Here is a 144,179-nt window from a genome sequence, read left to right as displayed (position 1 = left end):
TGCTTTCAAAAATGCTTTGTGCGCCCTCTGAGCCACAGCCACACTATCTGTTCTCGCTCAACCAGCCGTTTGGCCGGCGAAATGCCCTTTGCTTTGTTATCCCTTTGCTCCCACTCCCTATTCTTAAGCTTGAGCTCTTTATCCTTCTCATCCTACCTGTCATTATTCTGTCTTGAGTCTTTGAAATCCCCAAGTCAGGGAGATATTCATCTTGAAAGTAAAAGTGCTGACTGGATATGATCTTGATGGCAGAAGAATTTAAGTATACTAGTTTGTAAAATGCTCTGAGCATGACAGAGATTCAGAGGTGTGTGTAAGCTCAGCGCTTTAGAAGACTATATAATGGCAATGTTTGAACACAGAGTGCACTCTATGTAGTCTAGTGACTGACAGTGCCAATACAGAGATCTGTATTTTTATAACATCATTTATATTTGGACAGATTTTTTATTGAATGGTTGAAGTTACTGTGTTGTGCAAAAGTCTTAAATCACCCCTAATTTCTTTAGATTTCCAGGAAAATGTGAAATGGGTGTGGAAATTTATTGAAAACCGTCCCCACAGACGTGGAAATGAAAGACAAAAACATTTTGTACCACTTTTTTGTAATTTCTTTAGTCTTCAGGAATAGTTCTCCAGGTTTCTTGAAGGACTCTAAGCTCTTTCTCGGATGTTGGCTGCCTTTTGGTGTGTCTTTGTCAAGATGATGCCACTCTGCTTAAATAATGTTGAAGCAAATTTGGAATTTATCACTCCATAAAACCTACTGCCACATATTTTCAGTCCAATTCTTGTGTAATTTGACACACCCCAGCCTTTTCTCCTTGTTTCCCTTCCTTAAGAATGGTTTCTTCATAGCCGCCCTTCCATTGAGACCATCTCTGATGAGCCTCTGGCAAACAGTAGATGGATTAGCGTAAGGCCCAAGTGTATTTCTCAAGTCTTGTGTCAGGTTTTTGCTGGATATTCCCCTCAGTTTTTTCTTCTTTTTTCTTTTTTCTTTTTTTTATAGAAACAATTCATATGCTGGAGATAGTTTTTTAGGCCTCCCACATTTCCCTTTATCCTCCACTTGTCTATTAGCCTCAAATCTTTAAGGATACACAGCAGATCATGCTGAGATATGCCACATTTTTGGCTAATAGCTCATTCAGGGTGTTGCTGCCAAAAAAACTATGTTATGCCTGACAAACCGTATTAGCTAAACAAGAGAGAACAAATTGTCTTCCTTCAATAGGCTGCTAGTAACAAAATGCCTAAAGATACAGAATTGAAAATTGATTATTTGCTAAGTTGTTTGTTATGTGTAGACACAACACCGGTTAATCCCTTGAGTTAGGTGTCTTTTTATGCTTGAATGATTCAAAGCTCAGGTTTAACACTGCCCTGGAGAACTACTCTTTAACACCACTTTAAAAAGCAACAAGGGAGACTTGCTATTTGGAGGCAAAATATAAACAACTGAGTGGTGGTTCAACACTTTTGCACAGTATTATATATGTGAATTTGAATATATTGTGTTATAACCAACTATTCTTCCATTTTATTCTACTTATCCCATTTAGGGTCAGGGTTAGTTGAGCTATCTTAGCCATCACCAGGCGAGAGACTGGGTACACCCTGGACAAGTCGTCAATCAGTAAGACCAGGAAGAGTTATACTATATATCTTATGTGCTTCTATTATTCTCATGTGTCCAACAATGCTTAAACCTATAATTTTAATACATATAAAAACTCTTACCTTTACCTTACAAGTCACGCAATGGAATAAAAACTCTCCCAGTTAATATTGAAAGTCCAGTAGCAGTTCAGGTAAGGAAAGCCAATAATATTTGCTGGCAGAGTTTGCATTTCCATTACACGTACATCAGTCATTACAAAAAAAAGATGAACCATGGAATGAAAGAGAAAGGTCTTGGGACCATAATTCATTCCATAAGGGTAGGCTATAATAAATTCCTGCTAAATAAGTTTTTCAGAAAATGGAAAGAATATAAATATATACTTGAATCAATATATTTTCCCTTTCTTTTACACTACATCATGTTTCTCAGTGTGCTTCTATATTAAAGGCAACACCAAGCGCAAAAAAAAGGCATGAGAAAATAAAACGCATTAACACTAGTTATGCAACAGCACAGAATGTGATGTTACAGCTCTATTATAGCATCAGATGTGCAAAAATCAACACATTAGAAGGTGCTCCTCTTCACACATCAGCTCTGATGTAACTCCCTGCCTGTATGCGCACGGCCGTGCTTCTACATCTGTTAAATAGACACGCTTTTCAAGAACTAATATAGCATCTGGATAGTTTTTTTTGTCACAAAAAGTCTTCTCAAATTAATATGACTGTCAAAAAGTTTTTAAACACGTCACATGAAAACTTTGGAGCACTTTTAGCAGAGTACAATGTTTTTGTGTATAGTTAGATTATACATTTTCATTAAGGCTCTTAAGAAAATGTGTTTTTAACATGATTTTTTATTTTAAAACATGTAAATAAGAGAGTTGACTGACTAACCTGACTAACTGGCTAAGCAACATTGTTCTTGACAGTATGTATTTGATTTGAAATGTTTAGGCTAATATTTAGGATTCTTTGTACAGTTTTTTTGACTATCAGATAGTAACATTGATGTATTTACTGACCAGTGTTGGGTGTAAAGGGTTACAAAGTAACACATTACTGTATATCCATTACCATACATACAGTGGTCTACAGCCTTTAAGAGTGGAGTAACATTACTTTTATTTTTATTGCACAAAGAACAAAAGTGTGATGTGTCCCCATTAGGATAGGGTTTCGTTGTAGCCTATAGGTTTATATTGTTAACTGGTAATTATGAGACAACACATTTCAGGTTATTTTACTGAGTAACGAGAAAGTAATATAACAAGTAGGGTGATAAATTACTTTCTTCAGCAAATAATTATTGTATTCATTACTTTTATGAAAAGTAACAAGTTATGTGTGATACATGACTTTTTTTGAGTAACTACTCCAACACTGTTATTAAGATTGTGAAACATTTAAGTGTAATCCCTTAATTATGCTTTTGAAAAGTAGAGCCCACGCAAGTGCCACTGGCAGCATTTATACCTGTGTGCGCTGTGTTGGTTCATGTCAGGTCATGCCATAAGGTTACAAAAAGGTTTGTGGTTAGGATATGCGTAGCATAGTTATAACACAGAAGTAAGTGATTTATTTTATTTTTTGGCTGATCAGGATAAATCACTGACAAGGAAGGTCTGGAAACACATTTAACAGTGCTAACAGGAGCTCTGCGTGTACGCACACAGAGTGCAGACAGTCCCACAAACACAAGTCCCACAAGCATCAACACTTCTGGTAATGATTAACTATCTGTTTCTCTAAATAGTGTCCCTAGAGAAACGATTATAAATGAGCAGTTTATGTGGGTGTGTGTGTGTGTCTCCCAGCATGAGCTCTTCACACAGGCTAAAACTTTCTCCCCAGTGAATATGGGCCAGTAAAGAGCCAGTATGCTTACTTCAGCACTAATCCAGGAAGAAAGCACAAGCCAGCTGAGCCATGGATCCTCTGCTGCTATTCATGGACAGGGCAAGGTTGGATTTCCAGTTCTAAAGAGGCAGTACAGGTTTTCAGTACATTTTGCAATAAAAAGCCTTTGTGTTGAATTTTTTGTGTTGCTTTTATCCTTGTACTAAACAAATAATAATAACCAACAGATACTTCACCTCACAGAAAATTAGCTAAAAGCTGCAATTACAACATTTTAAATAAGTATAAGATCTTCTCCTAGGCCTACTAATGAGCAACTTAACGTGTATTCTTTTTAAACACAAAACATGAGATCTAAATAGCTATATTCATACAACACCAGCATGGTTAAAATATAGGATCACAGTATTTACTTATGCTGACTTGAATTTGCTGAAGACAATATAAATTTTCCCATCTTGTCTCTTCAAGATAATCTCCCGTTTCTATTCTTTATATCTTCTTCTGCACGAAACAGCATTTGGATTCGTGAAAACTTCATAGCCTTGGAATGACTGACAGCAATTTATCCAATGTGTAATTCACAACCAAGTTAATTATAAGTCTGTGTATTGTTCTTCTGCTCTCATACATGTCTAAATGTCTAAATGAATCATGCAAATTAGACATTTGTGCTCTATGTTGAACATTTTACCCAGTGCTGGATGGAGGTTTATGAAATGTGACCTTGGACCACATTTCAGAGATGGCTTCTGTTTCAGAACGAGTTGATGCAAAACTATCTGTAAGTCTGTCAAGTGAACAATAAGAACTACAGTTATTGGGTGGAAAGGGAGGCAACAAAGGAACTGCTCAGATAGTCAAGACAATCATTGTCTACTCGTCCCCAGTAAAAACATGTCATTGTTGTACTATAATTTCAAATTCACCCCAACAAGTATTGCAGTACTCTCTTTTTCTTTACACTGCTGCTCACTGGAGAATTCTATCGCCTTTTTCAAAACCTAATAGCGATTAAAATGTCAGCTTTTATAAAGCTTAAATTAAAAACCATAACATAAATGGGAAGACTGACACAGTTAAAAAAATAAAATAAAAATTTATATCAAGGGGTTAGGATTCAGAATTAAAATTAATTTAGTTGTAACAATGGGAATTCTATTCTTATCAGGGAGCGCTTTAGTTGAGAAAGACACTGGCATGTAAGTAGTTATTACTTTGATGAATAAATTTAACAGCTTTAGGGATTTGGGGTTTTATAAAAATGTATTTATGTATTTTTTTTTTATAGACGTATTCAAATTGACAGCCTAACACACCGATTCTTTTCAATATTATCATCCGGGTTGATTCTCTCTCTCCCTCTCTGTGATTGGTTGATACCTGTCATGTGTGTTCACGTCTAATACTCTGTTTTCTGTGAGAATGACAAGCACAAGCATTGTAAGCGCATTCCCTGAAATTGACATAAAGCAACTTATCATCTGTCTGTCAGTGTCTCTGACTGCATGGACAAAAGAAAGCAAGTATATACAATGTTGAAGCTGTAAAAGAATATACGTATATACGTATATAAACATATATATGTTTATATATGTTTATATACGTATATACGTATATAAACATATATATGTTTATATATGTTTATATACCTAGACACAAGTATATAAACAATTTAAAGCTGCTCTTGTCTGCCTCTTCCTCACACATTTATACTGATGAAAAAGTAGGCAACAAACATGCTAATGTATGTTAGATTTTCAAAATAAAGTACACTGTTCTCATTGAAAGAACAGTATACTTTCCAAAATTCTGTTAAATAAAATCTCTTGTTAATTGTATATTTTACACAATTATCACAATGCTAAAATAACATCTCAGATTTTCAAAGTAAAGTCCCTTCAACTTTGTTAGACAAGTACAGCACACAATGGAAAGTAATGCATTGCAGCAATGCAACAGGTTAAGTCCAGCTGTAGCAACAATCCCATCGCATTCTCCAGAAACTCAATGGCCTTGTCATTGGCTAAAATTACATTACTGGAGCAATAACAATAATTTAATTTGCCAAAAACACATGAACCACTGATGTATTTTCAGGTGCATGTACAGGTGCAATATGTACAATTTGTAAGCGTAAGCGTCTCGATCTCAATACAACATCAGAAGGAGAATCAGAACTTTGTGCACACGCACAACCCATGCTAACAAAACACTCTCCAGGGAGAGGCATTTGGACATGGAAAAACATGCTTCTTTTTGTGTTTGCAGCTGTGTTCAGCTTGGGCTTGAAATGTGATAGTCTCCTTTACATTTTGTCTATTTTAATTAAACAATTTCATAATCCAGAGTACTCGGCAGATACCAGAACTTACTGTACAGTTAAAAGGAGGAAGAAATTAAAAATATTTCTTCCCCATTTGAAGTTCTATCCGGAGATGGTGATGAAAATATTTGTGCAGCATTCAAAATGACATTGTGCTTTGACACACAACTCAGGCATCTTTAATAAGTTGGAACACAGAACCACTGTAGGAAACAGGGGATTCAGTGTGGAGCAATTATTTGATAAAAGCTTCCTATTTGATTTCTCAATGGTGAGAAATGGTTGTACAAATCCAGGCTGACAGAAATTGATCACGCTAATACCTCAAAATGTAATCCCTCAGCCTTGGGGGGATGACCTCATAATGAACCCAAATGTACTGCGTAAGTTTTGCAACCGTCTGCCTTTAGCCTAGCTGATATTTACATTTAGATTTTTGCAAACAAACATGAAGAATCTGTTTTTGACAGGTTGTCCTTTGCAAGGTGGTTAAACGTCAGCGCAGCCTGCATGATAGCAGTCAGATAGCAGTCTGCACAGTTTTTGCCAAAAAAGGATTGCAAGCCTAGAATTTTTGTTTTATATCTGCCACAGAAATCACTGCGTAATAAACTCGTACATCAACATGTGGTATATCTAAAAGATAGATAGATAGAAAACAAGACAATATGGAGCTTTTCATTCAGTGTGGTTAACTTGACACAGAGAAGCAGCATAGTCTTACATTTCCATTACATTCCTCCAAAGATAACAAAAATAACTTTGGACGTCTTGCTGAAAGGACATTTTCAGTTCTCATAAAACAAGAAACATTCATGAGTGCAGTCTCAACACTTCAGTGATAAAATAGTGATGGGTAGCAGGCCTCTTTAACATGCTGGTACCTAAAACACAGTTTTGGCAGGCCCAGTGTAACACTTCTATTTATTTAATGGTTCAAGCGGCTTTGTTAAAAACTGAGAATGAGTTTCGATTAAACCAGGCTGAACATCACCAAATTGTCATCTTTTCTCTGTAAAAAGCTCTTTTAAGGGTACTGTATACAGTAGGTTGGCGATAGTGTCACAGAGAGATCAGTTCAACAATATTGCCCAGTAGTATTTAATTACAGAACAGTCTGTCTTGTTTAATTGTTGCTAAAATTAAGCAACAAAGTTTATTTAATTAGGAAAACCATGCAAAAACTGTGAATATGTATAAGTCTTGAACACATGGGGCAAAATAAACACTTTAACTACAAAAAAATGCTCTTACATCATATGAAAGTGCCTTTTATTTGTTACTTCTGCCACTTCGAACATCGAACAACTTGACAAATTATATGTGTGCTGGCATCGCTTCAAAACTTGGTTATTTTTTTTAATTTTTGATGTGGTTTTTTTTTTTACATGACTAAAAAAAACCCTAAAAAATAAAACCTGTCAATCCAAATTACATTTCTAAAGGAAAGAGGCATTCAAATCACTGTGAAGCTCTTTGGCACCGCAGGCAGTTCCTTCCAGGCAGGCGGACCGAAAAAAGAAAAAAAAGAAAAGAAAATCTCGGGTGAGAGTGTTTGTCAGAGAAAAGAACCAACACATGAGTTTTAAGGTACAGTGCGGGTTGTCATTTTTGTATTGAACATTTGACAGCTTGCATGTCTGATTTTTCGCTGGGGAAAAGAGCAGCGGCGCATCAGGCAGCCGTAGAAAGTCCTTTTAAAGAATATATGTTTGTCTGACACAAGTGCTCCAACACTTCATATGTAAATTTTCTTTAAAAAGACACTTTTGCACTCAAAGAAAATTAAAAGGTTAAAAAATGTGGTGATGCCAACTTGAATACAACTAAAATGATGTCATTAAAGGATAATTAAAGAATCTTGATTGATTTTTTTTTTTTTAGCTGAATGTTATTTGCCAAAAATCACTCTTTTTTTAATCTCCTAAATTATCCATCCATTCAGTTCTTTTCAGGGTCACGGGGGGCGCTGAACTCAGGGCCTTCTTGCTGTATGGCAACCGTGCTAATATATCATTATCTATTTATTTCTTATTTTATCTGCTTTTACTTTTAATTGACTTATATTAATTTAAGGTCTGTTCTATTATCATTACTAATTTTTCTAACCCCTTGGAAATACGGCGTCAGCCAGGACCGATTCTTATCAAATGAACTTCAAACTTCAGCATCCATTCCAATATTATAGTAACATGACATCCCTGGCGCAAAACAAATTCTCTATTTGCGAAGTTTTTGTAATAGAGAACTGCCATCTGCTATTTCTCTCCTTATCTTTCAGCTGTCTCGTGTTTGTTGGATTATGGTGTATGTCTTGTCTATAAACACAGCGTTGGCCCTTGTCAGCTCATTCCTGCTGTCAGTGAAATTTGCTGTCTTGCCCAGCTGCTGATGTCTGCAGCTGCTGGATTCTGCTTGTTGGGTCATGGCTGAATTTAATCGGGCGAATGTCACACGCGCACATACCGAAATGCACATCTTTGGATTGGCATCACAGCACAATGGGTTAGGGTGTTGATCGCTCCCTTTCTGCAACTGAGCACAAAAGCTGGGTTTGTGTCTTGCTGTGATAGAGGAAGCTGGAGCATGTTCCTCACTGATGACACGGGATGGTGAAATTGAATCTTTCATGGTGGATTTGATGAACAAAGGCTTCACCAGCTGTTATTACTGTCTCTGTGCAATAATATCATATGATATGTAATGACACCATGACTGGCAAATTTACCTAAAACACAGGTCAATGTCTCATTTAGCACTCAGGCACTCACTCATACTTTGTGGTTTGTTACCATTGTAACAAACCAACAATATTTTAGGTTTGCACATGTGTGTCCTACATTTACAGTAGTCCAACTATGATTGTTCATTTTGGTGTACTATTGTTTTATTTTAGATATTAGGTATGTTGTTCTGATCTAACACTGCATTTTTAGCATATTTACACTACATATTATGAATAATCTGTTAATGCAAACCTATAAAATAAGGCCTGGGATAGCTTTGCATGAAATGTATTTTATGGTTGTGTGAGAGATGTTGACATAGTAGCGGCTAACTGTAGAACTGCACCTCCAGCTTTATTTAACAATCACCTTAACGAACTTTACACCTAACAACTGGCTTATGTCTGATCTGTTGGGGTGGTTTTGATAGGCCTGGTGATGAGATTCCATCTTTATCCACTAACCACAGAATCCCTAGTCATTTAATGTCATATCTGCACTTCAGTAGCATGTTAAGCTAGCAAAACATGGCAGCGAAAAGTGTTTAAAGTGGCAATCTGTCATCCGAGTCTTGTCTGGAGTGTGGAGACTATTTTCCCTTGCCTCCCTAGCTGTATATATTAGTGTCTTATCAGCAGTTCTTGAGGTCTAGCTTCTGCACCAGAGAAAAGACTTTGAATGAATTACTGAAGGTATGCATGAACTGATACCATCAATAAGAGAGTCATGCATTAGCAAGGGTTCAGCTAAAGAAGCAGACATGGACCACTCATGATATTGCTGTATCTGCTTTATTCCCATGAAAATTTATTCATTGGTCCATTCTACTCTGGTTGAAGGGTTTCAGCTGAATTTCTTTGATGTAAAAAGTAATTTATGAATTGCAAAGTTGCTTTAGATTAATTTGTAACATTAAATTGAGCCAATATCAACTTCCTCTTCTGTCTGTCAGCTGGTCACGTCTGAGCAGGTCAGGATGTGTTTAAAATAACACATACAGAGTATAATGAAAGTAGCTTATATATGAGATAAGTAATCAGGGCCAGTATATCAGTAGATTTGCTGCTAATCGACAGCCCTTTGTGTCTGTAATTAATTGCTCCTGTTTGCAGTGCAGGTTTCTTTTAAGATGCTATCAAATCCACATTACTCAATAACTGTCTATATAGTGGTAACATAATCTAGTTTATCTTGAAAATTTGGCAAAATAAAGTTATTATCACCAGTAATTGGATTTCTGTACTGATATCATTCAGGACAAAATGTTTAAATTACCACTGTTTGATGCAAATGTAAATCACTGTTTTTAAACACAGGACCTGGAGACCTTCAATCATTCTGTCCATTGCTATGTGTGCTGAGTAGAGAATGTGACAGTGACTTAAACCATACGGGTTTTTCCTAACCGAACACCTTGGATGAGGAGTGAAGTACAGGCTCCGATTAGAACTCAGCCTCCAGGGCTGAGTGACAGCTCTCTGTACAGCACTGCCAGAGTCAATCTGAGGAGGGGCATCAAACAGGCAAAGGAGGCCTACAGGAGGACGATACAGGGTTTCCTTGATCCAAGCCCCCCTCCCTCCCTCCCTCCAGGAACACGAGGTCAAGAGAAGACTAGGAGCAGTGAACCTCAGGAGAGCTGCCAGCCCAGAGACTGTGGTTAAAGCTTGCGTACGCAAACTGGCAGGAATCCTCACCAGGCTGTTCAACCTCTCCCTGACTGATGCCACCATTCCCACCTGTCTGAAGGCCTCCACTATCATTCCCATCCCCAAAAAGACTTGAATAGACAGCCTCAATGACTACAGACCTATAGCCCTCACGTCTGAAGTGTTTTGAGCGCATTTGGTCTCAGCACATCAAAGACTGTCTACCACCCTCTCTTGATCCCCACTAGTTTGCGTATACAGAGCAAATCAGTCCACAGAGGATGCCATCACCCTTCACAGAGCGCTGAAGCACCTGCAGAACAGGAAGAGCTACATGAGAATGCTCTTCGTGGACTACAGCTCCGGGGTCAACACCATAATCCCAGACATCCTCACCACCATACTGGACCGCCTTCAGATTCCCTGCCACCTGCTCCTTGAGACTTCCTCACCAACCTGCCTCAATCAGTCTGACTCGGCCCCCACCTCACCCTCTGCCACCCCTAGAGGCAGGCCCACCACATGTTTGACCCACTGTCCTCTGGTCTGTGACTCCCACATCAGGTCCCACACCTCCAGGCTCATAAACAGCTTCTTCCCCTGGGTTATTCGGACTGTTAACAAACACTATCCCCCCCACACCCCACCAATCTTTGCACTTTGCAACTTGTTCTCTAATCTGTGTCTTTTCCTTAAATTTGTATATATTTCTCTAGTTTTATGTCTATCCCTTTTTTCTGTTTGCTTTTCATTGCTGCTGACTACTATTTATATTTTATTCCAGCACAGTTTGTGTGGAGCACCCACAATTTCGTTGTACATGTACAATGACAACAAAGCACTATTCTATCCTATTCTAAGACAAAAGATGGTGTGATACATTATAGGAAGGCAGTAAACATTTACCACTTTGTCTAATATTTAACCACTGATGATAATTTTACTGAATTGAGTCAGCACAGACTTTCTGCTATGATTAGCGTCGCTGCTTTGCCACATAGCTCATGCTAATCAGAGCAATTAGGTAACAGCATGTGTATTAATTTATGCAACTGGGGCCAACTCTGAACCTCATTTAAAAATGCGGTACAGTGACAGTGATCGTCAATTATAGACGTGGGATCAGGGACATGCAATGCCACAGATGGATAACACATCATCATGATCCCTCCCGCTAATTTATAGCCTGATTTGCATGATCCATTTAGGAAGCATTTATGAGAATGGAAAATGGCTGTTGTCAGTGATGAGGAGGCAAGTGGGATAGATAGTTAGGGGTATTTTTTTCCTCTATTGTAGCTTATTTATACCTGCTTTAATTTGTGCAAATGGATTCTCAACGCGAACCAGCAAGGATTTTAATAATTAAGTGAAATAAGGAGGGAAAATGAAACTGAGCTCGTGCTGTTTTGTAACAGCCGGTGTATGGTTTCCCCAAATGTTACGCTGAGGCAAGACTGAGCATAACAGTTAATTATAAGTAAGTTATAATTAGTTTGTGTAGTAGCCTTTTGGCTAATGAGGAGCTGCTTTACCACGGACAAAAAGTAGGGCAGTTTGGGTCCAGCAAATTATAATGCTTGAAAACAACAGATTAACCAAGTGACTCTGAGGTCAACTAAAGGTTAACACATGCTAACCTCCACTAGCTGTAGTATTTTCTTTATAGAAATAAGATGCATTTAAATAATGTTAAGAAAAGAATGATTAGGTAGCACAACGTTTGCAGCTTTTATTAGTGATCAAGAAAATTCCTTCAGATCTGAGCACTGGTTTCCACCACTCATGTTGATGTGGACAGCTGCCAGGCAGCTGCAGGGAAGTGCACTGCCATATATTTAAGGGTTTTCCTACTTTGGAGGCATTGTTTCCTCTGTTTCACACACACATAGTCTTCTCTTTCTTTTGTTTGATTCAAGTTGTAAGCCGCCAACTGTGTCAACTGCAGCCTCTCCCTTGAATGAGGTCAAAACTCGTATTATGTGTGAGGGAAACAGGCAGTAATTACAAAGTAGAATAAGATGTAAGAATCGTGGCGCTTTCCTCAATCCGTTGCTTTCATTTTTTAACAAACCACCCCATTGATCTAATTTGGTCTTTTAAAACATTTATCTCCCTTCTTTCTTCTCTATGTGTTTGTTACATCCTGGAGCCATTATGCTTTCAGATTCATCTTCTTTGTGGCTCCATTCAGATCCAATAATGGTTGAACTGGGCCAGGGTTCAGTGGTTGTCACACATCCTGGGGCTATTTCAGGTCACTCCAACAGATTGAGATGTAGACTCGGAGTCTCGGTACAATTTTATAGGCAATGATGCAACCACAAAACCAGCATTTCTTCTGTCAGCAGATCTCGCCACGTTGCAAAACACAGTTTTTCAACAATATTTGAATCTGTTGGAAATACTGAATTTCACTGCGCTGAAATTCCACCCCACAAGTAGGCCCTTTGAAAAGAATTGGTGGAAATAATGATGGTCGTAGTTTGGCATCTATGCGAGGCCGAATCAATGGGAATTTTGTTTTCAAGAATGCATGTAACCATAAAGTTTAACTTGCAATGATCAATAAACTCAAAGGCTTGAGATGAGCAAACCCGCTTCCAAAAAGTTGGGGAATTCATTAATATTTACCTGCTAGTGTACCCTGCCTCTTGACATATGACAGCTGGGATAGGCTCCAAATTCCCCAGTGCAGCTGTGAATTGTGTTTATGTGGAATTTTCAATTAAATATAGATTTTAAGTGACTTTAAATTCCTTGAATTTCATTTTAATTGATATTTCCAAAGTTACGTTTCAGTTGAAATCTGGTAGTAATCGTGTTTGGGATGCAGGCGGTTTCTACTGCACTAATAACCCTAGTTCACAGACCAATGTGTAGGATCATAGTTGCAGACTTGTGCATCTGTGACACATGCAAATGTTTCTACACATACTAAATTTTAGGACATGCATAAGTGAACAAATCCGGCACATATTCAATACACAAAACAGGATGGCAACATCTCAACAGCAAAACAAGCTTCTTGGTTTTTGTTTTGTTTTTTTAATTCTTACAATTGTGTTTTTCCCCTCAGTGGTTTTCATTTATTGAGGCCTTTCTCTGTGGCCTAAGAATGATACAATATACAATTGTGCTTTCTGGATGAGTGGTAAGCATTTTTATTTCCAGATGAAATTATGCATTCCATGAACAATGCCCTACTATATGCTACTACAATAATAATACAAAACAACAACAACATGCATTTAGATGCAAATTATGAGACAGTAAATATTGTGTCTAAGAGCTGGTACATATGCCCGACCCAATTTACAGTTAATGGCATACAGCCATGCTCATTGAGCAGGGATGCAAAAAAGGGGGTATTAAAATAAATAAATAAAGGGTCATACTATTGTGTTGACATGAAACCACAGCAAGTGAATCTGCTGGCATGCTCCCCCAAGAGAAAAATTTGAAAGAAACCTCAGCGTACGTGCACATTTCTAGTTACTTGTTACATATGCAGCTGCACGATAAGTAATTCTAGCAGCTGTTATGTACTCTTGGTCCATATCAAGTGTGTGATAGAGTCATTATGTCAATTAGTGTCACACTAGTTTCTGTCCTCTCCTCCACAGGACTCTAGGTTTCATGCATCGGGCAAAGAGCCACCCTATTCTACCTCCATTTGTCTAGGATTTGTTGTCTTTGCTGATTGGGCTGAGGAGCAGTGAGATGTTCGAATAGAAAAAAAAAAGACTATAAAGCCAAATGCAAGTGCAAAGTCAAGACAAGTGGGCCAAATTTCACTAAAAGTTGGATGAGAACGCCAGTCTGATAACTTATCTCAGTATACTTTAATGCATTTGCCAAAACGCTGTGAATCAGCACTCGCTTTATTTGACAATACTTCTCACAGAGATATGATAATAATGGCACAACTATAAAACAAATGGCACTGTTAGTTATTGGTTCGCCATCTCTGGTTAAAGACAGGGCATTACAGCTGAATATTGCTTATTGCAAACATCACATAAGTGGCTTTTTTACAGAGCGAGAAGCCTGTCTGTACTTTACAGAGTAGTTTATTCTACGAGAGATATTACCCAAGGCTTCTGTACGTGACCACAATTGATGAAGCAAACCATTCAATGCACAACAGAAGCACAGGCGTTCAGCGTTAAATCAACAGGTTGAACAAAAATACATGATTAGGGGGAATTGCATTTAGGAATTATATATATTTTATGCACATTTTCAGAGGTTCAAACTGCATTAATTAGCATACTAATAAATAAAATGCTCACTTTTAATCCTTTGAATACAGCGACTGATTAAAATCTGGGGCTCACAGGCATTGTAAACAATACATTTCCTCCGCTGTGAAGCCGAACCAAGGCTTGACTGCAGCTGCCCTGCTCTTTCCAACTTTAATTTGGTCTTCAACAAGTGAAATAAAGCTTGATTAAGTTAGAAAAAGAAAAAAAAACAGTTCCTGACTTGATTTTGCAGTATATTTTGGGTCACTGGCCATCTGCACTGTGAAGCCCTCTTTATTCAACTTTGGCTGAATCTGAGCTGAAACCATAATTTTATAAACCCAGCTGCTTCTGTCACATAATCATTAAACACTTTTAAACCAGCACCATTGACACCAACTAGTTTACAGATGAGATTTGCTTTTGATCAGCACCTGTGAACCCTTTCCACATTTTCTTTCCGGAATTCAGGAGCAGATCGATATGACATTCATCTGTCCATGAGCTGTCCCAGAAGTTGTCTAGCCTGTTTTGGACCTCGCCGTGAACCCTTTATAGGGTCTTTGATGAAGTCTATGCTTTATGCTGGACTTGAATAATCACATGCTTGCCTAATTTCTTCAGTGGGCTTGATTTCCTGAAAGAGATTTTGATTTGTTTTAGTCTAAGCGTGGCCTGATTCACTTGCACTGAGAGCTCCTTTAATTGCATGGAGTGGGTTCATAATCACTGTTTTCAAATGAAAATGCTACAGCTGGATTGAACTTCAGACATTTTACCACATGAAGCAGCTTTTAAATGTATTGTCCAATTAGCTTTGGTCCTCTGAAAAAAATTGGGCGGTAATCAAGCTCAGTTCCTCAAAACTTACCTCACTTTGCCCAGAACTTGTACTTTAAACCCATGTTCATTATTTAAAAGTAACTTGAATATGTTTTGGTGAAAGTTATACTATATTTGAACCTAACCATATAAATGAATCAGTAGTTTAGATCATTTGAGCACACACAAATTGAAAAACAGCCAGTCACAGAAGTGTGACTTCCTGCTCCAGGCTGATAATCTGAATGACAGTTTGGGTAGTAAATTAGCCAAACCTATAGCTAATTGGAATTTTAAACCTATAAGCTAATTGCTTATAATCTGATGCTTTGTACTGTTTAATTTTAAGATGAGATAAATTCACACTGCTGTCACACTACAGCTATAAATAAAGCACTAACAATTTTGAATAAAATCCATATTTGCATGTTCTGGAAGGATGCTTTAATACAAACTATTGTCATTTTTTTTTTTACTTAATTATTGTTCATTCCTTGTAAATCCCATAAAAATCCTCGTTAAATGAGCTGCCTGATCAAAATAATAATAACAACAATAGAACTCAAAAGGCAAGCAAAGTGCAGGATGACATCTGCTTCCATTAGCCCGCAAGCAGTGAAAGATCTTTATTTCTCCCTTGCTTCAAACTGCCACACATTCATCACATGTTACACTGCATCTCAAACCAGCACGCAGCGCACGACTCTTAATGGAATACAGACGAGGCAAGCAAAATTCAAATTAATATGCCTCACCAGGGTGAAGACTTAATAGAAGCTTATGATTGACCCACATTTAACGTAAACTCTCACAGGGTAAAACGTATCCCTGTGGCAGCACTCAATTTTCCTCGCTGACAGCGACCATTCAGATTCACACAGTTGCCTTGGAAACACCAGCAGCTGCCAGGCAGTCATTTAAAAATTCCAAAATGAGGTGCCTAATTTTGTGAAAATTCCAGTGGTGGGAATACCCTTTGCCAGAGACACATGCACGCATCCATCGCCACAAACTGCTAATCTGTTGTGCATAGCACCTCGTTTTCTTAAACTGCACATTAAATGATTATCTTGTGTAATCTTAAATGACACAAAGGAAAATTAAACGAGGAAGCAGGACTTAGCTGTGTATTTAGTGGTTTGTGTTTTATGGAGTGCTTTTATGCTCGAGACCATCTTCCTTGTTTGTGCAGCCAGTATGCTGAGCAGCTGAGTCGGTTCATTTTGGCTTTTCCTTTTTTTTGCTTTTTAAATCACTGCTGTGGTGGGAGAACAAGGCAATTTACTGACCAGACATGTTAATTAGACCCTGTGTGCTACTCAAGCAGATAGAAGTAGAAAGACTCTCTGTGTACAAACAACAGCGATTCCACATTAAAGGATGACAGTTGGTGTTCGTTAAAGAAGTCTAACCACAGGGTCCATCCTGAAGCTTATTATTATCATACATTTTAAGAAAATCATGTGTAAGATAAATATAACATATTAAAATGTTCAAATGAAACACGATTATGTCACTTAATTTTTTGTTCATTTATTTTGTTTCCAAGCACATTCAGTGTGATTGAGAGACGCAGCTAATGTTACAATATCCCTTAACTGGACGTAATTGCAGCAAGGCAGCTCTTTAAATAGTAATTTGAAGAGTAAATAAGACTATTTTTTAAAGTCTTCTTGGGCAGCCCAGTAAGATTAGTGAAACCAAGCACACAAATTGCACACACAAGCCACGTTGTTTTGCAGATGTTGAATATGCCAGAAACACAAACACCTCAAATATCAAAGATGTTTAGTTTGGGAACTAGCTCTGGTGACACCTATCACATACCTGTGAGTATTTGTCATGGTCCTTGATTTTCGACCCATGCTGCAACTCCTTATTCTTAGATAAGAGTATCCTTAGTTTTTGTGAGAATTTATGTTTGAAGTCTTACAATTTCCTGATAGTGGTTTGGATTGTTTGTTCTCTGTGTCATCCAGGTCTGTTCCCCAGTTGTGTTTCTGTGTCTCTCTAGTTGCTCATGTATGTGTTTATTCTACCTTTGTCCTTGTCAAGTTTGTTTGTCTCAGTCTCTGTTCCCTGTTTTATTGTGATACTCACTTGTCCTGTGTGCATCATGTTCAGTTTTGCATCCCGTTGAGTTATTAGATGTATTCATGTCGGCCAAACAAACAGTTTGCTTTTTGTTCACTATATCCATTCCTGCATTCCGGGTTCACACTCACCTCTTCACTTCATGACACTATTTAGGACCTCCTGTCACTTAACGTGGCCTAAAACTTAATAATCCAAAATTATTAATTTGATCATTTATCCTGGACAAGTGGGAATATTGACCTTAACCTTTATAAACCTTTTTTTAAGCTGTTTAAATGGCTGTGCACATCCTTATTTCTGTTTTAAAGGTAGATCATTTAACATGTGGCTCTGTGAGGATAGCAGACAGTATAAAATATGGACCTAGCTACCGTGATGTCAACCGCTGGATTTGGGCTCTACAATCTGAAGCCTCAACTTAGCTTTTTTGGCATCTGCTGTTTTGGGTATTTCTTTTAGCCAGAGCTCCATCCATAGACAGTACAAGTACAACATATAGACACAGATGTCTACTAATTAGTGGTAAGTGACATTCAAATAAAACACTACACCAAAACTGAAGCATATAATTCTTGACTCCACTGCTACAGACAGGAAACCATTTTATTTGTCAGCTATGTCCAATAAAATACTCCGTGCATCAACGACAGCACAAGCCTGGTGGAACGGTCCAGTTACGGGATTCCACGCAGCAGGTGTGAAGCCCAGCAGACACATACTGACTGCAGCTACCTGTTTTGGGATGTCAAACTGGTCATACTCTGGCACTCAGGTGAAAAAATAAATACTATACTAACACTAATACTTTCCACAGAGGTATTCTTTTTGATACAAATCAACTTTTTTATGCTCTAAACTTGGGAGCCACTCTCAAGTGGTCTGTTTCAGTTCATCACCAGGTCTTCCTGTGGATTTATACTGAGTCACACAACTTGAAAACACAGATATACAATTATTTTTACATTTCTTTTTGAAATTTCACACATTCGACTTTTTAATCTGCTGCCTGATAGTCAGTGTCGTCCCTTTGACTCAACTAAGAAAGACGAAAATATATATATATTATTTCCAAAAACCCATGACAAAGAATCCGCTAAGCAAGCTACACAGACAGCTTTCCAGTTGTCTCACTTTCACCTCAGGACCGTACCTCTGGGAAGGAAAGTGTCAGCATGACAGTCAGGGAACACGTCATGCTGCTCTAAATTAATGCTTGCACTAAAAGAAGCGTGGGCTGCACTAATTGCAGCTCTTCCCGACCTCAAAGGCCACAGGATGCCCAAACAGTAAGTTACCATCCAGATTTGGAACACCCCATATTTGGCCAGACAAATTGCAGCAATCAAAGGTTTCCCTCCCAGTTTGTGATTGGCTTCATTGTATAGCTGATATTTTTAAAAATCTCCTATCATGGAACAATCATACGACACCTGGCTAAGGTTCTGCACAAAGCAACGTGTGAGTGTTGCAGGGTGTGATTATGATTAGGATCCTAGACGAGGCAAATGTTCTTAAATTTCTGCTTCATTTTTCTTTCAAAAGGAGGTAAAGCAAACAAAGATTAACTTTACTGAATGGGAAAACAAGAAGATTTAACGGGACATTGGAAAGCAGGTCAACTGACAGCTGATAAAGAGAAAGATAGAGCTGGAAAAACTAATTTGGGAACAACGTGGGGTGAAATTAATGATAGCAGATCGGACAATCAATAAAGTGATTCAACAGAGTAACAGAATTGCTAAAAAGACAGACTGACCTAAGCATTCTAATTTTTCAGTTTGAGCACTCTCTGCATGCACGTTAGTCCTTCCAACGTGAAGTAGAGACACAATGAGGCGACAGGCCCTTAACAAAATGACATCATTGCTTAGGAGACATCATTCTAAAGCAGTGTCTTTAAATATGATATGTGGCACATCTGAAGCATCTGATTTTTTTTGTTGTTATAACCCAGTGCTGTATTTAATAAGCATTATAGCACTCACAGGAACACATTTATTTTCATCACAACATATAATATGATCAGAATGAACTCTTTTAATAAACACACAAAGACAACGGGCGAAGGGGAGAAGGTTTGACTGTGTAGTTGGTCAATCTAGAGAACAAAAACAACATTTATTTGGAGTCCTCTTCCCTTATCACGTTGGTCTCTATATTCCAGTCTTTTTTTTTTAAGATTCTTGTAAAGGATACACCTGTGCATCCACACTAATACCTCCTCCGGGAAGCCTCCTTTCTCCTCTCTGCCGAGATGCATTTTAGAAATTGAGACCTTCAAGATGGCACAGTGAGATCAAGTTTTCCATCTGGCAGGAAGGCAGAGAACGGAGGAGGTGAAGGAGGCGACACAGATGAGAAATGAGGAAAGGCTCACAGAATGCACACAACAATAGAGACAGACACAGACAAGGAAGCACTTTGTGACAGGGGAAAGGTAGAAACTAAAATGTTACAAAGCAAACACAGGAATTGTATGTAGGGCAGGGGTGGGCAATCTCAGTCCACAAGGGCCGGTGTCCCTGCAGGTTTTAGATCTCACCTTGGGTCAACACACCTGAATCACATGATTAGTTCGTTACCAGGCCTCTGGAGAACTTCGGGACATGTTGAGGAGTTAATTTAGCCATTTAAATCAGCTGTGTTGGTTCGAGGACACATCTAAAACCTGCAGGGACACCGGCCCTCGTGGACTGAGATTGCCCACCCCTGATGTACGGTCTTCACCTTACGACAGGGGTGTCTAACTCCAGGCCTCAAGGGCCAGTGTCCCTGCAGGTTTTAGATATCACCCTGTGTCAACACACCTGAATCAAATGATTAGTTCATTACCAGGCCTCTGGAGAACTTCAAGGCATGTTGAGGAGGTAATTTAGCCATTTAAATCAGCCTATTGGATCAAGGACACGTCTAAAACCTGCAGGACACCGGCCCTTGAGGCCTGGAGTTTGAAATCCCTGATTTAAGATATAAAGCGCCTTGAGGCAACTGTGATTGTGATTTGGCACTATACAAATAAAATTGTAAACATGATGATAAGCACACACAGCAAGGAGGTCCCATGTTTGATCCCACCCACGACCCGGTTGGGGTCTATCTGTGTGGGGTTTGTGTGAGTTCTCTCTGGCCACTTTGGATTCCTTCTAAAAGTCCAGTGTTTCCAATGTTTCACGTCTAGAGTCATAGTTTGTGAATACGGGCTGCATGCATTTTGTGCTTTCACAATATTTATATAACACTTAAGACTTTATGATCAAAAGGAAAAAATGAAAATGTCATTCTCTGCAATATGGAACCTTTAATGAATCTGTTTTTGTAACCAGGACACATGAAAGTGGTTGCCAGATGGTCCAGGGCTGAGTGCGTCTCACCTGAGTGCCCATTAGTTTGTGGAGGAAAAAAATGTGTGGGCATTGAAGCACATCAGGCATGTGTATGATTTCCCGAATGTTTTCTTTTTTAAATGAATCCTCATTCGAAGATAATTAAAATGAAGCCCTAAAATTTTACTATATTTTTAATTAGGAGGAAACTTTGGAAACTCTCTTGAATGCAGTTATGGGTTAACTGCTGAACTAACATGGAACTGGCATGTAGTGAAATGATCTGGTGCTAGCCACTGCAGCAGCTCAGCTGCTTTCAAACCAGCTATTAAAGTTTCATTCCCTTTATGCAGGAAAACAGCATGCCCTGCATATTCAAATGGATCCGCTCCAGGAGAAGCCAAGCCACATGTTTCTAAACAGCATTACATTTTCTGACAAGTGAAATGTTCGAGGATTTCACATATTCACAAAAAGAATCCTTGAACAAAAAGCCACAAAAGGGAAACTTGGACCTTTGTTTAATTACTTGTGGGATATGAAATAACGGCACTAATTACACGAACTGCAGCAGTGTAGGAATGTTTTTGGAAAACAAGAGATAACCGTTTTCTGCTTTCTAGGAACAAGCATTTGATCCTTTTTTCGTGAGTCAGAGAAGTAAATCGATTAAACCTCACTTCAGTGCTTGTTTGAATCTTGCACACACATAAATCACTCATTTCTGCTTAATAGAGCTGCGGTATTTTAAAACTAAATATTACAGCAAACACAAATTGGTCACGCAGGCTGAGGTTTTGGATGGTGGCCATTTCGTTTTGGTGTGCATTCCATAACTTTGCCTTTTGCATGTTTGCCTCTCTGGAGATGGTTTAAAAGAGGAGGACTTGTTGTTTACACTTTTATTCTACTTTAGTTTCTTCAAACAGTTGGTCTACATCTGAAGGAAAGTGGACAACAGATGAATAAAACGGGGTCTTGTGGCCCTGTGGGACCGAAATCTTGTCTCAGAAGCACCCAGCTGAGCATGTGGCACACTGTACAGCTTCATCACTGAGCCTTCCCTTCAGACTCCCTTCACTCTGTCAAAAGAAGCACTGAGTTGGAGCCTTTTTTAAAATTAAAAGGTCAGAGTTTCAACCGCACCCGTGTCGACGACACCCCTTCTTTCCCTTTACTCATGCATGCACACAGGCACATCGCACACATAAGCCCACAGACACACACACGTACACAGGGCCAGCCCAAAGATGATCTTCAGTTTACCTCCGAACACAGATGTTTCTCAGCTTGACAGACTGAAGCTAATGATCCTTTTTAACACATTTCTGCTTGCATGTTAACTCGGTACAGATGAAACAAAACAGTAACATATGTATTTAAATAAGCAAGGACTCCGAGCTTGAAATATCTCTCTTCATCACAAGAGCTGTTTTTTTCAGGAAGCAACTGAAAAGTGAAAAGTGGTTAAAAAAAATCACACAGATAATTACAAGAAGTCTGCAGCACATTTTCTCCTTTTTTCCCCCCCACACAGCAAAACAGTCTAGAAATATCAAGTGAGTCACGATGCTCATTACCTTTCCAAATATGATCCTTCCAGCACTTATTTCCTGTAAGGGAGAACTGTTATGGGGACGTGAACTGCTAATGCAGTACTGACTCTCATATCAAATTTCTAATACAAATTAGGAAGGGATGCTTTGCTTTAATGGATTTCTGTCACCATCACTGACCAATGGGTATTGTTTAAAATATAAGATTTTTTTTATTTAGAAACCCCAAAACTTGAAAGCTAACAAATCTATATTACTAACAAAGACATTGAAACACAGAACACATGTTGTTTCCGCATCTTTCCACAGTACTGTGCAGAAGTCTTGAGCCAACATCTTATTTCTCTAATTTTTTAAGGAAAAATGGAAATAGGTGTAGGAATGAATGGAAGGAATAAAATTAATATTTGGCATGACCACCTTTATTCTTCAATAAAGCCTGAACTCTCTCAGTCAAGCATTCTTTTAATTCCTTAAAACAGTGATTAGCAATAGTTCCTCCCATGTGGGGAAGCCTATCCATGACTCATAGTGTTCCACTGTGTGCTTTTCTATCCAAGTGCTTTTACTGCATTGGCAGTGTGTTTGAGATCATTTCCTTCTTTAAACATTGCTTCTTTTCAGCCACCATTGCATTGAGATTTCCTGATGAGGTATCAGTGAATAATAGATGGATCAACTGCATCTCTCAGGTCCTATGTCCTCGCTGGACTTTTCTCTATTTATTAAAAACATGAGTTCCAGATTCAGGATTCAAAAATACACTGCATGCCATGCTGAGATAGGTCAAGGTTATGGCTAACTGATCTTTGGGATTCGCCTTCTTGGTGGAAGATATACTGTTATGCTTTTCAAAATCTTTTCTTTTAGATTGAACTAAGAAAATATAGTGTGCTTTTATGACAGACTGCTAGTAACTGCCCAAAGATATCTTTTAAAATTGATGATTTGCTAAGCTGTTGATTATGGGAGAACATGGGTGAAAAAGCAGAGCAGTCAAAGTCAAAAGAAAACCTTTTAAATGGGTTCAGAAACCCTGTCGAACTACCGCTGAAGACCAAATTCAAAAAGATAAAAAGGAAATCTGTTTCCTTGGAAGCCAAATATAAAGACATATGAGGTGACTCCAGTCTTATGCACATAATGTATATGCAAAAATTCACTTCTTTGTATATGAGGAAATTTTTCTGTCAAAACGTCTGTCCAGGCTTGTTGCTTGTTTAGAATGCATTTCTAGAAACCGTCTTTTTCTTATGCTGATTATAGTTGGGAGAACTTGAAGCACCGGTATCAGCAACTGAATTTATGTATGTGCGCTGCATATTTGTGCTGTGATAGAAGTTAAGATCTAAGAAGTGCAGCGGTTTAGTTCATGTCACCTTTGTTGAGCCATAAGATTGAAAGGTGAAAGCTTAAGAGCTGAAAAGTTGAGAGGTCACATAGTAGTTGTTCACAGATGTTACTACAACTTGGAACAGAATGAAACAATATGTTAACTGTCCGAGTGATGTAACATGTTTGGCGGCACAGTCATTCAAGAACATGATACCTACTGATTGTTACATGATTGGACTAAAACTAGTTTTAAAAAATATATCTATTGCAGTATTTCATATTCTCAAGTACTTTCAAAAGCTTGTGATTAATGCAATTAAAAGGGGCGCTTATCTGATCAAACCAGTCTTGATAAATAATCCTTAAACAACTGGTTGTTTATCGATGACATTTTTGATGATATTTTAGAACAAAATACTCATTTTGAGTCTCCCTGCTGTGCAGGCGATGCTCAGGTCATTCACGCTTCCAGTCACCACGGCAACAGTCTCACGGACATGTCATCTGCTGAGCAGCATGCTTAGCTGTGGATTGCCTGACCCTATATCTCAGTCAGTCAGTAGTTCAAACAGTACGCAACAACAAACATTTCTCCCCAGTGACCTTCTCTTCATGGCTTCAGCCAAATTGAACAAATCAACTCGTTTTTTTTTCTCCTTACCTACCACATTTCCCTCTTTGTCTCCCTCTTCCACTCTCCCCTGAATTCACCTGTCAGCCTCTCACACCCACAGAAGCTTATCTGTGATGAAAAACACAAGCTCTCTTACCTAATAAAATGGCACCACTTTGTCTGATAATTCTGTTTATGCAAAGACGGGAAGAACCATAAAGCCTATTCAATATACGGGAAGAGAAAGGGCAAGAGAAAGTACTAGATTCATTCAGTTATCTTTTCCAGAGATTTATGTTTTATGGAATTATAAATTTCACATATGGATTTGTTTATAAGTCCGTGGTGTATCTTCATTTGTTATTATTCCAGGAAACTCTGCTTTTCCCAATATTTGAACTATAGTGTCTCTGCTTTTAGTTAGATTGGGCATTAATCATCTAGAAGAAGGCAACATTCAATCACAGTCTTCTTTATCCCTCTAGCCAGCAATCAATATCTGAACTGCAATAAGGGTTGTTTGTTGGTTTATAAATCATTTGTCCTTTTATTACCAATTCTAGCCGCAAAAGATTAAGATATTCTATCAATATATTACTCTTTAACCTAATTACTTTATCTAGTTTCGTCTCTGAGCTATTTTGTCCACATTAATTCCAGCTACGGCTACCTGACCTTAGTCACACATAATGCCCGGAAGCATCAAGCGGCAACGCAGAGATACAGTCTGTAAATTTGTACTCTTACGGGAAATCATAAGCTAAGCTGGTAGCCTCTCTGATTTTCACAGTAATTGATCCACATCGTAATCCTTTGTAAATACAGTATGAATTTACAGATAATAGGGATTAGGATGATTGCATCTGTGATTCAAGAGGTCTGTTTCTATCTAGAGGCCAACTGTAAGGTATTTACAGTAAATATTAGTGGACGTCTCCCCGTGTGAGATAAAACATTTAACAGAAGTCAGACTTGGGGTGACTTCCTGTACATTACCCCAAGATGAATATATAAATAAATTAACCCACCTTGTCTGCATCACAAGTGAGCACATGTGGGAATCTGCTGTGTTCAGTACAGGACAATGATGTTTGAGGAAATGGAGCCTTGTAGCATAAATAAAAAACTAATAAACAAGGAAAACTACTATATAACTTCATTACTACTATGTAGCTTTGGCAGTTTTCTGCTTCACTGATGAATATATTTATTTATTTTTGTAAAAACTAATCTTTTATTTGCAAGTTGTCAAACATTAAACCTGCTAATAATAACTAGTAGGATCGCCCTTTCACTGTTTGCATTTTTCCTATTTTTTCAGTATTGCTTGTAGAGGCAACCATGTGTATTTACTGCCATCTAATGTTGGGATAAAACTGTGATGAAACCAGTTTTCCATGATCTAACTGTATTTCACTGAATATGCAGTGTGCCTGCATGCCGTTGAGATACTCCAACATTTTATTCCTCTTTCTGCTAAACAGAAACCGTTTAATAACCGAAGACAAAAATCCATTTTCGACTTTTATTTTCCATTGCACAGTAATCTCTATCTACAGAATTTCTAAATTTTTGTGGCAGCAGATAAAGTCATAAACATCCATGTGAAAGTTGCATAAAACTGTACAAGAAAATTGGCTACAATGAGAAAAATACTGCAACCCACTGATAACTGTTGAATCGAGGACAGAAGATGGCATATGGCAGATAGACAGGACTCCCTCTTATTGAGTGTGGATCATATCAGGTAGGAATACTGCATACTGTAGTACATGGGCTGAAAAATCAAATTCACTCAAAGATGGGAAAACAAGTATAACATTCAAAGAAATAACAGCTGGATTAAAGGGAAAGACATCAAACGGATATTGGTGGGGCGCTGACTTGTAGCTAAAACAGCTATTTTTCCTGAAGTACTTTGTTTTGTCTCTCTTTTTAAGCTTAGGGGCGAAAGATAGACCAACCAGCCAACATTCACACCACAATGCTTACTGGAAACACAGGAGGCCACATCTGTAGCTGAGCAACCAACGGAGAGGATACAGAGGACAAGTGAAGGACTTTTAAATTAAACCAAAATTTAGAGGTCGTCCTCACATATTATCACACATTATCTTATCCTTGTCCTCTTTTTTTTCTTTTTTACTTAATTGGTGGTTTGAGTTTGTCCACACTTACCTGAACTAGGACATCACCAGCAATGAGTAAACAACCAGAACAAAATATAATAAATCATATCACTTCATTTACATGAACATAACCTTACATACAGACAGAGAAGATGTACAAATACACCCATTCACACAGATGAATACCATAAACATCATTTGAGGTGTGGTGGAATGATAGTGATTTTTATGATCCATCGTGTTATAAATGGCTGAGTTCCTTTGCGACTTTCCATTTCCTGAACCCTGAAAAGTGACAAGGGTGATATATCTAAACTGGATAACACATATTCACATGTACCGTGTGGTTTCCAGACTCGCGGCCAAATGCTATGGGACAACGCAATGGGAAAGGTAAAGCAATTCTTTGGCGTCAGAAAAAAATATGGCCTGTCTCCTCTTTTGTTGCCTAAGCAACTTCGGCATTTACTTTCCACTTAGATTGTCAAACTATTTACTTATATACAAATAAAGGTTAAAAGCCCGGCAGACAGATACATCACATTTGAGTTCGACTGCAAACATGGAAAATAGAAACAGGATAATAATGAAGATAACACCAAACACAGCTGTCTCCTCCACCTCAGTAAGTAAATATTAAAAGGAATCACACGTACAGACAAGTGTGAGCAAAACACAGAAAAAAAAAAAATACACGGAAAAAAGTTTCAAATATGTCCCTTTGAAAGATTACTCAGCCATTTTCTTGTTTTTATCCCACCTGTATGATTACTGTTAGGATTTATGCTTGCAATGTATGTAATCCAATACTGATACTTGGCTATTTGTGTATTTAACGCTGATTTCATCAAACCACCGAGCTCGTGACATCGGAGACAGAGCGAGCAAGTGGGAGGCAGCTCACATTGCATCTGCTAAGTGATTAAATTACATTTTCAGTAAAGGAATAAATGTGTGTGGGTCATACATGCTCTCTTTTAGAATAATAAAAAAAAAAAGCTGATGTCACCATGTTACTGAGTCCCAAATATGCCTTTTATATCCTTGCCCTCCTTATAGATTCCAGCCCTTTTCATAAGGAGAAATTAATTTCAGTTGTTAGACAAAAGTCACAAAATGTATTTTCTTTTTCAACAAATTAAATATCATCCACTTTCACAACAATAGAAAAATAAGAGTTTTTCCAATAATATTACTGCTTATAATAATGATCATAATACAGACGGAGCAAATAACCCAACAAATAACAAATAGAGGAATGGCGAGAAAAGAAATTCACGCACGCACATACGTTCTCACGCACGCACCCACACACACGGTAACGATTTGAAAGTTTGTCAAATACAGAGGTGAGTCTAGAGATTGAGCAAGATGATGAAATATCCAGTGTACTTCCGAATGAGTTATCCCTGCGACCCTCTGCATAGAGGAGACATCGCTATCGCAGCACTTCTTATACCTCTCCAACGGTGCCTCCTTCGGCCCTCGCGCCCCGCTTCCATCTCCCCGATGAGTTATCCCTTTGTTTTGTACTTGTCACTTGGAAGTGGATACAGCATTGCACATTTATTAGATCTATGTATATATAATGATGTATTTACTTTTTTTTTTGTACATTTTAATAACTTTTTGAAGTCTTTGCTTCTTCATTACACATTTGTCTTTTTTTTTTTTCTTTAGCCAGTTTGAATATTGGCCACGAGGGTACAGAGTAGAGACAACAGTAAAGAACATTTTGGCAAATGAGAGTGAAGAATCTTCAGGTGCATGGGCCAGTCAGCTACCTCAGAGGAGAGGCTGAACAGAGATAAACAATGAGACAAGAACATAAAAAGAAGACACCATTTATTAAGTTATTCCCTCTGAGGTCGTCTTCCTCTCCTGTCTACCCCTCAGTTCCACCCCAAGACTGAGGTAAGTACAGTGTTTCATCGTTGTGCTAGGGAAGAAAATCCCCAAGTGTCTCAGTGAAGAAGGCTTGGAGGGACGGATGAAGGGACAGACAGATGGGTAGGGGTCACGGTGAGTCCAGATGAGCCAGATGAGGGAGGTCAATCAGACAATGGTGTCCACAGAGCTCTACTCCACCCCTTCCACCAATCAGAACTGGTACCACTTTTTGTCTTTGCACTTCAGCATCATCTGGAAACAAAGAACACGTAGTCATGGGAACATGGTCCAAATGATCGGGCAGTACCACAAAACCATCACGTCTCTCTCTAAAACCACTTCCATTTGCTGTTGATAAAGTTAATTTTATGTAAGAATGTATATGAATTTGCTTTGATTTTGAATTTCGTTTACTTGGTCAGTCAAACACTGTAAAGAACAGGGACCCTCACATAATTTTAGAAACTGTTTCCATTCTGAAAGAAATCTACAATTTGAGTAAGCTTCTTGGTTACAGTACAGTGAAAGTTTCATGGTTACATACTGCCCTCTACTGGTTAAATAGTGTCAGGTATTACATGCAATATTTCACAGTAACTGCTTTGCTGTGTAAAATATTTTATGGAGGGTCAAGACTGGTCACAAGCATTTAATTTCATTGTTTATTGTTTGTTAGTAGCACTAACGTACAGTGAGCATTCATGATGTCACATCGTCGCTCTGTTAATTGTGGGTATGAATTTTCAAGCTCGACGTCCTTCTTGACACTTTTGCTCACCTCGTGGGCGTGTTTGGAAAAAGAGTCTGCACTGGCCATCATGGCGGCCGTCCTCTCCTCCAGTTCACCCAGTTTCTGGCCTCTTTCATCTAGTGCTATCCGGGCACGTGCCAGATCACCAACCACACCAGAGGCAGCTCCCTTCATCCCCTCAATGCCACCTGGGCCAGGGATGTGCTGGGCCAGACTTCGCGATGCCCTTCCAGCTGTTACTTCACCAACTGATCGAAGGAAGAAAAGACAGATAAGCATGAAGTGATGCTACATATAGGACAGAAATATACTGTATGTATATCATCAGATACATATTCGGCATACATAGTTCCTCTCTGTCCAGCGACTGTGCACCGCCACCAAACAGGCCTTTGAAGAACCCTCTGTTGGGGGCCTCCGGTGTCTCCACTGGTGTGAAAAGTTCACCCAGCATCTCCTGAAATATTAACACATTTTATAAATACATATATAAAATGTATAAATATAGATAAAGATATATATATACTAGACATATCCCCCAATAATACAAGTCCCTAGCTTGTGAGACACACTGCAGTAAAATCTGGACATGGTTATAAATAGAATAGTTCTCACCATGGATGACTCAGTTCCCCATAGTTATTTCAGGCCAAGCAACTTATGTGAGACAAGTTTCAAACTACTTAGGCTACTTTGGATTAACTCCATTCCTTGCATTCATTTATTGATGTTTTGTGTTCATTAGCTATGACACAGGCAGTAAGTGAGTGTATGACAATATAAAGGTTTCTCCTGGTCCAGGCTTAGGCGTCAGAGCTTTGTGTGCCCACTGGATATTCAGAGCAGGGTCTGGTGGGAGAAAGAGCTCAGCTCTCAACAAGTGTTCCACAAACTGCAGCACAGAGTTTCCTTCAGAACCTTCTATTAGGCCTCTTGATCCATGACTGAATTAGTGCATCTTTTGTGGCCATGTTCCAACTTTCCATCTCTTCCAAGTGTTTTGCAGCTTCTTTGAGTCTTGTCTTATAGCTAGCTACCTCACCTATTGTTTCTGTCAGTTTTATATTAATGTCTGGAATTCTTCCTTCATTTCTTGTTTAATGTCTTTGTTCAGTGGGACAAAATCAGTTCTGAACTTTGCCTTAAGTGAGTGAATTTCTTTAATGATGTCCTGGAAGCCTGAGTGGAGGTGGCTAGCCCCTTCTCCTTCCACATGCTCACCTTGCATGCTGTTTTCCGGCTGTCTCCTCTAGCCGGCTCACCTGTCTTCTTGACCTTCTCCCACCGTTCATGACATTTATTCCACAGTTTAATGATTAAAAATACTTCAGCACTTTTATTTGTGAGTTTTTACCAGGAGCTGCAAACTTATGCTGCCATCCTCTCAGCATCCCCCCTTGTGAATTTTGATTAGATAGAGGGAGTTTGGCGGGAGTTTTTCAAAATCTCATTCTGGCATGACAATAGGAATATAGGGTTATGGTATTTCAAAATTCTTCCTGTCTGTTACCCATAGAGACAAGGTTAATTTTAATACGTGAATATTTCTTATAGGTATAAACAAACCAAAACAAAATAGCCTAGGTACTTAGTTGGCTAATGTGTGTCTCCAAGCCATGCAGAGATTTTAAACTGTTTTGCAATAGTAACACGTAGTAGTGCTGTATATAGAAGGCTAATTCACCTGTAGGTTTTCACAAGTGTCCTGACTGTAAGTGATCCTCTGGATCTCAGTGGGGGAGCAGAGGTACATGGCCTGACCCAGGTTAGTAAAGCAGAAAGTCCTGGCTATCCGCATGTCTGTCAAAGGTAGGTAGTTCACATCCATGAGCGGTCTCAGTCCTGGCACACTGTATGGGAGGCACAGAAACAATATCAATAAAGTTTCTGACCTACTCTGAACTCTAATTATTTCTAACTCAACGTCCATTTTGTTAGGTATACTATTTTGTTAAGGCAAATAACTCATCAGCCAAGATGTGCAGCAAATCCATAGACAGTCAGACCTGCTGAAATACAATCTGAGCATCAGAATGGGAAAAAAAGGTGTCAGATTGGCTGGTCTGAATATTTCAGAAACTGCTGATCTAGTGAGATTTTGCCGGACAGACGAAACTAGACAATAACCCAAGATCAGCAGTCGTCTGAGTTGACAGGAAGGAAAGAGTAACTTGCAAAAACAAAAAAAACCAAACTCTGGTTATAAACAAGTTATGCAGAGAAAGATCTCTGAATGTACAACACGCTGAACTTGAAGCAGATGGGTTACAGTAGCAGAAGACCACACTGGATGTCAATCCTGTCAGCTGAGAACAAGAAACCAAGGCTATATTTTGTAGCCCAAAACTGAACAATGAAAGACTGGAAATTGTTGCCTGGTCTGACGAGTCATGATTTCTGCTGCGACATCCGGATGGTAGGATCAGGTGTTGGCATAAACAACATGAATGCACGGATCCATCGTGCTTTATATCAATGTTTCAGACTGATGGTGGGGGCGTAATAGTGTGGGGATAATTTTTGGCACACTTTTGACCCCTAAGTACCAACTGAGCATTACTGAAATGCTACAGCCTGCCTGACCATTGCTGCTGACCATGTTCATCTCTTTATGAACACAGTGTAACCATCTTCTGTTGTTTCCTTCCAGCAGAATTACACACCCTGTCACAAAGCTCAAGCCATCAGACTAGTTTCTTGAACATGACAATGAGCGGTGTAATGAGAGATTCACGTCATAAATGTGTAGCCGACAAATCTGGTCAAACTGTGTGATGCCAATTCCAATATGGACCAAAACCAAAAGCTCTTAAGATGGAATGTTTCCAGCATCTTGCTGAATCTAGGACATGAATAATTAAGGAAGTTCTAAAGGCAAACACTTTTCCAAACCAGTAAAAGCAAAGAGTACCTAATAAAATGTCCAGCATTGCCTGGTGTTTGGCACTTTATCCTTGCTTTTAACATAGTCCAGAAAGAGCCTGTATTATGACACAAAGTCTGAATTCTAAAAATGAAGTCCAAAGTGTGAAAAAAAGTGAGAATGCTGAGATTAAAGTTCGAATTCTGAAAATTCAGTCTGGAAAAAAATTTTTATTTCTAAAATCAAAGTCCAGATTCTAAGTAAAAAATCTGAACTTAAGATCTGAACTAATTAAAGTCTGTATACTATAAAAAAAACACCTCTGGATTTCGATGAACAGGTGCAAATTATGACCAAATTAAATTATGACCCCAATTTTTGTATGTACCTGTCCTCTTTCTTACCATATGGCAGCTTTCGCTGTACACAGTTTACAGATTTTGTGTGGAAAGTCTTTGCAACAAGGACAAATATGAGCAAAATTATTTGCTCTCCTGCTTCTTTTGTTAAGTCAATTCCAGTTCATGTATATAAATATATAGACATGCCATGCATGATAGAGGGGAGAGCAAACATTCTTAATTCTAACTGCATGTATTGGTTGAAACATTGCCTGACTTTAGATGTAGCCTTACCTGAGGGTCATGATGTGGCCGTTGGCACAGAAACAAGCCACGCACATGCCTTGGTTCATCTGCACCACATCTGCCCGTAAGATGAAGGAGGTCTCTGTGATACTGTGTTTATAGATGCAGGACTGGGAAGGAAGGGCAATGACTTTGGCCTGTTTCTCTGAACACACTACAGCATACTGGCTCTCATTGAGGTCCTGGGAGGTGGAAGGGGACACTGAGACGGGCCGGCGCTTACGGACTTTCTCTCTTTCTTCGCCGTCTGCTGTAACGTTGGGTTCATACCAAGGCTCATATGCAGATGGCAGCTGAGAACCCGTGGAGTCTATAAAGGCCATCCGCAAGATGCTTCCCTTCAGCCGTACCAACAGACCTGGTGAACAGGAGGAAAAAAATCTATTGGAACATTATATTTCCAGAGGACTGCTGCATTTTGGAAATGCTTAGTGTGTTCTGGTGAAAAATGACTCCAAAGTTCAGTGATGGACGCCGAGATAATGCCATTCAAAATAAGTATCAGGCTAGACACTGACTGCCTCAGATTTTTAAATACAAAAACTAAAGTTTTGACTGAATATATCGATAGGAAATTACAAGTTATCAAGGCCTTCATATCCTTTATATCTTTAAGACACTCCTGCAGTTTAGTAGAGGACAAGTAGAAGACAAAAGAAGAAGAAGAGGCAGGCCTAAAAACTTACACACAGAAGTAGAACAATATATGAAATTCGTTTCTTTGAGAAACAGGAAAAATCTAAAATATACACATGATAAACAGTATAATCCAATGATCTGCATATGATCACACCGTATATTTAAAACAACTATTTTAAGAACTTTTGGAATTAGTCATAAGGTTAGTAATTAAGAAAATAAATGACTAAAATGCCTACTTTAAAGTAATGGTTTGATTAAAGCCACCTTAAAAGCCTCTGGTATGTAGCCTATTAGCAGAGATAAATTGGTCATACTGTATTTATGTGTACCATTTTTGGTCCATTTTCACTTAAACATTTAAAAATCATTGTGTCCTGTTTTTCCTTAAAATTTACAGAGTGGGTTGCCAAGTTTGGTCTTTATTGCCGTTAAAAAAAACAAAAAAAACCTCTCACACTCTAATTTCCCTCCCTCCCTCCCATCTGAGATTGCTTTACCCACCGGCAGGTGAAAGGATAACTGGCTGCAGTTGCCGTTGCTCTCCAGCAGGTGGCAATGTGAGAGCCAGAACCAGGACAGTTCCCAGGGAGGTGCCCACATACAGGCAGGGTGTCAAAGTGCTGTCCCCCTTCCGAGCGAAAGTCTCACAGAAGTGGAATGAGCTGATGGCCTCTCGTGCTTCCTTATCGATGCTGGTGACACTGGACGAGCGTGAGCGGCTGAAAGAGTTGTCCCGGTGGTCTAATGGGTTGGCACCCCGCGGCGGGCATACAGACAGGAGGACAGTAAGGAGAAAAAACAGAGAGGTAAAGCACCTGCAAAAAAGTATTATTGCAAGACAGACAATGGAGAAGTTGGCACAAAATATGCTAAAAAAATAAATAAATAATGAAAAAAATAGAAACATAACAATCACTAGCTTCTTACTGCCTTAAAAGAAAGAGTTTGGAAGTTAAATGCAAATGGATTTACACTTTTCAAAGCAAATTCAAGGCATACCAGTAATAGCATTTTTATTTGTTTATAAAGGATTGATTTTAGTACTGATAATGTAGATACTGGAAATTGAGAGAAAGAAAGTCGACTCGCACTTTTAACAGCTAGTGGCAAAATAAAAGTAAATAGTTAGTGGTCTTGTCTTTCTAGGAAAAACAGATCTCATAAGTTGAATTGCCTTTTTTAACAGAGCAGCATCATTTAAGACCTATTTGTTGATGATTTAACATCACTGCAGTTCCCTTACATTATACAAGAGCCATCAATTTAACACAATTTTATTACTATAAAATAAACCAGCTGTTTGGCACATTACGAAAGTTAAATGTGCATAACACTGAGATCATTAAACAAGCATACAGGTGAATATCTTATTTTAAACCCATGAAACCTAACAATATTCCATGTTTGGGAAGAAGGTTGTACAGAAAAAAAGTTGTATTTATTTTTTTTCTTTTTTTTGAAGGACCAATCAGACAGAGAAAAGAAAGCCATGAAAAACACACAAGAGAAAAGAAAAGCTGCAAAAGTTACACAAAGCTTTAGAGTGAGATGGGGTGTAAAAAGTTTAGCTTAGCACCACTGACCTCTGCTTTAACCCCCACCATGGTCAAAAGAAGTGTGAGCAAGGGTTCATTTCCAACAATTTGATTGAGTTCAATCATTTTAATTCAGTTCAGATCAGTGCTACTTTTGATGCATGCAAACTAAAGAGAACAGTTGCACAGCTTGCCAATTTTGAGACTAATAACCAGAAAAAAAACTGGACTAATGTAAAGTGATGGAGTCCAGTCAGAGCGAGAAAAGTATATTGCATTTCATACAAATTGTTTGGAGACACGAAGTCAAGGCTTACCCAAGTCTGGCTTTAGCTCAGTAGGCAAGCTTAATTTCCGTGACATCTTTGCTGGAAAAAAGAGAACATCCCTCTTTACAAACACATGTCTAAGCTAACACACGATGCCATGCAAAGCTAGTTAATCTAGCATTGGACTAGGACTGTGCACACACCTGAAATACACCAAAATGACAGAAGACTGTTGAACAAGTGCCAAGGGATTGTTTTATAGAATAGGAGAGCCAAAATGCTTTAGACAGGAGGAGACACTGCATAAGGATTAAGAGACGACCCTCTGTATCACAGAGGCATGCTGTTACAGACTAAACAAAAGAGGTGACGTCTGTTTGCACAATGCCCTGAAAGACAGGACAGGTAAGACACACGTCAAAACTGCACGGCCATTCAGGACCTTCATGCCAAAGGAGCATGCAGCAAGAAGAAGGAAGTAACAAGAAACAAAAAATGAACCAGAGATGGAAGAAAACATAGTGAAAAGGATGGTTAAACCTGCTGCTGGTTATATACTTTCAGTACTAGTTTGTAAAGCATTCCATCTTTCAGAAGAGTGAATATAAATAGCAGTGAATGAAAGTCCTAAATATTATTTTCTCTGTCTGTAGGAAAAAGAAGAAGGACGATAAAATGAGACATTCAGGTAATAGAGTTATGACTGTCTTGCAATTTAACCTGCCAGAAACAATACATAAAGAAATCCATACAAGTTCCTTAAAAAAAAAACTGCAACATTCGTAATATCTTCAAGTATTCGAGTTGAATTTGATTATTTTGGCTTTTTATCATTAGTGTACATGCTTCTGTTTTATTTTTTAAGGTAAGTGGAGAACATAAAATCTTGCTGTTGCCCGTCTACGGTACTTATGAAGGTGTAGACCAACTTTTAGAGCCCAAAACTTGCATATGCTATCCATACATGCATGATTTATCCAGATGATTTGATTTCTGTTTAGTACAGTAGGCTGGAAATTGGGGGAATTTTATTGACTTTATCAAGATTTTTTTAAGCTAAACTAAAATACTGAACTCACATACGTGGGTTTTGGGGATATTGTAAAAATATTGCACTGTGAATAATCAGGTGTTAAAAGGACTCAGGAGGACAACATCAGTTTCCGGACCAGGCTAAGCAAAGACAAATAATCCAGCACAAACAAAGCAGCCACAACATTAAAACTATTTACGAGACGTTGTTAACAACAATTATCTTGTACTCTGAAAAGCTGGCTCTCAACAGTCACGTGAACGTTACTTTGGCATGGTTCACCCACCTTCACATTGCTAGAGACCAAGTATTTCGGACATGACGACAGCAATCCCCAAACTTTGCCTCCTGATGTTCACGTGGACGTTACTTTGGCATGTTTCACCCACCCTACACTTTGCTGGAAATCAAGCGTATTGGACATGGCAACAGCGATCCTGAAAGGCAGAGGCCTCCCCAGAAGTGCAGAAAGTGATCAGGAATAGCTCAAGCAACATGTCAATGAGCCCAAGATGTTGAACTCCCAGTACCCATGGGATGTGCCTGAGTAAGCCTGATCAACAGAGGGCTCCACTGTCAAAATGTGAGACACTAAAGAGTCAGGGCTGCTATGTCATCACAATGACCAAAAGAAATTTGTGCAGGTGGTTTTAATGCTGTCGCTGATCGGTGTGGATATTGTACTTACTCACTGTCACTTGTATGAGATACCGAATCCTTCCGTTGCTAATCCTCTTTTTTGACTTGCTCACTTAGTTTAAATGTACTTTTACAAAGTTTTATCAACACACACTGAAGTTGGACAAAGACAAAATCAGACAGACGAGTTGCTCTCTGTTCAATGGTATCATCAAACTTCGTACAATCAGTTGGGACAAGTATCAGATGCAGGCACATTTACAATATGACACTCGTGCTACATACATGTAGCATGCAATATGTACAGTATATTTGACAAGTAAGGTGTCTCAAGAAAACTGCAGTCCCACCGTCCTTCCAGGTAAGCTTTTGCTTCACAAGCTCTGAATCCTTAGAATATAGTTTTCGTATATTACTCTTCTGTGCTCAAATATCAAATATGAGCATCTTGTCATTTCAAATGAAGAATACTCATTTATGTTAAAATACAAAGTGGCTTCAAAGATAGTTGAATAGAAGCTAACCCAGGAGTATAGAGGAACGTCAGCTCTCTGTTCTCTACTTTAGTTCTTCCCACTGTGGTGAGTATGGACAAAGGAAGACAGAGACACTTTCTCCACAAAAAGAAAAAAAGGGAAACAAAACAGGGGCACCAAATCTAGACCACGTTTTTTCCTGCCTAAACAGCCTCTGATAGACATTTTTGCCCAATCTTACCTCCTCTACCACCTCCATTGTAGAATTGGTGTAGATTGCTGTTTGACATCAAGACTTTTGACGGTGTTGGGGAGGAGGGAGGAGTAAAATAGAGTAAATGCGCAGTTAGAAAAACACCCATTTTTACCCCATTACCCCAGTGCGTGTGTGTATTAGCACAAAAACTGAGTAAATATTTATTTGGTCAACTATTTCTTTGTTGTAACAATGCTTCTTGGCAATAAATCTTGGAGAGGCAGTTTTTTTTACCCTTAAGTGATGCCACATTTGTAAGGAAAATGCATTTGGAAATCCCCCATTATATGGATGTTGGTCCTCAATTTGGAGATTGTACTAAGGCTCACTCAAAATGGTTTTATGGAACACCAGCTTAAAGTTGCCCTGTGGCTCTATCCAGATCAGTCAAATGTGGCACAACCCATACTCTGCTGCTCAACCCACAAATGCATTTTCCTTACAAATGTGGCACCAATTAAGGGGAAATAAACAGGCTTTCCAAGATTTACTGCCAAGCATAGTGAAAACAAAGAAATATTCAACCAAACACAGATGTGCTTACTTGTTCTGAGCAGAAATTGGCTTGTAATGTCAATGGCACCTTTCTTTTTGAAGGAACACTGATTTCACTAAGACATCCTGTCTTCTGATGTAAATTATTCTCGTACAATGTAAAGAACTGGGAAATAAATCAAGCCAGGCCATCCACATTTACACTGTATTTAAGTCTAAAACAAGCCATACTACAAACGTTACATTATTCCTCTGCAGAATTCATACCACAAATACTCAAAGAGAGACAGAGAGAGGAAATAAACAAAAATCTAAAACAAACTGCCTCACACTTAAAACCTAGATTACAAAGAGAGTTTTGTAGGAAAGCACTCTTTTTCTCTCCCTGTCCCATGAGTATAGCAAAGCAGACAGATGTATCACATCACAGTCTGGTGGCACCAGACACAGAGACTGGGACAGCCATCATACCTGGAAACAGCAGCAAGCAGACTCTGTGATTTGTTTTCTGTCTGACCTTTTTAAAAAGCTCCTTATTTTCATCGTGGTAATGCCAAGTTACCCATAATGAGATAAACCTAGGCTGTTCTCTCTTCAAGCGCCTTCAGATGAAATACTAATGACGCAGATTAAGATGGAAGCAAGTAAAAGAGCAACGGGGAATCTTGTTCCTGCATATCACAAAGCAGTAGATCATCAAAAGGCTGAATATTTAAAATCAGAGGTGGGATAGTGCAGCATAAAGTGGATTGTGTTTTTCTTCTAGTACATTCTATTGAGTTTGCTGTCTAAATGTCATATACACACAAAAACTGCTTAATTTGGCAATACATTTAGACGAATCTGCTTCAATACACTGCATCCGGACACAGGGAAATGTTGAAAGACGCACCCTTATTGAAATCCAAGTTAAAAATAATCAAGAATCTTGGCATGCAATATATTTGTGAGTATCAAAAAGCATGGAATTTCAGTGCTACGGAATATGTGAAGCCCCCTTTCCTACTAATATTCATGTAAATGAATGGGTTTCTCTACCAGAATGCAGAGTTTGGTTTTCCCATAATTTCGAGCAGCCTCAGTGAATTACCATCAGTCCCCGGATGCATTTACAGCCTATGTAACCCAGTTTTTCAGAATGCAGAGTGAGATTATAAATGACGTATTCCCCTTTTTTCAACTCTGCAAAGTGGTAAAAAAAAAGAAAAAAGCATGGACATATGGCAAAACTATTATAAATCCATAAATGTGCAATATTTAACTGAAACAGTGCATTTTTAAAGAAAGAGGTTGAATGAAGCCAGACACGTGAATGACTCAAAAAAGAAGAAACTTCTAGAGTTCAAGTTTGATGAGCAACAACTTCATTACAACATTAATAACCGTAAAGGCTATTTTGAAACATCTTCCTCCCAGCACACGTAAGTGGTTTTCTAGGTATATTTCTGACTGCTTTACTGTTTGGTCGTTATTTCTGCTATATTCGCCATTCCTCCCTTTCAATGACAAGCTGAAAGATATGTTACCTGAAGTAGGCGACTTGCAGCGGTCCTCCGATGTAGCCGAGCCTTCATTGATGTCACAAAGACCTGTATGAGAGATGACATAATTAAAACAAAAATCAGGTGGATTTTCAAAAAAAAAAAATATTGGCTGTCCGCTCTGCGTATGCATAAAAAATATGTTTCTTTAACTTTATATTTTAGTGTCGCCTTGGCTAGGATTTATGTGCAGTCTCATCCGCCATCTGTCAGAGACTATCAAGGTCTCTAGTTTTCTTTATCCAGTTTTAAATGCTACTTCCTCCCTTTCCCGCATGCATGTTTGAGTATAAGTGTGTTTATTTGTGTGTGACATTGTTCTGTGAGGCAGAAAGCCAAGCAGACAGAAGTCCCTATTGGCAGAGCAACACAGCTGGATGCCTGATTACTGCTCACACTTGCCAACCACTGACAAGTGCCAGCCCACTGCTCACCAGTTAGTGACACCAGATGCTCTGCGAGTATTTAATGTGAGCCTTTTTGTGAACATTCGGATGTTTACACATACAGTACTTTGAGTCTGTACTTGCATGTGTGGTTGCTTTGCATACAGCATAAAAATCTCTCAACCCACGTGGACACACTTTGCTAAATTCATTAATCAAACTTTTGCTCAAGTATGGACAGGAAACTGTCGTGACGTTGCGGCAGTATCAAAACATGCACTGCTGTTTTCTGACACGTGGTGGCAGTGTGTCCTTACTGGAAAGGATACCGTTCGCTGTCCGTGGTAGACAATAGTAAAAAGGAAGGGATGCGTGGAAAAGGGATGGGCTGCGAGAGAGTGGGTATGTGAATGAGAGGCAAAGAGAAAGAGAGAGGCGGATAAACAAAGAGAGAAAGTCAATCGAAGCACAAAGAGAGAGCGAGTATTTGGTCGTCATCGCTCAATCATGCGTCAGCATTGTAGACTAAGCAAGAAAGAGAGCATCATTGTGCATTCAAAGCGTGTCGTCACTTTATTCATTCTCATATTTGCATCAGTTTACAGTTTAGAACGGGAACTAAAGAACTGTGGGGTGAGCTGTTCTGGCAAAAAAAAAAAAAAGCTGTCATGCTCAGAAAAATGAATAAAATGTTTTTCTTTTTGGCTTCCATAATCTCTCTTTTTATTACCTCCAGAAGGCTGTCGCGTCTTTCTTGGCGACCGGGGCTGTCTCTGGTAGGGGTCATTAGAGCCATAAAGCTCGACCGTCCCCAAGTTGAGGACTACTGTCTTCTGGATGTAGTCCACCACTGCCAGACCGTTACTGTTGCCAAATACCACTCTGGGGATTGGCAACAAAGTAAAGAAGAAGTGGGAAGAAAAGGAGGGGTGAAAGTTTTTAAAACAAGAATAACGGAAAGTTACAGTTAGGAGATTTGATTTTGTTTTGGAATACGTAAACATTGTAGTTGAAGCCCAAAATCAGGTGGAATCTCTTAAATTCCCGTAGCTGCTGAACTGTGTCGACAGGACTTGAGCAGTAACTTCTTGAACAGCACCGGTATCTGTGACGATTTTGCCTGCAATTTGATTTGCGCTAACTTTGCTAATGTTGCTTTTTACCTTCAGATTAAGCGTCTTAACATAAATAGCATAAATCCCAGCAAAGTCCCAGAAAATACTTCTAGTTTCAGCTAAGGCTTGCGTGTACTTACAGGCCGTAGGAGGAATTGACGGCCAGACTTGTGATCTGCTGAGGAGGCTCTCCACTCACCCACACTAACTGGACCACCAAATCTACCTGGTAACCCGGAGACTGCTTCAATGGAGTACTGCGCACTCTGTGGATGAAAGGAGGCCATAGACAACAAAAAAGGTTTCATAAAAAGAATGACGAGGGGCGCAGCTGCGGTTGTGAAGCTGTTGTGTATTGAGTGGCTGCAGGGGAATGTTGGGGAGGCTGTGGCTGAGAATGCTTCGAGTGTGCTTGAGGCAAAAGGCAAGACTCTTGTGTGCATGAGTATGTGTGCAAGTGCTCCTGCAGCTTATGAGCGTTTATGCGAGTGCTTCTCTCTCCCTCTCCTTAAAGTTATATATGTGTGTATGTGTTTCATACTTGAGGCAGGGTATGTTGCCTCCATCAGAGTTGTTGCTGCTGGTGGAAGGGTGTGAAGGTGGGCCGCTTGTCTGAGGAGAGGCACCGGGCGTCGGGAGCGCCGATGTCTGTTCACCCCCGCCATCTGGAGACTCTATGTCATTCAGCTCGTACTGCATTCGCACCTCTAGCAACTGGATGAGAGGACATACACACAGGTGCACATATTAACATGCACATTATAAACGAGGAACATCATGAAACTTCCTCTTCTACATTATTGTAAATAATAATTCCTCAGGAGATGATGACTGTGTCGCTAAATGGCTTTCATATGCGATCGCAGAGTCACTTTGATGATAAGGAGGTGTTTGATGTTTGTGTGGGAAGATTGAGAGTCTTAGAGGTCCTCCAATACTGCGATGTTTCATTCCTTCTGAGTCCTCCTTCAGGCTACCCCTTTGCAACCCGCGCCTTCGCAGAGACACGCGTGTACGCACTCCTAGATTCACACACAGCGATACACACGCAAACTCATCAGCTCCTCTCTTTTGCATTCTGTCAGTCTCATTAGCCCCACTGACATGTGGGAGTGAAGAGTGATCAGTGCCCTTGTTCAGAGACTACCTTCATTTCTGCAAGGTTATTTAGAGGTGTTTGACCTTGTTCTAACACGAGCTGTTTCGCCTAATTACTGCTCGCCATTGCTGCATGTAGCGTTCTGATCCACATTACAGCATGTGGCGTTTAGGACTAAGGGCTCTAACATTTCTCTTCTGCGTGCATCAATGCTTACTGTCATTCACCCACAGAAAACTGCAAAGCTTTTAAACATGAACGTAGCTGATTTTTAATCTCTTTCAACAGCTACTAAGAGGCTCCTAAGCAAGGCACTTGAAGTCTATAAATTCATAATTGCTTCTCGCTGTTTGTTTGAAAGAACAAAACATTTGGGCATTTAGGACAAACAGTGCTGAACACAAAAAGGGCATCAGCTAAACGCGCCACAGTGCCACCCACATGCTTTGATTGACAAGTGAACACTGCGAAGTCTGCTGCAACAACACCTCAGCAATGACTGTTCACAAGAAATATGTTGCCAGGACTAGAAAGATAATCTCATGCTAGACACTATTTTATTGCTTTGCTACCACAACCAACAGCAAAGCATATATGCACAGTTTCACGCTAATACAGAAGCTGTGAGCATACGCGGAGATAATAACGGCATTTCTCTTTATTTCATTAAGCACCCGCTCGCATCACACCACCATTAGCATTTACATCGCTATCAAAGCAGGTCATAATGATGGTCTAGCTTTGCTTGTTCACTGCCCTGTCTGTTGGCATGGTAACCATACTGCCTTTTGACTAGGCAGATCTTTGAGTTCATGTGGTTGTGCATATGCCTCAACATCTGATGCTTAATTTATAATACTGCAGTTGTGTCCGTTTGCTTACGGAGAGGGGTTTTGGAGCGACGAAAACCAACCACTGCCAGACGAATGTGGATGACACTGTGCATCGGTCAAATGCAGATTGGTTGACGAGTGGGCTGATGTCATGCCAGAAAGTGATTGCCTTCATTTGCAGTGTTGTAAATGACTTTCGGCCGATAATTTGTCAGACATATTATGAACGATGAAATCATTTTGAGCCAGAAAGAACATTTCTGTCAAGCTGTAAAGACACACTTATATATCCTTTATTTATCCAGGTAAGAATAATCCTAGATATTAAAAATGTCCTTTTTAACCAAAATCTGGAGAAAAAGGCAACAGAAACTACAACAAATATGTCATGAAAGTTCTATAAAGATAAACTAAGTGGTCAAAAAGGACAAGATAGATTATAATGTAAAAAACTGAGTAGGTACAATAACGCAGAGTTATAAAAATACTCGCAAAACAGGTAATTTCTTAATTTGATCTCCAGTGCTTTGTAAATCCTGTTGACTACAGCCTATTTACCAATTTTAAGAAATAATATGAAACATAAAAAAACATCTACAATCACTTTTTTGCAGATAATCTTGTTTTTGACATAAGAGCAGGGAAGGGAGTGTGAAAAGTACAAACAGTGGCTGCAGTGGACACTTCATTGTTTTTAACACTGTTTCACTTCAGCTCTTTGTATCTCATAACTTAGTTCTCCTCCGAGGCAAACCGATGGACCAAAAACAAAACAAATAGTAGCCCACAGCTCTACAACATATTTCTGACAATGCACCCAGTGAACAACAGGCATTTATTGCAGGCAGGCATTAGGAAGCCACGTATTACAAAAGATGATTAAGAAAAACATGAAATTCCTGGAAGTTGAGGCCAAAGGTAAAACTGAAGACTGATACCCACCTGAACCACCTCAGTAGTTACTTCCAGCTTACTGAAGCGGTAGATGATAACATTGGCTGACACACCGGCCACACACAGCATCCGGCTCTCAGGGCACCAGGCCATGATCTGAATGGCAAAGGGGTCTTCATCTGACACCTCAGTGCTGCCCTTGTCCTCCTTAGACCTGTTCCTGTCAAATATCTTGGCTGTTTTGAGTTTATAGAGCACCTGGAGCATTACTAGAAAGAAAGGAGGAAAGAAATAACATCAGGAGGAGCAGCTATATTGAAGCCTATGCTAAAGGAGACGCTCTTACAGGCTTAAATGAATGAGTAAAAAACAAAGTGTCATTCTGTTTTCTTTCTTTCTTGACTTCCCTCCTTTTTCTTCCAAGTTAAATTGAAACTCAAAGTGTCCTTTGACTTTTTCTGTTTAAAAGCTAATAAAATAGTCAATAAAATAAACTATATTTGTAATTTATGAGCTTAACCTACTTGCAGAGGCATCCCAGAACTTCACAGTTCCATCAGCGTGCCTGGAAATGCATGGGAGTGAGTGACACGAGACACAAATGAAGGACCATGTCAGTTATAACTTTTGACTTTTTATGTGAGCAAACAACACCAGCCAATTTGTAACATTTGCAAATTGAAGTGGAGTTCAAATGAAGAAGTGACAAGCCTATGTCATGGTTTGATCCACCATGCAATACAGTACCATCTCCAAAGCATCAATAGATTGATGTGAAGGTCAAAGTGATAATGATGCTATATAGAGCTATTTAAAACATGTTTGTTGCTGCCATTATTTTGTATTGATAACATATAGGTATTCTTTGGGACTCTGACATCTTCTTAAAGATCAAATAAGTCAAAACTTTTATAAAATGTCTTCTACTGTTAAAAGGATGCTGACATTTCTTCTTCTTCTGTTTGTATAGTGAACATTTAGATAATGATACTGGTATCTGGGTATTCTTTCAAGTTGTTCCCAAAACGCATTATATTTTTAAAGAAGGTATTGTCAACATAAAGAGAATGAGCTATTTCTAGTTAGTTAGAAATATACTGTAATAAGCTCTCATTACTAAAGTAGTAACATTTAGAATCCCCATATGTCATTTCATATATGCCTACATGCTGTCAATACAAACAAAAAAAAATAGTTCTATATTGCATTTTTATCACTCTGACCTTCAGACCAATCTTTTGACCTTCAAGGAGAGGCGAAACGTAGCATAATTTAAATCTTCACACAGTAGTTTCTATTTGTTAATAATACACACTACACTTGTAACAAAAATAGTTTCAAAGTTCTAAGGCTTTTTGCCAATTTTTGACAAATAAATCACTAAGTTAACCTTAAAGACCTCGGTGGATATGGGGCAAATCTAACAGATTGTTCACATGACCCCACTCTACACCCCTACAAAGCTATTCAAAACTTCTCAAGCTATCACATTTAGAGACAGAACGACACGCATGCATGTAAACACTACCAAAAACATTTTGGCAGAGGTAATTAGAGACAACTCAAGCCTTCTGTGCAGCGCTGTCATTTGTGATTTTTTTTTTCATAACTATAACAGTAAGAAATAAATATATAGCCAGAAGTATTCGGGCATCTGAACAGCTCCAAAGCAATATCAACATAATTCAGATCACAAGACGTCCTAATGATATAACGAGGAGATATATTCTAGACATACACGGGTTCCCAACTCACTAACAAACATTAGAAGAAGAAAACCTTCAATAATCCATTAATATCCAAGCACTTCTAGACAAACATAAAGGCGTAACATCAATATGTGTTATAAAAGAATGCTTTCGTATGGATAATTGACAGATTTTCTATTTGGTGTCACAAAAAAATGCATGTCATTTGGCTGTGTTTCTTCTTTGTTTTGTTGGCAATTCAGCTAAGTGGAGAGGGAGAGAAATACTGTGCAGGCTGTGGCACTCTTCGAAGGAAAAAAAACCTGGGCAGAATAATAATGTGGCACATGGGGGAGAAGAGACAAGGAGGAAGGAGAGGAGCAAGGGCCTCCTAACTGCCTAACCCATACCTCAATGTCACTCCTTTCCTGCATGTGTTCTGTTAAAAACACCCACCCCCCACCCCTGGCCCCCCTTGTTGACAGCTTTGAGAGGGATAATAAGCATCAAATGGGAGCAAAGTGCACATGATGGGAATATATAAAAACTTGGTGACCTGACAGTGCAGGAGAGGGGAAAGCAATTGTGCAGGATAATAAAGATAACACTAATGAAATTAGTGTCTTACCCAGTGATGATGATCTCTGGGTAGCTCTGTATGCCTTGACCCCAGTTTCCGCCACTAATGGGCCATTCCTGGACAGACAGCAGACAACACACGCGTTACCTTAGTAAATGAGATCGTACAGGAATCACTATGTCAGTAAACAAGGTGTCAATGAACACACTGATTGTGCAAATAGATGACATGATAAACCAGCGCAAGTGTGAGTGCACGCAGGAAAACAAGCGCGAGTCCTTGGTGTACGTCTCTCAGCGTGTCTTGCGATTATGGTGTGCGTCTCCATGTGTGTTAGCGGGGGTTTGGCTATGAACACGTTGACACATACAAAGGTCAACGGGATGACTCACGGTGATCTTTATGTGAGAATACCCTCCCGCAGCTCAGTAAGGCTTGTGCTTAACAGGAAAAAAAAAAAGGAAGAAGCTAGGCTGCCAGTTTGGGTCAGTGCATGCTGACATTTCAGACAGAAAGCCAGAACGAGGCAACAGAGAAAAGAACATAAGCATACATAATGGCTGAAAAAGCAGGGGGTCTGTCTTAAATGATACAGAGATGTGAGAAGAGAATGAGAGGAGAGAGGAGGTGTACTGAGGACGGGAGTATCATTAGGTAATACGGCACTATTATATAGTCCATTTGGCTTCATGGAAACATTAAAAAATATGTTTCCAAGGACTAAGACAAATTCACCTATTATGTAGAGCGAGGTATTAATCTACCCTTCATCCTGTGACCTTCTTGTTCTTTATGTATGTAGGCGCATTGTGGGAATTTCTGTTTCTTCGTTCATCACATCAAAAATCTGTGATGATTATTTCATGAGTTACTGCAATTCATTTTATATCAAAATATTTCAAAACGTGCCTCATTCAATAATGTGGAGCAGCAGTTAGTTGTTTGTAGTCTCAGACTTCTAATTACAGTTCAGTAACTTCCTAATAATTTGTGTTTTCTGTGACGTTTCCCCAAAATACTCATTTGACACCAGTAACAGCTGTGATAGCAGCTCTCTGAGACACAGTCATGCTTTGATTTCATTTCTAACAACAGCATGCTATGCTGACAAAGCGGCAATATAAATATAGGGATGTTTAGCATGTGGTGTCTACCCGAGGCCTGTACTCAGAAGCTGGATTTCAAACATAACCTGCTCTGGACCTTGCTGCGAAAATATTGAGGTGTCTAGTTGATCACTGAAAGCTTTTTGTGTTTCCCAAATGACCACTGATAATATAGATTTTTAGACGCAACTTTATTCCTTGTTTTTCTGCTACGAGCAATTTAAAACCCGTTATTGTTATATACGTTTTAATACAGCAACATAAAAAAGGGCATGTGAGTCTAGTGCTTTCCGAGCTTATATAATTATATATGCAACTAAGCGTAGTTACTGGTTTGATATTGTTTTTTATATATATTTTTCTTTTATTGCTCTCAAACCTTTTTTACTGTCTGGTTTGCAGCTGAGGGACCTGCTAAAATTGTCTTACACACCATAGGTATGCCTTTATTTATTCATTATTGTGCAATGAGAGCAACATGTCTATGAATTTACAGTGTTTTTTCCCCCTATCATTACTTTCTTGCTTTAAAAACATTTTAAGTAGCACCTTTTTCATCTTACTTACCACTCACACACATGCAGCACTTTTTATGACGACACTTACTTTACAGCAGTTTCCTTCTCACGCAGACTCACATACCACCTTGACTAAAGCAGCTGTATTTCATTTCATTTTAAGTATATGCTTCTTTCTTTTTATTTGTTTTATTACATCTAAAATATCACAAAAAGCAACGAATAATGCCACGATCTAAATAACCTCAAGAACAGATCAAAAAACAAAGTCACTGACGTCTATCAGTCTGGAAAAGGTTACAAAGATATTTCTAAAGCTTTGGAACTCCAGTAAAAAAAACGAGCTGTGAGAGCCATTATCCACAAATAAAGAAAACTTGGAACAGTGGTGAACCTTCCTAGGAGTGGCCAACTCATCCAGGAGGTCACAAAAGAACCCAGAACAACATCTAAAGAACTGCAGGCCTCAGCTAAGGTCAGAGTTCATGATTCAGCAATTAAAAAGATTTGGCAAAAAATGGTATCCATGAGAGAGACCCAAGGAGAAAATCTGTACTGACCAAAAAGAACTCAAAAGCTTGTCTCGCATCTTGATAATCTCCAAGATTTTAGGGGAAAATATTCTGTGGATTTATTAGGTTTAGGGGTAATTACTTTTTCACACAAGGCCAGGTTTGGTTTAAAAAAAAAATCCAGATTTTTTTATTTACTGAGGTTATCTTTGTCTAGTATTACATATTAATATTTGCTGAAACATTTAAGTGTAACAAAAACACAAACATATATGGTGGATGCACTACTTTTAGTCTCCTCAGAATAAATGAATATTTTCAACCATGCAAAACTGCAAATCTGAAAAAAAAAAAGAGGCTTTGCCCTTTGAGTCTATGTCTTAATCCAAAGTCTCTTCTTCACCCACGATATGTTATACAAGTGATTTTCTATTAAGATGTCAGAGGAAGAAGGACACATAATGGCATCTAATGATAAAACGTGCAGTACCTTTTTGCTGTAGCCCTGTCGTTTCTGCCGTGAGCCAACAGAGTAAAGTGCAGGTATGAGGTCCACAGAGCAGTCGGCAAAGTACTCGCAGCAGGTCACAGGAGACTCGTGGATAGTCAGAGGATAGGGGTTCTCGAATATTGGATAACTGTTAAATACAGCCCGCACATACTCAAGTGACAAGTCAGTCTAAATAAAAATAATATGTCTGCCGGTGTCAGTTGCACTGGTCAAACACAGTGTTGCATACCTGCAATTCAACAAATGTTGGACATTGACTAAAAATGTTGAGTAAAGAAAGGAATAATAAACAACAGTGACAAGCTGTACTACTGGGCCAAGTAGCAGTTTACCCCATGGTTAAGAAACAAAAGTCAAGATAATGAACCATTTTTTGAACCTACCCATTTTGTGCAAGGTCGATCACAACTAAATCCTTTTCTAGAAGGACGACCACAGCATAGGGTTCCTGAAAATCTGCAAACCGCACAAAGATTCATAACATCACACTTTTATCAGTCTTGTAATTCCATGAGAAAAGAGCTCCCCTAAAATATGCAAACCACATGGGAAGAATTTCCCACTCTTTATACAGCAAATTATATCTATGCCCTTAAGATGTGAGGGCAGGAACGCTCAACGCTAGAATTTTATTATACTATGTAATTTATAACTGTAGGGGATATTGCTCAAGTTGAATATTTGTATCAGTCTGATTTGAGAGTAAAATGTCATATTCCATTTTAAGATTAGTGCCTCATAATAGATTTTAACTGTGGTAATGAATAAATTCATTTTATTTTACTTGCCACTGCATATTCTGCAGAGGCTCAGTATATATTGTAACCTGCAGTGCAAAAATTACTTCAGTTTCATACATTTGCAATAATCAACGTGTCAAGTGGAGCGTTTTCCAAATCTGGTTGTTATTAACAGCCCCTTGACAAAAGCAGACTGGAGTTATAAAGACCCACTTAATTTGTGGGAGAGGGCAAACATGCAAAACCTCCTCTGGAGCTTGCTGCCCTAAAGGTTTGTCCAGACCCGGCTGTCACAGAACACAAGGGTTGTTTCCTATCATATCGTCCACGATAATGTAAAGTAAAAATTCTAACGTGCCATAAAATGTCATATGCGATATAAAATGTTTATGTTTCCTAGTGTGTGCCACCATGAGACAAGCCCAGGCATGTCTGAGAACAAGAACTGTGTCTTAGCCCTCGATGACAAGCTTCAATAAAACACCATTTCTCTTATATCGTCAGAAATATCATCATTGCAGATTTTCTTGACATATTGTTAAATTACTTTAAGTCCAAAGACATGCAGTTAGTGGGGGTAGGTTATTTGGAAACTCTAAATTGACCATAGGTTTGAATGTGAGTGTGAATGGTTGTCTGCGTCTATGGGCTAGCCCTGCTACAGACTGCAGACGTGTCCAGGGTGTACCCTGCCTCTCGCCCTAAGACAGCTGAGATAGGCTCTGGACCTTCCTATCAACGCGTCTGTTGACCACTTACTCCCTATAAATGGGGACATGGCAAACCAAAACAACATCATTTCCCCTCACTGAGGTATAAAGCATTTAGGCATTTTCTTTCATTTGTCTCCTATATGTCTGTACTCTAAGTACGCCTTAAAAAATTCTTCGATTTCCAACACTACCGTTTGTCAGTGTTTGGATTTTTATCATTTCCTTGTCTGTCTTAAGAAATCCTAGTTTGTCTGTTTAGTATATCATTCATCCAAAATATTCAACTTTGTATTGACAAATATAGTTTATACATGATATTTAGGGATACCGTCTCATCTGCTTGTGCCAGGATTATTAGACTATGTGGACAAACATTCATTGTGGAATCCAAAGACCCAGTAATGTCCATTACCAGACGATTTCAGTGAGCAGTGACATCAGATTGTCAGTGACATAATGAAGTCGCCATTCTTACATAATTCACTAATCCGTCCTGTAGCTGTATACGTGCCAGATAACACAGCAGCAGAGATTGCATCCTGGATCACATACATACAGGCCATACTGGTAAGCTCCAGCTGTTGGCTCCTCAATACCATAAATAAAATAATAATTAAATTTAGATTGAAGGGCATTGTGCACAGCGGGATGAAATGAAAATGTAATAGCCTATGTGTCAGATAATAAAACTGAAAAGTAGCATCCTTTCCCTTGGGAAATTTCTGATTTATTACAGAAACACACTCACACACACAGACAGGCTGTCCAACATAATTAAGAACCAGAAAGTTGTGTGCATATTTCCGCAGGTGTTAGTGCAAAAGAAGAGTAAATTAACAATGTCCACAATTCTCAGACGTCCTCATTCAGACCAAAATATGCACACTTACCATTAGGATATGGTGTCTCACATAGCGTGAGGAAGTCTACTATAGGATAGTCCATCTCCAGCACAGCAGTACTCTTCCCATGCATCACTGTTAGACAAGGCCTCCGGCCCACCGTGTCGTAGGACAGACCACCAGAAAAGATTATGAAGGGGTCTCTGGAATGAGTTGCATTCATGCAATTATTTACTTAAATGGGTTTTTAAAATATTAGGCATTTTATATGGTGGGGCTTTATTTAATAATGTGCATTCACACTCTTAATATTTTATTTAGCCAGCAGGAAATTGTTGTGGCATTAAGAGCCTTGGCACAACTTAAAGCATGAGTCAATCTGACTACAAATGAAAAAATCAGTACAGTGAGCTTAATTTTTCAGGAACTGTTGCATGGATATTAATGTATGTATACCATGGTATACTGTAAGTAAGATGTCATCATGCATACAAAATAACATCAGGGTTGGAGTTAAAACAAAAGACTTTGATTTAAAGAGGACTGGGCTTGTCTTGTCTTGTCTTTAGTATCCACAACTCTGAGTTTATGCTTTATATAACAAAATAGCTGATTAAGAAAAGCTGATACTACAAAATATATAGTTTTAAATGATTGGCTTAAGTTACAAACATGAGGAGTATCTGTATGTAAGTAAAATGCAACTTGAGCTGCTTTGTGGGGACTTTTCTCATGGCTCTGCATGCATTAAACACATGCATGTCTATAAATATGCTCAAGTGAACATGCATGGGCACAAGTGTATAACAGTATATGTGTACGCGTGTGAGACTGAGGGACCATACCCAATTCTAGTTGTTTTGTACTCCACTTTAAGAATGGGCTTACAAGACTCTGGCTTCTTCCCGTCCTTGGGCTGTTTTCCTAAAATAGAACAAACAGAAGTTACTTTGGTTTGCAGTTCACTCCTTCTTCACCCAGTCTCTTCTGTCATCTTGGGGTTTTTTCCCCCCAGAAGCAGCATTGTAAAATGCTGTGCTGAAGAGTATGCAGCAAAATAACAGAAACCTATTCATCAGAGAGAAGAAAGACAAATTCAAGGACGGGGACATGCAAAGAAAGGTGTAAAGATCCTGGATGATTTACAGAATCCATCTTTTCAAACCTCAAGGGGTGTCAGTGTGGAATAAAATTACACATCCATCACATGCATGCCTATGTGTGCGCATTTCTGTATCACAAAGTACAGTGAGCAGTTGAATTTATATGAAAAGTCTTACTGAAGAGCGAAAGTGACCCCAAATGCAGGTTATGCAAGGCAGGTCTGTATAATAAAGAACACTTTTTAATAACTACCATTTAATAATGGATATCTAAAAAGACAATTAAAAGAGGACTTATAAGCCTTACTTAAACATGTCAAAGGAATTTGCATAATTGCCCATTAAATACCAAACTAATTATGCATGCAGCAGTGGGAGAAACAACTAATTAAAAAGCCCATGCGGTGAAATCTTTTCTGCAACCCCCGACACATAAAATCAGCTTGAAAAACTGATTCAAAGTTGTTGTAATTTTTGATTTAATTTCTTTTCTTGTTCCCTTTTTCTGACTCTCTTGCTTTTTCTGCTCAGTTGCCGTCGCCTATTTCTCTTCCAGGTGCTTCATCTGTGTGAACTAAGTGGGGTGAGTCAGTGTGTTGGGGGACAGAAGAGTATGGATTAAATGCATCTTCAAAAGAGCAGACTTGCTTTCTGCAGGAAGTAAACAGAGGACGCACATGCACACACAAAGTAAGGAAAACAGAGGCAGGAAATAATTGAACCGACAATAATCCTCTGCCTGAAATGAGGAAACAATGATTGAGCCATGTGTAGGCAGACACTTGAGAGATGGCTACAGCGAGAGTGGCTACAGAGGGAACAACATAATCAACACTACAAGACCGTGAAGTCATCAGACCATGGGCAATCAGTGTTTTTATGTAACAATTAAAAAATAAAGTTACAATCACACTCTATATGGATGTTTGTTCCAAAGCTATATTCGGACAGCTGGCGCCCAACTTTTTTGTTTAGATCCTCTAAAGCAAAGTCTACCTGCAACCCATCCACCCATATTTTAATTCTCCAGCCTAATAAACATCTCACACCCTTTAGATTTATCTCAACACTCTCCATGGAGGTCTTGATCCCTTCACCGAAAGTTTCTTCACTGTCCTCAGGCAACTAGCTTGTGAGACAATATAAATTAACTCCATATGCACTGCATGTCAAATTTCAATAATGGTGATTGTTATACAGAAACGATGTGCGTCAAAGATTATAGAAATGTTGAATCTTGAGAGGAAAAAATCAGTTAGAGTTCAACTATAGTTGATTAATGACTTATGAAGTGTAAGGGCTATTAACTTCTTATTAGTGAGCGTGATTGACAACAACTGGCAGTTTCTCTTTGGATGTATAAAAATAATGGTTTTGATCTCAGAACAATGAGAAAGTCCTAAACGGTGGTCGTTTTGAGCTATTTCTAAGTAACTTAAGACACCAAGATCACTTCAAACAGTTATCTAGTTTACATCAATTTAACGTGATATGTCATTTGCCACGGTCTGGAAGTAGACCCAAACTGTCATCCTCAGATCAGAGAAAACTTATTAGGACAACACAGGAACCACCAAGGCTCAAGCCTGCCATGAACTACAAACAGGTGGAACATCAATATAACTGCCCATAGTGAAATGAATTTTACATCACCATGGACTGAGAGGGTGCCAACCAAAAAGGAAGCCCCTACTCCACTGACACCTTTAAGCTTGACTGAAGGTTTCGGCTGCCCACAGAGATAACCCAAATGCCTTGTGAGGTAAAGTTTTATGGTCATATGTGACAAAGATTGAGCTATTTGGTCATAATGACAAAGGTGTGTTTAGAAGAGTAAAGGTAAAGCTTATAAAGCTAACATTGTACCAACTGTACCAACTGACAAGGTGGTAGCATTGAGCTCTGCAGCTGTTTCGCTACCAGTGGTACTGGTATATTGCACAAAGTGGATGAAATAATGAAGAAAAACTCCAAATTCCCCAGGAAACCAGCCAATTCAAATGAATTGTATCAATGAGCGGTGAAATATCCAGCAAGAATTATGCCAAAAGCTTTTTAATACCTACCAAAGGCATCTAGAAACTAGCTAAGGGACATTTAACCTATCAGTGAGTGAGTGCATGGTGTATGTAAATATTTGAGGCAGCACGTATACCTTTGACCCTGTCTGGATTAAACGAAAGACAAAATAAAGTCAAACTTCTTCACCCAGTTCTAGTCATTAAAAATGTAGGAACCCTGGGAAAAGACCAGTTCAAGGAAATCATTACAAGCCAAAAAATTACTGTGACATTGTCTGTATAAAGTGTGTGTGTGTGTGTGTGTGTGTGTGTGTGTGTGTGTGTGTGTGTGTGTGTGTGTGTGTGTGTGTTTTTTACTTCCTTACCGTGTGGTGTGATTGTCTGTATGGGCTTGCCCTGGCCTCTGACGTTCCATATGGTCAGAGTTCCATCTGAGTGACTGCAGATGAACTGCTTGCCCTCGTGATGCCAGGCAACTGAGTGGATAGCCTAAGAAATGACAGGCAGGAAGGCAGGGGTTGGGGGCAGTGGTTTAGTTGAATGAAACCTTATGTGCCAGCATGCAACTTGCACACTACAAGTTTGTTGCATTACCACAGCCATATGGTACATGACTTTCATAGGTGGCTTAAATGGCCGTGGCTTTGCACACTTGCGCAGATGGTTGAAGTGAGATAAAAGAGCTCCCTGGCTTTAGAAAATTTCCTGTGGCACAAATGCATATATTAAAAGCTTTCATAGGAACCATTTGTTGAATGTGAAATAAAGAAAAAAGAAACCCCAGCTAGATGGTTCCATTAGCAATATTATTAACTTAGGAGTCATATTTCATAAAGATACAGCATTACTCTGACAAATGTGTCCATAATATTCAATATAATTGAAAAACCGCTAATACTTCAATCAAGACCATATGGTTTAGCATGAATTACTGTGAAATTAAGAAAAAAAGTATTTCGCTTTGACTCTAGTCCATCATTGAGAGCTAGAGGAACAATAGAAGCTTTTTAAAAGGTTAAAAAAACTACTAAAAGGAAATACAGTTAATCACAAGCTTAATATCAACTACAACAGTTACAGAAAAGGTTGCAAAAGGGGAAGTTTAAGAGGTGACCTTTAGTTAGGGCTTCAAAACCGAGAAGAGGGCACAAGTGAAGAAAATAAAGACCAAATGGAGATACAGATCTGTGATTCACAGACAAGCTAACAGATAAAGAGAATAATGGGGAAGGACAGACAAGATTGAGAGAGCTGGTGCCCTCTCTGTCCTCTCATCTTTCCCATCATCTGAACAGTCCTGCTGCTGTTGTAAGCCTGGCTTGGGATGATTTATGTACTAGCAACAAAACACAAACACATCAAAACCAAAGTGTATCTGCAAAGGCCAAGCTTGCCCTTTTGTAGTCGTATTCAATGCTGATAATTAAAACCAGCAAACATTTTGACATCAAACCATATGTTGGCTGCACGATGTGTGAAGCCGACAACAGCCATCCACATCAGCCCTTTAATATTTAGGGCATTTTGTCTGAAAATCCCCTCGTTGTCACTGGTCCCACTCGCCTTGTGTCCTCGGCGCTGCTGCTTGTCTCACATCGCTCATCTGAAATGAATGACTGCCTCTCTGTCAGAGCTGATGTGAGTGCATGGTCAGGTTAAGTCAATCTCTTCCAATTGCAGCTGCCATTTATTTAGGTGTATATCAATTTTGCCTTGAGTGTGTCATTAATCATAAGCAGTGCTATATGTCAGGCTCACCAAATCTGCTGAGTTTTAAGAAAAAAGCTGCATGAAAGGGAATAGCATCAGTCAGCGCTCTTATGGCACGCTCTGAGCGGTGTACCTGTTTTGTGTGCTCCAAAGTGAACAGTATCATACTTTTGCTTCCTAGTTAAGTGTGTGGTGTGCTGCACAGACTCTCCTGGCACGTTTTATGAAATCATAAAGACTGAATCACCTTTATGATCACACTGCTTGGTTTTAACAAACTAAAGACCAATCAGAGACTGAGATCAGTCTGCTATAAAGCGTAAAATACTCCCCCCCATGTGTTCTTGCTTCTGAGGTTTTCTCATGGAGATTTCGTCTTCCTGAGGATTGTTAGAAATAAATAGACATGATGACTAACGGCTTCTGTGTCTCTTTAAACTGGGGCGGCGGTGTGGAGAACATGGTGGGGATGGTTGGATGCAGCAGCCCAGAAGGAGAGACAGTTTGACAGCACCTTTTTTTTTTTGTTGCCAGAAGTGATTCACTGGTGTATAGTGGCAGGTGGTGTGGATGTAGTTATTGCAGGTGCCTCGAATACAGTGTGAACACATCTCTAATTTTGTCAAATGTTTAGCATCCCACACTGTGGAAATGAAATCAATGTTCCAAGTTTTACTTTCAGTTATAAGTGCAGACTGTTCTCCTGGGGATCTAAATTCTGTTGTCAGCACTAAAAGCATACTTTTATTTATCTTTTTATTTATGGATAGATGATATCTAATAATGGATACTGGTCTAAACTGTCTATGATTTCCCCTCAATGCAGTCCAGTCCACTTTTGAATTTTCCTCCCTGTGTTACCCTGACACTAACAGACTTCTAGAAATCTATCAGTGCATTGTTCATCACGCCAGTCCCAAGAGGCAACAATGCCCTGTGCTTAATTGGAAATGAGCAGGATAATTGAAACACATGGCACTCATCAAATCAAACAATACCAATTAAAAAGGCTAATTTCATGATTTATCACATTAGGTCAGTTTTTCACAGATTGGTCTTTGGGGGCTGAGAGGATCCTGTCTACATTCATCACAGTTACGCAAGACCTCCTCACACAGACACACAAATACACACTCGCGACAAAGACGCTAACAAGCATAGAAAACAGAGGAAAACAAACACAGAAGTTTTGTGTCACAGTATGACCCGAAACAGCCCTGAAATATCATTGGCTCCACCATCAAAACGATGAAAAAATATTGCCGTAAACAGTTCATTTTGCGACACCACGAAACAAACGATAGCGTAAAATGAAACGATAGACGTTTTTATATCGTCATCCGATATATATCGTTATATCGAACAGCCCTACCTTAGAGCAAGACTTTACACAGAGTACTCAACATACTGCTGTACCTGTTTTTGTACACGCAAAAACACATACACACACAAGCAGTCACATACACACAGCAAAAGTAATGCGAGTCAAGCAACACAACCAGCTTAATCTGAACAAACAAGGCATTTGGGGGCAAAACGTCAGCAGTGATGTGCAATGAGCAATCCATTTTTATTCAGTTATTTTAAATCCACATTTTCTGCTTTTGTGTTGCAAGATGCTCGTTACATAAGTCTTGAAAGAAACAAGCCCCAGTGAGCCTCTTATTTACACATTTAGATTTGTCTCTGTATTATGAAGATGATTCACCATCACTGTTTCTGACTGAATAAACAACTTTGGAAGTACAATATACTGTCAATCTCTACATAACCAGCATAATCAGACACTCCAAGTATGATGGCAAGGTGGCAGTGTGTAAATACCCGTCTGAACGAAAAGCTTTTTTTCTGTTCAGAGAATCAACAGGTCGAATTTCTTATTCTGCAAAACTCAAACTGGATCTTCTTGAGATCTTTTATAAGTTTTTAAAGAATTCTAAAAAGAGTAAACAGTCAGTATCCAACATGAAAGCGTGGATCCATCCTGCTTTGTATCAAAGGGTCAGGCTGCTGGTTGGGGTGTAATGGCTTAACTGCCACAGCCTGCATGAATTTTGTTGCTGGCATGTCCTTTTCTTTATGACAACAGTGCACAAACAGTTAAGGCAGTTCTGAAGGCGAAAGGGGGACCAACCCAATATTTGCAAGGTGTACCTAAGGTGAGTGGTGGCCAGTTGATAACATGCTAATGTTGAAAATAAACTCCAAGTGGAGTCTCACAGAGCTGTTGGCATGGCTGTGCGGTTTACTTGTAAACAGGGTGTTGTGGTTTTTTTGTTTTAAATGAGTAAAAATGACCAAATCAGTGAGATATGTTACATGTTCTTATGTGCTTTTTTTTTTATAGTCTGAGCAGTTGATGACTATTCTACAGAGAGAAAGACTCATCCAAATGGTTGGGATACCACCCTGAAACCTCACAGCTGGGATGATTATGTGACTCACGTGTTATAAACAGCAGCTCGTAAACATCTCTAAAACAACTTCAGGGTGGGAATAAGCATTAGAAAACCAAATTCACCAGCAAACCAAATGCATGGGAAGTCTTGTTACGACATTACACTTATGCATTAGCATCCACTTTATCCTGATGGATGGACTCCCTAAGAGACTGACCATCATGTAAAGAGTGATACTCTCACCACTAATGGGTATTATGCAAGCCTTGCCAAATCACCCATGAGCTCTGTACAGTTAAGTTGTCTGTCTGAAATCTCAACAGGTCTTAGGGGGAAAGAAAACACTTCCTAATGAAGCCACACTTGTGTCAGATAGTTTGCCGATCATTTGTAGCATTTGTTTTTAATCTTAAGGGATAAGCAGATGGGAGGGATTCACTGCGAGAGGACGCATTAAATTAAGATAGCGGAGCTGCCCATCACAGAGAATGCTGCAGGAAATGTGTGGAAGTCTTATCTGCCTGGTGGATTTTTTTTTTCTTGTCGAGAATCTCACCCATCTGGTTAGAACAGTGCCGGTCTGATTCAACAGTATTAAAAATACTGGCAGGCTGTTTACAAAATGAATGCTGGAATAAAATATGTTAACAATGCAAATTTGTCCACAACTGGAGCAGGTTATTGTTATGTTTTATTTAAATTCAAATAATTAATGCTTCGTGGTTGAGGGGAATATGTTTTCCAATTTTATTGTTATTGTTGCCCTTTATTAGTAGCTGCGAGAATTATGACCTGCTCCTGCACAAATCCCTGCAAATATTTTGTCCCCCAAGTTTTTCTCTTGTGTTTGTGGACTTTTCTTCAGATCGTGGCATAGGTGCTAAGTTTGGGTGCGCTTTGTGTTTGCGCGTCCTGGTTATCGTAGTCGCAGTCAAAGTAACCAATTTCTTATTTGTCCATTTGTGAAAAGAAATAGAAAGGAAAAGAGGAATGGGGAGAACAAAAGGAAGGGAAATAGGGAAAATAGAGTGCCTTATCTGTGCAGCTTTGGCTGGACATCTGTGACAAAAGCCTGAACAGGTCGTGCCTTTGCAGCTATAGAGACTGACTGCCAGATGCACTCCGAAGTTGAAATCAATAAAAATAAACTGCAAGCTGCAAAAGTAATGTTTTTTTTCCAGGGATACTAAAGATGTTTACTTGAATTCTACGCTAAATTCTTGTGAATAATAGCAGGTGCTGTGCTCCCTACTATATAAGACTGTATGGCATCTATACACCAAAATACTACTAATTTTTTTTACTGTAAATGCACATGTATGCGTGCAGAAAGGAATGTTCATCTTTCTTAAAAGCTCCTTTCCTTCATTCCTTTCTGCACACAGTGGAAGAAGGCTGTCTAAATTAGTGCAATTAAACAATAGGCTTACTGAAGGGGAAAAAAGGATTACAAATTCCATCCATGCATTCAGTGTGCGCCACCAGGACACAAACACAGAGGGCGGAGGGAAGAACTAACTCAGATTTGGCTGCAATATTAACCATTCATCAGGTGTTGAGTCAGATGGAGAAGAGCGAGGCAGGGTCACAGTGACAGATGCTCTCTGGCTAGCACTCACTGGAAACCCATACTGCTGATCCACAGCTAATAATAGACAATCCACTGAAAGACACAGAGTTGAAGGCGTGCTCTCTCAGCTCTTTAGGAGCTTGTAAAAACAAGTTTTATTGCCTTTGTTTGCCTGAACTCTGCTGGAAAGTGTCAAAGTTTTTTCTTTGCGGTACAGGATAAGTTTGCTAATTTGCTAACTGTTCTTCAGTTTGTCAGCATCTGTAATTTCCAAATGCTGCCTTCATATTTTTTTTTTTAACAGAAAGAATTTCATTTCCTCTACTTGCACAAATTATACAAAAACGCTTGCAAGACATGTTAAAAAATGTGGCAGGAAAACAGGAAGTGGCATTGCTCATTATCTCGATCTTTTGAAATCAAAGACCACAGACTGCCTTTCAGCTGTTTAAACATTCGCAAATTTCCATCAAGAGTAAAATACGCTTTAAGATGTCTGTGCATTTTCTAAAGTCTGAATCCATCACCGCGCGGTCTGCTGACTTACTCTGCTGTTGAAAAGGAGAAGACGAAAAGCTTCCTTGTTCATTTCAGTCGACAACTTTGATACTTGGCAGGAAGCTTCTAGGCAAATAGGGTTTGAATGAAAGCACGCTGGAGGAAAAAAAAAAAAGCACGCGTGGCAGGAAGACTATAGCTTGGAGAGGATGTTAGAGCTGGAAAAGAGTTACTTCACAGTATTGTTTGAAGAAACTATGTGGAGTTTGCATAGAGTCATGATGCCAGTAAATCACAGCCAGCGAATATAACATCGCCTGCAAATCCATGCATTATCAGTGGCTTACAATTAATGTTAATAGTTTAGTTTATATTGAGGTTAACAAATGGATGCTAATTCTATTTATGCTTATTATTAAGGTTACAGTGGGTGGCAGGAATGCTATGGACTGTATTATAAGAAGTATGCTTTAAAATATAGACAGAAAATAAAAAGAAATTAACTGCAGTGAAGTCCACTTTAAAGATACCTGACCCTGGAAAACATTTAGATTTAGTAGCCAGGGGAGTAACTTCACCACATATCAAATGTGATGAAAGAACAGTTGCATGTTGCAGGCCCTTTTTTTAAGTCAGCCAGTGAAAAATTACATTGAAGCAAGACATAACACCCCGCCCACCCTCTAGCTCAATACCCTGTCCCTCAGTTCCCACCCAATCTAACCCCCCCAGTCCCTGGGGAGGTGTATCTACGAGGGTTTGGAGAGAGGAGATGAGCTCCTCTGGGAGATTCAATACTAGGATCTGTAATGCCCAGGAGCAGTGGGAGGATATTAGCTTATCTGAGAAAAGGATGTAGGGAGAGCAAAGGCAGAGAGGCAGACAGAGTAAGAAGGAGAGCTTCATACATACTGAACATACAAAATCTCCACCTCTTTTTTTTTTTTGTATTTGTATCTTACAGAGTGCCAACAAGGTGAGCATCTACGTGAGTGATACGATAATCTCATTATCTTAAACAGACTAGCCCTTTGTAAGGCCGCAGACACAGCTGCATGGCCGTGTACATGCTGAGTCAGCACGTGTGTCTATGTGTGTTCTTACAGCCATTCAGCTGGCTTAAGCCTCAGTAACAAAGTTATGAATGAGAGGTCCTATTCATAGAGATGTTTCGCTCCTACCAGGAAGTCTAAATCATGGACTGTAGGAGTTCAGACTATAATCAGATTGAAGGGGAACAGCTAGGTTTGATGTAAAAAGGCAGATATTTCTTTTACCGACTAATAGCATTAAATTAGTCAAATTTAACTCATACATTAGTAGAATTTATCTTTTTTTTTAAATTGCAAATCAATAAATTAATAGAGTTTAGAAAGCAGAGTAAGTGATACAGTGCATGGCTAATATCAGCGTTATTAACCATGTACTGCTTATAAGATGAAAGCAGTGAACATGAGTCTAAATCTTAGTTTAAAACAAGATTTCATCACAATGCTGTTTAACTTGCAAGACCCAATCTCAGTCAGATAAATGCTAGGTCCAGAGAGAGTCGAAGCAGCTCTGACACCATCTCTATTTAACTGTCATGTTTTCTGTTATTTACAGAAATACACTGTTACCTTATAAAGCCAAATAATCCATTATTTTAAAAAAAGGGTATCTGTTTTTATACAAGAAAACCACTGTGCTGCTTTACAATCGGACATGAGCACATGGCACTCTACTGTGTGAATCATAACCGTGGTAAAATATGTATTTAACAAAGTCTTCTTCTTTGTAAATGACACAACACATCTTCTGCAGTGCTACCCAGAAATGCTTTTAAAGCTTTTAGAAACTACTAAAGTTTTACATACTTAAAATTCCTAAATATCAGCCCGTGCCAGCACTTCATTTGTAATTTTACACCCTCTCATACTGTTTGGGTGAAATTTGGCCTGTTTTGATATTTGACAGCAGCAAAAAATATCCTAAATTGACCCAGAATACAAATGAAAAGTGAAAATATTTTAACATTTTGTACTGTTACCTTGTACATTTAGGCTGTTCTGGGTCAAACTGAACCTGTATCTATTTTAAATGGATTTTAGAGCCACCAGTGTGAGTAATACCAAGGGAAATGGTGGTTTTAGGAAATCTTGAAATTGTATTTTCTTACGGGACAGTGGTGACAGAATCTAAGGGGGATTTTGACACTGTAACAAGAACTGTCTGTGTTAGCCTGAGCTCCTGTTGAGACGGGCACCTGCTGGTCTTTGAAGGATAATGGGCAAACCTTGAAACAGCGACATAGTAAAACAGCACAGAATACGGTGCACATAAGGGGTCAGACAGAGGTTAGAGAATTTCTTGAGAGATGGTTCCTGGACACTTGAGATCTATAACAGAGTGATGCAGTGGTTATCACTCTCACCTCACAGCAAGAAGGTTCAGCTTGAAGTATATGGACTAAAGTGCTGCATGGATGCATATCTCAGGTGGTTAGTAAAACCATAAAAGCTCTACGTGAATGTGAGTACATTACATTTGCACCTACGAACTCCCACAACATAACAAAATAATCTGAGATTAAAACAGAAATCAAAAGAGGGACTGGGTGTTTTGTTTATGATACAGCAGTGAGAACAGAGTTTAACATTTACAGAGGTTACACATGTTTTCCATGATTTACGTAAAACAGGACATAGTACTGCATAAGAGTAGATATTTTCTCAAAAAACAGTAGTAATTAAGGTTTAATTATCCATTAATTGTCCATTTTTAAGTCTAAATTTCCAAATAAACCTGTAGATCAAAACTTGATTTAGACACTTATAATGAGAGAATTCTTGGTCTGTGTCAAAATGGACCCAGACCATGCTGTGAAGACATAAAATTTGAACAGTGTGTGAGGGATAAAGAGGAAATACTTTGTCTTTAGCTTGACAACACAAATCTAGTTAGTGATGGCTTATTTAAAAGTTAGTCTCTTATTAAGCAAATTCTGGCTTCATCCTACTATGAAGTCAAACCTGACAGCCCCCCTTTCTTATTGAGGTGAAGCAGAGACTAGAAAGTTTTATCTTTCTTATTTTATCACCCTGCCAGCACTCTTTTTGTCCTCCATTGTGTGGTTTAAAGCACAGACAAGAGAAAGGAAACACAGCTGTAGTAAAGTATTTCAAACTCAGGTAGACACACACACACACAGACCAATACACACATTCACAAAAATGTATGCAATTCAGTTCAGAAAATGTGATTTCACTTCCAGTCCTCGTATTACATTTTCTTAAAATGGAAGTCAAATGAATGCTGGAAATCTATTAGAGAAGAAAAGAAATCTGGGATATTTGCCTACCTCATCATATGTGTAGCGATAGTCTGCCTTCTTTGATTTGAGATCCCACAGGACCACGATCCCAGACTCAAATCCAATTATAAGCTGGAGAGGAAGAGCGACAGGCAGTCAGTGAGATAGGTAGGAGAGATGACAGACAGGGGGATAGAAAAGACCCCATGATGGGCAGAAAAAGAAGTAATACGTTTGACATTCAAGCACAGCGTGAAAGGAAGTCAGGTGTAAGAAGACTACAGCGGCTCAGGAAAAAAAAACCTGCCCACCCTACTTCACAAAAAATGATATCAGATAATACAAAAAGAGCTGTAGAAAAAGAACATGATGCTTTAAAAAAAAATCTGAGCTTATTCACAGAAAAATACTTCCCGCACTCAGTCTCAAAAATCATCAAAAATCATCTGCATTTGTGTCAAATTCCTCTCATCAATTAAAATAACCAAAACAAATATATACAGTAGTTGTCCTCCAGCACCTCATGGGTGCTGTCTTGTCAACTTATATCCTTATATACTTATCACACGCTGTTTAAAAGGCATGCTGATACATATCTGAAGAGTGGTCAAAGTGGTCAGCACAGCCTGCATTCAAATTAAACTATACTCTAAATGGGGCTACACTAAAAAACCAAGTAATGCTTTCTCTTGACTCACCCCTTGTTTCTTCATATTTTGCATCCGAGGTGCCAGACTAAATGATTTTTAAAAGTGGGCTTAAGCTGTAATTTTCCTGGCTTTCTGAAGCTCTTTCAAAGTTTTTCATTGTGCACTGACTGCTTTTTCACTCATTGGCTTTCAATGAGGCATTTTTAAGGATAGGAAACAGGAAGAAAGGGCCGAGATGTGCCAGTTTTCACAAGAACTGGCCTGAAAATTAGAGGCAATAGGTCTTATGGTGAGATCAATACCAATTTTAAAAACTCTGGTGCAAATTATCATCAGTACGCTGAAAAGTACCCTCAGATGTTGATCCACCATGCAATATCATCTGGAAAGTGTCTGATTGGCAAATTTCAACATGGCAATGATCCCAAACGCACTGCCAATGTAGTAAAAACATACCTGGACAGATTAAATCCAGGTGGAATCAACCACGGAACATTATCAGTCATGGCCTCAACAAAGTCTGGACCTGGACATTGTTAAAGTACTGTGGGATCATGTTAACGGAGTCCTTTAGGAAGCCTGGAGAACTATTCCTAAAAGTTACTCAAATAAATTACAAGAAGTGTTGCCTAATAGAGTTCAGGTAGTGTTAAAGAATAAAGGTAGTCACATTAAATATTGACTTTCAAGCTTGTTAAAATTTTATAAACTCCTCTGTTTGCTTTATATACTGTGCAATCCCTGTATGTTTCCATGTTTTAATAACTCGCTGCACATTTATCCAATTTCTTAGAAAAATATAAAGAATTGTGGGGTAATTCAAGACTTTTGCACAGACTTTTGACCAATGTAAGCTTTGCAAGATATTGCGATTGGGTGCAGAAAGCCGCTGATTCTTACCTTTCCTTCATCCATGGGGTTATCACTTATGTGAACAACTGGTCCAGGATGAGCCTTAGAGGACCTTGTAAGAAAGATCAAAAAGACAGACAGTTTTTTTCCCTTTAAGCCAGGATAGCGAAGACAGGCATCATGTAAGATTTACTAATATGACATGGTCATAGCCCTCATCTTAACCCATAGTGAGGGTTAAGATGAAGACCGAGTGTCTTTGGACTTGTCGAAGAGGTCTGCTGGGAGGACAGAGCTGTCAATCATTCCAAGGCTCTAAAAGGCCGTACAAAGAAATAAGCTTCCTGAAGGTTGTGATGGATGACTCTGTCAGGCCAGGAAGTCCCCAGTGGCTATGTGTATGTGCATCCACGTGCTGATATGTGTGTCCATTTGCATGTCAGTGGAGATGATAGAGCAAAAAGTGCTCGACAGCTTCTCCTCTCCCCCTGCTGTCTGTGCTTTACCCTCCAGACAGTCTTATGTCAAAACTCCTCTTTCTGTGAGCCACATGGGAGCCAAATGTACCTAACCTGCCCTGCCTTAAAGAGATGATGTGGACAGAGGATTGCCAGGCAAGGTCACTGCTGAAAAAAGTAGTGACTGTTGGAGCCTGAAACATATCCCCAGCACCGTGAAGCAAGGGCAGGGATGCCTGACAAAGAGAAGGAGAGGAAGGAGCTGCAGCCAAATGTAAGTAATGCAAAAATGAGGCAAGGCAAAGTCGTTGTTTTGACCTATGCCTTTGCATATTTTTGACAGCGGAGGACACGCTGATGACAATATCAAAAATGTAAAAAAGATGTACATATTTCACTGGGAACATATTTTGGATGGAAATCAATTAGCAAGGGATGAATGTTAACTCTGCTCATTCGATTTAGCTTAGCATATTTCCATGAATCTATGAATATAACCAAAGGGCAATAGAAGGGAAGAAGAATAGACAACAATGTGTTTGTGTGTGTGCTTGTGTGTGTGTGTTAGAAGGTAGCAGTTAGTGGGCAGGCAAGCAGTCATTCAGTCATCTCTATATTTAGCCCGTTAGTGCTGGAGCCTTATTACCTAAGCTCTGCTGCAGCCAGAGTTGTTGATTTATCTAATCCCCCCTTCACTGCCTGTGTCTCAGCGAACAGCAGTCCACACCCGCGCACACATTTGTGTGTCAGTGCAATTAAGACACATCTTAACATCTACCCCATCTGTAAACAATCCCCCTCAATGCCACAGCAAAATAGTACTCTGTTGCCAAACTACAAACTGCAAGTTCCCCTCCGTCCCACATGGTTTACTTGGGGTTTTAGGGTTTTTATATATAATGTTCTCTGTGCTTCCCTTGAGACTTCACAGCAAATCTATTTTGTTAAAACCTGTTGTCGTACAGTAAATAAACCAGAAGTGAACATATTTACAAAGTTCACAAAAAACCCCAACACATTCAGGTTTGGAGATAAAGGAATCACCATAGCAACAGAGGCAGGATGGGCAGAGCGCGAGCAGGCTCCCAAAAATCATCCACAGGCAAACACGCACATGCACACACACTCACACAGATACACGGAATGGTGAGATGCTATACTGTGCATGTATGCCACTGTATTTGTCTCAATATATGCTTGTGTGCGCAGAGTATGCTTGTATTCTCATAGTATGTTCGCATTTATCACATTTTTGTCTTTCAAAAACTAACTGAAGGTTTTATATGTCACACAGACAGACATGCACACACGCACACACGCAGAACCAACAGCAAGAGTAAAACTAAATAACCCGTGGCAAATATAATGCTTGTTCAGAACGTCATAAAATCTTGCAATCCCCCCCCCCCCCCCACCCCGATACCTTCAGCCAGTCATCTGTTATAAAGCCTTACTGCACCAAATCCTTCTCTGTATATCAAACATTCTCCCTACCCAGCAATGCCTTTAGCGCATTAAAGAAAATGGCCTATTACAATACATATGTTGCATGCATGCGCACGTGCACTGTAAAGCAATTGTCTTTGCGTGTATAATGAACACAGGAGTGAGGGGGTATTTAAGCACTTGTAAAGGTAACACCTCATTGAATTTAAAAGCATCTCCTCGGCGCTGACACACCCACATTTTCTCATTCACACACGCAGAGAATATAGCAGTAACTGAACTCATAGGACGGTATAATTTCAGATATTATGCATTTAGAAATGAAAGCACAAAAAAAATCATCGAGCATACCTATTCAACAGCTTAACTCCAACACTGACACATGCCCACACAGTGAAGTCCTGAACATCTGGTGTCATCATGGGTGACAATCTCTCAGGCTGCAGAGGCGCAGTCAGCATGGCAGTGCCTCTGCGGCAACATGGCTTGAATAGCCTATTCGCAGCCTGCTGATTTCTTATGTGGCCTGATGTGACCTCAACAGACCACGCGTGTTGTATGTGTGTATGTGTGTGTCTACTATAGCGTCATTTTGTGTGATTCTTTATGTAAGCATTCATGACAGCTACATATTTTTCCAGCATAGGATCACGTTCCAGACATCAGTCATGGCTTAGCTATACTAATTCTGCATAGAGAGCTGCTTCCTCATCAAAACTGTAGCCTCCTGAAAGAGACCAAAATCAGCAGAGGCAGCCATGAAATGGTAATTGTTATATTATTGGAACAGATTTACTTTTTTTGGAGACGTGCTCTCATTCATCTTCTTGCCACAGGTTAGAAAATAGGTGACACATCTCGGATCCATTTCTTAAAAATGAAGCTACCACTAGACATCGATTGGCTTAGCTGAGCACAGCTACACAATATCTGCCAGAACTCGCTCATAATCCCAACATCCGATGGCATAAACCCCTATAAAAAGGTAACATGTTTTTTTTAGAGAAAGAATAAATGAAATTTTAATTAGTGACATTTAGCGTTACTGCTAGGCTTGGTTTAAGACAGGGTAGCTGTTTTCTGCTGCTTTCTGTCTCTATGTTAAGCAAGCATTTTCAGTCATATTTAATGTACAGAAATAGAGTCTTCACCTTCTTCATCTTTCCTAATGTCTTCACCCTCTAGCAGGCCACAAGGCCACGAGTTCCCTCCATTTAAGTTGTCCCCTGAGCTTGCCCTCAGGTGTGGTCCATCTCCTGTAGCTCTGACACAACAGTTCTCTTCCAGATGATTCAGGGTCTGCCTGGTTTGTTTTGGGGGGGTTTTCCCCTGGTGAAGTCCAATTAATGACCCAACCATTTAAAACATTCCAGTTTTACTTTACTGCAACGAGAGTCTTCCACTCTAACTTTCCGAAAAACACCAAATACAGGTATTTAAAAAAAAATCTTGATGTTTTACGACCAAAAATCTATTTCTTTGGTACTGAAAAAAGATTAGAACAAGAACCAGACTATAAATATGTGTAGGAACCAAACAAAATTAACCTGTGAAGTGACTTATTTCTACCCTTAATTAAACAGAATATCAAAAGGATATGTATAACAACAAAAGATCACTGTACCGGGTCTACAAGCGGTAGCACAGCATTCCTGAAGTCCCAGTACATGGCTAGGGGGATACTCCCAGCCATAAATCTTCTCTAATCTATTTTAGTACCAGCTGAGGATTTCACACATGCATATAAACAAAGTGTGCAGGAAGCATTCATGTAAGAAATTTTTTTTTAAGATTCAACCAAGTATTTATACTAGCTGCAGGGTTCGAGTGGGGGAGCGGGAGGAAATGAAAGTGGACAGAACAGGAGATGCCTCGGGTCAACATGTTCACGTGAACTATGTGTCATAGTAAGCTCTTAACATTTGCTCCAGTCCCACTTCTCCTTGTCTCTCTGCACCCAGTGACTGTTTAGCTGATTTAACACACACCAGAGCACACATAGTCACTGCTAGATACATACAAAACAGCTTCAAACTGTATATTCAAGTTAGATGAAAGGATACGTTGAACACTTAAACATTCAATAACTGCATACCCTCCTACACAACTAGACAAGAAAAAGGAGCTGTGTTAATATCAGAACAGTTAACAGCCACTGAAAAGGATATAATAACTCAATCTGAAATCATGGAGAGATGTATTACAAGTACGGGGTACTTAAAGAATATGCCTTTTTTCAGAAATTGTTAACTTGGTTATTTATTTATTTTTCTTGTCTTTTTCATAATTCACTTTTTGGGGAAGGGAATGTAATGCCACTGGGAACGCAGCAGTGGAGTGATGAGAATGTAGGGGATCCTAATGGAGTTAAGTCTTTGATAGGGATGCTTAGTAGAGCACAGTGGTACACATTTTGCATGTATAAAGTTTGTGTATGCTAATTTATGATTAATATACTGCAGTCAAGTATATCATATATGAAGGATTAGCCTAATTCTATTTAACCTCCTAAGATCCTGACTCTTTAATAGCATGCATTTTTAATTTCTCTTTACTATTTGGGCTGATCAGGACCTGATGAATGCAAAAACAAAGAATTACATGATTTTTGATTTTTTTACCTCATTTTTGTTTCTGAGAAAAAATGAGATCTGCATATGAGGACATTTGCTTTAAATTTCGATAGAACAGTGGCAGTATAACGTCCTCGTAAGTGGATATCAGGCCGTTGTAGAGCAAAATTTAGCATTTTGGTCTAGACAACCCAAAATGTGATGTCGACATATGTGGACGCCAGGTCCTAAGAGTTTAATTTGCTTTCTAGTAATGTTGTAAGAAGAGCTTTAGCCAATACAGAATTATTTAAGACCAATACTAATACTGATATTCCAATACACTGGCTATTTTCTTTCCTTTCAGACACACCCAAAAAAAGATTTCCCTGATATTTATTATATTTGCTTGTTTAAGCTCTTCTCAGATCAGCTGGATATTGTGTTTTTGGGGCATTCAAAAACACGTGTGTGGCTAACAAGGAAGTTGGAGAGTGCCTTCCAATGACTAAGGCTACGTCCACACGTACACAGGTATTTTTGAAAACAGAGATTTTCCGTTTTCGTTTTTTTTTAAAAATGCCGTCCACACGTAAAAGCCAAAATGAAGGAAAACGCTGCAAGGAACATACCAAAGCAGCAGATAGCGATATATTCCTAACCGTGTAGAAATGTTGGCCAATCAGAAGTCTAGAAGCCTGGGTGGGAAAGAGTAAAAAAAGATGGTGCATAGAAGCAGAACTGAGTCTTATGTGTGGAGAAAATCTCCACCCTGGCAGGAGTTTTTAAAACACAGTTTACGTGTGTACGAAAGCTGCAAACGCACAGAAAAATCTGCGTTTTCAAATATAACCGGGTACGTGTGGATGTAGCCCTAAGTCTGTAACGTCAACAATCATAACATGATTAAAGGGTTTTCTTGTAGTTTTCTTTAGTTTTCATTTAAAAGGCTCTTATAAATGCTAATACCAAGAAAAATGGCTGACATCGGCTGACAATATCGGCCCGCACATAAATCGGTCAAGTTCTAACAGTAAGTTTGTTGTGTTGTTATTTAAAGTATATAATATACCAATTCATTTAGAATCAGAATCCTTTTGTTGTCATTAAACATCAGATGTTCAACGATATTAAAGGCAGTTTCCTGGTAGCAGCATTTAGACTAAATAAAAAAGTAATAAAAGCTAGCAATAAAACACACCTAATAATGTCAGCTGTACAAACTAATGTGCAAGTTTGCTCTGAAGTATTGCACTTTTCTTGGGGTGTGGTGATGTGTATGAGATATCATGTCTATTGAGATATCTAAATTATTTCTATGATTGTTTTAAAAAAGAAAAAACGTGCATGTTAACAAACTCAGATTCATATGTTGACGTAGCAGCCTTCATGCCTGTAGCACTCAGTCAACAACAGCGCTGTGCAGACGGCGTAGGATGTTAGTTGGTCTAATAGTCCAGTACAATTTCTAACACAGTAGCTTGGGAACAGAGGTGTGAGTCATCCAAATACTCGGAGCACTCGGCCTGGGGCTACTGGCACAGCAACTGCACAATTTGTCTCCAAATAGCAGGGCCCAAAGGATGATGACCCCTGTACACACTGCATCTTATCCTCATTAGAGCAGTCACAGCTGCACTGAGGTGTACTAGGCAGGGCTTGAAATACAATGTTTAGGTTATATTTTCCATAATACAGCATGCAGATAACAGCAAGAACATTTTGGATATTTATGTCTAATGGAGATTTGTTTCATCAGAAAGCTGCCCAAGGTGACACCTTCCTTTTTTCACTCTTAAAAAAAGGCAAATTTTCGAATTTCATACTTGAAACCAGCAGGTGTTGTTTGATAAACGAGACAAACAATTAATCACTTTGCTGATTGGATATCTATCACACAACCAGTCACTGCAGATGTAAGTGGAGTGACTGTGATTTTGACAGAGCACTATCTTGGTCTGATGAGAACAACAGAAGACGCTTTTGTATCTGGAAAGTGACGCTACTAACGCCACAGCTGGCTGAGGCTCAAGAGACAACAAGAGAATCACCTCACACCTCTCTGATCTTCATCAAAGCAAACAACCGCCACACACTCATACATTTAAACAGATATGCAAACTGAATGCATCCGCATCAAGTCTGAGAACTGATTCCTGACGATGCTGACATCTTATGCCGTCGATCGAGGCTTGAACCGGAGATATGTCCTCCGACTCACACCGCAGCTTGGGACAAAAACAGCAATACGTGAAATAATATTTTGCAACTTTATTTTCTACAAACCTGAATGACTTAATGCCGTGTGAGATGATGCCTGATAGGGAACAAGATTCATCTTCAGCTCGAGGTAATGAAATGAAAGGTGAAAGCAGATATACTGTAGAGATTTAGATGTGAATGTGATCTTGAGAAAAAGTGGAAATCTGAGGAAGGTATGGAAGCCACACAGGTCAATACATATCAAGAATGTTTAAAGAGATCTAGCATGAGCAAAAAGACAAGTACGGCACGCTTTTGTAATAATATTTGGTTTTAATACTAGAAATCCAGTCGTTAAGTGATGACGTGACGAATCCTACTTCCGGGCCTAAAGTAGTCTGCGTTTAATATGGCTTTTGTGTTGTTAACATGTTTAATGTTATGTATTTTCTTCTATTTAATCTCAAAAAACTCCTAAAACAGTCAGTGATCACTGTTGACCTCCCTCGGCTTTTATTAGCGCTAATCATTTATTTAAGCTCAGTTTTTAAAACCTTAAGATGTAACTACAGCCCAGCCCATGCAGCAGTATATGAATGACTAACCTCGTATTGTGGATGGATTATCTCAGTTGTTCTCCTGGCTGAAGTTTGGTCATTTTACAGCATCCTGCCATGCGATTACATTTGTTCCTGACCACCGAGAACACTCACGTTAACTTTTATAGAGTGGAAAAAAAGTTAGCTTGTTTATATTATGCTAACATAGCTGTGTCGCTAGCGGTCACGTAGCACATCATTATATACCAGCTAGCCCAACTTCAGTAACCCTACAAACGTCACTTCTGTTTAGTTTTCTGTCTTCATTTATGCTGGAAGTGATAACAGAGCTGTACGTTTTAATTTGTTTCCAAAACCCCGCAGTCAGGACATGCTATATTGTATTTAGATAGAAGCTAGCGAGCTAACTTCCTGCTAACTTCTAACTCCGTTAAATGTCATAAATTCCGTTTTCATGGATGTGTGGATGTTAAACTCAATTGTTACACCTGGTAGAGCAGAACGCTGATTATTTTATTAAAGATGAAAGACTTTAGACAGTTTTTCAACTCTCAGTAATGCCATAGTGATCGTTTGATATATGGACCTGCAGCGGAGTTTAGGCCCAGACACGGCTAGTGACGTCAGACTTAACGACCGGATGTAAGGACTAGATTTTTATTATTTCCAACATGGACGTTTTTGCAATTTGTGATATCAAAATGGGAAATTGAGTAATTTTTGAGATTACTACTTTGAAGAAGGTAGAAGAGTAGGGTAAGCTTTTACTTTAAACTTTCACAATTTCACATTTTCTGGAGAATATCACAAATATTTTGAAACTCAACAAACAAAAGTGTAACTTTTGGTGAAGCAGCCATATTTAAAGCAGCTAAAACGTCACATTTCAAATCAGATATTGTTCCTACGGTAGTTGTTATGGCGAGTGCACTGGTAGCATACCACAAGCTGTGTGTGAGAGTCTTAATGAATTTGGGAGTAAAAGAGAAAGCGCTATTTCCATGAAGTCAATGTTAACATATACATATGCAGTATTAACTCAACTGGCTGTACATGCAGCTGATGCCCAATAAACTGCTATTTAAATATTCTTCCAGAGATGAATACATTTCTCATAGTGCAAAAGTCTTTACTCTTTCATTTCCCACCGGACAAACATTGAAATAGAAGTCACTGAAACAATTTATGGGTGGCAGAGGATGCCAAGGGAAGGTGAACAGACATTATGAAGGTGAAGGGGAACAGCGTGGAAGTTATTGTTTGTCCTTTAGTCAAAAGGCACCCCGGTATCTACCTCACCATCATCCATATCTACTCTCCATCACACATTATTACTCCTTGCTTTCCCCCTTTGCCCTTTTTTCTTTAATTGGAAAACTTTTTCATCTGCCTCTCTGACTTATCCGTGCAACTTCATTCTTCTGGGCGATCATTCCCTGCCCTCTCTTACCTGCATTTATCCTTCTGTCCTACTCCATTCCTATATCACTCTTGATCTCTACATGTCCTTTCCCTCAGGCAAAAGCCCTGTGTCATCCTTTCCACTCTTCTCCCCTCCTCTTCTTTCTCTCCCTCTCTCTCTCTCCCAACGCTCACTCTCACCTTTTCCTCCCTGCAGCCCTGTCGACGAGACGAGACGTCTGTGTGTACCATACACTGATCTCGGCAGACACCTGTTCCACCCCCTCTCTCCCTCCTACTCTTTTCACTCCGTCTCCACACACACACACACACACGCAGACACACATGCACAGTTGGAGATGAGGGGAAAGCATGAAGCAAAATGCTCCAGTGAATAATTTAAGTCTATACAGCAGGGAACCAAAATGGAGCCTGTCAAGCTGACAGATCCATTCAAACAGCAAAGAGACAGGTCCCTTACTAGCTTGAATCTGATACTGGGAGTGGAAATGATACAGTGACTAATGATTCTTTCTTATCTCCTTACATTTTGAATACAATAACCTTTTGACCGGTAAAACGTCAAACGGCATTCTTCTGTTTTCAAGGTCAGTCACAAGACCCCAAGGTCCTCATTGGAGTGTCGCTGATATGAGTTCAACTCTAACAAAATCTATATATTGATCCACTTATCGGTGATTCTCTTTGGATAAGACACCCCGTCATGTGAGACAAAACCTATGAAGGTTTTTAAGTATAAGACAAAAGCAAAGCTTTCAGGACACAATGTGGAAGAGAGCATCAGAGGGTAAAAAAAACAAAAAAAACGAGGGCCACTCACAGTTCAATGGCTTTGTTCCACATGATGACGTAGCCTGAGAGCATAAAGGACTCCACGTTGACAATGTGGATGTTCCCTCGTTCTGTGCCGATGTACAACCATTTACTCTGGAAGGGCAGGTGGCAGAAAGTTATTCTGTGGACAGAAGGAGAGGAGTGTTAGAAACAGAGGAAAGGGAGGAAAAGAAAATGTGGACAAAACCTCAGAGGAAGACAGAAAGCCAAAAGTAAGAAGCTTCTTGAAAATCACTCAGTCTTATTCTAACACGACAAATTATGCAAAACTATGAGAGGATTATTTACCACTCCACCAGGTCGAAGCAGTCAAGATGAGAGTGGCAAACCAAAGAGATTTCTGAGTCATTCAATCAGACCCTTTTCCGCTACACCCACAGGATACATGAGGGCAAAGAGGCAGCCATCATTTTCTTCGTTTTTTTTCATTATCACCCACATCTCCTCCTTTTATCCATCAATCAGACTCAAGTTTAATGAGAGGTTATAAACCCTTCCCTCCTTATCCATTCATCTTCTCATCCCTTTTTCATCATTTTGTTCTTTCATCCATTCTCCAATTCAACTTTCAATCCATCTGAGGAATAGTAATGTACAACCTTGCTAATCCGGCTTGCTAATACTTCAAGGTTATTCGGCTCCTCCAGCGATCCTTTTGATTCTGCACGGTGGTTTGAGCCACACCTGTGGTGCTGAGAAGCTTGTATCTATAGGACAAAGCCCATAAGTTTCATCAGCTGAGAAAGCCATCCATGCAGGAGGAGAAATAAAGCTGCACTTCTTGTTCAGTACTTCTAACAATGGTACAGCGACGTACTTCCTCCTCAGTGCTGACGGGTTTGCTCAAGTTTAACAGCAAAGTCACTTGGCACAATTGCTGTCAATTTGCTGCTATCAAAGACAGATTAAGTGGAGGCAGTGTGTCAACAAAATGCTTTGAGAAAAAACAGAATATGGTTTACATTTATCTTGGTACCTTGGCAGGGATGAATTAAAAAAAAACTTTACTTAAAATCAGGCTCTGTACTATATCATGAAGGATTAAATTAACCATACGCAACTAGGGCTGCCACGATTAGCCGACCAGTCACGATTATGTCGACTATCAAAATCGTAGACGGCAAATTTAATAGTCGACATGTCGTTTAAAGCCTTGTAAAATCCTGAAAGACGCAGGAATAAGTAGTAGGATTTAAGAGTGTAATAACGGACTGAAACAGAAGATGCGTGTACAAGGATGTCAGCTGCTGTTAAACCCCGACGAAGAAAAAGCAACTCCTGTATCGTAGCTGTGTCCAAATTCAGGGGCCGCATCCTTCGGAGGCCGCATTTGAAGGCCGATCACGTTACAGCAACGTGACGAAGGCTTTCCAAATTCGAAGCCTTCTGCAAATGCAGCCGACAAATGCGTCTTACTTTTCCCCAGATTTGAAGGATGGGTCGGGCGTATCCTTTGTGGCCCAACATATCCCAGAATTCATAGCTCAGCCATTTCAAGTTTCAAACAATGGTGAATGTAGCTGTGTAAACTTCAAATATCTGCTCGGTTTATCAAGAGAGAGAGAGATATTTGCAAAAGTGCTCCGACGTTTTCGGAGACATCTGTTACCCACCAGCTCGATAGCTAGCCGGGGTTCAAGGCTCACTACAGCCCGTGAGAACACCGGACTCCCGGCAAATTGTTTTCAAACCCACCGCGGTCTTTCGTTACTCAGGTTAAACATGATATATAAGTCACTTAGATAACTTAAAACTGTTACTGTTTGGCTTTTTTCAGTGTTTTATTTGTTCCTGAGTAAATCGGTTTGGCTGATATTAAAGTTACAGTTTTCACACAGCTGAATAAATGTCAAACAGAAAACTGATTATCAGAAGCGTGAGATGGTCGAGAATTTACTCCAGTGTCCTGTCATATTTTAGATAGCAAGGAGTTTATTAAACTTCACCGAGGCAATCTGAAAATTTTATTAAAAGTTTAATAAACTATCATCTTGTCTTTATTTTTAGTTAGCACATAACTTAAACACTTCAAACTGTAAGCTAATGATAGCTATATAAGCGCAAATGCATGCTGATGCAATAAGCTGTACGTTTTACGTCTAATGGATGCATGATCTGATTAGTCGACTAATTGCAAAAATAATCGGTGACTAGTCGACTATCAAAATAATCGTTTGTGGCAGCCCTATACGCAATATTAAAACAATTCCTTATAATTATAAAAAATATGCAATCCCATTTTCTGCATGATTCAATGATGATTCAATTGAGCATAACTAATGTGCAAAAGCATTTTAGAGATTAGGGATGGGTATCGTTTAGGTTTTATCCGATATCGGTGCCAAACCGGTACTTTTGAAACGGTGCCGGTGCTTAAACGGTGCTCAAACCGGTGCTTAAAGAATGGAGAACACAAAATTGGTCCAAAAACCTCTCATGTTCACCTGTTTTTTTGAAAAAAGATAACAATGTTAGCCTTTTTTATGGCATCACTCTGGGCTGGAAGCAGTGCTTAATCAATGGAAAAAACACAAACTTTGTCCAAAAACCTCTCATGTTTAACTGTTCCCCACTTTTTCTTTGGTCATTTTAGCCTTTTTGGCCAGGGTGAAGGGAGTATCTGCCATCAAACAAGAAGACAGCCGCATGTAGCTATGATGATGTTTGCTAGTTCACCTTACATGCATTAATTTGATAACGCGGTTAGCCTACTCAGCGTAAATTACACACGAACAACATTAAGCTACTCACTCAGAGAAGAACAGCTGCTGCTGCCATCATCATAGTCATCATTTCTGCTATACTGGCAGGGCTAGGGGCCAGGACTCTCCTCTTCGGGTTTTTGGGGGATGTTGCTAACTCCGGGTCAGATAACAGGTACCACACCCGCAGTAGATGTGCACCGTGTGAGGTCTCGCAGCAAGCTATCAAATACGGCGCATTTCTCGGCTTTAAAAAAAAAACGCTATGCATCACCAGGTGTTTCATTGGATTCGAGGTGTTACCTCCTTTGACAGTATCACAGTATCAGCTTAAAGCACTTGTTGCTGCTTTGTTTGTATATTTTGCTGTGAAGTACAGCCAGACTTTTGACCGCTTCGCCTTGGGCATTTTTAATCTGTAGCTCTGCTCTAAAAGAACGTACATACCTGGACCCGCCTACTATCCTCAGAAACGTAAAATGATTGGCTAGAATCTAAAGTGTATCACAGCTCAGGAAAAAAAAGCACCGAAATAAAGCGCTGAAATGTACGCTGCTTTTCGGTCTGGTTACTACCATTTATGTCAGAACCGGTGCCATAATGGCACCGGATACCGGTACCCATCCCTATTAGAGATACAACTAAATAATAGAAACTGTGATCTTGGTTATACATATGCAAAAAAAAATACCCTGTTGAAGCATGACGGGTAACTCGATCTCTAGTTATCAGGATTTGTGTCTCCATGTGCAGCATATGGATGTTGCCAGTGAACATTAGTAATTGCATCTCCTCCAAAACTTACTTCGCAAAGCTGTTCGGTAGCTTAAAGCATTTTAAAACTTTTCATTCACTCTGGGAGTCGATCTCACACTGTTGCTCCGGGGCTGTACTGAGATCAGCAGCAGCTCTTACTATAACACACGCTCTTCCCCTCTCTGCCTCCATGCTCTGCTTTAACAAATAAATATATTCATACTTTTGGAGAGGCAGCAGGCTGCATCATATACCAAGCCTCCAAAATAACACATGCAAAGAGACATAAAACAACATTTAACTCATATTTTGTATGACCTCCTTTATTCTTCAACAGAGGCTGAACCTTCTTGAGTGATTTTTCTTGTGATTTCTTTAAGTAGTCTTCAGGAATAGTTCTCTAGGCTTCTTAAAGGACATTTAAAACTCTTTTTGGATGTTGACTGCTTTTTGTTTTGCTCTTAATGTTCCCAATGTGTTTGGGATCACTGTCATGCTGACAAATCAAACTGTTGCCAATCCAGTGATTTCCACATGGTATTGCATGGTGAATCAAAATCTGATGGTACATTTTGGTGTTCTTTTTTTTTTTTTTTTTTTTTTTTTTTAAATGACATCAGAAACAGCAGTAAGCGAAATTGCGTGCAATAATGGATTTATTGCAGCCTTTGTCATTTTTTTTTTTTTTTAATAAATAGGACAGGGGGAATGAATGAGAGAAAGAGGGGGAGAGAGAGAAAGAAAACCAAAGGGGAGAAGAGACGGTGAGAAGGGGGGGGAAAAATAAACAACTCCTGGGTCACCTGTATGGAGAAAAAAACAAACAAACAAACAGAGGAGACAGCAAACAACAAAGAGCAACATAATAATAGAAAAAACAAAGCACCATCACAATAAACTAGCTAGTCATAGATATCAATAGTTACTAAATAATAAACGATATTGTGCAGCACGCAAGATAGACAGCGCACAGTGTGCTTTGAGGCAGCAGCCAAGAAAGCTTTAGTCCGCGTCTGTGAATACCCATGTGTACACCTGTGTGCATACCTGTGTGGATCAGCATGCTTGCATTCCAAAGGTTTCTCCATGTAATGATCTGCTAGGGAGTGTGGGGGGGCCACAGCCCCGTCCTCCAGGGTGTGAAGCGGGTATGGAGGAGATCAAAACTCCAGACATCCAGAGGCCCCCAGAACACAAGAGACCATGGAAGACCAACAGAGGGGCAGCCGCGCCACTGTTCCAGTAAGAGCTGAGGAGAGTCCCAGATGAGGGCTCGCCCAGCAGCCGCGGAGCAGAAGCCAGGGGGAGTTGCAGTGACGCGCCCGTGAGCTCCGCCGGCCCCCAGCTGTGCCTGAGTGACCGAGCCCCAGGCCGAGAGGCCGGGGGCACCCCACCTCCAAAGGGGGCCCGAGCGAGCCCCAGGCCCCAGGCCCCGACAAGCGGCCGCCAAGGAGTGAGCCGGTGTGTACCCGGACGCCCACCCCCAGACACAAAGAACCACCAGCACACCGACACCTGAGGGAGTCCGCCACCGGCAGGGGAAGTGGTGGTGGGTGGAGATAGGCCTCCAAACCTTGGAGGGCCTGAGGTGTCCCCAGAGAGGTGGCGTCTGATACCCAACCTGACATATAGACACAGACATACAGGCACACACAGACACAAACATCCATTCCCACCCTCATGCTCTCATGTGCACTCACTCCACACTCAACCAACGTGGAGACAGACATAAAGAGACGCTGTACACACAATCACACTCCCCAAGCGTACTCTACAAACCGGGTCTAGGTACCCTTGCCCCTGGAGGGGAATTTTTGGTGTTCTTTATTTCATCATATTTTGTGAAGACCCCCACCACCACTGGCTGAAATTCACCCTAAACCATGACAGAGCCTCCACCATGTTATACAGATGGCTGTGGACATACATTGTTGTACCTCTCTCCTTATACTGTTGATGATTTGAACCACAACTTTCATAGATTTATCAGTCCATAAGACCTATTGCCACTGATTTTCAGTCCAGTTCTTGTGTAATTTGGCATTTTGCCACCTTTTCCCCTTCTTAACAGTCACCTGAGATCATTTTTCACGAGCTTTCGGCAAAGTGTAGATAAATCAACCTGCAAAGACCTGAAACAGATCCTGTGTCAGAACCCAAGGACATGATTTTCAGATGCCGTTCATCTGCCTTGCCACTTCTTCCAAAGAAATGTTTGCAAATTCTTTAGAGACACATGCATCATGCCTAGATACACCAGGTTTCCAGCTAATAGCTCTTTGGGAATCACTTTTTTGGTGCAAAAATGATATTTTATGCCTGTCAAAATGTGTTATGTTTAGCATTTTTTGTAAATTCAGCTAAAGAAATGGAACAACTTTGTGGTTTTGCAACAAAATGCTAGTAACATTGTGTCTACAATTAAAAATTGGTTATCCCTTGGGCTAGATGGCTCTTTTGCGCTTGAATGGTTCATAACTCAAAGGTTCACAAAGCCAAGGACTTTTTAAAAACTGAAGAATGAATGGTTCCCCAGAAGCAAAGTGTAGAGGAGTAAGGTGTGGCTCAAGGCCTTTGGACAGTCTTGTACTATTATAAAGTGGAAGAGCTTAGCTTTCATCATACTAGGTTCATGACAAAATCAAAATCAAGTTTTAGCATATTGTGGAAAGTACTTTGCAGTGACTGACCTTTTGAAATCTTCAAAAAAATAAATGTAACCCAGATTTTTCACGTCCATGTGTAAGATGCATCTACGCAAAGCAGGGACATGATAAGGCTTAAAGGTTGCTGATTTGATTTTGTGTGTTTACCAATCTCAACAGTTTCCATATATCTCTTTCTTCAAGAATAGTGTTATATACACACTTCAAAATCTCTTAGGAAAAAAACGAACCATATACCAGATACTATAGTTGAAACCACTAAAAACGTGATTTTTAGTGGCTTACTCACATGTGGACAGATTATCAGAGAGATGCACATGTTTGTACAGATGCACTTAACCAGAGGAAATGTAACAGCAACACGGATATTCATGATAACTTGTGGGATCCTTTTATCTAGCAGACGGTCCACTGCACAAGCAGATGTGCCTCGTCTATGCATATGAGGGCTTGCATGTGAGCATGCGTCGATTTCATGAGCGATGGTTTTGTAAAATGCAAACATATTGTAGTTGTTACTGCATTTATGCTTACTGTCTGTCTGTATATGTGAGTGCAAATGGGTGTGTGTGTGGTTATTACGTGCTCCCCAGCTGTTGATATGAATTAATGTAATTGCACATGTATTGTGTGCAAATGTACTGTATGTTGTGTATAAATAGGTTTGATCCATGAGCATATACAAGTCAACTGCCAGAATATAAGGGCCAACTGTGAAGCATAATTATACAAATTATCCTTGCAGTTTGTTAGTGTGTTACTGTCTATGTGTGTGTCCATTTCTTTGTGCGTGTGTGCAAACACGCACTCAGTTGTTTGTGCAGTTGTCATTACGTGTGTGTCACTGTGTTCACACTTGTTGTGCATGCACGCGTCTCCTGGTGAAACCTCCAGCTTCAAGTGGTCACCACACAGCTGCTGGTTGCAGGCTCGGAGCCAAGCACACTGCCTCAGAAATGACAGACACCTGCTGCACAACACAACTCTGACACTAACTGCAATGTGAGCTAGACGTATGACAGTACGGTTCGCTGTGAATTAATTGTGGAGAGGGGACACTCCAGAAAGTCATCTTTTATAAAGCCTGGTTTTATGTGGCGTTCCTATCAGTGAGGATCATCCAGTAATCTGCTCGCGCCTGTAATTAGAAATCACCAGTTACAATACTTTGATCTACGCTGCCTTGATCTTGTGACACTTTCCTTTTTTCTGAACAACATTTTACCATGCTATCCTTCAGCACAGACCACAGGGTGCAGAATGGCTAAATAGACAGTAATATGAAACAAATTTGTTTCCAGTGAAGCTGTCCTGTGTGGTTTTATATTAATTCACATTCCTGTTTGCAAATACACTCACTGGCCACTTCATTGGTTACACTTTTTCAACTGCTCATTAATGCAAATACCTTATCAGCCAATCACATGGCAGCAATTCAAAACATTTACAAATGCAGACAAGTCAACCTGCTGAATTTTTCCCTGCATAAACATCTATAAGGTTTACAGAGAATGATAAAAGGAAGAAAAAGAAAATATGCAGTGAGCAGCAGTTTTGTGGGTGAAAATTCTTTGTTGACACCAGAGGTCCAAAGACACTGTTTCAGGCTGATAGGATGCCAACAGTAATTCAAATAACCACTTGTTACAGCCAGTGTATACAGAAGGGCACATAATACATATAATCGAAACTGCAGCAGATGGGCTACAACAGCAGAAGACCACACTAGGTGCTGGATTAGTTCACAATTCACCTGCACTAATCAAAATCTGATAACAGAAGACTAGAAAAACGTTGCCTGGTCTGACAGGTGTCAAATTCTGTTGCAACATTCAAATGGGAGGGTTAGAATTTGGTGTATTCAACAGGAAAGCATGAATCCATCCTGCTTTATATCAACGAGTCAGGCTGCTATTGGTGTTATGGTGTGTGGGGGAAATTTTAGTACCTTCGTGCCAACTGAGCATCATTTAAACACCACAGCCTACTTGAGTATTATCCATCTTCTGATGGATGCTTCCAGCAGGATAATGCACCATGTCACATGTCACAAAGCTCAAATCATCTCAAAGTGGTTTCTTGAACATAACAATTAGTTGACTATACACAAATGGTATCCACAGTCAGATCTCGATCCAAAAGAGCACTTTAGGGATTTGGTGGAACAGGAGATTTGCATCATGGATGTGAAGCTTTGCAGCAACTGTGTAATGCTATCATTTCAATATAGAGCAAAATCTCTGAGGAATGTTTCTAGCGCATTGTTGAATCAATGCCATGAAGAATTACAGTGGGGCAAAAAAGTATTTAGTCAGCCACCGATTGTGCAAGTTCCCCCACTTAAAATGATGACAGAGGTCAGTAATTTGCACCAGAGGTACACTTCAACTGTGAGAGACAGAATGTGAAAAAAAAATCCATGAATCCACATGGTAGGATTTGTAAAGAATTTATTCGTAAATTAGGGTGGAAAATAAGTATTTGGTCACCTCAAACATGGAAAATCTCTGGCTCTCACAGACCTGTAACGTCTTCTGTAAGAAGCTTTTCTGTCCCCCACTCGTTACCTGTATGAATGGCACCTGTTTGAACTCATCATCTGTATAAAAGACACCTGTCCACAGCCTCAAACAGTCAGACTCCAAACTCCGCCATGGCCAAGACCAAAGAGCTTTCGAAGGACACCAGGAAAAGTATTGTAGACCTGCACCAGACTGGGAAGAGTGAATCTACAATAGGCAAGCAGCTTGGTGTGAAAAAATCAACTGTGGGAGCAATCATCAGAAAATGGAAGACATACAAGACCACTGATAATCTCCCTCGATCTGGGGCTCCACGCAAGATCTCATCCCGTGGGGTCAAAATGATCATGAGAACGGTGAGCAAAGATCCCAGAACCACACGGGGGGACCTGGTGAATGACCTGCAGAGAGCTGGGACCAAAGTAACAAAGGTCACCATCAGTAACACACTACAACGGCAGGGAATCAAATCCCGCAGTGCCAGACGTGTTCCGCTGCTGAAGCCAGTGCATGTCCAGGCCCGTCTGAAGTTTGCCAGAGAGCACATGGATGATACAGCAGAGGATTGGGAGAATGTCATGTGGTCAGATGAAACCAAAGTAGAACTTTTTGGTATAAACTCAACTCGTCGTGTTTGGAGGAAGAAGAATACTGAGTTGCATCCCAAGAACACCATACCTACTGTGAAGCATGGGGGTGGAAACATCATGCTATGGGGCTGTTTTTCTGCCAAGGGGACAGGACGACTGATCCGTGTTAAGGACAGAATGAATGGGGCCATGTATCGTGAGATTTTGAGCCAAAACCTCCTTCCATCAGTGAGAACTTTGAAGATGAAACGAGGCTGGGTCTTCCAACATGACAATGATCCAAAACACACCGCCCGGGCAACAAAGGAGTGGCTCCGTAAGAAGCATTTGAAAGTCCTGGAGTGGCCTAGCCAGTCTCCAGACCTCAACCCCATAGAAAATCTGTGGCGGGAGTTGAAAGTCCGTGTTGCTCGGCGACAGCCCCAAAACATCACTGCTCTCGAGAAGATCTGCATGGAGGAATGGGCCAAAATACCAGCTACTGTGTGTGCAAACCTGGTAAAGACCTATAGTAAACGTTTGACCTCTGTTATTGCCAACAAAGGTTATGTTACAAAGTATTGAGTTGTATTTTTGTTATTGACCAAATACTTATTTTCCACCCTGATTTACGAATAAATTCTTTACAAATCCTACCATGTGGATTCATGGATTTTTTTTTCACATTCTGTCTCTCACAGTTGAAGTGTACCTCTGGTGCAAATTACTGACCTCTGTCATCATTTTAAGTGGGGGAACTTGCACAATCGGTGGCTGACTAAATACTTTTTTGCCCCACTGTAAGGCCATTCTGAAGGCAAAAGAAGGTCCAACACGAGCAAGCTGCAATTAATGAAGGGGTGAGTGTATATTAACAGGGGTGATCATGAACATAAATGTATATTGTTTATAAATATGTTTGATCTGTAAACAATGGGAGGAGAGGATGAAGACAAAGTTAATCATTGTTTCATTTTACTCACTGTGTTTCTTGCCAATATTCTCTTTCAAAAGCTATTCAAAGTCTGAAATTTTACAATAGTTTGGATTTCTTTGGTATTATTTGGATTAAATTGGATTATTTGGATTAGAGTGATTCAGACACAGACAGCGAACAAAAAGAAATCTCCATAAAAATGACATCACCATTGTCAAGCAGTTACAGCAGCCAAAAAAAGTCGTGTAAGAGTTGAACAGTCTTTAAACATAGCAAATTATCCATGAGAATGAAAGCTTCTAATACCCCAAAGCGGTTAGGGGATTTTAATCTAAGGTGCCAATGCTCAAAAACATGCACATACTTTTTCACCTTTGCATGTTTCAATGCATGTGTGCAAGGTTAGAAGCTGGGGAGAAAGTTGTGGAGTGAATCAAATCGAAATCATCAGCCCTGCAGCAGCTTTAATCAGCCAAATATCTCTGAGCAAAGTCTGCTGAACTGAATAATTCATTTTTCAAGCATTTTTAAGACATTTGATTGACGCACTCCCAATGTCAGCAAACTCCTAAGTACAAAAAAAATCTGTGATAGCAGGCTGTGACTTTAGGCTTATTATTAAGTCACCTTGATTGACTGTCAGACAGCTTCACTGAAGTATAAGAGGAATACAAAGAGGTAGTATTTATAAAACAGACTTTCCTTAATCTTACCACGGAGAACATAAAATATTAGGTGTCACTTTTTTGCAAGCACACACTCCCACCTCTCCCACCATTATCTCGTATCATATCACCCTATTTTGACGATAACATCTACATCTGCAATGCATTCCTGTGAGGCCAGGAGGTGACGAGAGCATCCTACGCCAGAATGACTCGGCAGGATTTCTTTTTCCCCCCACACTCCTTCCCACAGACTGACTCACTGCTCTCTGGCTGAGGCCCAGTGTGTCTCAGCTCATCCTCTCTTCCTTTCTCTCATCTCCCTGTTGCCTAATGTGTATGGATACTGATGCTCGAGGGGCTTTCTGCAACACTGCTCTCAATCATCAACTCAAATTCTGATCAGGGCCCAATTAGGGAGGAATGAAAGATCTGTTTAGAGCACTTGAACGGGCCTAAAGATGATAGGAAGTGGGCTGTGGTGGCTCAACAGTGATATTTCTATCATGGAAGAGCCCACACTCTGACCCCAGGTATCAAGCAACTTGGCATACACGGAGAAACAAAATTTCCCAGCATCCCTACTAACCAAACTACATTTTTTGGCCATTAATCACCAAATATAGTTCGCTTTCTTTAGCTTCTCCACATTTTACAGCCTTATCAATAGTAAAAGTGAAGTTACCGTTTTAAAGATAGCAGTCATAAAGACTGATCTGCTGGCGAGAAAGCTGTCGAAAGCGAGTGCCGTCCAAAACCAAAACATCCATTAAAGGAATAGTGCAACATTTTGGGCGACACGTTTGCAGTAATTGCTTTCTTACTGAGAGATACTGCAGCTGGCTAAATCAATAGCACCCTCATGTCTGTGCATTAAATACAGAGCCTGAGCCAAGAGGCATTTAGCTTAGCAGGAAGAAACAGCAAGCCCAGCTCTCTCCAAAGTTAAATAATCTGTCTACTGGCACCTCTATCCCTCTCATTAATTAACGCGCTTTATCGTGTTTCGATAATCACGGAAAGAAAGAAACAATTTGTGGCTTTGTGGTAAACGCTGGAACTTTCCAGACGTGTCACAGATTTGTCATCACCAAGAGATTAAGCAATAACCACTGACTGCAGTGAAGCGCAGAGCCAAAGGAATTTTGTTCATTACGCCAAGTTAAGTCCATCTACAACCACAAGCTGTCATAATATTTGTTTTGAATGTTGTCTTAACTTTACTATGACTTAACATTATTATTATAATTTTTATTACTATGGTGGAGTATTTTTCACCCTGTTAAGAAGCTGCTGTCACAGTTCTGGATGCGTGAGTCAGTGCTTTTCTTGATGGAGTTCACAGCTGCTCTGTCCTCTGGCAAGTTCAAGTCAAGCTTTGAACAAAGTGTCAGAGAGGGCAAGAAGGAAAAAAAGATGGGATTGGATTGCAGTGGGTGACCGACATCTTGGCCTTACAAATAATTGAAAGTTTTCTGGCTTTACTAGAACACTCACTCTTAACTTCAGATGACACTTCAAGGTGTGATATCTATTGAGAAACATGACCTCATGGTATTTCTTTCTTTTGACAGCTACAGAAAGTATGATCGGGGTGCACACTTAAAAAAAACGCACAAACACAAACATAAACAAAGCAAGGATTACAGATATCTGTAGCTTCTTTTTAACGGTGTGACAGAAAAGCTGAATGTGCATGAGGTCCTACAAAATCTAAGTAATTCCAAAGATCAGTTGTTTTAATAAAAATACCTATGGGAGGTATCAGCATATAATAGTAAGCTGATTTATAATAGTGTTAAAGTTTAAACCCATTAGCTTCTACACACCTATCATTGTATGTTTAGTCCAAAGAAGTCATCCAAAAAGCCTTATCAACTTCACCTTATCTGGTATTTTATATGTAAGCCCAAATCAACTGATGCACATTTCTATCCGATTGTTCAGTCTGACGTCACTAGCCGTGTCTGGGTCTAAACTCCGCTGCAGGTCCATATATCAAACTATCACTATGGCATTACTGAGAGTTGAAAAACTGTCTAAAGTCTTTCATCTTTAATAAAATGATCAGCGTTCTGCTCTACCAGGTGTAACAATTGAGTTTAACATCCAGGCATCCATGAAAACGGAATTTATGACATTTAACAGAGTTAGAAGTTAGCAGGGAGTTAGCTCGCTAGCTTCTATCTAAATACAATATAGCATGTCCTGACTGCGGGGTTTTGGAAACAAATTAAAACGTACAGCTCTGCTATCACTTGCAGCATAAATGAAGACGGAAAACTAAACAGCAGTGACGTTTGTAAGGTTACTGAAGTTGGGCTAGCTGGTATATAATTATGTGCTACGTGACCGCTAGCGACACAGCTATGTTAGCATAATATAAACAAGCTAACTTTTTTTCCACTCAATAAAAGTTAACGTGAGTGTTCTCGGTGGTCAGGAACAAATGTAATCGCATGGCAGGATGCTGTAAAAGGACCAAACTTCAGCCAGGAGAACAAGTGAGATAATCCATCCACAATACGAGGTTAGTCATTCATATACTGCTGCATGGGCTGGGCTGTAGTTACATCCTAAGGTTTTAAAAACTGAGCTGAACTGAATAAATGATTAGTGGTAATAAAAGCTGAGGGAGGTCAACAGGGATCACTGACTGTTTTAGGAGTTTTTTGAGATCAAATAGAAGAAAATACAAAACATTAAACATGTTAACAACACAAAAGCCATATTAAACGCAGACTACTTTAGACCCGGAAGTAGGATTCGTCGCGTCATCACTGAACAACCGGATAGGCCTGTAATGTACACAGCTACACTAAGGTTTCTATAGTATTACCACTTGTCTATAGAGAAGCACCAATTTTTATCTACAGTATAAGTTGGATGAGTATAGCCCAGCTAAAGACAGCTGACTCAATTTGTTTCAGTTTTATTTATATAGCGCCAAATCACAATAACAGTGAAGTAACGTCAAGACCCCACAATAGTATGAGAAAACCCCGACATTCAGATAACCCCCAATGAGCAAGGTGACAGTGGGAAGCGAAAATTTACTTTTAACAGGAAGAAACCTCCAGCAGAACCAGGGTCAATCCCTCACTGCAAAATAGTTGGGGGTGAGGATACTGTCTGCTGTGTCAGATGACACAGTGGACTTTAACACCTACAACCAACCATTTTCTTCTGTTCATTTAATTCAGAATCAAGGTGCAGTTGAAGCCTATCCTAGCGGTTGAGAGGCGATGTACATCCTGAGCAGGTCAGCAGTCTGCCGCAGGGTTTTACCATCATTAACACCTCAGCTAAGTTGTATGTCTTTAAAAAGTAAAAAAAATCTATTCATACCTGAGAAAAAATGCAAACTCATATTGTGGATACACAGGGCAAATAAAAAGTTAATTCAAACCTCAAGCAAGATTGTGCCTGTGAAGGGCAGAAGAGATAGTCAGTCTGATTTTCCCAATGAGTCTGACTGGAAAGACTTCTTCATGAAGCTCAGTTATCTGAATTTTCTCCAACTTGTTACATGATGTGTATTGATTTCAACTGAATGGGGCTGAGAACATGAATGAATTAAATGGATGCTCCATTCTCCTGCTCCTACCTTATAACCTTCTTTGGTAATCTCTAGCTTTCTTTTCTTATTCTATTTCCATCTCAAATTCGTTAACTGTTCTAAGCTTCTTCCTAAGATTTTTTCAGTTGCTCCCATTGCATTAGTTTAACGGTCTTCTCTAATTTTCCCATTTCAAACGTGTCAAGTGACTTTGCAGCTTCTTTTTCCCGTCTTGACGTCTCTTAGCAGTAACTCTGCTCTTCTTTGATGCTGTGTCTTGAGGTCATTCGGCTGGGCGGCAATGTTTACTAAATGTCAGAGGCAGTCAAGCGCCTCCACAAGAACACAATCCGCCCTAAAAGCTGCTGCTGGCCACCTGTCCATCACATCATCGCCATCTCAGATCATTTGTTCTGAGGTTTAACCCTTTCACCGCTTTCCACAGTGACAGATCGTGGGCCAGTGATATGATTGGCTCTGATGGGTGTACACTAACTTCCTGGAGGTGAGGTGATTCTGTACTTGTGTCTCAGAACTTAAACTGCATTAAAAAAAATGCAGTATTCAGACAGTATGACTTAGAATTTTGCCAGTATGTGCACCATTCCCTCTGTCCTTTAGATGCAACCCTGAGAAGATGTCTATCCTGGCACCTTAATTATCATAACACAATACAATTATAGGCAAAAAACAGTGTTGATTCTTCAGAAATTTACATCACAATCTAATGTTAGGAAGTGGTATACTAGCGAGCAATAATATGGTCCACATATCCATATGTGGATTTGGGACCTGAAGAAGACTGAGTTTTGGACCCAGATTACTCGTTGAGGCTCCTGACTACGGTAGCTGTAATGCTCAGACAATCCATTAAGCGGTGCAGCTTCGTCGCTTACCAAAGTCGTACTAAAGCATTTTTGATTTTTGAGCACCGTGTAGCACATAAAATCAGTTCGAGGTCAGTAAGCACAACCAGAATTCACACATAAGGCGCCCTGGATTATAAGGGGAACTGTGGATTTTTGAGAAAATTAGTATTTTAAGTGCGCCTTATAGTGTGGAAAGTACGGTAATAACTTAAAGTCGATTGAAACATGCAAAGTGGCCGAACAAATATGTATAGACTGCTTTTCTTCTTCAGGGTAACAATAGGGTAGATTTGTCCAGTGGAGAAAAGGTTTACATCACCATACCTGATCAACTACTTGAAAAAATATCACTCACATTACTTCTGTTTTTATTCATGACATGTTTGTGTCTCTGCATGGTGTAAACTGGTATAAACCTTCAGGTGTTTGGGTAGGTTTCACACCTGTGCCCCAGTGATGGGAAAAACCTCAAAGGCAAAGCAAGTGACCCAAATACCAAGTGTTTAGTTGGAGACCAGCAGAGAGAGAAATCGAGAGTATCAGACTCTCTGTCACTTCCAGTGCTCTGTGCACAGTTTTGCAAGCGCACAGACAAATGTGCCAAATGAAATACCATCTGTTTGCACACTGTATGACTGCAAAAACTAACAGCTGAAACAGGCGGCAAACTGACACTAACCCTACTCAGAAAATCACGGTTCATGTTGCACCAGACCAGGTGTGGGGTCTAACTGAGCATGCAGAGAAACAACTGAGAGAAAAACTGGAAAGCAAGTGGACTCAATTAAGTATGCGGTGTTTCTGACCAGCTGCAGCTTTTATGCGCGACCCACTTACCTCTCTCTGTTGAACTTGAGGGAGTGGAGGATGGCTGGTCTCTTCTGTCTCAGGTTCCATAGGTGGACGGTGTCATCTGCCAAAGCGCTCACCAGCGCCCCCTGTCATAACAGAGGCATTGAGTTTCCTTTTTTGAAGGTGACAAAGGAAAAGCATTCACACAAACACGGTAGTGTCATTAACTACATACTACTGAAGCTTCCATGAACACGTCTGCACATTTTGTCTGCGAGCATGACATGTATTAGTCAGACTGCATTCCCTAGAAACTCAGGGAACTGAGTTTAAATCAGGCAGCTTTCTCCCAGGTAACGATGATGATTCATAAGATGTATATAAGTGTATGTCTGTGTGTGTGTGTGGGAGGCACAAAAAAATCATCTTGATCTCCCCAAGGGTTCGTTTGAGCTGCTGAGTCACAGCCACACAGATGCTAACACACACAAGCACACATACCGGAAACACCAAGTATGAAATACTGCACTGGTCATAAGTGATAAAAATCTGAAAAGGTAGTCAAAAATGTTTGTGTCTGGCCTGTACAGTACTGTGCAAAAGTCTTGAGCTGCTCCCTCATTTCTTTATATTTTGCTTCCAAGGAGCCAGACTTTCAGTCCAGGCTGGCTGACAACTCTGAAAAAAAAAAAAACCCTCATAATTTCTCATTTCTTTAGCTTATTCTTTAAAAAATAGCTAGGATAGCACAGTTAGTCAGGCATAAATAGTATTTTTTTTAATCAAAGAACCGTTGACATATCTCAGCATGCTGTGCAGTGATTTGAGAAAACTGGACAACAACAAGAAAAGTGCCGTAAAATTTTGAACCATCGTGCAAAATATGATCTCAAACACACTGTCAATGCAGTAAAAGTGTACCTTTATAGAAAAGACATCAGAGACCAGACATCAACATTGTTGAAGCACTGTACAATGATTTTAACCGAGCTACTTTTGCACAGTATTGTAGCTTAAAATTATATAAGAGGTTTTCTGGTGCAGAATAATGTTTGGGTAAGTTGTGCTGTGACTGTGTTATTAAAAGGAACAAGCCAAAAAACAGTTAAACTGCCACAAGATGTAAAACAACTTCATGTTATATTGTTTTTTAAATCAATTCGGCACAATAAACTTTCAACGCATCAGTATAGTTCAAACACAAGCAGCCATATTGTTCTAAACTGGAAAAAGCTCAATATTACCTGATAAGATCAATGACGAAACAAAGAAGGTTGGAGAAAATCGTGACATGGCTGTTGATTGCTAAATTTCAAGACTAAACAGCAGTTGTTTTAAATAGCAAAATCAGCCTAGTAGCTGCAATCAGTCATCAAGCGTATGTTAGAAGTAACCACAAGTAAAAATGGGAGTCATTTCTCTGTTTTTGTAACCTACCTCATTGATGAGAAACTGTAGCTGGATGACAGCCGCTCCACTCTCATGCTGACAGTAACACTCCACACCAGGACGCCCGAACCTGAAAGGCTCTCAGTCAAGGAACGTACAGTTCCAGCAAAGAGATCATCAAAGCAATAGCGCATGTTTCTGTTTGTGCAGAGAAAGCCGGTGTGTTCTGTGTCTGCATGAGAGAAGAAAAAAAAAATGGCAAAAAAGAACAAGTGCCTCAGCATTTGAAAGCTCGAGGGTCACGACACCTGATTTAAATGTCATGACATGTGTTCCTGGGTAATTGTTAGGAAGGAAAACGAAACATCCACAGTGACGTAAATTTTATGGTCTGGTAACAGAGATTCAGCCCATTCCTCCCCTCCAACAAAACTCTTTACAGTGCAAGACTTCCTCCTTACACACATTTCATTTAAAATATTAGCTCATTATGTACCCTATAGATAAAAATCACAGGGATCAGTTTCACTAAGGAGCATTTAATTTTAACCGTACGCTCTCAGTATGTCTGCACTGCAAATGTAACTCAGGAAACAGTAAGCCACTTACAGTAGATGACTGCAGTTCTGTAGAAATAGCAATAAATATACAGAATCAACACAAAACAGAGCTACAGTAAGGAACAGACACAGACAGATTGACAGCGAGAAAATGGAAATGTGGGGTCATGAATTCAAGTATAGAGAATATGAATCAGCAGAGAGGAGGTGGATATTATGTGACCAGCTGAGCAAATAAGAGCAGGAAGAAGAAAAAAAAAGAAGAAGAAGAGAAAGGGCACATTTGGATATACTGTACACTGACAATTCTAACAACAGATGCAGAGAGAGAAAATAGACACAACGATGGAAGTTTTTTCCTTTCTTTAAAAAAAATAAATAAATAAAGGGGGAAAAAGGAAGGAAAGAGCACAAGTCTAGCAAAGAATAGCAAGTTTCCTTTCTCGAGGAGAGTGAGTGGGTGAGCTTACTGATTATTTTTATTCTTCCCATGAGTATCAGCACTAAGGCAGGGGGTGTCAATTTTCATATGGGGGCACATGAAGACACCGCACTCTGGGGATGACACTATCGCTCATCATTAATATGCGAGGGGAGGGGGTTGTGTGTTTTGGCATGTGGCCAGCTACAGTAAATTTCCTGAAGAGCTCGATATTTCTCTTGAATCTACATAGACACAAGAAGCAGGATGATTCAAAGGCAGAGAGAGAAATGTTGGTTGAACAGTGGTAGCGGCAGCAACAACAAACAAGAAGAAGCTTATCTCACCTGAATGCAAACACCAATAATCAAGTCCCACTCAACACAGTGCGCCATGTGCCATAAGCCCTAAACATAGGTATATTTTATCAAAGTATTTTACAGGTGATCATAACACCTACGAAGCTTTCAACGCAGCTAGCATTCACCCAGCTATGTTAGGCTTTTCGTTTCCTCCACATTTATTCTTCTTTTGGCCTCAATACACAGGAAGGTATATATAAATACACGCACTACAGTATATATTTATCTGAACTCTATTCGTATTTTTGGTCATTTAGTCCTTTGTATTTAGTCATCTGTAGCTATGTTAACAACAAGGTGTTGTCTGATAGCATGGACAAGGCTATGCCTAAACCAGCTCGAGTCAGTATGTTTTATATTGATCTTATTATTATGTGTAAATCACAAGGTTCGCTCATAGCAAAGAATCCACAGAGAACTGTTGCATCATTAACCATGGAGCTCTCATTAGGCAGCAGCAGGTAGCCAGTTTTAGCTTTTAGCAACTCAATAACCGGATATTTTCATCAAGAGCTGGTTGAATCTGTATGGGACTGTGAAGAATTTCCACTCATTTGAATCCCTGTTTTACCCTGAACAGGATTATGTCTAAGGTAATGAAAGCCCTAGGACCCCTTGACAGTTTTTCTAAATATTCTCTATACATAACATTTAATTCAGCGTTTATTTTGGTTGCTCATGTTGAATGGTTTTGCACACTGTCCTTCTATGGACCCAGTGACACCTCTTTTTCAATAATGTTTTTGTTGTAAAGCACTTTGTGATATTTATCTTGGACGGTGCTACAGAAAGAAAAAATATTGGGGCAAAGTCTCAACAAATACCTGACAGGGAATTTACCTGGTAAAACAGGTTGTTATAGAACAGAGTTTTAATTGCTGAAAGGGGGTTTTGTTTGGTTTTTATTTCAAATCCAGTTGTAACCTCAATGTCCGTACTGAATAATTTTACTTTTACATCTAGAATTTCTTTTATACCTGGTGTTGTTACTCAACATAATCTGTAATTTAAAAACTGCATTCGTCTTCTTGAGTTTGCCAAATTGGTTTCATATGAAAAAATGACATACCAGCAGGTAGCTCTCTGTTTCTTAAGGAGTAGCAAAGTGACTGAAGACTACACACACGTAAGCTAACCTATTTATTTAGAAATACAATGTGATACAATGTTTACAATGTGGTTTATCATTTGCAGTGTTGGGAGCAACACATTCTATTTAATCACATTACATTTCTCAGTGATGCAGCAGCATACCACGCCACAGTGATTACATTACATTTACAATTATGCTATCACTTGCGTTACAAAGGTTCAAACAAACAATTTTTTTCTTCTTTTTGTGCAATTGTGCTACAATCGGCTGATTTTACAAAATAGTGGGGCAATCTACCGCTTTTCAGAAGTGGACACATGTGCACTGGGTTTATTTTTATTGCACAAAAAGACAAGACCACAATGGCACAAAATGCTCCCAAGCCAGAAATAACTACATTGCACTGCTAGCACAACGTTAGCTCTTTGTAAGCGTCTGCACAAAAAGCCATAAGCTAGCCAAGAACCCAAAATGATGTTAAAGCTGGGTGCCAACCCCAGCCGAGGACCTAGAGCCTGAACTTCAACAGGTAGTAAAGGCAGTGATGAGCAGTCAGGTTTGTAGCACTGTAGCGTCCATTTTGACATTTACATGTTTTTACAGTAAAATGCTGTGAAATGGCACGTTGCATAAAACTTTTGTGGTTTTATGGAGAAATGTGGTGCATGTCTACCACTGTGATGGCATTTGTGTGTGGTTACAAAAATGTTCATGAGAAATTTTTAAAAACCACAGACAGAGGACATAAAGAAGAAGTTTAGTGACTGCAAAACTCCTCAGACAGTATTGAGTTTGGGGCTACAAATGAAGAAATAAAAAAGAGAATACTGAATATAACAGAGGGCCAGAGAGCTCATCAGCATGCACCAAACCTTTTACACCCAGTGGATGAGAGTCTCAGTGCTCTCTCCACTTGACCTAGTGTGCCTTCTTTCCTCTAGCATACCGCTACTAGCTAACCTGTCACAGGGTAATGTAAGCCAAATGTGCAAGTAAGGGGGGAGAGAATGATTATAAATATATAAATGTTGTGTTCATATTACATAAGTGTTTTTTTCATTACACATCACCCAACTTTTTTTGGAACTGAGGCAGTACTTTGCACGGCTAATGTAGCTAATGTCACCATACAGAGTTTAGTCCAACTTGTTTTAAAGGTACAATAATTTAGAAATTGTGCCTCAACTTTGAGAATTTCGATACGAATACGATTGCGTTGTATGGCATAGCAACTGCAGTCTCTCTACTTCTAGGTCTGATTCTGACCTAGAACATTCAAAAATACAATAAATAGTACAGTCTACAATAAACAGCACAGTTGAAATAAAAGGGGCTTATACTATGAAGTAGTGCAGGAATTTATATATCTACAACAGTGATAAAAACCAAGAAAAGTAAAAAGGAAGTTAGTTAAAAGTAGTAAAAGTAAGACTGAAGACTGACATTGTGGAAGACAGAAGTGCAAATTGCATTAATAAATATTAGATCAGAGCAGACTAGGCTTAGAAAAGGCTTGACAGGACAAGGGCAAAGACAGAATATTTCAGACAGAGAAAAAAAGATGTGCCGCTCAGTTTTTTTTATATTTAAGCATGTAAAACAATTCTAGCAGACCTCTAAAATAAAAAAAGAAAATGATATTATTGGCCTGTAAATGATAACAAGGATTTTTTGTTTCAACAAAACTCAAAGTAAACAGCAGTACAATTGTTCTTAACCATCAGGTCACAAAGTGGAGCTAAATCAGCCTGCATGACATCACCTTATGAAATCACTCTGGGGTTTTTTCAGAGGGGGGGGGTTTAAAGAACCATTTTTGGATAATTAGTGCGAAAGTGGCCCTTGTACACATTTTGTCTTTCATCTCTTTGCAGAAAGCTGCCGAGCAAACAAGCAGAAGGGCCGGCTTGCTGTTAGTTAAGATGGTTTGGACCCAGAGACAGTGCAGACCATCTAAGTCAAAGTGGCTTAATTGAAAACTCTGTCTGAATGTTGCCTGGCAACCAAATCTTCCTCTCTGTAAAAGAGAGGAAAGGATTTAAGGTTGTGCTTTTTAAACTGCTCTTATTGCTTTCTCTCTGAAGGAAGGCAGCCATCCCACATGTACGATATCATGAAGCGAACACACAAACACGCACACACACACACAGCCTGGGGATGTGATCAGGAAAACATCCTGCTGCAAAATATGTTGAAAACACTGGCTTTTTAAAAATTGTTTCAGTGAGTGTCGCTCACTTTTGCTTATACCCTCAACAAGAGGGTATGACCAAAAGAAACTGGCCATAGACTGAATTTCCTCATGTGTAGTTCAGTTTGAGTTTACCTCTGCTCTGTGTTTCTCAATTGGCATGCACCAATTCCCTCGGCATCCAATCAAGAGTAACCAAAACTGTCAAAAGTGCCCTGTTTCCTCTTTTTATGTGTTATATTGTTGTTGTGTCTCTTCAGGCAAATAGAGGAACTGCAGGACAAAAATCAACATTTTCTTTTTACCATTTGCTGACATTTCAAAGAACTAATGATTAATTAAGGAACAACAAGAGTCAATAAATCACTAAACAGGCCAACAAGCAATTCATTAAACAAAAGCAGCTATATAAAAATGTTTTGTACGGGTTATTATTGAATGCCCTTTCTGCTGATCTCAATATCTGATTAAATCTTTATCCAGTAAAAGAAAGCTTCTACTTGTGTTTTTGTAAACCTCTGGGCCGAGTAAATGTTTTCTTATGCTTTGTCAAAATGACTTTCCTATAAAAATACAAATTCCCTCTGGCAGTGTGTTTGTGCTGCAATTTCATGGCAGGGTGGGAAAAAAACAACAACACAGCTTTCAATTCCTGTGGATTGTTTTCACATCACAGACTTTTAACGTGTTATAACAACACTGACCGAATATTTTAGCAGATGAAGAATGAGGAAGACAAATTAGAGACAAAGACAAAGTTTCTATAATGACCATGCTTTTCTGTATCGCTTGATGTACAACCACGATTCCAAAAAAGTGCAAACACTGTAAAAAGAAAATAAAAGCAACAGAACATAGAAAACGCATCAAGTGCTTGAGCTGATGTGAAGATGGCACAGGTTCACCAATTGGGGGAAAGAACTGCATCTACAAACTGTGAAACGATTTCTGAACAATGTTCCTCAACATAAAATTGCGAAGACTTTGAATATGACTGTGCCTTCCACAAATGCAGGTTAACATTTATCATTTAAAGAAGAAACCATATGTGAACATGATTTAGAAATAGTGGCATCTTCTGCTGGCTGAAGTTCATTAACATGGACTAGCCCAGGACTGTTGAGCAGCTAGAGTCCTGTATCAGACAGCGAGGGAGCAACGTTACCGTCCCAAAAGTCCAGCAGCTGATCTCCACAATCCCTGCCCATTTATGGACTGTTGTTAAAAGAAAAGCTACACAGTGGTAAATACAGCCTGTGTTGCCGTCGTCAAGTTTAAAATGAGCTAATATTTTTCATTAAATAGTAAAATGTCACCGTTTAAAAATTTAATTTGCTTTCTATGTTCTATTGTAAATAAACTTGGTTGTATGAGATTTACAAATGGTCGCATTCTGCGTTTATTTACATTTTGCACAATGTTCAAACTTTTTAGAAACTGGGTTAGTACACAGAATAAAGCGAATGTATTTTACCTCTAATATTTTCTCAGAGGAAAGCATTTTAGTTACTCACAGTCCAGTACTGGTTGCATTACTGAAAACAGAATAAGAATATTACATAATCACAATGATATTCACCACTTTGCAAATAAAAAGTCCGGGACAAGTCAGTTGTATTTTTTTCATTAAACAAACATGCTTCAAGCTGTCTCAGCTCGATGCACATGGGACAGGCTCAGTAGGAGCCGTGTCGCAGTTGTCGACAAGAGCGGTCCTCATTCATTTTTACTCGAGCGAGCTCTATCTCAGTTTACGTCCCACCCACTGCACCGACTCTAAAAGTGGACCTCAGGCAGCGATAGCAGCGAGACAAGTCAGGAAGACAGAGAGCAAAAGCAGAAAGTGGGTCAGCGTCCCGTCTTGTCAAGCCTAATGAAAGTTTCCTGAGCTATTCTCGAAGTCAAAGATGACTGACAATTCGCTTTTTTATTGCTCTTCTTATATTTATCTTTGTCAAAGCCACAGGCAATTTTTCTGACAAGTAAAGGTGAGTCAGTGGAAATTTGGTAAAGGAAAAACGGTCATAAGGAGGACTGGCTGTGGGAAACAGACTATGGTATGGAGCTCAGCTTATCTTGATAAGTGGAACTGAACAGGGATGAGCCTGTGTGTCATACAAGACAGTAATCTTTGTTAGCCTTTCTGCTCACATCAAACATGAACTCACTGTGCATGGTATGTTTTTGAGAGGAATAGCAAGCCACATCAAGGGGGTGCAGCTTCTGACGAGAACAGAATAAAGAGGGTGGACAAAGAAAGAGCGAGAGACTATAACATGAATTGGAGTGATGCAAAATAATGAAAAGGCATGATAAAGAAATGAATTTGCAAAACGTGAAATATTAAGAAAAGTGACCATATCAGAGGAGTATACAGTGAAAGCGAAAGATGAAAAAAATAAATAAAATAGGCGATTAATGGAGGATACAGAGGAAAAGGAATGAGGGAGAGGCAGTGAAAGAAAGCACCAGAAAGAGCAAGCCTGGGAGCACTGAGTTGCTGTGACGTTGGGCCTGAAGTGACGTCAAAGCTAGCCACTCGTACATCACCCTGCCAAAGAAGAGGCGGGGCCACGGGGCACAGCACTGCTCTGCACTGGACCCAGTGACAGGGATGAGGTGATGGAAGTTGGGAGGCAGAAAATGCAAGGAACAGGGTGAAGGCGAAGCGAAAACTGGGGGGAAAAAATGAAAGACAAACAGAAATAAAAGAATAAGAAGGATAGATGCAGGAGAAATAATACCATAGCAACAGCAAACCAAAGAAACAAACTGAAACAGACAAAAATGTTGCAGAGAAACCCGCCCCGCGGACAAAGGACTCGGCTGCCTCTCCTCACATCATCGGCTCTCATTTAAAGGCAAAATCCTACTGATCGTACATAACGTCGCAGCAGACCTTCACCTCAGTCTGCTAGATCCCGTGTCACTTATCTCTTGCCCTTCCTCTGGCTGCCCACTGTTGTTAACATCCAATTTAAAAGCTGCTAAAGGAAGCTGTATCTCCTTTTTCTCCATCATGAACAAGCCCTGCGCTGCTATTACCAGACACCTTTGTTAAGTCAACCCATATTGCTTCATGCTGATTTGGCACATCTACAGATATCCTCATGCATTTTTGATAAAGATTATGATTGCATTTAATGGGCACTAAATGCATTTCAATGTATGACTTAATCAATTAATTCTTTTGGTATATTCTAGAGTCCACAGTATATCTCTCAGGGTTAACACATTTTCATGTTCCTTTATAGCACTGTAACACATTCTGTGTGTTCACAAGGACCCTGCTTTATAGTGTTGACATGGTTTTATTAATTTAGGTTTAAAAAAAAAAAACATGCAATGGGTAGAGAGAGCAGGGCTGGATTTTATTTATTTGCGGAGCAGCACAATGCTCAGTAGAACTTAATAGCATCTCAGCTGTAGAGCACACTGCAAGCTACAACAAGCTTCTGGGCACAGGTCTTCACACTGAGCTTTAGAGGTAGAATATTTTAGTACCAAAGAGCCCCCAATGACTTATTTGTGTTCATTTGTTTTCCTTCCGCCTTCCTCTGACACGGCAATCAGGCACAGGACACAGCAGTGACAGAGAGAGTGCAAAGATGCTCCAGAAATCACTCTTTTTCCCGACTTTCAGTGTCACGCATGCAAAACAGACAGTTTTGATAGTTAGATAGTTATACCGAAACACAAAAAGCACAAATGCAAAAATCGTATGCAAGCAGCATGCATGTAAAAAATAAATAAATATGCAGAGTTGAGAAAACTGGTGATTTATTTGTTTAACACGCTCCTTGTATAAATAATCCCCCCTGACACATTTGATTTATTATGTAGTCAAACAATTAAACTGTGTTGAGCCACAGTATTTTCCGCTGCCTCAGCTCCCACACACACACGTGCATATATATAACACCCCCTATGTCTATAGATGACATTCCTGTCAATGGCTATTTGCTGAAGAGCACAGCAACATGGCAGTAATCGCCCTCCAGGTTAAAAAAAGAGGCCCGTTTTAGGAATTTAAAGATAGGTAGCTTATTAGGAGCAGTAAGCTGCAGAATGAGTGGTGCACTGGCAGGTCCATTGTGTTTAGAAAAATCATAATTTACCAAGAGTTGCAAAACAATGGGCAAAGAAGAATTACCAGCATTCCAGAAAAGATCACTTTTGACTTCTTCTTTTTTTTAGGACTTGTGTATTGTGTGTTGCACTGAATTAATCTGGCCACCATGCTACTATGCTCATGTGAGCCTTTGGTCTCCTTGAGTGACTTATGAATGCAATGCAATGATGCAGAGGCAAAAATGTTTGTGGCCAATTGTACCAGAATCTCTGTTCCGTTAAGAAATATTAGTCTGGGTCTGAGCCAGTAGGCGATGCAGCCACAGTTATGATTCACAGTAAAAATGCTGTAGGGATAATAGGGATTGTTGGGCTCTGGAGTATGGCCAGTATTAGGGTGTTAATAACCAAGAGTCTCATCTATACCAAGACAAGTCAGCGGTTAGCTACTGTGCATCCACTCAAGAGAAGCAAGAGAAAGAGAGTGAAGAAGAAGAGAAGGAATGAAATTAATCCACTGGCTGTAGAGATTGAAGGTGGGAAAGCGTAAGGGAGGGTGGGAGTGGAGAATCGGCAAGGCCAGAAAGGAAGCAGAGAGCGAAGGGGGTAAACTATGAGAGAATAAACGTTGAGTCAGCGGAACAGCTTGTGGCCGATTGCTGCTGCAAGAACATGCAAAGCAAAAGGGAGAAAACGAGAGATGTGAATGAAGGAGGAAGAGGTGAGATCGAAAGAGACAGGAGAGGAGAAGGGAATTAAAAGAGTGCGACAGAAGAAAGAGGTAAGTGGATGAACAGGAATAGAAATACAGGGATATTTAGTTGTATGACAAGATCAGCTTTTCCTATTCCCTGAGCATTTTGGAAAGAAAGGAAAGATTTTTTAGGTATGCTACTGCAACCGCCAAAAAGTCTAAAAGTCTCATTTACATGACTCTGACAGCCTGCAGCTTAACAGAAGTCATGAGTTCTGCTGTTGTGATTGCAATGCAAAGCCAGTTAAAGGATTACGCTCCAACAGGCAATGGAGCTCAACACAACAGGGAGTGTGTGTGGATATTGGCACTGATTCCTTCTGATTTGGAGCCCCTTAGTGCTAAATTGATTACATTTAACTAGATCTGGTTTTTAATTTGATTCATTTACATTTTTGGTGTTTTCAGTTATGCCACACAAAGTGGGATAACGCAGTTTTACCATGCATGAACTGTCAGAACCAGATGTTTCTGAATATTCGCTTTAAGGACAAATATGCCAGAAACTGAAGGGCTGAGGACTCGTCCACCTGCAATGTCTGTGCTGCCTATATTCTGTATAACGGTGGGGTTTAAAATGTAATAGTAATGCCAGCGAGTAACATCAGAATAGAAAGAGTCATATTTTCAGTGTATTTCATAGCAATCAGACAATCCCACATAGTAGATGATCCTAATTTGCCATATGATCGGATTTCACAGGAAATCCAATCGCATCATAAAGTAAATAACACCACTGTATAACCTTTCCAGCGCAACATGAACCGTGTGATTAGTTGTAACAACATCAAAATGCATTTTTAAGGTCACAGACGTTTGTAATCGGAAAACAGGATGGCGGACTGACATCCCGAAAGAACCATCGAAGTCATCAAGCAAGCACCTTCACAGCTAATGTCATGTGACCACGTGGGGAGCTTGATCATTCGTGATTATAGCCCAAAGGATGGTCCCATCTTTCGGCCAGATTTCGCACCGCTAGCAACAAGCAGTGGACAAGAAAAATTAAGTTTAGTGTACAATTTAAATCAGATGGAGATCACCAAGAATTCACAGGCCTCCTATGAGATCCCTCCCTGAGCCTGGTTCTGCCGGAGGTTTCTTCCTGTTAAAAGGGAGTTTTTCCTTCCCACTGTCGCCAAATTGCTTGCTCATAGGGGGTCATACGATTGTTGTTTTTTTCCTCTGTATCTATTATTGTACGATCTACTGTGCAATATAAAGCGCCTTGGGGCGACTGCTGTTGTGATTTGGCGCTATATAAATAAAATTGAATTGAATAGGAGATGTATTATTTACTATATGACATTCTAGAACTTACGATAACCACACTGTAATGCCTCGATTTCCAAGAAAAGGACATTTTGCATATTCCACATCATTTAGCTCTAAATGAACCATTTACAAATATTCAGTGGGTACACAAGGCTAGCATTTCATGCAAATACATGTTCACTCAAAAAGGTGCTGAGACTGAAAACATTTGTATCTTTAAAATAAAAATTGTAATAATTAAAAATGTATTGTTTTTGTGTAGACCTAAAGAAATGCAGCCAGATTGCTGTGCAGAATAAAGAGGTTCCTGCAAAAAGAACCTTTTAGATTCTTGTCCAGTTCTGGTTCACGTTCTGTAAAATGTTTAAGAGAGATCATTGGCTTTGGCAGAGGATTGTGCTCTTCAGATGCCCTTCTTATTTCATATGTGACAAGAGAAATATTTGATAAAAATTAAAAATGAATCACACAACCCCCTTATCTCCAAAGGGATACTTGCAATTCCTTTGCACACAGAGCTTATTTCTATTTCTTCTGCCACACATTCGGTATACCGTGGTCAATGAATTGCACAAAATGAGCATTATCAATATGAAAACTGTGTTCAATTCATAAGCTCATATCAGATAGGCCACCCAATTGGGTATTGAATTCAGGAAGGGCTGTGGAGAGGAAGAATAAAAAATCTCCTTAACATCTGGGCAATTTTACCCAGTAAACATAAAGTTTCACAATAAAACATGACTGTTATTGAATATAGTGAATGAAGAGAGTGAGGAGGCATCTAAAGGCAGATCCAGTTGAAATGCTTAAAGTGTGTGAATAAGATACACGTGTAATAATTTTCTCTCTGTCACACAACTGAGAGATTGAAGACTGGGGAAAAAAGACAGCGGGGAAATAAAAGTGGCTTTTAAAGACAAAACCTCGAGTGGAGATTGAGAAAGGCACCGGGGAGAATTATTGAAGGAAAAAACATGGCTGGAACGTATAAAGATAGAAAGGAAGGAGAAAGAGAGGGAAAGGGAGAAGAGGAGGAAGACACAAACATCTGCAGGACTAACTCGGTGACTGGTTTTTCCTGCTGTCTATGAATAATGGATGTGGCGAAAAGGAGCCAGTATATGCATTTAGATAGCCTCATGTATTATCCTTTCAGAGTAGTTGGGAAGAAAATGTTTTATTAGAATTTAAATCAATGCCAAATTAACCTTAAACACATTCACGTGGCAACATCGGGATACAAGTTTCAACAGCAATAAAATGCACCTGGAGACCTCGTTTATTCTGCTCTGAACGGGACTGCGTGGAGGGGAAAGTGTGCTGTTTTCTGCTGTATTAACTCGAATAAAAACTAGCCACTAATTTCAAGCCAGGTTTGGGTGTGGGTGGTTGTCACGAACAAATACAGATAAGCTAAGGAAGAAATATAAAATATAATGCAAGCCCTTTTACAAAATCCAGTATTTCTGTCCACTGAAATTTTTAAAAAATGCTTAAGTTTCTTACTTCCACCCAATGTTTTTTCTTAGCTGCTTTTCGAGCTATGGTATGTGAAGTTCCTTGGACGTTTCAAAACTAATGTGTTCAAAGATGGTGCTTAGTTTTCAACTAATCACAGATAGCTAGGAGACACTGGAGAGCTTAGTACTCGAGAGTTAAGGTGAGAGGCAAGACAGCTTGTCGCAGTGAGAGTCTCACATCCACAACTACAGTTAATTTAGATTTTTGTGTAACAACCACATTTTTGGACTGTGGGAAGAAATCACTGCAACTGCACCAACCACAGCACGCCCCTGCAATAACCTTACAGGGCAAATGATGCCTCTGATATCATCCTGCTTCAAATAAAGGTCTGTTACATGCTGCGGTTGAGGCATGCACTCCCCCCGGCACTGATATCAAGAAAATCTTTCAAAGGTAGGATCATGGGAGATTAGTAAAGATTGGCCACTAATGTGTTTCTGTGTGCCAACCGATGCAGAGCCAGATTGTGCTCTCAAGGTCATGGACCTGTGAGCTGCAAGTAAAGCAAAAATCGCTGTATTGCTAGACACGCAGCAGTATCTGATTGATAATATATACGCATGCACACCTCAGCAATTATATATGTAAAGAATTGATCATTAAAAAGAAAAATATGAAGAAGAAATGATGTTATCATCATCGGTTTGATGACTGAAATGACGAGAATGGAATCCATAGATTTACTCGGGCTGATGAATCGAGATATTCGTACCACACTCCCTGCTGGCAATAATTCTGTTGTGTCTGGTTTAGGACTAATTAGGCATCGTTGGTACACTGTATGGTTGTCAGTTTGCCCGTAGCACAGCGGAGAAGGGCATCTTGCCAAGTGTCACGCAGCATATAAAATATTAATCTGAGTGCTGTCCTTTGCTCTTTGATTAATGCGAGACAGAAGGCCAAGTATTCGCAGCACTTAACCGGAGACTACCGGTGAACTTGCACGCATGCACGCATACACTGAGGCAGCAGGGTGCCACAGCCGGTAATGAAGGTGTCCTTCAACTTGAGGACAAAGGTTTAAGGTTCCCGATGTGAGCAGCCACCTGCCCTGCTGAAGTATCGTTGAGCAAAAAGCTGAATTCTTCACTTCTCTGCGGTACTATTCAGCAAAGACCTGCCCCCCTCCACAAAGACAAAGACATGCAAAGGAGGTGAAATGGTGATTGTAGTTTGGATCTAGGTGTGAACGTGAGTACGATTGTCTATCTCTGTGTTAGCCCTGGCAATCTGACCAAGCGTCCCCTGCTTCTCGTCCTGTTTCAGCTAGGACACCGCTTAAGGAGACTGCTGTTGTGATCTCAGAAAGGCAACCCACTCTCTCTCTCTCTGGGTGTCCATGCTGCCTCGGTAGTGCCGGGGATGTGCTGGTTTTGTTTCCGGGTCTTCCGGTGGTGCATTCTTTTTAACCATTTGTTATTTACTTCATTTCTGATTAGTCATTCAAGGCATTTTCTAAGGAAACAAAATGTATTTCCAAGGTTACTCCACCACATTTGGTATGGCAACTAATATAATAGAGAGGTTCACTGGTATCATGATGATTTCTGGGCACCTTTATCAATGTGAATAAGATCAACTATATATGTATAAAATTTAAAAAATCAATAACGTTTCAATTTAAGCTTTAATTCACACTGCTAGCTGACCAAAACAGCCTAAACGCTTTAAAATCCCTGACCAGGCAAAGCTGTTATAAAATGCACTGATGGATGGATGAGTGTACATTTTAATACCTGTAAGTGCAGCTGTGGATTAATTCAGGAGATGCATTCAATTGGATTAAGCAATTCGGGGCACCGAAAAGGAAGATATTCTCACTGAATGAGCGGATTAAAAAGAGAAGAATGCATATTCACACAGGCAAATGCGCCATGCACTTAATTAAACAGCAGCGCTTTGATGACTCACATGTCCATCTGTGCAATATAAAAATATGTGCCTCCGACTGCAGCACAAACACTACAGTACATGTTTGTATGCCATCTCCTTCATGCAGCGCAGTTATAGTCTCCCTGAGCTTCTTCCAGGGATTATAACAGGCAGGTTAGGGGGAAAAAAACGGAGAGAGTCAGGCGAACACAGTCACATCACACAGCACATACAGGCTTTCAGGGATGGATTTGAAGTGAGTGCATGGTACAACAAAGACAGCTGCATAAGTCGACAGAATCGTTGCTGTTTATGAATGTGCGCGTGTCGGTGGGTGTTTATAGACATGTGCCGCGCTTTGTGGAGGGCGCCCAGGCCGTGACATTTCCCGTTTCGCCACTGAGTTTTGGGCAAAGTGTATACAGCGTGGGAAAGACAGGAAAAAGAGCAACAGAGTGAGAGCACAAAAAAAGAAAGCACGTCTTCCTCGCTCTGCTGCTAATCCCCTCTGTCGCCTCTCCGCCTCTCTTGCTCGTACCATTGCTGTCATTTTTATCTCTATCGCCTTTCCGTCTGATGTGTCTTTCAACTTACTCCCCCCCTCTCTGCTATTCCAATACTCCTCCAAGTTGCCCATAGCCCAACTAAAACATGCATTTGCACACACACAAGCTGTGATGTGTAGTGTTTTGAAACTAGGACAATGGATGTCTGTGTGAATGTGTAATGCATGCGTGTCTGTTTGCACATATTTTACCAGAGCGTCTGTCTCTCTCTCTTATGCAGTTTTTCAAACTCGAACTCCCAAGTATGGCTGTAGATGCACCAACCAGGCAAAGCATGTTACAAATAAATAAACAACCTTTTATGAAGTCTAGTATAATCCGTTATTTGAACAGATTTTTGTTCTTCGGGTTCCTCATCTTACTATTTATGTTTGAAACTAAATTAATCTCAAGTAGGTGCTTTTTTAGACTTTGAGTCAAGATTGGGTTTCAACACACACACACACACACACGTTGCATTGTATACAATAGGCATCAGTACAATATACTGCAAGTGCAAGAATACTACCATCATCGCCTGCTTGTGGTTTCTCCCTGCATTTAGTAACATCTTTACAAAGCCAAACGCTGCTGTTTGGATCAAGGTCAAATAACTGACTCAGCTAGTCAAGGATTCCCTGCTTATTCACCTTGAAAAGCTCTTTGGTTGCTTTGGCCTTATGATTAGGATCTTGAATAAAATGCTGTCCAAAGAGTTCTGGTGCAACTAAATGAATCCTCGCAAGCAGAATTCTCCTGCACCTCAGAGTTCATTGTCTTTTTCTTCAATAAAGGCATCATTACATTTTTATTAAGTTTTTTGAGCTGTTCCTTTTGTTTTTCCATTATACTGACAGATTTACACTCGATCTTATATTCTTCTGGTTTTGGTCATTCTTAGTTTTTAAGGATCATTTGTGTCTAGCTTCTTTGTATATTAACATGGCCGTAGGTTTCTATTGGCATTTATTATACTCTATTTGTAGTTAGTTTATATTCTAGTTAATCTTTTAGGTGATATGTAGTTATTGTTTGTGGTCCCTGTCTGTCTACACTCTCTGTGCCTTGTCTCTGTAGTTGTCTGGTTTTCCTGTTGTGTAAAGTGAGTCTTGTTCTCTTTTAGTAACGTCTCTGCGTTTGCTTCTTCCCTGCGTCAGGTTTGTACAGTGGAGCAAAAAAGTATTTAGTCAGCCACCGATTGTGCAAGTTCCCCCACCTAAAATGATGACAGAGGTCAGTAATTTGCACCAGAGGTACACTTCAACTGTGAGAGACAGAATGTGAAAAAAAAATCCATGAATCCACATGGTAGGATTTGTAAAGAATTTATTCGTAAATCAGGGTGGAAAATAAGTATTTGGTCAATAACAAAAATACAACTCAATACTTTGTAACATAACCTTTGTTGGCAATAACAGAGGTCAAACGTTTACTATAGGTCTTTACCAGGTTTGCACACACAGTAGCTGGTATTTTGGCCCATTCCTCCATGCAGATCTTCTCGAGAGCAGTGATGTTTTGGGGCTGTCGCCGAGCAACACGGACTTTCAACTCCCGCCACAGATTTTCTATGGGGTTGAGGTCTGGAGACTGGCTAGGCCACTCCAGGACTTTCAAATGCTTCTTACGGAGCCACTCCTTTGTTGCCCGGGCGGTGTGTTTTGGATCATTGTCATGTTGGAAGACCCAGCCTCGTTTCATCTTCAAAGTTCTCACTGATGGAAGGAGGTTTTGGCTCAAAATCTCACGATACATGGCCCCATTCATTCTGTCCTTAACACGGATCAGTCGTCCTGTCCCCTTGGCAGAAAAACAGCCCCATAGCATGATGTTTCCACCCCCATGCTTCACAGTAGGTATGGTGTTCTTGGGATGCAACTCAGTATTCTTCTTCCTCCAAACACGACGAGTTGAGTTTATACCAAAAAGTTCTACTTTGGTTTCATCTGACCACATGACATTCTCCCAATCCTCTGCTGTATCATCCATGTGCTCTCTGGCAAACTTCAGACGGGCCTGGACATGCACTGGCTTCAGCAGCGGAACACGTCTGGCACTGCGGGATTTGATTCCCTGCCGTTGTAGTGTGTTACTGATGGTGACCTTTGTTACTTTGGTCCCAGCTCTCTGCAGGTCATTCACCAGGTCCCCCCGTGTGGTTCTGGGATCTTTGCTCACCGTTCTCATGATCATTTTGACCCCACGGGATGAGATCTTGCGTGGAGCCCCAGATCGAGGGAGATTATCAGTGGTCTTGTATGTCTTCCATTTTCTGATGATTGCTCCCACAGTTGATTTTTTCACACCAAGCTGCTTGCCTATTGTAGATTCACTCTTCCCAGTCTGGTGCAGGTCTACAATACTTTTCCTGGTGTCCTTCGAAAGCTCTTTGGTCTTGGCCATGGCGGAGTTTGGAGTCTGACTGTTTGAGGCTGTGGACAGGTGTCTTTTATACAGATGATGAGTTCAAACAGGTGCCATTCATACAGGTAACGAGTGGGGGACAGAAAAGCTTCTTACAGAAGACGTTACAGGTCTGTGAGAGCCAGAGATTTTCCTTGTTTGAGGTGACCAAATACTTATTTTCCACCCTGATTTACGAATAAATTCTTTACAAATCCTACCATGTGGATTCATGGATTTTTTTTTTCACATTCTGTCTCTCACAGTTGAAGTGTACCTCTGGTGCAAATTACTGACCTCTGTCATCATTTTAGGTGGGGGAACTTGCACAATCGGTGGCTGACTAAATACTTTTTTTCCCCACTGTATGTCTTAAGTCTAGGTCACCGTCTCACCGTTTCCTGTTTTACTTTGATAGTCCCTTGCCTTACGTGTGTTATGTTCAGTTTTGCTTCCCTAGGTTCAGTAATTGGATTCAGCTATTAGGAACAAAGTTACCCTTTATGTTTATGTTTAGTCATGTCTGAACAGTGCAGATTTAATACTAAGCTGGAGTAAATCTTCATTATTCAGAATAGCTGGTGGAAAATATAAGACACAAGGGGGAAAAATGGTGGTTTGAATGTTTGTGAGAAAGTTAATGTACAGACGATATAAAGTCAAACGAAATATATGAGTCGAGGCATCATCGTATGTCTAAGAAGTGTTTGACTGTGAATTCAGCACAGTCCAGGTGTGGTACCGGCATTTCATGAAACAAGATCTCATGTCTCATTTTGTGTGTATTCTAACGGTTCTAGTGAACATTAAAATAAAATGATTTTAAAAAATGGGAAATTCTTTGTAAAATATCCGGTTGCAGGTTGTTTGTTTCCACTTTTATTTTGGATCGTCATTTTAAAGGCTTGCCAAATCCTCAAATTAATTTTGGAAGAAGCGCAGGCATGATGAAAGCATTATTGGAGAGACCTCTGGGAATCTGAGCCCAATAGAGCTTATTCAAAAATGATTCAGGGACTCTGTCTGAAGCCCAGAGCTGCTGCATCACATTAGTCCCACTGTTAGCTGGTACACAAGCAGAAATGCAGACACTCATATACTAACTCACACATGCTATATGCTGATAGACCCTTACACACACACACTGAACCAGCAGTTCTCCTTACAATGGCAGTAAAGACACCTCATGCATGCAGAATGCACCAGCTGTACACACACCCATGAACTCTCATAAAGGACAGGCATTTACATACATTAAATGCATATACTTAAAGAGCACAGTCTAATACAATGGCCTCAGCCATTAAAAATGCATTATACTGCAGCAACAGTTTCTAAAAATGACCAACCTGGGCAAGCTGCTGCAACAAGGATCAGCCTGAGAGTGAGATGAAACCTAACAATACTCTTCTTTAAAGGATTCAGTTTTGTTTGCATTTAAACCGGTGATGCAACCGTCAGTGAAGTAGTTAACTGCATTCATTATCTGTCTGGATGCTAATATTTTGAGGTCTGCCGCAAAGGTTAATGCACTCACCATTGTTACCCCCCGCCTCATCGTGTTATTGGCAATCATCAACGCCCACTTTTAATGTGAAAGCAAAAGCACTGCCAAGCGCCAGACAGGAGGAGAAATAAGGCCAATAGACCCCAGTCGAGGCTTAATGGGGGCCTAGCGGCGTGGCTTACTGAGACCTCTCCTACCGCTTGTTCATCGCTCACACCTGCTGGTCGCCTGAGAGACGGAGGGGGCTTCTGGCTTATCAAACAAATTAGCTGCTTCATCACAGGGATGAAAGTGGCGATACACAAGCTGTGAAGCTGTCCTTTTCTTTCACGGGCAGTCCTTGCTCGAATACAGTCAAACAGAGAAACGATGCTCTGTTTGACGGAGGCCGGCGAATCTACAGTGCACTGTGTGGTGAGTAAGAAGCGATGGGTCTCCCAGCCCTCTAGGGGTCTGACACTTCAACCTGCTGTCACAGCAGACAAATGGCCAAAGTGCGGTGGCTTCTGCTTGGACAGAGGTCTGATTACAGTTAGATCAGAAGCCAATTTTTTGCCCTTCCAATCTCTGCAAACCCCACCCACACAGCACCACAGTTCTGAGTCACAGAGCTGAATGGCTGCAACCACTATGGCTAGCGTCCATATGCATACACTCCTACAGTACACTTTATCTCCCTCTAATTTCTCATCCTCCTCTTCACTTTTCTAAACTTAGATGCAACTTCGTCAGTCTGCAGTGAGATCATCCCTCTGCTCTTCCTGTTGATTGTCATCTTGTCTCCTATAGCTGTAGGGCTTGCAGCCTGCTTGTGCTGCAATGAATGACAATCCAAGGACACATCTGCACCACTTTTAGGTATTTATGTCTTGACAGCTTTGCGTCATGTTGATGTTATCCCAGAAGTCTCCATGCTTGTGAATAACAAAAAGAATCCCAGTATACGTCCCCTCATATGGAGTCTGCCAACTCCCAGCTGGATGATGCTACAGCAGACAGACATATAGACATATAGCTTTGTCTCTGGACAAACACGTCTAGAATTTTGTCCTTATTTTCCCCCGTCAGCCCTCCTCCACATACATCCCCTCGGGTCCTGAGATGTGCATCTCAACATCCTTGCCCAACCACCCCCCACCATTTCCACATTTTATAGGACAATATCTTCCACGCTGTGCACATATCAGACAAAAGTGCAGCCTGATGGCCAGTCACGTGCCACAGAGAGACAAACATCTTGGTCGTTAGCATACTCTTATGGACTTAAATATAGGCCTGTCACACTTAGCAACAGGCTGAGAGCTGAGTGGGGAGGGGGGCCTGTGCACATGCCAGCCATGTGGCAGAGCATTAAAGCCTGAGTCATCGCGTCATGTGACATGCGTGTCTTGCCTGCAGGCACTCGGCAGGACTGCATACTAAAGAGCAGCCTAGAGAAGCAACAGGGGGATAAATACCATTGCAGCTACCAGCGGAGGAAGGCGAACGTCGGGATTTGCAGAGCTCTTATTGACAGACAAAGACTGTGCCAAGTCCAGGCTCGCAGTCTCAGTCGGCTAAAGTTTAGGACATTGGCTTTACTCAAGCAAACTCCATTACAAAATGCCATTTATTTAGGCTGGCAGCAGTGAGGCTTAAGTCACTGATCGGACATTTAGAGCCTTTTCTCTCGAGCTGGGGAAAATTTCAAACATTTGGTTGCAATGTCACTGTCAGCATAAGGAAGAGACACAGAAGCCATCCAGTGCTCTCAGTCGAGGGAGGTGAAATAAATCAATGTCCCAGTGCATGAATCTGCGATCAAACTAAGTTTGGCCAGTTCGTATGGAATAGATTATAATGTAAATGTAGGGCAAGCACAGAAAAATAAAACACAGAGCTCACTTCAGCAGGGCATGGGGACCGACAATAATATCTTCCTCCCAAATAAGAAAGCTAGACTCAGGGCTAAAAGGTGGATTTAAATTCAGGGTGGGGCTTTTGAAATGTTAGCAACAGCAATGACAGGCACTCCAAGCACTGTGAAAGGCCTATACCAGTCAAATTACCTAAAAGTGAGAGGCCACATATATCACAGCCTCCTACACTCAACTGCAATTTCCACTGGTGCAAAAGCAGCCGTGGAAATCAGAAAGATTTGAAATTCATATTGTTTAAATTGAGAGTAAATAGGATTTGTTTGTCTACTTGGATGCTTTCAGACAGACTGAAGACCTTGGTGACACATTACTGAAGTCAGCGGCAACAGCAAGCTGTAAGAGTGCACTTTCTGCTTTTATAAATGTACATGGTTATGTTTTAACTTTTCCATCGCTGCCCCCTTTGTGACCATGGAAACCACAGAAGCTGCAGGACAATACAGGGACTCATTTTGCAGATGGGCTAATGAAGCCTTTTCTCATATAAAAGTAAAACATTTGAGGGGTTTTTTTTTATTTCTTTCCTTTTTTCCCCCTTTTTTGTAGATGCTATTACACTCTGTCCTATCAGGAGATATTAACAACATTAAGTCTTACCAAAGCAAAGCATTTTGTACATGATTCAGCAAAAAAAAGGAAGTAAAACACAACCTGTTTGTTTGTTCTAACATCATCTTTCCCCAGACACTGCCCACCAGCTACACTTTATTTTATGTCAAATACTTTCTCTTTGACAAATAATGCACAGTGACAGCCATACAAGTGCTGCTATTTTGTTATTGTGGCACAGCTGCCCCTAGTGTGTTTCTTTACTGAGTTTCTAGCATGTTACATATACACAAAACCACATACAATTTCAATTTATGTGTGTAAGGCCAGTGCAGGAGCAGAGCTCTTAAAAAAGAACATCTGAGAGGTCGTTCCAGCGTGGTGAGAAATTTTTCTGTTGGACATAGCCATGAGCAGCTTCAGATGACTGTGCAAAATATTATCTTAAGGTAAGTGTCATACACACTTTGTTCACCTGGTGTACACTGCTTAACACTGACTGTGCAACACGGAGCATGTGCTACAAGTAGGACCAGATTTATCCTGCTCGAAGGGTTTTGCGGCAGTTAAACGACAAATATAGTTAGTTATAGCTTCCATAATATGCTTATGAGCAACATAACCCACATGTCCACACTGGCAGTCTAGGTTTGTTAGCTAGAGCTGACAGAGACGCTAATATTCTACAGCTGGAGCTGATTTAGTTGACTATGTAGAAATTAGCCTTTAGCAAAGAAGATAAAAAGCATGACATAGAAGACTCAGACTCAAATTGCATAATCGTACGTCTTGGACCTAAGCTGTGAAGCAATAAAACTATAGGAAACTTTGTGTGTCTGTCACAACAGATGGTTCATTTGTGTGAACGTTAAGGCCTTGCTGAGGTTAACTACACATAAATATAGAAAAGGCAAGGCAAGGACACCTACCTACTGTATGCATGCAGCTCCGTCTCTGTCTACAAGAGTCTTTATCACACACATACACCCACATCTCAGCGCATAAAAACGCAGTGACAGGCAATTCCTCAAGTTCTGGCGCCTTGGGAACCTTTCTGTCTTTCCTCCTTTGCACACTCGCAAAAGGTTCAAATCTGGTTTTAGCCCTCAGGTTTTGGCTGATTTGCAGCTTTACATGTTTTATGTATTCATGCTTACAGAATCATCAGCTGGCCTCACATTATCTGCAAGTGCCCTTTTGATATCAGGATTTATTTTTAGTCAGTGACTCGAGCTGCCCGTTCTCTGAGGCAGCAAGGCAACCTCAAACCATAACTTTCCCAACACCATGATTTGCACTTAAAAACTGCCTTCAGTCCATGCCAAACATTTCTACCGTTTATGTCGCCAATTCTGTATCTATCTTTGACGTGTCACTCCAAAACACTTTATTCCAAAAGACCTGATTAATCATTTTCATTGGCAAACTGTAGTTTTGTTCTTTCTGGACAACAAAAACTCTTCTTGCCACGCTTCCCATTCAGATCAAATGTGTGATATTTCCTGATTTTTTTGAACAACAACAGTTGCAAGAGTTACTTTAAGATCCTCTGACTACATGTTGGGTTGTTTTAGACTTCTTTTAAAGCAAGTGACGTGCTATTAGAATGACTTTGCTGGAACAGTCGGTCCTGGACACATCGGTAGTGATTTGAAATCTATACCACTTGTTTGAGTGATTTTCCTTACAGGGGAACGATTACTCTCAAGTCATTTGGAAACCTTTTCAAAAATCTTTTCCCTGGCTCACAGCCATCCAGAAGCCTTTTTGTCAGGGCCTTGGAGAGCTCTTGAAGACGTGAGGGTAAAAGAAAGCAAAGCAAACACCCTAGAAGGAAGAGGTTTAAACAAGACTGGGGCTACCTGCCACTCCTAATGGAGATTTTAATCCCTGATATCTAATCTGGAATTTGTGATTCTAATTTTATGATTTTGAAGAGGTGATAAATGTAGCTATGTACTACAAAATGTCAATATGTTTAGTTTACCTGTAGGCTGTATTTTAAAGATCAATTTTTTTTAAACGTGTGAAAAACACTGGTAATTTTCATGTAATTTAATTAGATTTACATAATAAAACATCATTAACTAACAATCTATCTGTTTCTGGAGCTTGGCATAATGGCCTTTTTACATTTTGCTTTTAATTAATTGGTCATAACCGTTGTGTTGGGGAAACAAAGCACATGTGGCGAACATTAACATGCGCGTCACCTCTCGCAAGATAAGCTCCTGGATGTCTGGGTAAAGCGATTGGAAGAGGAGAGTGTTCCGAAGCCAAATCATAAGGAAACATATGAAACATTAATGCGGAGGCAGCAGCGGCCCTTGAGACAGAGTGGAAGACTGCCTACAGTGGTTGAGCAGAAATAATTGGATGCAGAGAATAAGTAGCAAAATCAGGAGCTTAGATAAAATAAAATACATTTTAAAAGCACAATGCATAACAGAAGAAAATGTAGAAAAGAGTGAGACAAATACTTCACAGTCATTTCAGAGTCGTGGCCCTACGGAGACCCGGAGGTCACGTCAAAGGCAGGGGGAAAAGCAAGATGACAAAATCTTTGTGCTTCACAGCGTTCTGTAAGCCAGTCCCCCTACAAGCACCACAGGGACTGTGCCAACCTGACAGCATAAGTTTGACTCACCCCCACCACAGTTCCACACATTAACAACAATGTCAAGCAAAACCACCGAGTCTCAACCGCTCACGTCATATTGAAACAAGCACCTGAACAAACACTCGGGGTTTTTTTGCTTATTTTTAGCTCATCAAATGAAGCGTTTTTATCCACTCAAGGAGAAGCCTTTAATTCAGTCCAGTCATTTTGACAGCAAAGCATGTGCGGGACAGTTATGCAGTTACGATTTCTTGCACAAGCTGCTTCTTGCTTTGTGTTATCAGTTCTTTACCGTAGAGAGCAGGCCACAAAGCCATGCTCAGGACACATGTTCACCCTCCCAGACGTGAGGATAAACATGTGTTTACAGACCAGAACAATCCCCTGGCACACACTGTGTGTACTGACGGTAATCGAAGGACATCGCATTCTCATTCAACCTCAAAAATGCCTTTAAATGAATCCCATACTGCGTGTTCTCTGTTGACGTCATGTATGATTTGTTAGATGACAGTGATATTTCAGCGAGACGCCGGATTTACAGCATGTATGATGAAGTGATATTTATATCCCTTGACAGGGGAGCGCTATCAGCACGCGCCAAAACCTTCTCTTGGAAAGTTGCAAACAACAGCTTGTACTTAACCTACCAAATAATCGGCTATTTATAGGCAAAGGGCAATCTGGAGCTTTTTTTTTTTTTTTTAGCTTTGAAAGGAAAGAAACGAACGGTTTACATGATTTCTGAAGCACCAGCATTTAGTCCTCTGGGAGTCAACCAAAGTGCTACGATAATGAAAGCGACAGACTCACAAATGAAATCAATAGGAAGCATAGGGTTACCACAAGTATCATCACTTAATCGGAAGCCATTCACAATGACACCAAACAATCTATTAGAGTGTGCAGGGTATTTACTTTTAATGCTTGACTCTTGATGACAAGGGACCTGCTGTTGTACAGCAACCGGACAGTGGTCAAAGCTCTTGGTTGCAAGGATGCCGTTACATTAAGAGAAGAATATTGACCAGGACTTACACGAGTGCAAATCAATACAATAGGAACATGATCCTCACAAGTGGCCCAGCCAATGCTGAAAATGCAGCTGTGCGAAATAGATCCTGCCGTAAATCACAACATTCCGACAGAGCTGCGGGCTCTGACTGTCACTCACTCGCTAGGCCGAACAGCACAGCGGCGAGTATGTTATCAAGAGTGGCGTGGTTAAAATGGAGCTCACGTCTCAGATCAAAGATTATCAGTATGCTACAAAATGGGTGATATTTTCACAGTTTTGGCCACTGCTTTGGTTATAATAGAACTACACTCACTGAGAATATTGCTAAGACATGGGATGAAAGCAACAATGAAGTTAAATGAAGCGATAAATGAGCAGCAAATTGATTAGACAGCTAAAAAGGGAAAGTGTGAGGGCCTGAAATGCCTTTCTTAATATCTCACTGAACATGGAAACTGTAACTGTTGGTAAATACCGACATGCTTCCACGCCCTTAAAATTCCTACATACATCTCTAATTTATACAGCAACTCATATGGACTGGTACTTATATAGTTCTTTTCTACTCCAACAGTCCATCGACTGAGCACTCAAAGCACTTTTTAGGAAAACCCATATTCGTCCATCCTCAATTAGATGTCTGTGAAGGTTCTCAGTCATTCAGGTCATCGTAGTCTAAGGAGCTTGGAAAGAAAAGCGTCTTTAAGTTGCTTGAAGACGTTTCGACTCTCATCCAAGAAGCTTCTTCAGTTCTAAAGTCAAATGGTGGGGAGTCCCAGATTTAAGCCCTGTGGGAGGGACCAAACAGCCACTTCATAAACGCACGGCACAACATAGAAGAGCCACCTCCACGGGACAAGACTCGGCTGTCTATCTGCATCTAAAGGACAAAGGTCACTCTTTTGAGGATACCAGTGTTCACATTTCGGACAGATAAGACAGATGGTTTGAAAGAGAAGTGAAAGAGTCCATCTATGTCCACTGTGAACGGCCATCTTTGCACAGAGGCGGTGGCTTACAACACCAACTGTCTGCCATCTATAATCCAGTTTTTGGTTTCCCTTCCCAGACGCCTTAACACCCACTCACATCCTGGGCCATTGACTTCAGGAAATCACATGATAGGGTGGGGCTAGGTTTAACAATGAGCTCACCCGAAACCTCGGCTGATTGTGACCTACACCCGTTGTCACACCTTGGCTCGTGTGATTAGGTAGAGGATCAATAGGGGATCCATTGTACCTCTTGGGGGGACACTCCCACAGGGCTTAAATCTGGGACACCATTTGACCTTAGAACTGAAGAAGCTTCTCGGATGAGAGGTGAAACATCTTCAAGCAACTTAAAGAAGTCCAGACGCTTTTCTTTCCAAGCTCCTTAGACCACATCAATTAGAGTTTTGCAGGCAGGATTAAAAATGTCAATCCAAACTTCCTACTGCGTTTGCTCCACTGTCCTGGAAAATGTTAGCTAACCTTATAACTAAGGTTCCTTCAGGCTAACATAGGGATTTGCTTAGTACCACTAAGCTCACCTTAGTATGACTTTCTACCCATGTTAAAGTGGTCAGAGAGAAAATCAAATAATCTTTTCATGGTTACTTAAAGTTAATAATTACAGCTAACACAGACAGTGTAGCTTCACCTGTCCACAAGCAGTCAGAATAAAGCCGGTCAACATCCAGTACAATAGGTACACTCTCCCAGTGCGTGTGTTCAAATATAAACCTATTTATTCTCTCCAGCCCACGTGACACTGTGTATTTACATTGAGCCACTCAAGCGTTGTCTCCCGTCTGTTGGGAATAATTAGTGCACAGGTTGGTGACCTCTCAGGCATTGCTACTCTGCATCAAACAGTCAGTACATGTGCATTACTTATAGCTTGGTTTCTTTTCATGCAGTGTACAGACAAAAGAATGAAAAAGTGCACATGCATTAACAACCAGCAGATGTAAAATGTGCCTTTGGTCAAAAGCTTCTAGACAGCACTTATTAAGCAGTCCTTCAAGTTCCCACCTTAAATGTGATGAGTCATGGTAAGTAGGAAGGCCTGTGTGTCTGGATGAACTTTACTTTTACATGTGCACTTTTCCATTAGTTAACTGGTCAAACGGTTTAAACCATCAAAGCCACATGCCTCTCTTTAATGCGCAGACATACACACACTCATCATCCCTGACAAGGCAGGAGTTAACAGAGCAGAGAGACAAGGAGCAAGAGGAGTAAGAGCTGGAGATAAATGTACACTAAATTATTGAGGAGAAGCAACATGGCAGCACAACTTTAATCACCCTAAACCCAGATCCCATTTGGTGCCTGTCAAGGCTAAAGGACTTAAGCAGAACACGCTGTCAGGATATTGGACAGGGGGAAGCAGCAAAAACACTGTTGCGGTACTGATGCAGCAAAATTTGTTTTCCATTTCTAAGAACCGATAGAACAGAGGACGCTGAGTGCTTTGGGAGGGCATGAAAGATTCAAACCTGGTACATAAGGGGTCTTTGATTAACAGCACTTCAATACAGCGCACAGCCACAAACACATGCCCTCTTTGTTCCGGTAATAGTGTAAAGTTGATGTGCACAGAACTGACATGAAAGCCACATCTTGGAAGTTCCCTTGTGACCTTACCACGGGCTAAACTTTCAAGACTTTTTTTTTTTTTTTTTTTACTATATCACACGGTTATATCGACTGGCAGTTTTAAGACTTAATTTCAACAGATTTTCTCTTCTTTCTCTCCCCCAGTCCTTGTTCTACTTGTGTGAAAAGTAAAATGAGGTCCGCTGGGATGAGATACTAATCCCTCTTTATATTCTGTGATACCAAACCACAATCCTTCATCCCCCATATGCTACTGCCAGCTCTCCAGCTAGCCACTGAGTAGGAAACAAACTATACATTTGTAAATTTTGTAGACCTTTCCACCAGAGCAGATTATATGAAATGTGAAGAAATACGTACACTGATGTTTAAGTCACCAATATATAAAATATGCATTTCCCTTCTACACTCAGTTGCTTGCAATTAAGAACCTAAATCACACCACAAAAAAGCAAAGAAAAGAAAGTTTTAACAAAACAGATAAAAGACCAAACAACTGAATAAATGGTCTGTGACCTGAAAACAAGCTTTAGCTTTCCCTCCATCTCTAAAGATAGTGCAGCTATGCAGAGAAAAGTAGCCAAGAGGATCACTGTAATTATTTGTTAAAGTCAAACTGTACTATGAAAGCAATAATAATAATAACCCAGAACTTATATCACTGGAATCCTCCAAGAGAGTCTCACATATATTGAAATACACGGAAATATTAATAACGTTTCATCGCGAGTTTAATCAAAATAAGAACTTCCCTCGCATACATATGATGAAGCGCTGTAGAGATTGTGAGCTACAACTGAACACTTCCTTTGGTGCATATTATACCAATTAAATTCATGCTTGTATTGCTAAGTAAAAACAATCTGTGTCATTAAGATCACGTCTCAGCAAGATTTTCAAGTGACTGTGGGCAAACGTTGAAGGGTAGCACACTCACTCATTGAATCAGAATCTGCATGCGTGCATGCATGCACGCGCCGTTTCTGCATCCACCAGTGTCTGCTCGCATATACAAATGTTTGCCCTTTTGTGCACGTCACACATTATTTGAATCCGCATCCATTAACATCTGTACAACTCATCTATCATCGTGCGTGTGCATATGTGCAGAGGCACAACTGCATGTTACCTCAGCCACCTCCGGACAGCTATTCTGAAATAATAATTCTGGGGATGAGCGCACGCGCTTCTGTATGTGTGCCTGTGTGCCTCCATTTGGACGTGTGAGGCCTATGATGTCCTGCGTTTGTCGATGAGATAATCTGGCGGAGCATGGACTGACAATTTGATCTATTGATCTGCGTCTTGCTGGCTCACAGGGAGTCTCTGAGTTATAGCGCTGCCATTTCTCTGGGCCACCATTAGTAAAGAGCGATCTCTCTGGGGAGGTGATGCTGCCACAGTGTTAAACACATTTGTTGCAGACCACCCAGAAATTGAAATACATCCAGATGACTCTGGTTCCAGTGTTATCACATTCCAAAACTGTAAATGTTTTCTGTCAGCCGGACACTCAGTTTCTATATACTGTTGCTTTAATGCGCAAAAACAATGTCTGATTAAAATCGTGTTCAGTATTACACGTTCTTGCTGACACAGCATAGAAAATATCTGACCAAAAATGAGCAAAAGATTTTCACAGTTGTTGACAGTTTGACACATTTTAGATTGTACTTGATTACTCCAATATACTGAAGTTGGAGATCCTAAACTACAGGTAACTGATTCATGTGTTGATGTCACTTGTCCCATGCTTATCATACGCCTGCAATCTCATATATCGACTACTTCTCTCACCCCAACCGGTCGGAGCAGATGGCCCCGCCCCTCCCTGAGCCTGGTTTTGCCGGAGGTTTCTTCCTGTTAAAAGGGAGTTTTTCCTTCCCACTGTCGCCAAAGTGCTTGCTCATAGGAGGTCATATGATTGTTGTGTTTTTTCTCTGTATGTATTTTTGTAGGGTCTACATTACAATATAAAGCGCCTTGAGGCGACTGTTGTTGTGATTTGGCGCTATATAAATAAAATTGAATTGGAACTGAATTATTATGCAGGATATAGCACTTTTTAATGTAAAGACTTTAATGGGTTAAGCACTGCGTTTGAATCCGCTCCAAAGCCCTGCCCCTGGTCCTTCTCCCAGTTTTCCTGTCTACAACTGGTCTATTACAATAAAGGCTAACAGCTTCTAAGAGAAGTATAGCAGGTATTAACTGCACGCCTGGTTAGTGTCAGTTTTGTCTTTGGTATGCCAAAGTATCCTGATGATAGTGAACAAGTTACTGAAGCCCAAGTTGCTCCTGAGTGTGAATGTTATACGGAGAGCACTTAGACATACAAAAAAGTGCTTGTGCGAATGTGTGTGTGGATGGCTGAATGAGACATGCTGTATTAAGTGCTTTGAGTATTCAAGTAGAGCAGAAAAGCGCTATACAAGACTCGTATGATGGAGCTCGGCTGGCACATGCGGTTTAATTAAGGCAAAAACTAGCATTACTCTCAGTACTGAGACTACTATTATTTAACACAATCCTCTTTTTACTTTTACCCTTCATGTTGATCCACAGCATCACATTAAAAAGAGGTGTGGAGGAAGAAGCAAGAGCATCATTGCAGAATGGTTTCAAGCTAAATGCTCGTTTTATCTTTTAATCTTTTCTTTTTTACGAATGCTGGAAGCCAAGATTGCAACAGTGTTTTTTTTAGTCCGGTGAAAAGCTAATCTTCTCATCTTTTTGTCTTATGTTGATGGCCTTGTGGTTAACCTCCTGGTAAACACTAAAAGGGCCTCTGCAGTGTTCATTGAAAAGTAGCGTCATCAGAAAGTATTTGGCCAAGAAATAAAGGGCATAGGAAACAAGGAAGCTTTTTTTTTTTTGCTCCTCCACCTTCATCAGAAACACTGTCTCATCACTAAAACCACTAAAAAAAACTGCTTTATTAATTCAGCATTTTGCAATCCTGCATATTTTTGAAAATACACAGCTAATCCAAAGGATAGCTAATGTGGGGTGACTGCTTGCACAGCAAATCCCGTTGTTTTTTTTAAATGCTTATGACTTCTTTTTGCTGCTGAGACACTGTGCAGAAAACAATTGAGTGTGTGTCTCTGTGTGTGCACTTGGGCATATCTGTCTCACTGCATTACCACACACAGATCAATAAGGATTCTATTCTTGGCCATTAGATCTTGATAAAAAGGGATAGCCTGCCTCTCTCACTCTTCCCTAGCTATTCCCCCTCTCTCTCTGCTCTTCCTGGTTTATTGGCCTGTTCTTTCCACGGGCTCACCAGCCAAGCTCTTTCTCTATTTCCCGTCTTTCCCTCCTCCAGATAACACCAAAGGGACATTGTCATCTTCCCAGGTGGACGCTGAAGCCAGAGGCAGAGTGAGTGGTGAGCAGCCAATACGAGGCAGTTTTGGGGGACCACAGAAATGATTGGCTTTATGTCTACAGGGATGAGACATATCCTCAGAGAACACAAACACCGACATGTATCGCACATGTGTACACATCAGTGCACGCCTCCCGTTTGTGCTGTAATTTTCAGTGCTTTGCCACGTTGCCAGGCTGAGGCCCTTGATCTGCCACTTCCTGTAATCCTTCATGGAAGAGGGGTGCAGCCAAATGTCCTGGCAGGCCAACCAGGCAAACAAACACACATATACACACACTCACACAGACGTCGATATCCATGAGAAGCCTCTCATGGCCCGCCAGGGCGTAGATGTGACCATGTGTATCAGCACAGGGAATCCCTGGATGCCTTTCCAAAACCTGCAACCAGCCAAAACTTCAACGAAATCACAACCTGCCACAAGACCCACATCCGGCAGCTCAGCACTGCACAATTTATGAATCGCGAAAGCTTGAACTACCCCGCCTGCATCTGCGCCACAGTGGTGTCGCTGTCATCAGATAAAGAGACAGGGCTGACTAAACAGTAAAATAACAGGGGAGGAGAACCAACACCAAGGAGCAGATAGATGACTCCCAATTCACCTTCCACTGACTCTGATAAGACTATCTGATCCACATCACTCAAACACAAAAGAGATCCCTCAGTTCATTCAGTTTCAAAGTGACCAATTACAGCCAGCAGGAAACATCTGACAAGATCATTCGACCAAAGTCGGTATAGTCTGAGTATAGGCTGACTCGCTATAAACTTCTTCTTCCTACTTTGGAAGTAATGGGTAATGTACCAGAAAGCAAGACACAAGCCCTATTGAGCTTATCCACCTTAACATAGTTCACCTACCAAAGCAGGAATTTCTACTTGTATCTACTAATACAAGTGATCGAATCTGCTCTAGTCCAGTTAAGGTTTATTTTGAATCTGTAAAGCTTTAGGAACATACAGTTATCGCTTTAAAATGTGGTGTGCCTACCATCTCACTCATCTCACATTTAAAAGGTACACAGGCTGCCCATCTTTTTAAAAAAAAATCTGGCAAACACGGTTCAGTAGACTCTCATGCTCATCATCATCCTCCCTTTTTTCCAGTGCAAGGTGAACGAGACTGAGTCACAACCATACCTGCCAGCAGGTGGGAAAGAGGGACAGCCAGGCGGACCGCTCTTAATCACACCGTAATGAGCTGGCAAAGGTTGTCGGACAGGCAGGAGAACACACAGAGGACCTGTAAAAGCGGCCTCACACAGGCAAGTTCGCGGGCGTTCTCTGAAGTTATATGACTCCCCGTGGTGCCATTTCATCGCAAGCTGTTGTCCCTGTTTGTGTTAACGTCCTCATATTGCAAGAAAGCCGATGCGAGCTAACACACGTGCCGAACGGCAACACGTATTTCAATATGTGGGGTCTGTGCGGGCTTTGCTTTGATTTAGCATTCGGCACAAGGGTGCAAGAATGTAGCACGGTCAAGGTCTAAAAAACAGCTAAACTGTGAAATTCAGTGAAGGTAAATGTGGTCTATATTTTATGCATTGTCTCGCCTTGGGATAATATCTGGATGTTGGACTTTAAGTTGAAGAGAAATCAAACACTGAAGCTCGCAAACCCAAGAAACCCACCTTTCCAAAATCCCTCTAAGATACTGAAAACCAGCCAACATACAGGAGCGTCTGACAACAGCAGCTGAGGGGACTGTTCACTTACCTGCTGCTGCCTCACAGGGATGCACCTACCCAAAGGAGCTGCCACGGGCCACAGCAGCTCATAGAGGCTCAGCGGCAAGTAAAAGGATACAATCTGAGAGCTCCACTCTGGGTGCCAACGGCCAATATCTTCTGCACAGGGTCAAAAGCCATGGACGACGGCTGATAGGGGAAGCCATGACGGACAGTCTGGTGCGATACGTAGAAAAATGAAGAAGAAGAAAGAAGGGAAAGAAAAAGAAAATGTGTTAGAGAATATCAATTTGCATTTCACAGCAGGGGTGTTGTTTTGTCAGTGGATGCCACACACCTGACTTTGATAAACAAATAGCCCAGACGGATGCGAAGAGTGTTATGACAGAAATATAAAAACTGAAATTGTGCAGACAAGGGAATATTAAAAAAAAAAAAAAAAAGATGGAACAAATGCTCTTTCTGTGCACAGATATCCTTTTCTTAATGATAGGTATGATATTTGGACTCGCTTTTTTGGTTCCGTTTATAATCACTGGCCTAATTTGAGATTTCATCTCTCTCTCATTTCCCTCTTTTTATGTTGTTTTCCTTCTCTCGCTGCCTCCCACGTGAAGTCGTGATAACACTTAAAGTCTGGAAATAAAATACATGGAGAAAAAAAAACATGGATAAGGAGGAATCAGGTTATGATTAGCTTTTGTTTCTTCTTTACGGTATGCGACGCATTATAAGGTGTTCCTGGTTCACTCTGTGCATTTCTGTGAGGGTAGTTTTATGGCATCAGTCAGCCGGCGGTGGGCTGTTGGATTTGTTTGCTTAGTGACAGAAGGCTAAAGTACATTACATAAGAAGCACTCGGTGCAGCAGAGACACCTGCCTTCCTTGTAGAGAGACATTACAGAGAGATCCTGTCCAGACAGACAGCAAAGGTGCAAGAGTGAGCCTGAAGTCTTGTTCAAAGGCACTTCAATCAGACGTCTTGCTGTTGACAGACATATTTAGGCTGCCGTGGCTATAAAACCTGCAGTCTTTGAGCTGGTCTGTCTAGTCACCAAACCCCAACGTCCCCAAAGCCCTCGGGTATGTTGACATGATTCTAGATTATTTTCCCGTGTTTACTTCACGCGCTCTCAACGTAACACTTCTTACTGATGTTAATCTCCCTGGATTTGCACCTCTGTTATGTGACTACTAAAATACACGAGGACAAAAAGTCTTTTAACACACAAGAAAAGACTTCATCGTGCAAATATGCTAAAGCAAATCAATGGCAGTGTCATTTTTTTTCCAGCAACCAGACATAACGAAGGATATCACACATAGATGATTTCAAATACCGGTATATCAAAAACATTAGGTGGAATAAGCAAAAAAGCTTCACAAGCACACAATTTAAATATGTTGGGAAATCAATGAGAAGCACACAGTGGGGTCTATTAAAAGGGCAATTAGAAAAGCTGCTGAGGAAACTCTGAATTGACTTAACAGTAGCATGCACGTCATGTAAACTGGACGGGTATTATCCCAATTATCCCATCTACTACTGTGGTCAATACAGACAGAGGAGGGCGAGCCTTTTTTTAATCTCCCAAGCAGGCCTGCACTCACTTCAGGCGCCATCAGTCCCCAATGATCTGGGGATAAAGTGGTCTGTGTTTAGGTGTGGATGAGGGAGACCGAACGGACGGGGGGTGCAGGGATGTGTGAAAGAGAAAAGACGAGGGAGAAGAAGGGAATGGAGAGACACTGCGTGGAAAAGACAACACGCACACTGCCACACGTTCGCTTACACACGCACATCAATCACAAACCAATGTTTTACTAATCCAAACCAACAGATTATGCAAGAGGGGATCAGTTCAGCCCAACCCCTCGATATGACAGTTCATGCCATGCGCACATGCAGAAAAGTCCGGGATTTTCACACAGTATACTGGCGCAACCCTAACCCTACCATACCCCGTGTTGCTCGGTGATTTTAAAAAAGCTCGAAGTAAATTACTTAACAAAAACATAAACAATCGAATAGAAACTTGCAGCTGGTCGGTGCAGCGCACTCGCCAAACAGCATGCGCATCGTATGTTGCACTGTTTATGCGCATAGGATGTGATCTTTCTGAAATGGACAGGCTGCTCGCCAAATGTTCATTAAATCTTTAATGAGCACGTGCTTGTTGTAGTTTAGAAGAAGACTGCAGTGTAAAACGCTTTGCGGCTAATAAATAATTCCGTGGAGCTCCACTTGCACCATCCGTGTTCTGAGATGGGATAAGTGCAAAACATTGCCTGCAATAAATATCATTAGCGCTAAAAGCCAATACGCAAACAGCTGTATGATTGGGGGAAAAGAGAAGAAAAATCTCCAGTCTCGCCCACCTTGCAGAGCTGGAAATGCTCGGACTGGAGGGTCTCCTGGATGAGATGGTTCTCTTGTGGCCCCACTTGGACAGACGGCGTGGAGGAGGACACCTCTTTTAAACCGTCCAGCACCTTCCTGATGTTGAACTTCTTCATTTTCAGACTGCAGAACACAGAATTGAAATCACCCGCAATAATAATGATTTTAAAAAAAGATAAAGGGAATGGCCACTTTATTTCTCTCACACACACGCGTGCGCTCTGTTCCCCCCTGTGGCTCTTACATTTTAGTGCTTATTATTTATCGCAGTCTCCATGCTGGAAAGCTCAACGCGCGCACCGCACAGGTCAGGTCGCCGCTTGAGGTGTTTCTGGAGAGGGGGCGGTGGGGGTGCTGGTGCGTCGGTGTAATTTGCTCCTTGGAGTCCGTGCTGTGCCCCACTGCGTCTCCGTTCTTCCTCTCGGCGTCCCTCCCCTCCCCTCTCGACTGTGTGCGCCGCTCAGCCAAGGCGGAAACGCAGCGCAGCGGTGGCGGCAGTGGTGATGGTGGTGATGCTGCTGCTGCTGCTGACGCTCTTGCGCATGTCTGACAGAACAGGCTTCAACACAAATCCCGCCACCTTGCCAACCCCCTCTCTCTCTCTCTCGCTCTCTCCCTCTTGTTTCATCGGCCCCAGCGACAACGCCCCCTCCCTCCCCTCCCTGTCACGCACGTATAGTAGGTTTTGCTCCACTGCACCTGGTGATGCTGGTGAGCCTGGGATGCAGCAGCGTTGAGAGAGTCTGTGTGGAGACAGACGAGCAAACAAACCGGGGCTCAGTGCCATTATTTCCAATACACCCTTGCCTTAACCTCTCCGCCTCTTTTTATGTGCTTGCGTGGAAGATTCGCCATATTAAGGGTCACGCACAACAGATGATGGATGTGGAAATCAGTTGTTTTTTTTAAGCGAAAGAAATGGTTGTGCCAGGCTCAGCAATAAAAGACAGTCACAACAATATTAGAGCTGCATTTTGAACAGTTTTTGGGGGGCTTGGAGAAAAATGATAACATGAAGGACAAAATCATCCACTTTCAATCTATATTAAATTTTTTAGGATTTCTTTTTCCTGCTTTTTAAAGACGTTATTGCGCTCCCTGTGCTGTTTGATTTCATTATTTATTTATTTATTATTTGGCAAATGCTGCAAGGAGCGTTTGCAGAGAGGGAGCCACGTTAAGTAGCCCAACAGCTGAGCAAGCAAATGCGTCTATCAGTATCCATAGCAATGACTGTGTCCATCCTAGTGGAAGTTTACGCGCTCAACCAAGCTCCACGGCTACAACGCAAGAGCAAGACTTCATAGTCCAAAGCTGATGAAAAGGAAGGAGTTTGGAAATGTCTGGAACCGTATGGCATGTATGTCTCTCAACACAATAGATCTAATCTTTATCATTCTGTTTAAGATTAGATGTTGAACACATACAAATGTTTAATCCTACTTATTTTAAAGGAATTAACACTCTAATGTGTGTTTGCTGTCTCTATAGATTTGAGACTAACATTCACATGAGTCAGCAACAAAAGAGGGGCTCTGACTTTAGCTGTTCCACATACTTTTTCTGAAAGAACTTTCATATTTGCCATCTAGTGGATATATTGAGGGATAGCATGCCAGACGGTTGAAAGCTTTGAACTATGGAGGGTGTATGTCCCACCACCAAAGCATGGAGATGCTCCAAAGATTTAAGATATGCAGAGTCCGTGACATATGATTGTTAATACCTTGTGTGTATCAGACCTAGAATAGACTGGTGAGTATTGAAGAGCTGGACTCTGACCCTTCAAATCTACCAGTACAAGGGCACCAAAGATTTGAGATGTGTGCAAACAGTATTTAGATAGTCAATCCAATTCAGTTTTATTTCAATAGCACCAAATCAAAACATAAGTCACCTCAAAGTGCTTTATGTTGTAAGATAAAGACCCTACAGTAATACAGAGAAAACAGCAACAATCAAGTGCCCCCCCTTTGAGCAAGCAGTTGGTGACGGTGGGAAGGGAAAACTCCCTTTTAACAGGAAGAAACTTCTAGCAGAACAAAGCAAAGGGAAGGGCAGCTATCTGTTGTGACCAGTTGGGGGTGAAGGGAGGAAGACAGGATAAAAAAATACTGTTTTTATACACTTCTGTAAACCTTTTTCACCTCAAACCTAGATTAGCCAAGGCTTGATTCATGAGCTCACAGTTGCCCTTAAAGAGTAATAATAACATATAAAATATGTCTCCACATAAACACAGTCACTTCACAGAGTCCCGTGATCATACCTATTCGGTACCTTGCGCAGTCTGTAGTCTACCAGGAGCAGCTGCTATCGAGATCTAACACTCACACAACTTTAGCACCAGGTACGATTCTCCTGAGCACTGAAGTGAGTTGAGTGCAGCACCCTGGTACAGCTGTGTATGTAAGGTCACAGATGAAGCACGAGCCTTGACAAGCTCATGCTTGAGTGACACAAATGTTGCCACCTGTTTGGGTTGTTTGCTAACACTCCCATCTTAGACAGGTGCCCTCGAGCAGCATGTGTGCAGCAGTGGAAGTAATAGCTGTGTGTCTGCGCTCGCTAGCACCTGATGCCATTTCTGTCCTAAAGTGGAGAAAGTGAGGGGGGGGGATGCATTTCTGCGACTCCTGCAACAGCATATTGTAATCAAAGCTGATATAATGAGCTGGTCTATATGTGCTTTTACGTAAGCAGTCCTTTGAGTGAGCTTGGTTTGATGTAAAGGATGCATCGAGGAAATGAAGGCGCTGCTGAACAAAACGAATCAAAAACATCTGAAGAGGACCAAAGGGAGAGGGAGCAAATTATGAAATCAGCAATCATATCAAGTTGGCTCGAGAACAATTGTTGCCACGCTGATTTGCATAATGAACTGAAATTGACCGTGCAGACCTTCCAACCCCAACCGATATCTCCTGATCCAGAATACATTATGCCGCCAAACAAAGAGGTCCTTATTAGGTGATGCTTGCATGCGTGTGAGTGTGTGTTGTTGGGCTCACATGGTGACACTGACATCAGTGATTTAATTTGGCACCATTGTGTTGTAGCCTGGCCATTCATCTGGCTACGCCATGTGTGTTTGTGTGCGTGTTGTATTTAAAGTGCTTTGTGCTCTTTGTTAAGGCTACCGAGGCAGCGCAGTGTGCGAGGACTTTTTAGGAGTCAAAATGTAAATAAAGCAGGATTCACGGGATTTATAATCCCATGTAACATCTAAGCTATACAGTAATAGTTGCTAATATGGTTTTTCTTGATGATTTCTTTTGATTTCTGCAAAGTCTGAAACAGGTTTTCCTACTATGTCCATTCTTTTGGGCCATTAAGGACTTCTTACCTTAAGAACTTCCTGTAAGACCGGAGGTGAATAGGGTACACAGTCATTAATTTGCAGGAAAAGAATGTTTCAAGGTTTATTTAACCTCCTAGGATCTGGCGTCCACATATGTGGACATCACATTTTGGGTTATTTAGACCAAAATACTCAATTTTGCTCTACAAGGGCCTGATATCCACTTACGAGGACGTTGTACTGCTACTGTCCTATAAATGAATATCCTCATATGTGGCTCTTTTTTTTTTTTTAAACCAAAATAAGGTAAAAAAAAAAAAAGAAAATCTGGTAATTCTTTGTTTTTACATTCATCGGGCCCCAATATGCTCAAATATCAAAGAGAAATTAAAAATGCATGCCGTGGAAGAGTTCGGGTCTTAGGAGGTTAATGTAAATTAAAAATAATTTAAAAATAAGTGTACATGTCACATTTTTGTTTTAGACATGCATGTACCAGCCAATCATGGTTCTCTATAGGCACTTGCCACTACTTGTTATCAATGTATTGAAATGTCCCCATATTTGAAATATTTTCTCCTAGAACTGTATCATGAAGAAACATAGAGGCGTAGTAAAAAAAAAAAAAAAAAGTGAAAAAAAGTAATGCCAAGAAAGTGTTTCCCTGGGAGTAATGACAGTATGCAAAAAACCAAACAAAAAAACTGCAAAGCTTGGACTGCAATAACCCAAGTTGTGAATGTTGTGTCCCTTGAGACAAACACTGCAGCTAAGGTAAAAAAGAAAAGAAGAGCAGACCGGAAGAAAAAGAGGGAAGGAGGCACTGGATCTGTCAGTTTTCTGTTTCTGGACAAACATGCATTAGTGGGGAACGTGACAACATCCATACAACGGGCATACTTTTTATGGCCGTTTCATGTATTTGGCTGCACGCACACTGATTAAGCCTAAATTTGTATCTATGCGCTCTTCATGAACGATACCCAGGAAGAGAACTGCACGTGGGCCAATTACAGCAGAGCACAGCTTCTTGCTTCAGTGGTCCCTCCATTATCTGCGAAAAATCATCTAATGCTGCTGACCCAGCTATATATATAAACTGAGCTGTTATACACACACAGACTCTGAGCCTATTCGCTGCTCATTCCAGATCAGAGATGATCAGCACTGATATCTATTTTAAGCAGTTCTGAAGAAACAAATCTTAGACTCAAAATACATATTTTATGCCTCTAATTTACACATACCCAGTTGTAAAACATGTTGCTGGACAGCAGATTACAAAGAAAATTGGAAAAAAATCCACCTCAGCATGCAAATTTGCATATATTACACAGATGTTTGGATAAAGATGATAAATACACATCTTTATCCTACATACATTCATCTATCTGCATAATGCTGCTGCGATCCTGTAAAAAAAGGCTTGACCATTCTGATTATGTATCAATATGTGTACTTTATCCTCAAATAATACACATATGCCCTAAAAGTAAGTCTCTTTACACATAAAATACCTCAAGTGGATTTCAGCCCCTTATAATCTTACTGACCTAACAGGGATGCACCTTGTCACATGAGCAAGGATGAGCCTTCCCTAGCACCACAATATGCCGTTTCAGAGCTCAGCATCACAGTAAGCCCTATATGACCCTTATACCAACAAAGTCCCTGTGCTGTCTGGCAAAAGTGAAAAACCCAGAGGGAGGCAGGGGACAATGTCAGGTTGCAGAGAGTTGAGGCGTCTGCCTGTCGTGCAGAAGGACTGGAGGGACAGCACCCTCTGCCCTCACTGACAGCTGTAGTTAATCAAGCGAATCATAGCACACCTGAGTTTAATGCTTATGACCCAAACCCTCCCTGCAGCATTCAACCACTGTTTCCTTATACAAGCACTCTGACAAATGACAAGACGTACAACATCATTACACAAAGCCTTTACGTAACTCACACACACACACATAACGCTGGGAGCTTGTGGCTGAAAGGAACCAGCAGACGAAGCTCACAACAGTTTTTGGCAATGAGAATGCCAAACTCACCGCTCAGTAGTCAGGAAAGCTAAGAGGGAAGCTATCTAGCTAACAAAGCCACGCGTGATACACACATACACTAGAGCAGTCCCAGAAGGATTGACTTTAATGAGCAAATGCCCTTGAGAAAACATTTGATTGTTTCTGCCTGGCTAAATGGGAGGATGTTTCAGCGACAAATGTTCAGCGCACAAACGCACGTGTTGGCGCATTACATGAGGAAGGTAACAAAATGTACACACTTCATTCCAACCAATAACACTTATAAATAGGGATGAGAGGATAAAAGACGGGAGATGGGAGGTGGAGAGATTGAAAACACTATAAAGCCTCCATCATGTTCATAGTTCTTGTGATCAAAAGCAAGAGAAGAGAAGAGAAGAGAAGAGAAGAGAAGTCTCCTGCAGGCGAACACAACAAGACGTGTTTTACAGTTTTCTCTTCAAGGTCATGAGATTATGTGTCTTCAATGAGTCAGACATGTCTCATACTGCTGATTGTGGTTTGCGTGATTGTACGTGTGTGCGCGCAGTCATGTTTGTGCTAACAGCTCAGAGGATAGACGTAACACATTAGCCTGTCTCCACTCGGGGCAGCACAGCTGGTATCAACTCCGATAATCAGGCAAAGTGATAGGTTGACCGTTAACACACACACACACACACAGGGTATGGCATACACTGGGTGTTGCCAGTGTTACCAGTGCAGCGACACAGAATATCTGAGAGAATAGATTCTTGAGTAACCGCAGTTGGCCCAATTCGGCCAAAATTGAGTTTACTTGAGCCAGTCGTCTGGAGGTTGAAGAGACACGAGAGGTGAACAGCTCTTTGTCCTCACATCCATGTCCCTGACTCACTGAGTCGGTGTGTGTGACCAACTACTAATGCTGGTCACAGTCCAGTGAAGTCAGTCAACAGAAGGCCAACATGACTTTACAGCTATTACATCAGACAAGGACTTGAATGTAGCCATTGCTATCATCTTCCCTTACATATACCCTATGTAGAGATAAATATAAGGGGGGGAAAAGGCGCCAAGAGTTTGTGTGTCTCTCTGTTTGAGAGGGAGAGAGACAGAGGTCTTCTGTCCTGTTATCTGAGATAGCAATAATCAATGTGAAGCACAGGCAGGTTATCGATGACTCCCTTGCACAGCCGGCCCCAATTGGTCCAGCTCTAATCAATTCACACTTTATCATTTACACTTTATCATGACCGTGGCTGTGTCGCTGAGGTGCTGTGTCCTCTTTATCCACACATTAATAAAGAGAGTGTATGTCAGGAGGGAATTATAACTTGATGTGTTCAAATAAATTAAAAAAAATCCAACGCTCAGAAGAGCTAATAAGTGCCAAAAGCGGATTCTGAAGAAAGTTACATTTCCTTTCCTTGAGGAGTGTGGCGGTGAGCCGTCTTAACGGGGGGAGTCCTCTCATCTTGTAGCCTCCGATGGTAAATTAAGCTGCGCAATTATCCACCGTGATTGGCAAAGGGTATTGCACAATCCAATAAAGTGGGATGAAACTCAGACTCCTGTTTTATTGGCAACCTGACACCTCTCGGCTTTGCTGTGTAAACTGCGTGCGCCTTGCTGAATTAATGAAAACTTCTCAGACACGAGGCAATTAGGTGGCGATTCAAGCAGTCACTGCTATGCTATTTAAGGAAATTGTGTGTATCCTTTCATCACACTGTCTATAGATTATGTCTCATCAACACTTTAACTAAGGCAGCGCTTTGAAATGTCGAACATGATCAGTGCTGCACTACGCAGACGTGTGGCTCCAGACCATGCGTGTATGTGGTACGCAAACAAAGAACCGCATCTTGGCCGAATGTTTGAAATAAACGCTAGGTAAACAGATCAGCTGCACTCTCACAATCACACCGACCTCTCTATAATAACTATAGACATGTACAACTTTGAAACACAACAGTGCCCAAAGGAGTTCCCACATATCAGCAGTAGTTAGTATAACTGTCAGGAAATATAGTTGGGACCTAAATCGCAGAGGGCAGCTAAGATACCAAAGCAAACCTTGACGAAAAGTAGGTGTGGACATTCGCATGTACACCTACACACCTAATCCTTTCATTCGCTCTACTGTAACCTGTCAACACAAGCCATTGCTTTGAATGGTGACTAGTCTATCTCTGCTGTCACTGTCAAATCTTCAAGTATACACAGATGGACCACGGACAGTTTATCCAATCTGCCTCAACCTGCAGTTCCACAGCCTTGATTAAATATTGACTTGGTGTGACCTCCAAAAAACAATAGACTAATCTTTACAAAGTATTAACTGGGAGTGCAGGGAGGACCTTCCAGACATTGATAAGTGAGGACCACAGGGAAATAACAATGTGACAATAAAAGTGATTTGATTTGATTTGATTGACAAGGATACAATTAGAAAGCTAATCTGTGTCATTTACAATAGAACACATTATTACCTAGGATTTCCCTCCACAGGTCTCTTGTCACCTAAATCTGATGACGGCTACTGTTTTTCTCCAGTGATGATGACCTTGTGTCCCCTACACCTAAAAAAGAATATTGCAGTTTCTTTTTTTTTCTAAGAAATTCTAGCAACCAGTTATTTGATTTTCACATTCTCCCTTGGCAGAAAAGAAAGACATCATTGTTGGCGAGTTGGCCACAGAAGAGTGAAAAGAGAGTGAAGCCAAAGCAAGGTGAGAAGAATGAGGCTGCAAACAGGTCAGCAGTCTGTGGTTCCATCCAGCCTCCAGCACTGGCTATAGATTGTGAACAGTGTGTGTGTGGAGTGCAGGTTGTATTCCTGCTGTGGGGACCTAAATCTGTTTACACACTCACATTATAGATGTATATCCCCAATGGAGTCCAAAACAGCAAATTCTGTTAATATAAATTGTCAAATTTTTATGTTATTTAAGGTTTAAAAAGGTGGACGTTATTGATGATCTTGGAGTAAGTGAAAAGTAAATGACTGTAATGATGTAATGTCAAGGATTCAGAGCTACCCTTGTGTGTGCATTAGCGAGAATTACAAGGGGGGAGTGAGGCTACTGCAGTAATACATTGGCACTAATCTGTGAGCCCTAACCTTTTGCCCTTCAGTGATATCTTTCTGTCAACATAAGGCTTGGCCCGATGCTCTTTGTCATCTGAGATGTGGCTTAGCCATAACAGCACAAGCTTCTCCTTGTGAAGCCTTGCTCCTCTGACTTTTATCAGCAAGGCAGGCTCTGAGTGTGAAACTCTAGAGATGTTCAATCCCACAGGAGGAGGGCAACAACAACTAAACAATGCTCCAGCAAGTTGGGTCAATAAGCTAAAAGGACCCTGTGTGCACCCCTGTGTAAGCTGGAAGTGTATATTTGTGTCTGGGTACCTTTACTCCTCCCAACACATTTTCTCGTTGTGAACAAAAAGCTCAATCTTTGTCTTGTATCGCCATAAAGCTTTTCCCCAGAAGGCACTTGGCTTGTCCATGTGGGTAGCTCTAACTTTCAGTTGAGCTTGAAGGTGCTGATTTTGGAGCAGGGTCTTCTTTATTGTTCTGCAGCCTCTGGTCAATGGTGATCTAAAAGTCTCTACACTATGGACAGTGACGCTCGTAGAAATGCCTTCATAAGACCTTCCCAACTTGTGTAAATCTTTAATTCTCCCCTATAACTTCTCCTCTCAAACAAATCCTTTTTATTCTGGCAAAGAGAAACTACCAGTCGTAGTAAATCACCTATCTCCCCCCACCACACTCCCTGCTGGTGGTTGATGCCCTCAGCTGCCAGTGCATTGGTGTTCTGGGCTGGACGCTCAGGTATGCACCGGCTCATTCTCAGTGGCTGCTTGGCAGATCCAGGCGCCCGTGGCTCAGTCGGGCCCCTTCTGGGTGTTGGGGGCCCTCGGGCCTCTGGGCCCAGGGCTTGGACCACTCTGGCGCGGGTGGCTGCCAGCGGAGCCTGCAGGCTCGTCACTGCAGCCCCCTCTGGCTTTTGCACTGTGGCTCCTGGGTGATCCCACATCTGGGGCTCTCTTCAGCTCGTTCCAGGAGGGTGGCACGGTTGCCCCTCCAATGGTTCTCCTTGGGCTCTTGTGATCTGGGGGCCTCTGGATGTCTGGGGCCTGGATCTCCTCCATGCATGCTTCATGCCCTGGGGGCGGGGCTATGTCTTCTCTCACTGTCCCTCTTCCCCTCTGTTTTTCTTTTCCTCCCTTTCCTATCCCCCAGTTATGTCTGTCCTGTCAGTAATAAATAAAAAAAATAAAATAACAAAGGTCAATAAAATGGACCAATACGGCAAAGCCGTGATGATCCACGGTAAAGTAAATCTGTTGGGTATCTTACTTGGCCTTCAGACAAAAATTCTGATTGCTGAAGAACCAAATGGGACAGGCAAAAAACAAACAAACAAACAAACAAACAAAACAAAGCAATAGACCACGTAGAACCTTCAGTGCCACTTATTATTATGACATTCATACCCATGATGAGTCTACATTAACTTTAGGTAGGCCATATTTTGTCATTTGAAGACTGTGAATTGGATTTACTGCTCTACAAGATGTTGATAAAAACAGATTAGTAGTTTTTCCATTGTGGGCTATGGTCACTAGAAATAATAAGTTTGGTAAAGATTTTTCTTCTAAAGGAAAAAAAAGAGAGAGCGAGAGGGCAACCAAGTAAAGACAGGATATCCTGCAAGTGCAAAATGCCCTTTTTGTCATTCATAAAACAACAGCAAAGAAATTGATTAAGGTATTCTTGAATTATTACCTCTGAAATGTAAAGTGAATTAAAATACCATCACCTCCACATCACTTGGGAATGTGTATTTAGTTCATTTCAACACCGCTCAATATGGGTCCATTTAAGAATCAAATATTTTCTTATTACTTGTGGAAGTCACACACCCATTCTCTCTCTCCGTCTCTCATGCACACACACACACACACACACACACACACATCACACAAACACACACAACACCCACACACACACACACACACACACACACACACTCATATACAGTGGATGTCTGTCCCCTTGGTTTCAAGGTTACTTTAGAGTTCCCCTGTTGCTCACAACACATTTGCATCAAACCACCAGCTGCCAATTAACAAACCACCTCTCTGTTAATACACACACGTCACTGTCAATTAGAGTCATGGCTGATCTCTCTAACAACAGAATAATACAACACACATACACTGACAGACAACCACTGTATCACAAGCACCCTGCAGGGAGAGCGAGGTCGGCTTTAGATGTATGGAAACTGTCAAATAACAGCTAATGCCTTAGAAGGGAAAAAATGAATCGGGCAAGTGAGAATGGTGCAACAGTGCAAGAGGGAATGTTCTGTTCCAGTATTGAGGCTTTCAGGATTAGCTTTGTCATGCTGTTGCGAGAGTAGAAACAGTCATTGGTTAAATGAACCCTGACAGAGTGAACAGACACACAAAACACGGCATGAGTTGTACACATAAAATAGCATGGCAATAACACTGTGCTCAAGGCATATTTGTGGAATATTAGATAGATTTGTAGTCTGTATGCATGTTTGACTACACACACAAATGAATTCAACTAAAGTGTTATGCGTATGCTGAATGTGCCTAATTTAGCTCCATAACAGGGACTCATTTTTTGCAAAGAGGAATTTTATGCTATAGGTTTTCAGCAGCAAAGTACAAAAAGCCTCAGAAGAGGAGCAAATTGCTGCACGACACACATACTACACAAGCAGGCACATATAATTCTTCTCCTCCTGCTATCTGGTCCACAAACATGCACGCAGTCTAGAATGTGCACATATACACGCGCAGCATAATGATAATTTCCTCCATGCAGCAGCTAAAAAATTGAACTATTTATTATTGTCAATCTTGAGACAGCACAGTGCAGGCATGGTAATGAGAATTTATTAATATCCACTAGATGGCACCCTCTTCCTTTTCATTTCCAATTTAACTTCTCATTTTTCAGCTGATCAGCCGACTCTGAGGTACACAGAACTACATGCATGCTAAATACTAAACTAAGATAAAGGGCACTTTACCATATTAGATATATTTGACCACAGAAAAGCAAAACAAAACACCAGCAGCATTCTGAGTCTGTGCATTCACTTAGCTTTGATGTTAATCAATCGTTGCCATGTGGCAGTAAAGATCTGCCACCTACCTGTGTTACATTTTGTTATGTGCTTGGCTTTGTCTCGCACAATGTGACTGTATTAGCAAGAATATATCAATCAAGCGATCAATCAGTACCACTCAGCTTGTGGGAGGTTGACTGTACCCACTATGCATCGAGTCGTACGGTCAATATAGTGACCTTCAAAAAAACTAAAGATTGGGGGAATATAATCAAAGATATTGGGCACCAGAAGGTCCCAGCCATACATTGCAAGTGAGACTGGCTTCTCCGTGAAGCCAAAGGAGGCAAAAGGAAGATCCTTGCAAGCTTGTTTGTTTGACATATTATGTTTGACATATTAAGTGGTTAAATAGTTTTTTATTTAAATTCAAAATTAAGTTAAATACAGAAACTATCACTCAAAAAGAATCCTCAATGTGACCTTCAAGTTTTTCAAATTTTTAATTTATACGATATCAATACGATACTCCCGGATAGACTAATAGTTAAACTGCAGGAAATCGGACTTCCACCTTCCTACCACCTGCCGCCTGGATCAGAGACTTCCTCTCAGACCGTGTACAGAGTTAGAGTGGGGCCTCAGCCTTAACACCAGCTCTCCACAAGGCTGTGTACTGAGTCCCCTACTGTACACACTGTACACACATGACTGTGTTAGAACCCACCCAGACAACGCAGTCATTAAGTTTGCAGATGATACCACTGTGGTGGGGCTCATCTCTGGGGGAGATGGGACGGCGTACAGAGCTGACGTTCACAGGCTGTCAGATTGGTGTGTGGACAACAACCTGGACCTCAATACCACCAAGACAAAAGAACTGGTAGTCGACTTCGGAAGGAGGAAGTCCGAGCTGCAGCCTGTCAGCATCAACGGGGAGTGTGTGGAAAGGGTGTCCAGTTTCAAGTTTCTGGGTGTGCACATAGACATAGACCTCCAATGGAGCTCTAACACCTCTACGGTTTTAAAAAAGGCCCAACAGCGTCTCCACTTTCTGAGAATCCTCAGAAAAATGGACCTGAAGGACCTGTACAGCACTCGCTGTCTCAAGAGGGCACGCAGCATCCTACAGGACTGCACACACCCAGGACACCAGGTGTTTAAGCTGCTGCCGTCTGGCAGGAGGTTCAGGCTGCTGAGGTCCCAGACAAACAGACTCAAGGACAGCTTTTACAAGCCTTATTCTTCATTTTTTATTACTAAGTTAAGTTACTGTGTTGTGTTGTTTGTGTTGCATTGTGATGTGTCGTATCATGTCCTTGTATGTATGACTGTGCAATGACAATAAAGAGTTATCTTAACTTAAACTAAAAACTAGCTTTGCCATTAAAAAAAAATCCTTCAGACCTCCAATTCAGTTTTAAGGTTAGCTCAGCAATATTTTTACAGTTTCAGCAAGAGAATTTGAAACGTGTTTTATTCTTGTGTAGAGCAAAAGAAAACATGGACAGTGAACATTCACTTTAGATTCAAATGAATAAAAACTACAAATCCTGCTTTCATAGCTATTAATGAACAGTATAGGTAAAGAACACATTAAATATCTCATGGGATATGATCTAAATATTATAATTGTGTGAACATCTTTGTTAAACTACTATCAAACTAGAACATTTAATAAACACTATAGTTAGAGCAACTAGTTGTTTCAAAGTTAAAGGTGTAGTGAAAAGGCGAACGCACTGAATCGTGAACAAATAAACTTCCCATCTGATGTTGTTTCGTAAGGCGCACGTAAACAATGCTGGGACACAATGACGATAATTCAGTGTGACTACTTCTGAGATGTCTACTGAGGAGAATTGAGACTGGATGTTGGTGCCAAAGACTATCATTTCTTCTTGCCAGCTTTCTTGTCTTGCTTGTTGGGTGGCTGTGCGGAAGCAGAGGTGAAGGCTGCTTGTTTTTCCAGAGCTGCGGACTGGGCCTCCTCCAGAGCCTCCTTCTCTTCTTGTTCCTTTTTGATGCTTGCTCGATGACGGCTATTAAATGCTTCGCACATATTGTGAAAGTTCTTACAGCGCTGCTCAAAGGCTGCCTGGAGACAAGAGAAATGGCAGCGAGAAAGTAGTTAAAGAATTAGAGGGAAAGGCAGCTGACTCCTTTTAACTTTGATAGCCACAGTGGCTCATTTCTTTCTGTTTCATTACATTCTTCTCCCTCTCTGTCCCTTACCTGCATGTTTTGATACATCTCCAGCTGACATTTCATTAGCTCCTTCCTTTTGAACGCCTCCTGTTTTCTGCACTCCAACACATGCTCTCGGACCAACCGGTAAGTCTGGATCTTTTCAGTGCGCTCCCTCTGCTGGGCCTCTTCTATGTATGAGTCCATCACCACTGGATAATCCTTTTGGTGTCTACATGTATGCACAAGAACTAAATGTATACGGTGTGCACAGCATTTTTCTGTCACATGTATGTATACCCATCTAATGAGAATGAATAGAAATCTGAAGATATGTTCAAGTACTTTGTACTATAGCTCAGTGTCATTACATGCACTGTAGCTACTGTGTCAGGATCAGGTGTTAAACAAATTTTTGGAGAGGGAAACTGAGGATATAGACACGCCTGTGTGTACACAAGTGTGAATCTTGATGTGCCTGACACCCTTTAATAAACTTAACACATCTCTTTCTCTGCTCATATTGCAGGCCAGTGTCGACAGCCACCATTAGCTGGACACACGTGTTGGCACGCACATGCGCACGCTCACAGCAGGAGAGGATGGAGAGGTGATGGGAGAGGGGCACATCTCATTGGAGTAACGAGCTCATAGTGTCCCTGAAATAGCTCTCTAATTAAAAGACCCAAATATCATCTCATTTATCCTGGAGAGGGATGGACAGAGGGAGAGATGGAGGGAGGGAACAAGAGATGGTGTCAGGGAGAGTAATGGGAAACCCAGGGGGGACTGTGGAGGGAGATTCTTCCCTTTAAAACTCTTACTCTGACAATACAGTCACACACAGGACATAGACCAATTTGGAAAGCCATTGGCTAGTCTGTTGGCTTAGCCTTTGGTGCTCAACGTGGAATTTGGGGGGGATTATGGTGAAACTGATTCCTAACTATACTCGATCAGTTTACACGGTACAGTATGTATCTATATGCAACCAAGGTTAAGTGAAATGTGATTGGTCAATTGCTAAGCGACTTATATGAAAACCAAAAAGCCCTTTCCCTATTGATGCTCAAAATTAAGTGCAAATAGTTGTTTACGTTGGGTACACATAGATGGGCAGCAAACTCATAGTTGCTTGTAATCCTAGATGTGTATTGATATCAAAGATATTTAAAAATTAATCTCTTGGTAATCGTCATGAATTGCAGGTTAAAGGACCCAAATGTATACTCTGGAGGCAGAGGGATAAAACAGAAGGTAAGCCTTTGTTTCACAGTTCAAACTAACAATGAAAACTAGAAACCCAAACTCTAAGTTAGCCCAGCAGATCACAGAAAGAAAACACACGGGGAAGTTAACACGAAGACAGAATTATTTATACACATGGGGAGAGCAGGCAAGGAAAGACAGCTGAGGAAAGCTAGACACAGTTGTACACAATCAAGACAATGAGGTTGGGGGAAAAGTAAAACAGGAAATAACTAAGAGTCACTAATCACAAACAGACTCCATAAACATTAACTAGAACTCAAATGCAACAAGAACAAGAACAAGGCACAAAAAGCACAAATCAACCAAACATAAAACCCCTGAAGATAACGAAGAACTCGAAATTCTAAGTTAAGGACACAGGGAAGGTTAAATAACACAGAATATAAGGAGGAAAAATATGCTAACTAGCCTTTAAAGGAAACCAGAGTAACATTAAAGTAGAAATCAGAACCAAAGATTAACCCACACAATAATCCCAGCCTCAAAATATAGAAATCAGAACCTAAAATATAAACAACAACAAAAATGTAGCTGCAGTAAAAACTCTCGGTGACTGCTACTGTCAGTCCTTCAGTAACTGATGTCAGTAGTGGAGCTGCTGTATTGTCATTCTGAGGGCTGAGGCACATTTAGCTGTGCTGTTAGAAACTGAAGTCAGCTATATAAGAGGAGGAATGGCAGGCTCACAAATGTTACATTTGTGTATATTTTTAATGCATGAACAGCCTGTAAATCCAAATGTTTAGCGATTTCAAAACAATAAACTACTTACTGTTTTTGCTGTGTCATGTACTAATCACCCTGATGTTCAGAGTACCCACTCAAATCAAGTTACTATCAAACACTAGAATATGAATGATTAAGTGCAAAGCTATCAATTCATCCATATTCCTAACTATTTATCCTATTTAGGGCTGTGGGTTAGAATTTAGAATCACCAGTTAACCTGAGATGCATGTCTTTGGTCTATGGGGGGAAGTCCAAGTACCCAGAATAAACCCAGACAGAGAAGGGAGAGTTTAAAAGGATAAAGAAGAAATAAACAGCAAAATAATATAATGCTTATTATGTAAATAATTTCATTACATTCTTAAAAATGAAAGGTACAGCTTAAAAAACATTATGCCAGTAGCCGTACTAAATAGCATCCACCTTATCTCCATACATTACACACACTGCTGTAGCTTGAAGTCCTTGCATTGCCCTTTCAGGCCCTGTTAAGTATACAATGTAACACTGCTGTTCACACTGGACCAATGAGAGCAAAGGTCATAAAGACAGGAAATTACTAACAATGTTCTGCAGATATTGTATGAACCAATCTGTTCCTGAGAACAAGAACACCGACATATTCACCAACCTTCCAGCTCTTAATTCACGTCCACAAATCTACATTAGGTAACTAGACTGCATCCTGCATATTAGCCACAGGACCTCAACAGGGGGAGGAAAATGCAAGCATCTGTTTTAAAATACAATGAGATGATGTAACTTTCTTTGTTGGCTGTGTGTCATTTCCCATCTATATCGTCTAAGCTTGCATGCTGGGACAAGCTGAACAATCAAATAGATAGTGAAAGAGTGAAAAGGGACAGAGACGGAAAAGTATAGCAATGGAGAACCTGGTAAAGTGACTGTAGTCCATGTGAGGAAAGGAGCAGGGGGTGTCAGTCAACTTCTGATTGGATGCACTCTGAGAGATGTCTTGACCAGGTCTTGAAGCATCTATAGAAGTACCAATAGGACAAGCTCACATTACCATAAACCATATGAGTTCACATAAATATGTTTCCATTTTTAAAGATTCATACCATTGTTTTCCTCTGTAGCAGCATCACCACACTCTTTTTGCTGCACTTGTTTAAGAAAATGGAGACGAGACTGAAAAGCCTAAAAGCAAGACATAGTAAATCATTCTGTCTGAAGCGTATGTTTCAGTGTAGCCCACTTAAATAAATACATAAAAATAAATAAATTAGAGTACATTATATATTCTAAAAGAAGACAGAATATATTAAATTAAAAGGGTTACCTTGGCAGAGCGTCCCGGCTCGGCCATTTCCCATGCTTTTTTAATGGTTTTAATCTGGTCTATTCTTTCTGTGTCTCTCTTAACGTCGATGCCTTTTGCTTTGCTGTTGTCCGTGACAACACGTAGCATCCAGTTTGGTTTAGTTAGGTCAAGGCTCTGCACAGACATTTGCACACAGAGTGCAAAGAACTTAGTTTTTTTGCCTTTGTTTTACACAACAGATAACTTTTAGTTTATTTGGAGATCGCTTAGTGTCTTTTCTCTATTAAAGTTGCACTTACCATCAAATTTTAAATGAAAAACGAAGGAGGTCAGTATTAGAAAAACGTTTAAATGTCACCGTGCTTAATGTGTGACTTTAATGTGTGGCACAGCTTTGATCAAAATGCTGCTATTATGTGGATCATAGGTTTATTGAGTGGTTCTGACTGACGAACCAAGTTCTTATCTGAGACTATTATTCACACTCACCATGCAGATTATGTTATCATGCATGGTGAATGTGTTTCAGACATCCTGTATACAGGCAGGCCAGAGATTTGGTTCACCCTGATATGCATTGCCTAGCATTTCATAGCTGGATGAACATCTTTGGAGAGACG

General features: G+C 40.4%; 2 protein-coding genes across 13 annotated transcripts in view; both read right to left on the bottom strand.

The window, feature by feature from the left end:
- Positions 1-25,694: 25,694 nt before the first annotated feature.
- On the bottom strand, positions 25,695-127,288 carry stxbp5a (syntaxin binding protein 5a (tomosyn)). Of its 3 annotated transcripts, XM_005914556.3 has the most exons (28): positions 126,911-127,288; positions 126,645-126,789; positions 124,384-124,481; positions 91,930-92,011; positions 90,538-90,638; positions 74,442-74,576; positions 65,030-65,093; positions 63,528-63,611; positions 54,376-54,499; positions 51,732-51,810; positions 50,935-51,089; positions 48,975-49,047; positions 48,571-48,718; positions 45,993-46,060; positions 44,201-44,241; positions 43,725-43,945; positions 41,392-41,564; positions 40,991-41,116; positions 40,466-40,617; positions 39,335-39,397; positions 37,299-37,352; positions 34,958-35,008; positions 33,607-33,888; positions 32,452-32,821; positions 30,638-30,803; positions 29,299-29,410; positions 28,981-29,201; positions 25,695-28,454 (listed from the first exon to the last, which is right to left on the bottom strand). In XM_005914556.3, the coding sequence occupies exons 2-28, from the start codon at positions 126,780-126,782 to the stop codon at positions 28,413-28,415; spliced, it is 3,423 nt and encodes a 1,140-aa protein (XP_005914618.1). In that variant the 5' UTR covers positions 126,783-126,789; positions 126,911-127,288; the 3' UTR covers positions 25,695-28,412. The 3 variants fall into 3 exon arrangements, with proteins under 3 accessions (XP_005914618.1, XP_005914619.1, XP_005914620.1); XM_005914557.3 differs by lacking the exon at positions 37,299-37,352; XM_005914558.3 differs by lacking the exons at positions 34,958-35,008; positions 37,299-37,352.
- A 12,082-nt stretch (positions 127,289-139,370) lies between these two features.
- The window catches only part of adgb (androglobin), a 40,002-nt gene continuing 35,193 nt past the window's right edge, over positions 139,371-144,179 (bottom strand). For all 10 annotated transcript variants that reach the window (XM_014338549.2, XM_042225888.1, XM_005914612.3 and 7 more), the window contains 5 exons: positions 143,578-143,733; positions 143,357-143,435; positions 143,168-143,270; positions 140,322-140,505; positions 139,371-140,184 (listed from right to left, as the gene is read on the bottom strand). In XM_014338549.2, coding sequence (XP_014194035.1) covers positions 139,978-140,184; positions 140,322-140,505; positions 143,168-143,270; positions 143,357-143,435; positions 143,578-143,733 — 729 coding nt within the window. In that variant the 3' untranslated portion in view covers positions 139,371-139,977. The remainder of the gene's footprint in view (positions 140,185-140,321; positions 140,506-143,167; positions 143,271-143,356; positions 143,436-143,577; positions 143,734-144,179) is intronic.

The sequence above is a fragment of the Haplochromis burtoni genome, unplaced genomic scaffold, assembly GCF_018398535.1.
Source record: "Haplochromis burtoni strain Fernald_Lab_line unplaced genomic scaffold, NCSU_Asbu1 Contig_8, whole genome shotgun sequence".
Classification (NCBI taxonomy): domain Eukaryota; kingdom Metazoa; phylum Chordata; class Actinopteri; order Cichliformes; family Cichlidae; genus Haplochromis; species Haplochromis burtoni.
Note: the sequence above shows the minus strand (reverse complement) of the source record. Positions and strands in the feature narration are given on the sequence as shown.

Excerpts from the sequence above, each read along its gene's own strand:
- stxbp5a (XM_005914556.3), bottom strand. The coding sequence starts at position 126,782 with ATGAAGAAGTTCAACATCAGGAAGGTGCTGGACGGTTTAAAAGAGGTG. Across the intron at positions 37,353-39,334 it reads CTGCAAGTCGCCTACTTCAG|TCTTGATGTCAAACAGCAAT; the intron begins GTAACATATCTT and ends CACCGTCAAAAG. Across the intron at positions 29,411-30,637 it reads ACACTTGTGAAAACCTACAG|GAGATGCTGGGTGAACTTTT; the intron begins GTGAATTAGCCT and ends TTAATATTTCAG.